Source organism: Hermetia illucens, chromosome 2 (genome assembly GCF_905115235.1).
Source record: "Hermetia illucens chromosome 2, iHerIll2.2.curated.20191125, whole genome shotgun sequence".
In the NCBI taxonomy this organism is placed as follows: domain Eukaryota; kingdom Metazoa; phylum Arthropoda; class Insecta; order Diptera; family Stratiomyidae; genus Hermetia; species Hermetia illucens.
The window spans coordinates 190,240,954-190,342,492 of NC_051850.1; the positions used below are offsets into that span (position 1 = coordinate 190,240,954).

The 101,539-nt window shown below is 41.8% G+C and overlaps 3 protein-coding genes across 8 annotated transcripts; 2 read left to right on the forward strand and 1 right to left on the reverse strand.

Annotated features, from left to right (window-relative positions):
* Window positions 1-323: 323 nt before the first annotated feature.
* Window positions 324-44,815, reverse strand: LOC119650146. 4 transcript variants are annotated; one of them, XM_038052682.1, is made up of 3 exons: window positions 44,388-44,815; window positions 21,504-21,696; window positions 324-900 (listed from the first exon to the last, which is right to left on the reverse strand). In XM_038052682.1, the coding sequence occupies exons 1-3, from the start codon at window positions 44,397-44,399 to the stop codon at window positions 629-631; spliced, it is 477 nt and encodes a 158-aa protein (XP_037908610.1). In that variant the 5' UTR covers window positions 44,400-44,815; the 3' UTR covers window positions 324-628. The 4 variants fall into 4 exon arrangements, with proteins under 4 accessions (XP_037908610.1, XP_037908609.1, XP_037908612.1 ...); XM_038052681.1 differs by having other exon boundaries at window positions 331-900; window positions 21,501-21,696; window positions 44,388-44,804; XM_038052684.1 differs by lacking the exon at window positions 44,388-44,815 and adding an exon at window positions 37,992-38,125 and having other exon boundaries at window positions 331-900; window positions 21,501-21,696.
* A 15,142-nt stretch (window positions 44,816-59,957) lies between these two features.
* Window positions 59,958-60,554, forward strand: LOC119649087 (dolichol-phosphate mannose synthase subunit 2). 3 transcript variants are annotated; one of them, XM_038051090.1, is made up of 3 exons: window positions 59,958-60,076; window positions 60,187-60,340; window positions 60,401-60,554. In XM_038051090.1, exons 2-3 carry the CDS (start codon window positions 60,232-60,234, stop codon window positions 60,523-60,525), a joined length of 234 nt encoding a protein of 77 aa, XP_037907018.1. In that variant the 5' UTR covers window positions 59,958-60,076; window positions 60,187-60,231; the 3' UTR covers window positions 60,526-60,554. The 3 variants fall into 3 exon arrangements, with proteins under 3 accessions (XP_037907018.1, XP_037907019.1, XP_037907017.1); XM_038051091.1 differs by having other exon boundaries at window positions 59,978-60,089; XM_038051089.1 differs by having other exon boundaries at window positions 60,003-60,340.
* Window positions 60,555-60,770: 216 nt separating this feature from the next.
* Window positions 60,771-62,000, forward strand: LOC119649086 (nicotinamide riboside kinase 1). The gene has a single exon (XM_038051088.1). The coding sequence runs from the start codon at window positions 60,807-60,809 to the stop codon at window positions 61,530-61,532; it is 726 nt and encodes a 241-aa protein (XP_037907016.1). The 5' UTR covers window positions 60,771-60,806; the 3' UTR covers window positions 61,533-62,000.
* The last annotated feature ends 39,539 nt before the right edge of the window (window positions 62,001-101,539 follow it).

Sequence of the window (101,539 nt, forward strand, 5' to 3'; positions counted from 1 at the left end):
TAGTCACGTCCGAAATGGGGACATACTCTATATATGGGGTTGCACCCATCATGGATCAAAGGCGAAGCACCTTCGATTTTATGGCCATATGATTCGCGATGTCGAGAACTCACTTGCTATGATTGGTCTGAGCATCGAAGTCGATGGGATACGACCAAAAGGCGATGCCTTGATACGCTAGATGTAGCAGCCTCTAGATTCCCCCCAAATCTCTATTATAACCGAGGAAACAGAACAGTACAGAAAGGACCAAAGGCTAAGGACCATTATACAAGCTGCCAAACCAAATAGACCATATACAACAAACATTTTTTTCAAATGCATTTAATGCTCAATTTAAAATTACATTCACAAATATTCCTCCTAAAACTAATTCAATAAAATTAAGTATATCAAATCACAAATTTGATTTCCTTACACTTTACACCATACGTAAATGCATGGCATGCATAGTAAAGTGCAGTAATGCACAAATTAGCTGTAAAACTAAGAAACTGCAGCGCACCATAATACTGACGAACCTAATTTAAATATTTGAATAAATATTGTCTTATTTCCCTTTCAACTACTTTGTAGTTTTTTTTAACGATCACATAAATATTATAAAACTTAATTTAAGATAATAATATTACTTTCTGCTAGCTAAACATATGTCTAGAGGCGAGCACTTATGCGTGCAGCAATAAGTGATTCCAATTGTTGCACTATTCGCGCGTTTGCTTCGGTAGTTCATGCCCACGAATTTTTTGGAATGCCAGTCTATCACGTGATATTTTGGTTTTTCGATTCGTTGACTTAAGATTTTGGCATATTTGTGGTCGATAATGAGGTACCCTCCTTCGGGAAAGTCTCGGCGTCTTACTTTCACTCCCTTGCTTGGATGTCGCAAGTTATTCACAACTGTACAAAAAATACGGAAAACTTGGGTTATTTTTTAAAATCAATATTTCAAAATATAAATATAATATTAATTTGACTAAAAATATTCATCTTGTCCACAATGAATACTGTGCTCTGGTAACCCTATAGCTTTAGCAATGAGACAGGCAAGAAATGACAGACAGCATGGCCGAAGTAGGATTTGAATCCACAGCACGTGATCAAATGACTGACATTCAACCAAATCAATCATTGCAACATTAATGAGGATAAAATTTATATCTTATAATCACTTACAGCTACTTTACAAAAGTAAACATTGTCGAATCAAGAATATTACTATACAAGTCGGGAAACCGAAAGCTTGACGCTTCAGGTATAAAAGGTTTTGTGTTTCCCTATGTGAGGAGCATAACGTAGAGATATTGAAATCGCTCAGTTCTGGGCAGGTTACTGCTATTGCCAGAACTGAGCAATTTAAATATCTCGAGTCAATGCTCTCAGCCAATGGAGAATTGCGTAATGAAATTACTTCACGCAGTAACGCAACCTGGCATTCCACAACTGGTATTCCCTGTGATCGACGTATCAGCGCACGACCCAAACCTAAAATTTACTGCAATGTCGTCCGTCTGCCGCTCTCTATTTCTGAGTGTTGGCCGACTATAAAAGATAATGAACGGCGTGTTGCGGTAATGGGGATGAGCGGCGAGTGCACGACAGCTCCGTGTCACATGACTAAAATATTCAATGCCCCCTATTTTTTAGAAATCGATTTAAATAAATCATTTGATGGAAACCCCTGTATTGATAATAGTCAACCTCATACGCTTCACACTTTGAGTTTATTATTTACAAATGCCAAGAATGTAAACTACATCAAATACGTTAATGGCCTGATTTCCATGAAAGTTAGCACATATATAGGAAATATCATCCTCTATGCTGGTGCAAAATTCGGAAGTCCTAGGATGAATTTAAGGGGGGTTTTTCAGTAAATTTCTAAAAATAAGTAATATACTATTAGTAAGTTTATTTGAGCAGATATCGGAATGGGACATATTTTGAGGCCTAGATTTCATCTAAGCGCACCACTCTGATTTTTTTTCGGATTTTTAGGTTGAGTGGTTTCCGAAAATGAGTCCTGTCTCACTTTAAGTGCGTACATTTTGATTCCTTACTCACGGACTTTGCAATTAACTCCAAAACTAATATCAGTTTCGAAAAGTACAAATCGAAACCTTTCATTTGATATCCTACAAGAACTATATCTGGTGAAAAAAAATTTTGAATCCCCCCTTTGCATGTATGGGGAGCCCCCCTTTAAACTCCACCGAAATTTATGCCACTCGCTGTATGCGTGGGATTTCATAGTTCCCATCTGTCCACCAAATTTCGTTAGGATCTGTTTAGCCGTTTTGGAGAAAAGTGCGTGTGACAGACAAACGGACAGACAGACAGACATTGAATCCTGTAAGGAGTGGCCAGATCTCCCATTAGGCACGACCCCAGCTGGCAGATTGGGGCAGACCTATTGATGTGTAAATATGTGTTCATGCACTTTTCTTTTCTGACTGTTCATGGGCTAGTGTTTGCTCATCTTTGGTGCGTGATCAGATCGTTGGATGACAAAAACCGTAATAACACCCACCGCATATGTTCAAGATGCGCAACAGCAGGAGGTGTTCCTGGAACAGGGAAGAGATCCATTCAGAAGAAGCTCGTCAACTTTAAGATTTCCACCAATGCCAAAGACGATGAAGGATAAAGTACAGGCAAGACCAATAAACGCCAAAAGTGAAAGAGCGTATAAAGGAGTAACCCTGCCGGGGCTTATAGGGAGCAGTGTCCCGATTCCGAGAAATTACCCTTCACCCAGCTTGGGGCAAAAATAGTTGAGCTGTCCGAGTTTATCAAGGACAAGCACAACGTGCACCAAGCCATAAAGAATATGGTTAGGGCTATTAGAGTCTTCTATAATAGATCGCAGATGGAGGAAAACAATAATAAGGATACGTCGAACCCCGCTGTGCCAACAGTATTACAAGCGACCCAAGTGACGCCTAATCGTACTATTATCGAATCACAGCGAAATAAAAGAGTACGTGAAAGAGAGAGGGATCCTATAAATATTCAGCAGGCGCCTAAAAAAAAAAAGCTCAGAAGCAGGAAAGAGTACAGTGAATGTAGGAAACTCGACAAGCGTAGCGAAGCCCAAGACGAACGAAAACGATGGATGGACTAAAGTTACCAACAAAAAATTGAAATGAAAAGCAAAAGTGTGAACTCGTCCAGATGCAATTGTTATCTCCAGTAAGGGCAATCTGTACTACGCGTAGATACTCAAAAAGGTCAAATCAGATCCCGACCTAAAAGATCTGAGCGGAAATGGGAACAGAATCCGAACAACCCAGAAAGGAGATCTCATGTTCGAGCTGAAAAGATCCAGCGTGGGCAAAGCTGATGACTTTCGCACTCAAGTGAAAAACTCACTTGGGGAGAATGCCGCAGTGCGTGCCCAAAAGTATGAGATCTATATACAATATAAGGATCTCAATGAAGTCACATCGGAAGGCGAAATTTGTACTGCTCTGAAGGAGCAATTCAAGTTGAAAGAACTTACAGAGGAGTCTGTTGTGGGCCTACGAAAAGCCTATGGTGACACTCAAAGAGGTTCTTTAAATGCCTCATGTTTGGGCACTTCGCGAATGCATGCACCAGCAGCATTGATCGATCCGATCGATGCAGGAGGTGTGGGGAGAAAGGCCAAGGAGAGTGCAATAGGGACCCCAAATGCCTATTGTGTGAAGCAAAAGAGGGACAGGATAACCGGCATATTGCCGGAAGTAGTAAATGTCCCGAATTTAGGAAGGCGCTCACTGCAATAAGAAAATGAGGTTTATTCAAATAAACTTCAATCATTGCAGGGTCGCTCAAGATTTACTTGAGCAGACCACGTACGAATCTGAGATGGAAATCGCCATCATAAGTGAGCCGTACAGAAACCGTCACGGTGGCGTATGGGTCACAGATTCGACTGGTGGAGCGGCGATATGGGCTTGTCGTCGACAGGCCATACAATGTACTGCAAGTCAGGCAGCCAGTGGCTTTGTGTGGCGAAAATGCTGTGCCCCACCAAGTTTGACACTGTCTGAATTCGAGCAAATGCTTGATAATCTTGTTCTCGACGCAAGGGGACGAAGTCCAAAGGTGATTGCTGGTGATTTCAATGCTTGGGCCCTAGAGTGGGGTAGCAGAGAATCAAATGCTAGGGGGCGCAGTTTATTAGAAGCTTTTGCGCGGATGGACATAGTTTTGGCCAACGAAGGTTCTGTAGACACCTTTCAGAAAGGGGGGTCAGGCTCGGACCTGACCTTTGTCAGCCCTGCGCTGGCACGTGGTATGTCCTGGAGCATCAGCGAACGCTACACCCACAGCGATCACCAGGCAATCTTCTTTGAGACATGTGTCGAGCCTCGGGCCAAAGAGCTATCATGCCCGAAACCAAAAAAGATTTCAGGCTGGTCTGCAAAATCTTTGGATGAGCAGACCTTCATAGAGGTGTGGTTGGATCAACCTGATAAATCAGACGCCTCTACGGAAAGAGCCGTCCATGTGGCTCAATGCATCGCCAAAGCATGTGACCTAGGAAGTGCTCATTCCCCCGTAGAAGACCAAACTACTGGTGGAATGATGAACTGACCGGTTTTCGATCAGCCTGCCACCGAGCCAGAAGAGCGACTCAGAGGGCGGTAGGTAGAGTTGATCAAGAGCAGAAAGAGTGCGCCTACAAGGAAGCCCACAAAATCCACAAGCTCGCTATCCAGCGAAGCAAGATGAAATGCTTTAAGGAGCTCTGCTTAGAAGCGGACGTAAACCCGTGGGGGAGAGCTTATGGAATCGCGATGGGACGATTTAGAGGCCGTTCATCTCCGCAGATCACGTGTCCCACCCTCTTGTTGAAAATCATCCAGGGGTTATTCCCCCAGCAAGAGGAGAGCACCGACACATTCCACCAGTCACCAGAGACGAGCTGCTGGAGATCTGCGGTAGAATAAGAGACAATAAAGCGTCGGGGCTGGACGGAGTACCGAATAAGGCCCTTAAGCTTGCCGTGAAATCCAGGCCGGACAAGTTCGCTGAGTTGTTCGAAGCGTGCATGTCCGAGGGAATATTTCCAGCGGCATGGAAATGACAGAAGTTGGTACTTCTGCCTAAGCCTGGTAAACTTCCGGGTGAACCATCGTCATACTTGCCCATATGTCTTTTGGACACGGTGGAGAAAATGTTAGAGCGGGTAATCCATAATAGATTACTCCCGGTTGTTAAGAGCCAAGGCGGCCTTTCAAATCGGCAGTATAGGTTCCGAAAAGCCAGATCAACCATTGATCCCATCAAATTGGTTACTGGCTTTGCCGAAGATGCAATCCAAGGAAAGGGTAATACCAGCAAATATTGCGTGGTAGTAACCCTGGATGTGAAAAATGCATTCAATTCGGCCAATTGGAATCTAATACGCAAATCCCTAGCGAAGGTTGGTATTCTCGCCTATCTCGCTGCTATCGTCGATAGTTACTTAACTGAAAGGAGGCTCTGGTATGACACTGATGACGGACCGCAGGAGTACGTTGTTTCCGCGGGTGCCCCACAGGGCTCCGTATTGAGCCCACTACTGTGGAACATCATGTACATCGATGTACTTAATATTCCCCTTCCCCTCCCCGGAGGAAGCCACAGTGGTGGGTTACGCTGACGACATAGCGCTGGTTGTTGTCGCAAAGCATCTCGAAGATGCTGAGTTATACTCAAGCGAGGCAATCAGTGCTGTCAAATGCTGGTTAGAGAGCTCTGGTCTGACGCTTGCGGAGGAAAAAGCAGAAGCGGTCCTCATCACGAAGCGCCGGAATTACGCCTGTGTTAGAATCGGGAATCATATCATCACTTCCAAGCCCACCATCAAATACTTGGGGGTGGTGATAGACAGGAAGCTCAGCTATAAGCAACACGCACAGTATGTTTGTGATAAATCATCCACTGCTAGTATGGCCCTGGCGAGGATGATGCCGAACGTGGGAGGGCCACGGCATACTTCTAGGTTGCTTATAGCCAGGGTGGTGACCTCAATCATGCTCTATGCGACCCCAGTTTGGAGCGAGGCGTTGCGGATGTCAGTTAACACTAGCAAACTGAATGCAGTCTACAGGAGGACAGCTCTGAGGGTATGCTCTGCCTTCAGGACTGTCTCAGATGACGCAGCATTCGTCATCTCTGGAATGATACCGATTGACATCTTGGCAGATGAGATGGCGAATATATACCATGCGAAGACAATCTCTCCCTTATTACAGACGAAGAACGCTGAGAGGGAGAGATCCATAAATAGATGGCAAGAGCGGTGGGAACGCTCGGGAAAGGGTCGGTGGACTCACAGGCTCATTCCTGTCATCAAGGAGTGGTTGGATAGACGACACGGTGAGATTAATTATAATCTCACCCAGTTTCTCACGGGACATGGATGATATCTCCAATACCTTTACAGGTTTAAACTGGAGACCTCATCCGACTGTCCAAATTGTGATGGAGCCCCAGAGGACCCAGAGCATGTAGTCTTCCACTGTCCGAGATTTGTGAAAGAAAGGAGCAATCTAGAGGAGACTCTAGGGGAGGTGCTGATACCAGAAAATCTGGTGCCGAAAATGCTAGCACATCAAGAGAATTGGGATGCGGTCAACTCCATGATCGCATCTATTCAAGATAAATTGCGAAAGGCAGAGGAAAGGAGCAAAGCGCGGTCACGTGCGCCGCGTATAGAACAAATGGGATTAAGCTAGAGTGAGTTGACTCCGCCCCGTGATGTAATACCTTATGGTGGTTCCGCGGGGCAGGGAGGGAGTCGGGGGTGGTTTAGTGGGTAAAAGTCCTACACGCTGCTGTGTCCAGACCAGTGTCTTTTGAAGATTTCCACCCCCTCAAAAAAAAGACAGACAGACAGATAGACCGACATTGAATCAATTTTAATAAGGTGTTGTTTTACACAAAACCTTAATAAGAGGCCTATAAAGTGCCATTAACGTAAATAATTAATCATGATTTGCTCACATGAAGAACTGAGCGAGACCTTGGCCATGGTCACAGATTGAATTTTTCACTGAACTCACGGATTGTACTAACGTATGGGGTGGTATGGGAAAGGAGAAATTAATTCGCACAACTTCCGATTTATTTTCAACATTACACATTATAGATTGCGAGTACCCACGGAACCACCTAAACGAATTTCGCATACATAATGCATGGCAGTCAATAAGACAACGCAACACAATAAAGCAATAAATTTACACGGGCGTTCGTGTGTTAGGTTCAAGGGAATCAGAGGCAAAACAATATGCAAATATGGTGATGTTCAGTCTAGCAAGATTCCTTGCATAATCCGACAAAGTGAACTTTGCGGAATTTCGACGGAATAGGATGTTTACGCTCTTCTTTTTGGGAGATTGAATCGAATTCAGTGACCAGGTTCTCCTCAAAGTCGCGTGCACTTTGAAATCCTTGGGATAGATTTGTTGATTAAATTTGGATAAGTGTCACTAACATACGAGTATATTGCACAAATAGAGAATCAATCGTCTTTTGCGCAATTAATAATGCAAATTATAGACAATATTGTGTTAAGTTTCTCGCACAATCGACCTCCATTCGACAGGTATTGGCACAGAAAGAATCAACCAGTTAACAACCTTAGAATGCACAAATTGATTGTTAATAAACAAATTTGAACAATCAATCGATCAATACGGAAATGAAATCTCGAAGTTCAATACTTTCGTCGAGGTCTACCGGCATCACACACTGGAGTATCTTCTAGGAATTGTTTTTTTAATAGAACACTTTATTATTACGTCTACGTTTTGATTTCTTTATAAATATGTATTTATTGGAGATTTGATGGCAGTTTTATTATGATTTAGTAACAATTTGCATAATCGGATCGTCATGGCACATTCCTTTTACTGGTGTTGAATTAATTTGTGCTGGGAAACGAACGTGGATGACTTTCGATTTCCATTGATATCCCCGACCTTAGCCAATATTGTTTGCGGTTTTTGAATAAAAGATGAATACATTCGTCTGGGAAATCTTAAGATTGGAGATAACGTTCTTAGTGGAGTTACAAGTTCCATTGATAAGAGCTGGCTTTTATTAAGTGTAATGTTTGGGATTCTTTGTATTTCTTTATGAGTTTTAGGTGAATAGTACATGACGTGGTCATGTCCACGACTGCAGCCAGTTTTACTAACCCCATAACGAAACTGCCAAAACACACGAGCCATAACTGGCATTTATTAGGGCAAGAATAATTATGGTAGAAGATACTAACGTTAGTATTAATGTTACGTTCATTCAACGGATAGGCGTCTAGTTTGAATAATTTGTCCACAATTGAGAAAGATAAAACTACCCCACGCGTTTTTTGCTCCGAAAGATATATATTGTGCACTTTGCCCCAGAGATAAAAAGGTGTGGAGACTGCAATCTGGGAGCCGAAGACAGAAATTGGGATTGAGAATTAATCGAGAAGATTGGTGTCTGTAGATCTCGCATAATATGACCGAGGCAAATTTTTTGGATGTCTCTCATCTCAATGCAAGCGGCCTAATTGGGCAGATAATACAAACAATTTGGGCGGCAGATGATAATTAAATCCGGTGTACCATATTGAAAGTCACATTTATAACTATACTGGGCACCAGTCCAAGCTGCTCATGGGAGAATACGAAACCTAGCACTCGCCAGATTATCTACACCTCACCAAGGAGTATTCACTGGTCATTTCAGGGTAAATTATCACCTGGGAAGATAGAGATATCTGTGGACACTGTCTGCAGATTACATCAAGGGGATAACGAAATTTCCACACATGTTATGGGACTGTGCCAAGGGCTTGTGCAAAAGTTGGTTAAGATTCCTGGTAGAATACTTAATACCGGATGAACGGCTAAGACTAGAAGGCAGCAACCTCATCACACTATATATCCAACTATCTACAATCAGCCTAGAGAAGAAACCGAGCGTCAACTGTTCAATACTGGCGCATCAGTTGCAACGAATATTTAAGATTGGGCGTAGGGATGGCCAGGTGAAGTAAAAACGTTTTAGGCCTAACTGTAACTTTCCTATGAAAAGGACCAGAAGACTATAACTGGTGACGGCATTTCGGACTACATGAAAAAGCATATTGGACCAACGAAAAGGCTTGTAATCATAAGATTTAGGGAGCACATAAAGGAGAAGTAATTCCCCCTTAATAAAATTCTTTCAAAATCCAATTTTTCTATCGAATTATACTATATTATAAGATATGTTAGATATCATTATAGAGTATTTCTGTAATTAGTATTAACTAGAATAGAAGAGTATATTTTTTTTTTCTGTGCGTACACGGAAGTGAAAAATCTTAGAAAGACACGTCCGCCGCAGCTCCGCCGCCCGAACGGCGGAACTACAGCGGGCGCGTGTGGGATTCACACCCACTAAAAACCACCCATGGTCTCTCCAGCCCCAGCCCCGCGGGACCACCATTGAGGTATTACTTCGCGGGGTAGGTTTGCTCTTAGGCACTCATCCTTCTCCTATTTGCAGCTTTCCTCCTTCTTTGTTCTTTCAGCAACTCTTCTTGCATTTGGATGATTGCGGAGCTAACCGCAAGCCACTTCTCCTCGGACTCCAGCATCTCAGTAACCAAGCTCTCCGGGGTCCCGCTCTTGCCCAGCATCTGGTTTAAGCTCCTTCTCTCCATCGCAAATCGTGGGCAGTGAAACATCACATGCTCTGGATCCTCCGGTATGCCATCGCATCTGGGACAGTTCGGAAAATCATCCAACCCAAAGCGGTGCAGATACTGCCTGTAGCAACCACCGTGTCCCGTGAGGAACTGGGTAATGTGGTAGTTGGTATCCCCATGTTTTCGCTCAAGCCACACCCTAATGTTGGGAATGAGCCTGTGCGTCCTCCGACCTTTCGCAGACTCGTCCCATCTGCGTTGCCAGAGATCAAGCGACTCTGACCTTGCCGCATTTCGACGCTGTGCATGCCCCTTCATATGTCTTGCATTGTACAGAACACTCATTTCTTTGGCCAGAATGTCAACCGGGATCATGCCTGCCACCACCAATACTGCCTCATCTGATGTGGTTCTAAAAGCACTGCAAACCCTCAAAGCCATCCGCCGGTAAACCGAGTTCACCTGCTTCCGTCTCTGAGAGTTTGCAAGCGCCTCTGCCCACACAGGCGACGAGTAGAGCAGGATGGAGCGCACCACTCCGGCTAGCACCAACCTCTGGCAATGTTTCGGCCCACCAATATTTGGCAACATTTTTGCAAGTGCCGTAGTGGCACTGGCTACCTTTTGGCATGCATACTCTAGGTGCTCCCTAAAACTCAATTTGGTGTCAATTATTACCCCCAGGTATTTGATAGCCGGCTTTGATACGACCGTATGTCCACCGACCTCCACTTTTACAGTATTATTTTCCCTGCATTTCGTTATCAAGACCGCTTCCGTTTTCGCGTCCGCCAAGGTCAGCCCGGCCTTTTCTAGCCAGAACTTTACCGCTCGCACTGTTTCCGTTGCGTAAACCTCCACATCTTCTGGGTGTTTTGCTGCAACAACCACGGCTAGGTCATCAGCAAAGCCGACAATCGTAGTCCCCTCTGGGACGGGAAGAGCAAGCACCCCATTATACATGATATTCCACAACAGGGGACCAAGTACCGATCCCTGTGGTACCCCGGCTGTGACAATGTGCTCTTTGGGGCCCTCATCCGTCCCGTACCAGAGAGTCCTCTCTGAGAGGCAGTTTTCCACCAAATTCGCTAAGTATCCGGGGACACCTATGTCAGCCAACGCCCGTTTAATTCTATTCCAGTTGGCCGAGTTGCATGCGTTTTTGACATCCAACGCCACCACGGCACAGCAGCCGCCAGAAATCAGTGCACCTTTTGCCAGGTTTACCACCATGCCAATTGCGTCCACCGTAGAGTGGGCGCGTCGGAAACCAAACTGGCGTTCCGACAAACCATTGCTGGCTGCGACGGTGGGCAGGAGTCTGTTGTAGATGACTCTCTCCATCATCTTCCCCATTGTATCCAACAGGCAGATAGGACGATACGACGCTGGGTTTCCAGGTGGCTTGCCAGGCTTCGGAAGCAACACCAACTTTTGCTTTTTCCACTGGGCAGGAAATATTCCTTCTTTTAGGCACGCCTCGAAGGTGTTGGCGAAAAGTTCGGGCCTAGTCTTCACTGCCAGTTTCAAAGCTCGGTTGGGGATGCCATCCAAACCTGGGGCCTTGTTGTCACCGAACCTACCACATATTTCCCGCAGCTCCTCCACAGTTACAGGCGGTATTATGCCGTCATTTGGCTGGACAAAAACTCGCCTTCCCCTATTTTCGTGGTGAGGGAACAGAGTGGTAACAATGTGTTTCAGGAAGCGCGCACAGGTCACCTGGGGTGATTTCCGCAACTTTTCATCACCACTCTGTAAGCCTCGCCCCAAGGGTTTATGTCGGCATGGTCGCACAGCTGTTTGAAGCAGTTCTTTTTGCTCCTCCGAGTGACTTCCTTTAGGCGGCCATGCAATTGCTTGTGTGCCTCCTCTCGACCGTCGGCACCGGGTTTTCCCCTGAGCCTCTGGCAAAGCCTCCTTGCCCGAAAACATGCGGCTCGCAAACTTGCGATTTCGTTGTTCCACCAGTAGTTGGGTTGCCTACTGGGGAGCAATCGCCTGCTGGGCATAGTAGCATCGCATGCTTCCGTCACCCATCGAGTGATCTGGGTGGCTTTCTCTCCAGCCGTACCATTCAGGGATATGTCGGATTTGAGCACCGCGGAAAACGTGTCCCCCTCGAACGTTTTCACTGTCCAGCCATGCATACTACCCGGCATTTTGCGAAAACTCTTTTTCGAGCTCGATCCGCCCTTAATCTCTATGCAGATTGCCTGGTGGTCGCTGTGAGTATAGTCCCCACTGACATGCCAAGCGATTCTACTGGCTAAAGTGGCACTCACGTATGTCAGGTCCACTATAGACCCCGGAAAGTGTACGAAGATCCAACATTCGCCAGTACCATGTCCAGCTCCGCGAATGCTTCGAGGAGAACACGTCCCCTCACATTAGTTATCCGGCTGCCCCATTCAAGAGCCCACGCATTGAAATCGCCTCCTATCATGGCCAACGTCCTCTTGCATCCAAAACAAAAGCAACAAGCATCCGCTCATACTCGACGAGTGTAGCGCTGGGTGGAGCATAGCAGCTGTAGATGTGGATGCCCTTCACCTTCGCTCTGATGAAGCCCTCCTCCGGGTGCTCCATTATTTCCTGGAAGGCTTGTTCTCCACAAGTCCACAGCGCTGCTTGGCCCGTTTGGTCCCTGACCCAAACGCTACCACCGCGGTTTCGGTATGGTTCACTTAGTATGGTCACATCGATGTTTTTCTCGCGGATGGTTTGCGCGAGTAGATCCTGCGCCGCCTCGCAGTGGTTGAGGTTGATTTGTATCAACCTCATCTGCGATTTGTGCTAAGGGCTCTCCTGTATTCCGGGCACCTGCTGCTGCCCGCAATGTGCCGATGGTCCACACCCTCCTTTCCTTTGCACAGTAGACAATTTGGGTCAGCTCCGCAGTCCTTGCTGATGTGACCTTCCACTCCCCATCTCCTGCGTTGCTTTGACCTGTCATTTGGGTTAGTGCATGACTTCGCAATGTGGCCAAAGCCAAGGCATCTAAAGCACCGTTTTAACGCCACCTGTTCCCTAAGGCGACACATAACCCAGCCTATTCTCACTCTCCCTGCTGCTAACAGTTTGAGTGCGTTCTCCACTGGTAGGCTGATGATGGCGGCTTGTGTTCCCTCATAGGCTTTCCTTAGCGTTTTCACCGCTGACTCTTGTAGTCCGGCAAGATCGAACTGTTTCTCCAACGCTTCGCGAACCTCCTCCTTCGTCGTGATTTCATCTATATCTTTGCAGATTATAGTGATCTCCGGCCTGCTAGCTCTTATGTCGGCTTCCTGCCCTAAAGTCTTCTCGATTTGGCTTAAGAATTTGTCCGCGGTTACATCCTTGGATTTCTTAAGTTCCAACATAAGATCTCCCTTCTGCGACCGTCTAATACGGCTGACGTTGTCTCCCAAATTGGTGAGTTCGGGGTCTGCCTTCACTTTCCTGAGAATGTCGGCGTATGACCCTTCGCCTCGTTTGGAAATGAAAATCACCTCCGGTCTAATCTTCCTCCGATAATTTCTTTTCCGCGGTTCTACCTTCCTCCAAGCTTCCGCATCCGCCTTTGAAGGTTCGATCCCTTTTCTCGAGGCAGCCACTGCAGTATTTTCCCTGGTAGCTTCAGACGTACTTTTCATGAACTCCGCTTTTTTGGGAGTTGAGTCCTTTTTTATTTTCGGGGTTTGCTGGCCTATTGAGTCATTCAGCTTCTCGCGCAGCCTCTTCCCCGGTTTCTCCCCTTTTGTGTTTTCAACCGACGTTACTTGAGTTGCCTGGTTCACTTTTCCAATCGGCGACTTCCCCACTCGTTCATCCTGGGCCTTGCCGTACGTCAAACGGATGCCTCTTATCATGACCCTTATATTTTGGTGAATGTTCCTGCGCTCCTTTATAAACTCACACAGCTCCATGATTTTTTACCGAGAGCAGTAAAAGCAGCTCCAGACTGATCATTGCCCAAAACATCGCTCGGGTGAATCGGCGTCATTGATTCTTCCTCATCGAAGACTCCCGCTATACGCTTCCCACTGGGGGTAGCGATCGTGGGGGCTTGTGCCCGTGTGGGAGGGGATCTGCGAAAAATCGAGCTCCTTCTGAACGCATCCATCACTGGAGTCAGTTCAAGTTCCTCCCGTACGCTTGTAACATTAGATGCCACAGTAGCCAAGATTCCCACTACTGAGGCACTGCGGTCGTTGGATATCGACGGCCGGGAGTCCGCTTGCCCACTCCCAGAAACCGCCGGCACTGGGTTTCCGAAGCCCTGCACCGTAACTTCATTCTTCTTCTGCTCCTCCATGTTTGGTTTTATTTCTGGGTATACTTCCCATAGCCAATTTTTATCCACGGGTGGGCGTTTACTTCCCACCTACCCGGCCTGCGCATAAACATGCCCATACACGCACATCTCCGGATGCGTGCATGTGCATGGCCATGACACATTCGCCGAGCATTCCCTTATCCGCACGAAGGGACGCGCCTGATGGGAGATTTGGCAACTCCACACAGAGAGTATATACATAAGTTGTTGGGAATGTAACTGTTAGCGACAACACAATAGTCCTCAAAATATCGGTACGAGTATCTGCAAATCTATTAATAAACCCATTGGTCAAAGTTAAAATACATCGTTTGTATCATTTATTTGTTTAATCCCTAGAAGTACCCGCAATATATACTTAATAATAATAATATTGTCAGTGCGACAGCGCTGCATCTTAAAAGAGCTATTGTATTCCTTTACTGGCCTTAAAAGGACTATTGTGTTCCTTTACTGGTTATAGTATACCTATAAACAATAGTATGTCGTTTAAGCCTATTTTCGACAAGAATTTTATTATGTTGCCTATTTCTAAGTGTTTCAACCTGGCATCCGGCATCCCAACCTGCTTTCCACAGGTGCCGCACACTCACCCAAAACATTTGTGGAGGTTTCTTCACTCTCCTCACCGAATTTACAGACAGTGCCCGTAAATATCTCTAGTTTCTCAGGTGATAGTTTAATTTTCTGTGAGTATTCCCGCTAGGATCCGGAGGCCCTTCTAGGTGAGGTTTAAACAATCTTTCGAACGCTTGGGTTCGTATCCTCCCATAAACACCATGGAGTGTTCCACGACTGATAAGTTCGCCCAGTAAAGTTCCCTCAGTTGTTTTTTTTTTTTCGTTTTTAAGTGTAATTTCCATCAAACCGACTTCACCGTATGACTCTCCCCACCGTCAAACTTGATCAACACAGAACAGGCTGGTTTCCATTCTGTGTTTTCCTATATTGACTAAATTAATACCATTCCAACCATTGTGGAGTACTGTGCGAAGTTTGTTCATGACAGTATCGTATCATCGTGGTATTTTGTTTTGAGGCAATACGATAACTAACGTCGACATATGAGTCAGATGGCTGTGGGCGTGTTGATGTTCTCATCAACCGACATGGTAGCGAATAGGTAGAGGTTATGGCATACCCATGAAGCCCACTACCTCAGAATAAGAGGCAAGCGCGTCCTCCTATAACTACGTGTTGTATGATAAGTTGAAGCACATTGTCAGGTACCGACAGTGATGGCGCGTGGGAATATTTGACGAACTATGCCCCACATAGGAGTTTTTGGCAACCACTGTTGATTCTTCTCAGCGTGTAAAACTGTGATCATTCTGCTGCTGTCTTTATTCTTCTCCTCCATATTTTGAATTAACATCATTTGTATCACCTGATTCTAGGTGATGTGATAAGAAACACAAATATTAAAACCCTGGCAAAAACATGACAAATCAGATTTGATGCGATACTCCCCCTATAACAAAATAGAACAAAGAAAAAAGTTGCTTAAACTATAAAGATGTATGTACGTCCAGACAGAATTCACGTTCTGTAAAGAAGGCAAGAGAGCTCGTAGCATTTCATCGTTCTAAGTGTTCGAAGAAGTCAGTATATTTTCCGAGTAAAAGTTGAGTAACTTTTGTAGCCTGTAGTTCTCCCAGGAGCACATTTGGGAAATATAGACGAGTGTCATGTTGCTACACTTATATTCTGCTTATATTCAACAGATATTGGTATGGAGAGCATCCAACATCCAGCGTCCCATACACTACCTTATGCATCCTAGTGTCTGATAGCAAAACTGGTCTTGAGCAACTTGTGCAAAATGGAATGATCGCCTCATGTAACACGTCTCAGATTAAATCTAAATAAAACTGAATTTTTGGCGACCGATCCCATTGACACAGGTACAATCACTTTCAGCGGCAGTGACCTGCCTAGAACTGAACGGTTTAAATATCTCGGGTCAATGCTGGCAGCCAATGGAGAATTGTGTTATGAAATTGCTTCACGCATTAATGCAACTTGATGTGTGGCGTTCTACAATTGGTGTTCTTTGTGATCGACATATCAACGAACTCTGTCGCTCTCCATGGTTCTAAGTGTTGGCCAACTCTAGGAGACAATGAACGGCGTCTTGTGGTAATGGAGACGAAGTTGTTGCGTTGGACTAGTGGCGTGACACGTTTTAATCACATCCGAAATAAGGATATCAGCGATCGATATAGAGTTGCACCGATCGTGAAAAAACTGCGCGAGAGGTATCTTCAATGGTATGATCACGTAATTCGCGCTAACTAGAATTCACTCGCCAAAATTAGTCTGATCATCGAAATCGACCAAAAAGCTGGCCGAAAAACTGGTGGCTTGATACGCTAGATGGGGATTTAAAAGCCTCACGATTGCATCCAGATCAGGCATTTGATAGAAGCAAATCGCGGAACTGATTACGACCAGCCGGCTCCGCTTGTGAACGGGACAAAGGTTGGTATGGTGGGTAATTCGAAGTGTTTTACCCAAAACCTTAAAACGCTATCACAAGTTTAAATATAAAGGGACTCTTATGCTTGAGAGGAACTTGCATGAAATCTAACAAAAGCTGAAATGGTTTAGAAAAATCCATGTATTACGTATCTTCTTCACAATTTCGTAGAAATTGAAAACGTTTTCTAGAAAATACAAAATTATGTTTCTATCAAAATCAAACAAAACAAAGGCATCAGATTCTCCGAATGTCCCACACAAAAATTTCCGATTAAAATTTCACCTTTTGATCAAATATGGAAACGAATGAAATGGACCATGAAAATGTTTCTCTTTGTTCGCTTTCTTTTTCATTTAGTCAAAATAAATGAGTGAAAATTATTTGGTTGGAGTTATTGGATAGTATAGCACATCGAAAAGCCTCATTACTCAAGTTTTCCGAATGCTGAGCTAGCCAATTTTTAAAATATTGGCCTGCATAGGGGAGGGCAAGTCGGGGTATCGAACATTTAAAGGGCCTGCTATCTCATTGCTCTGTAATCCAATGTAGCCTGCAACCCACAGTATCCAAATCTTATTGAACGAGCCAAGCGTGTTCAGTTGGCGTTCCAATATCAATTTGCAATTCACCTGGTAGTACTTAAGTGCCTTAAAAGCCGCTTGATTGTCGATTAAAATAGTAATGTTCGCTCCCCAGTTTCTTTTGAAGTTGGAGGGAGGAGACGCATCTATCTATGGCAAATATTTCCGCCTGGAATATACATACCCGCATTGCCATTGGTTTAAATTACACCTTTCTTTTTTCATCCACCGTGAGGGATCCATCCGAGTACGATAATTAGTTGTTGGTTTGAACCGCATGTCAATGCCACGCTCTCCCAATTCTTCTTGTTGCTCCTACATGTTTCAAACTTCTTATCTAAGGAAAACCTCGCTGTTATGTTATCCCTTAGTATCAGTAATTCCGGATGGCGACTACAAAAAATATCAATCTTCCTTCGATTTAGGCAGCTCCCGACGCGCTGGATATCCGGGACATTCTGAAGATCACTCTCTTTGCCGGCATCTATATGTGCATATGGAGGGGAGCCAATCCCAGAAGGACCTCAAGGGATGTTGTTGGCATGTTACTTTTTCGTCGTATCAATTGGACACCTCCCACTGTACCAATTAACTTTACTGACCTTTTTGACTAAGTATCTCTCCCAAAAGAATCTTTCGTTCCGGGCCGATGTTATGAAAAAAAATCAGTAATGGAAGATGAAAATCATCTTTCATAAATGGTCGTTCGATTGCAGGATACGGCTTAAAGATTAATTTCGCCAAATATATGTACTATCGGGCATGCGGAACAGAAAATTTGATACCTTTCAATGAATACTTAGAAAGGACAGGTGTATCGCAACAAATTACTGACATTGTCAGCTTTGCTAACGTATCTATCAGTGAACATCCGTTAGCTATTTTTATCGAATCGCCAGGCTTTGTTCTGGGCGCTGTCTTTGAACAACTGCAAGACAATCAAGAGAAACCACTGCTATTCTTTTCGAAAAAACTAGGGCAAACTTCTAAATTTATTTTAATTTATTATTGTGTTGTTGGTTTGTTACATTGATTCTTGGGAAATAAATTCATATAATAGAGTAGAAACTTTCTGAATGACTTCCATATTGAAATCAATACTAAATTACTGGAAGGTAGCAAAATCTGCATAAAGCGATGTCCCACAAATGGTGTTATTTTGCGATCGACACATTACCGAACGTTTTAAATCCAAAATTTATCGCAGTATCATTTGCTCTGTCGCTCTCCATGGTTCCTAGTGCTGACCGGCCACCAAAGACAGTAATTGCCGTCTCGCCGTATTGGAGGTCCGGATGTTGCGTTGCATCAGTAGCAACACACTAAGAGCACATCCGAAATGAGGACATCCGCCATAAATAGAAACGTCTTTGATGGTATGGATAAAAACTCACTAGCTACGATTAGCCTGAACATAAAAATCGTCGAGAAACAACCCAACAGGTAATCGAAACAACGATGGATTGATACAATAGATGGTGATTCGAGAGCTTCTCTACTCCTCGAGGCCGAGCTTACGACCGAGAAAAGTGGTGAATCCGGGCTGACCCCGCTATTGAACGGAACAAAGGCTATAGAAACGCTAGTTGCAAGTTGATCAACCTTACCATTTACAAAATTTGCACATGGGCAACTCTTTTGATTTAGGTTAATTTCCTTTCAATATTTAACTAATCGTCTAATTGTCTTAGGCTCCCCCTCGGACACCACCTTGTCGTGGTGGGGGAGCCTGTAGTAGTTTACTACTACACTAAGGGTGTCCAAAAATATGAATATGGAAACGATGGATTTAAACTCTCCAAGTGGTAAGAAGTCACAGACTTCGAATCCACCCGCGACCGTGAGCAATCATGTCGCGGCCGAGGCGCGGATTTTGGAGGCCTCACCACATTCATACTCGCCTACAGATCAATCTGTAGAAGGCATGCTTTCCGACTCAGTGGAAACTTTGCACTTGGTGCCTACGGCGAAGTTAGCCAGAAAGGAAAGTACGGAAACTTTCAAATTGGGAGAAACTGGAAATCCGACTACGGCTGAATTCTGCCTGTCAGAACCTTCTCCTTCATCCTTACCAGGAAGAGCGGAAGAACGGGAAGCTGGTGACGTGGACGCTACTGGTTTAACGCCGGTGTGTGGAAATGGATCCAAGTGGTCCGGACACCGTCAACCTGGAAAGGCCCGAAGCCGACGGCAGAAGAGAGCACTGCGAAGGAAGATGAAGCACCTTGGGAATGAGGACATGGACGTGGCTGTACCACTAGGCGCGGTAACGCCCAGAGAAATCAGCCACAAGGAAGCGGAATCTCTGGCGGAAGGTGCGGATAAACTGGAAACCCCGCTAAGATCCACACTGGACGCACCAAACTCTTCTGTCAGCGACAATAGATTAAGGTTATGTCGAAAAACATGAAGGTTGGTCAAATCAACCTGCAGCATGCCAAAGCTCCCTCCTACCTGTTGGCAGCGAGAATGACAAAGCTGCAGGATTTCCCCTATATCTTTCTGGTGCAAGAACCGTGGGTTCGATTTAACAGAATCTGTGGCATTGGATCAGTAAAGGGGGCTAGGATCTTCTACGAGGAAAGATTCATAAGACCGAGAGCTTGCGTCCTGATGTCAAGACGGTTAGAGGCAACTATGTTGAGACAATATTGTTCCCAGGACTTAGCTACGGTCATTATACAATACCAAATAAATGGCGAGAGGAAAAACATCATAGTTGCCTCCGCTTATTTACCCTATGATTCTTTGTATCCTCCACCGACGCAAGAACTTAGGGATCTGGTGGCGTATGCAGAATCAAGTGGTCTCGAACTCTTAATAGGTTGCGATGCGAATGCTCAACATATTTGTTGAGGAGAGAAGCTATTTGATTTCATCACTTCAGCTGGTCTTATAACTGCAAACGTAGGGTGCGCCCCTACGTTCGTGGGACCGAGATGAAGCGAAGTAATTGACCTAACAATCTGTACCCCAAAATTGTTAGAGTTGATTACACACTGGCGAGTGTTAGACGAGGTCTCACTGTCAGATCACCGATCTCTAGAATTCAATCTGACTATTGCGGGCGAACAGTCTGCAGTACAAAGACGGAACCCTAGGAAAACGGATTGGGCAAAGTTCAATGAACTTCTTGGCAATAAAGTACAGTTCCCTAGGCGACTAAGGACTCCTTTGGTGCTGGAAGATGAATTGAAAACTCTAAAACAGCACACTTTTAGAGTGCTATGAAGAGGCTTGTCCTATTTCCCGAGGCCAAAGCGGTAAAACGGTTCCTTGGTGGTACCGAGAACTGCAAAAGCTCAGGAAATCAACCAGGCGACTTCTAAATCGTACTTGCAAAAGTAACAAGGACGAAGACTGGTTAAATTTCAGGAACTCACAACGTGAATATAAGAGGCTCGTGAGGTGCTCGAAACGAGACTCCTTTAGAGCGTACTGTGAGGAACTGGAAGGCGAAAGGGAGACTTCAAGGCTGTGCAGAGTCCTCAAAAGGGATGAGTCGGCCAAGTTGGATTCTCTTAGAAAACCCGACGGTACTTTCACGAGCTCCAGACTGGACTCAGTACAGACCCTCCTGGAAGTACACCATCCGGGAGAACAGGTGAGAGAAGTGGTAGGGGGAGAGTTGATGGTTCTTGCAACCCCTTCAACACGCAAGCGTTGCAAGGGGAACTGGAACACTGTGAAAGTGGGTGTTACCCATGAAAAGGTGAGAGCTGCCATACTGTCCTTTGAACATTTCAAAGCACCTGGCATGGATGGCATCTATTCGGCAATGCTAAAGGAGGGTATGGAGCATTTAGAGCGACCTCTAAGAAATATTTTTCGAGGATGTCTTGCTCTGGGCTACGTGTCTTCTTCTTGGCAACAGGTTAAGGTAGTTTTCATACCGAAACCTGGGAAAAATGACTATTCTAATCCAAAGACCTTCAGACAGATCAGCTTGACTTCATTCTTGCTGAAAGGTTTGGAGAGACTGGTGGAGCGTCACATTCGTGAAAACGCACTTAGTGAAAACCAACATGCTTACCAACGTGGAAAGTCCTGTGAGTCTGCTCTTCATTCTTTGGTCACAAAGATAGAGGATGCAACTTTGAATGGTGAGTACGCGATGGGGGTGTTCGTGGACATTGAAGGGGCTTTTGACTGTGCGCCTTTTCAAAAACTTTTGAGAGTTTTTCATTTTTTTGACTTTTCTCGAAGCATATGTATATGCAGGAGAGCAACTCTTACAATTAAAGGTGTTTCCTAAATACAAATGAAGAGATATTTTCAAAAATGATATTTGGAGGCGAAGGAAGATATTCCCACAACGAAAGTCGACTGGATACCTTATTCTGCATTTCAGGACCAAAAAATACGTTTACACCTAACATTAGACACACAACATATACTATATGATAATTTTATCACAGGCTCTTTTTAGGTTATTGAGTACTAAAGTGATCTTACCACCTTTTGGAGTATCCCATGAATTTAGAAGACTATTAGATACTTGGCGTTTTTCTCGCATAAACATATGATCACAGGCATTGGCTGCCAATTCCCGCATTTCCTCTAATGTGCAGATTTTCCTCGAACTTGCGCCTTCTGCTTTCCGCAGACTTAACGTGATTACGCTCACTGCAACTATAACTCTCATTTGAATCTGAAATGATTGAAAAATGTTTCCTTTAGAAAGTGGTGAAGTGCAACTAACAAAAACTAACTTTTTCTTGACTGTGATATATTCGCATGGCATAAATTACTATTAAAGTATTTTGGAGAAAATCCGAGCCAGGGGTGACAATTATATAAGCTTGAAGTGTGAATGGGATTGGACCTAACCTAGCATTTCTCTCGGGAATTCGAAAATGAATATCATATGAAACATGTTTATCATGATTCAGTTGTTTTTAAGATTTTGTGTAAAACAAAACCTTATTAAAATCGATTCAATGTCTGTCTGCCTATCTGTCTGTCTGTCTGTCACACGCATTTTGCTCCAAAACGGCTAAACCGATCCGAAAGAAATTTGGTGGACAGATGGAAACTATGAAATCCCACGCATATGGTGAGTGGCATAAATTTAGGTGGAGTTTAAAGAGGGGGGGGGGGCATGCAAAGGGGGGATTCAAAAATTTTTTTCACTGGATATAGTCGTGTAGGATATCAAATGAAAGGTCTCCATTTGTACTTTTCGAAACTGGCAGTTTTGGCATAAATTGCAAAGTGCGTGAGTAAGGAGTCAAAATGTACGCACTTAAAGTGACACAGGACTCATTTTCGGAAACTACCCAACCTAAAAATCCGAAAAAAATTAGGGTGGTGCGCTTAGATAAAATCTAGGCCTCAAAATATGTCCCATTCCGATATCTGCTTAAATAAACTTACTAATAGTATATTACTACTTTTTAGAAATTTAATGAAAAGCCCCCTTAAATTCATTTTAGGACTTCCGAATTTTGTACCAGCAATATTTCGTATATACGTGCTAAATTTCGTGGAAATCTGTCCATTAATGCCAAAGTTATAGCAGTTCAAACTTAACAATTTCGCGCGGATTTACTGCATGCAATTAAGATGCTGACGTCATAATTAAGCGGAATAATTGACATTCGCGTGAAATATTAAAGTGGCATTTATGAAGAATCTATTTATCTGCAGCCCTTTTTAAGGTTTTGTGTAAAACACTTAGGTGAAATCTAATCTTCGAGAGATGTGCCATTCCGGTATCTGCTCAAATAAATTTACTAATAGTATATTATCAACTTTTAGAAATTGACTAAAAAACTCCCCTTAAGCTCATCCTAGGTGTACTAAATTTTGCACCGACATAGAGGACAGTCGAGATAGTCGTGCATACACATGCCAAGTTCCATGAAAATCTAACTATTAGTGTCAAAGTTATAGAAGTTCAAACTTATCAATTTCGTGCTAATTAACAGCATCCTGAGCCATACAAATAAGATGCTGACGTCATAATTAACGAGAATAATTGAAATTCGAGTGAAATATTAAAATTCCACTCAACAAGAATCTAATTCTCCCTAGCCCTTTTTAAGGTTTTGTTTGCAAAACAAATCCGTTTCCTCTAGGTTCTTTCTTTCTTCCACGAACCTAGGAGATTGGAAGAATACGTGCGCTGGGTCCTCTGGGACCCCGTCGCAGTTTAGACAATTAGGTCCGCTGTCCAATTTAAACCTGTACAGGTATTGACGGTATCTGCCATGGCCGGTGATAAGCTAGATGAGATTATAATTGATCTCCCCATGCTTTCTCTCCAGCCACTCCCTGATGGAAGGAATCAACCTGTAAGTCCAACGACCCTTTTCTGACTGGTCCCATCGCTGTTGCCATCTGCTTATGGATCTTTCTCTTTCGGCTTTTTTTACCTGCGATAAGGGAGAGATGGACCTGGTGTTATAAATGTTCATCATTTCGGTTGCCAGGATGTCAATTGGCATCATTCCCGAGATGGCGAACGCTGCATCGTCTGAGACGACAGAGCACACCCTTAAGGCTGTTATTCTGTAAACCGTACTCAGTTTATATGCATTGCCTAAAACCTGCAGCGCGTTTCCCCAAACTGGGACCGCATACAGCATGATAGAAATCACCACCCTGGCTATGAGCAGCCTGCAAGTATGCCGCAGTCCTCCTACGTTCGGCATCATCCTTGCGAGAGCCATACTCGTGGTGGATGCTTTTTTACAAGTATGCTCTATGTGCTGCTTAAAATTGAATTTTCCGTGTATCATCACCCCCAAGTATTTGATGGTCGGCTTGGAAGTGATGATACGATTCCCTATTCAAATGCAGGCGTAATTTCTTTTCCGATGTTTAGTGATGAGGACCGCTTCCGTCTTTTCCTCAGCGAGTGCCAGTCAAGCACTCTCCAGCCAAGCCTTTACAACACTGATTGCTATTTCATCGGCGTAACCCACGACTGCTGTCTCCTCCGGAATCAGAAGCTTAAGCACATCATAATACATGATGTTCCACAGTAGTAGACCCAATACAGAGCCCTGTGGGACACCCGCGGAGACAACGTACTCCTTGAATCCATCATCGGTATTATTAGTGTTCGCTCATGCTCAGCTATTTATAATAGCGGCGAGGTAGGTGGGAACACCATTCGTCGCCAGAGACTTTCGTATAAGGTTCCCATTGGCCGAGTTGAATGCATTCCTCACATCCAGGGTGACCACTGCACAATATTTGCTGGTACAACCCCTTCCGTGAATTGCATTTTCGGCCAAGCCAGTAACCATTTTGATGGCATCAATGGTTGATCTGGCTTTACGGAAACCATACTGCTCATCTGAAAGGCCCCCTTGGCTCTCGACGACTGGGAATAGTCTATTATAAATAACCCGCTCCAACATTTTCCCCATAGGGTCTAGAAGACAAATGGGTCTATAGGACGGTTACCCTGGCGGTTTGCCAGCTTTAGGCAGCAGCACCAATTTCTACCGCTTCCACGGTGCTGGAAAGATACCCTCGGACATGCACATTTCGAACAGTTCCGCGAACATATCCGGTCTACATTTGACGGTAAGTTTGAGAGCCTTATTGAGTATGCCGTCAAGACTCGGGGCTTTGCTGTCGCCTATTCGACTGCAGATCTCCAGCAGCTCGTCCCTGGTGACTGGTGGAATCGGCGTCACATTCAGGGGACGCTGAAAAGTGTTAGTACCTCGCTCTTGCTGGGGAAATAACCTCTGGATTATTTTCAACAAGAGTATAGGACACGTGTTCTGCGGACATGATCGGCCTCTGAATCGCCCTGTCACGATTTTATAGGCGCTACCCCACGGATTTATGTCCGCTTCCAGACAGAGCTCCTTGAAACATTCCCTCTACTCCTCTGAATGGCGAGCTTGAGGTTCTTGCGAGCTTCCCTATAGGCATGCTCCTTTTGCCCTTGATTGATTCTTCCTATTGCTCTCTGAGCCGATCGTCTAGATCTGTGGCAAATCGATCGAAGACTGGCAAGTTCACTATTCCACCAATAATTGGGTCTTCTAGTGGAGAATGAGCATCTCCTAGGCATCTGTCTGTCCGTCTGTCTGTCTGTCTGTCTGTCTGTCACAAGCACTTTTCTCAGAAGCGGCTGTACCGATTGGCATGAAATTTGGTGATAAGGTGGGAACTGTGGATCCCCAGACATACAATGAGTGATATCTTTCTAGGTTGAACTTAGTGGGGGGTCCCCATACATGTAAAAGGGGTGGTGTAAAAATTTTTCTCACCGAATGTAGTCATGTGGGGTATCAAATGAAAGGTCTCGATTATTACTTTTTGAAGCGGGTCTTAGTTTTGAGATTTGTTAAAAAGGCGGGGAGTGGGGGGAGCGAAAAGTGATGATTTCTTTAAGACATGCTTTATGCAAATACATAACGGGCTACGTACAAATGGAATAGTTCTACACTTAAATATACTCACAGAAGAAGCAAACAAAACCTTTCATACCTGAAGCGCCCAGCTTCCGGTTTCCCCGATTTGTTTTTTTTTCTGTCTATGACTATTCGAATATATCTAGATCATAAAGACGAGTACCATATATGATGTGTTAATTTTGGAAAACGTTTCGCGCCGAAACACAATGAAAAAACCTGGAAAAGTTCCTAATATGAAAAGTGCTGGGAATGTTCCTTTGGTTCGAGTACTATCACTATCTGACGCAGATTCTTCATGAATCCCCATCATCGAGATATCATTATCATTTCCTTGACATTCGTTTTTCCTTCAATCAGCATTCAACCTTCCGGTGCTGGACAGAGTGAAATCCAACAACCACCAACCGCGATGATGATCGCGCAGCGGACAAGGCAAAAAGTATGCCTGCAAAGTGTAAGGTACATCTACCTCAGATACATCGTTTTCAATCTTTTTATATAACCAATTGTTTAAAACATGATATTCCCGTAAGATCGGACATCGACTGGACCAGTACGTCTACAGTGTACATGCGATAGGGTGAAGGAATCTGCAAACCAGTTGACCAGCAGAACGGTGTCGGCTAATGAACTTTTGCGGTTTTTTGAAAAGATCAGGTTCAATGGTTCACTGATACGGCATCGTCCTTCTTGCAAGGTCTGAAATTATGCCCAAAAAAAAAAATTTCAATGATCTGATCCCGTCTGGGATTATGTCTGCTGATGGAAGGCTGGAATGAGAGGAGATTTGTATCAGGTTCGCCGTCCCCTGTGGATAATGTATGGATATGGAATTTGATCGAATTATACAGTTTGCACAGACAATAGAAGTCAAAGTGAAATAGATGTGCATATGTATGGGTGAATTAATTGTTTATACTTTTATATAGATGCATATGTAACGATATGAATTATACATTAGGCTAATGTGATTTAAAGCCAGATTGTTCAGGTTGGTCTTCAGAGATGTTGGATAGTAGTTAGTTAGTTAGCTGGGGGGGAGCCGCAGCTCCGAGCACTCAGGCCAGTATTAGGCTCATTGTACTATCCCCGTACATCGCCTATTCAATGGCTTCCCACCTACGGCGTTCGCAGGCTTAAGTGAATCTGGGAACATTATCCAAAGCAAGAGGATGTGCAGATTCTTCATTGATGAAAACCTTGCCAAAGTGTCTTCGTCTGAGATCTGAGGATGCTGGGCAGCTGCATAAAAAGTGCAGGGCCGTCTCTTCCTCCTCCTTACATTGGCGGCACATAGTCGAAACCACTACCCCAATCTTTTCCATATGGTAGTTTAAGGAGCAGTGTCCCGTCAAAAGTCAAACTAGGGTTTTCATGTCCCACTTCTTAAGGGACAACAAAAATGCCGCTCTAGTGATCCTAGGCTCTTTCACAAGGATTTTCGCTTGCCGGCAAGAGTCCAAATTTCTCCATTCAGTTGCGTGAATCCTTGCAATTTCATCCTTCAGAATAGACTTGACAGTAGATGGTCGGATTCCAAGAGCTGGTTCTGGCCCCACCATTGTGGATCCAGACTCTCGGCGAGCCAGTCTGTCAGCCTCCTCATTACCGGCGATGTTGGAGTGCCCAGGCACCCACATCAGGAATGTTTCGTTCAGTTGGCCAGGCTTCAGCAGTACATGATGACAACTCCACACCAACTGGCATTCTTCTCTTTCGGTGATTACGACAGTGTATGTCTTTTCAAAGACAAATCTGGAAACCATATGATCGGTCGGCATCAGGGCTACCGGATGTTTTTCAAGGAATTTCCAGATAGACGCATGACCGTTGGATTGGCCGCCTTTTCACGTCCCAATGGTATCGAGCCTATATGCGTCGTTGGCTGCTTTCCGTTTCATCTCCAAGTGAATTGGGGGCAAATTTAGGATAGCTTCAAGTGCCGCAATCGGCGTAGTACTCATTGCTCCACTAATACTTAGGCAACCAAGTCTCTGAATCTGCGTTAGCAGCTTCCTGCTGTTAGCAAAGTTCAGTCTTGGCCATCAGACGATGCATGCATACATCAAAATGAGTTTTATTATGGATGTATACATCCAATATATCCGTTTGGGTGAAAGTCCCCAGGTCTTACCTATCACATTCCTACAGCACCAGAGCAATCTGCAGGATTTCTGATATTGTTCCTGGATATGATGCTTCTACGTTAACTTGGAGTCGAAATGTACTCCTAAGTACTTGACTGTCTGTGCCAACTGGATTTCCACCCCTGCTAAGGTGGGTTGTTGGATAGTAACAGTTTAAAAATTCTATTAAGTGATAGTAGTGTTGCCTTAGAAAGATATTCCACCTTTTATTAAGTTCTATGAGATACTTGAAAAAAAGGAAAAAAAATAGTCATTGAAACAAGGGGCATGCCGAATGGAAAAACTCGTCGGACGACCATGTGCATAGTGATTTACTACTTACTAGCTATAGTTAAGGGAAGAATACCTCCCGCTGGGATTATAAGCAACGCAAAAAGTTGGGTATGCTTCTACTTATGAGGAGTCTAGTTCCTAAGGTCACATGTTTCAAAAATTGTCGAAGATGAGTTAAGCATGGTATTGAATAGTCTATTTCAAGTCGCATCGAATGGTACAAAAAAATTTTCCATGCGGCTTTCCTTCAAGGTGAAATTGGCCTTTACAGTCGGCTTTAGAATCGGCAGTAATCCCGTGGAACATGTGACGTTGAGATTTAGGCGTCGTAGTATCGCACTTTACGCAGCGTTGCTCGATGAAACTATAGCTGCTTTGTAAAGACTACCGAAGAAAGATGTAAGAATGCTGCTAATCAAACATTTCGGCCGCTCGTAGTACAAAAATGCAAGTTTATCGTTTTTCCGTGAAGTAATACCAGATTTTTCTGCGACTAATTTGGGCAATACTGGCGATCCAGAAAGCAGCACTAACTCGGTGGTTCAAGAGCAAGAGTTTTGTATATAAGGTCAAATTTATACACCAGAAGAACTAGTTGTGTAACTTAAGATATTTAGTTACATTATACGCTGGATGGGGATTTTAAAGCCTCGAAATTGCACCCAGATCAGGCATTCGATAGAGCCAAATGGCGAAACCGATCACGACGTGCCGACACCGCTTATGAACGGGAAAAGGCTGAAGAAAAAAAAAGAAGATTTGAATTTTTGTTTCAAAATTGAGATTTTTTTTTTGCGAAAAATACAATTTTTTGCGCTATTTTTTTTTTCAATATATTATCCTATAACCTTAGAGAAAATCGAAAATGTATTGATGTGTAATTCCAAACACGATTATAATATGAACGATTTTTGGAAAAAAAAAGCAACCTTGGTCTCAAAGCTTTCATTCTTCAGCACGCTTCGAAACTCCACCTCGAAACCAACCACCAATTCACCAACAACATTTTCGGAATATCCAAACTGGATTTTTTGTTGAGGATGCCGGCAGTCCTGAGTCCGCATCCACTTGATGACGGACCGGACCACTTGGGAAGCAATTTACTTCTTCTCTTGTGGTCCACGGACCCTTCTTTTTTGGGGTAAACGCCCAAGTTTTTTCAAAAAGTTGACTGACGGTTTCGTCCAGGGCAGAGATGAGGCAGCGTCTAATGATAATCAGCGACAGGTGGTAATTACTCCATTTATACATAATCGCAAACACGAAATGAGTGCAAATTATATTCAAGTGAAATTCGTCGTGTTTTCAGACCTGAACTAGCCGTTGGGGAGTTCCGTCCCCACGTACTCGAGGAGGGCGATCAAACCCGAGTATGCAAGAGAATTCCTGGAGGATGTGTTCTCGGTCCGGTTATTTGCGGTTGGCCCCCTAGTGGGAGTTTCGTGGTGGTTGTGGTTATGCCTACATCGCGAGCAGAGCACCTCGGAGCTCAAGCGTGGAGTTGCGCTGTACAACTCGGGTGCCGTACCTCTTAGTTGCGGCAGAGGTGTTAGATAGGCCTCGCATCCACTGGTATGAATGCTGAGCCTGCACTCAGTATAAACCAGGACCGCTGTGCTTGCATGGCGGCGCTCTGATTGTGGTCCCAAAATCAATCCGTGTCCGAAGAGGACCGTGGGATTATGCGTGCACGGCAGGTATTCACGTTAAACCCCCCCTCGAATACCAAAACTCCAAAGAGGTGTCGTCCGTCCGGATTGGCTAGGATAAAGACTAATTCCATGCATGTCTTCCCAGTTTGTAGTTCCATTGAACTGCATCCACGTTTCATATTGAGGTTTTACAGTCTCTGTTCATTGAATTAAAAACAGACAAACTTTTCTACAATTCTCTAGAAATTTTATGTTTGGCATTATAAAAATGCAAGTGCTCATAATTGAAGTAATTTTGTGTTATATCTACAAAAATAATAAAAGCAATAAACCTATCAGGAAAATCTCAAACCCCTTAACCCCAGGAGGTAGTTTGATTACCTCACCTGCTTTTTACTTAATCTTTGAGATTTTCATAAAGCTATTTGAACTAATTAAAAGGACCACTTTTCATCCTTCTTTTGCAAATGTTTAGAGAGTAATTATTTGTAATTTACTGAAGAGTTTTGTGAAGTCGTTTGCCAGAATAGAAAGGTTATGGTTTTAAAGTAAACAGTGTGCAATTCGCAAAAATGAAATTTTGTCGTAAATTCGTAAAATTTTTAAAATGGGATAGGATATTAGTCCTGGAAAAAAGAGTGAGGTTCTGGCTTTATTGAGGACGAACTTGTTTTTCTTTCGAGATATCATAACGAGGGAAAATGCTTCCTATCAAACACTGAGCGAATCCGCAGAATGGACATTAACAAACAACAAATCCTCAACGGAGAGCGTTTTTCTACTTTAAGGACTGAACGAAATTTAAGATCGAGAAGATTGACAAAAAAGCTAAAACAGACCGCTAAAATGATGAAAGCCAGGTTGGAGTTTGTGAGGCGCATACCGTTGAAGAATGGAAAACATATTTGTCTGGTGTGATGAACATTTATGTTTATTTTTCTCTCAAAAGCTTAATTTAAGAAGAAGAAAGTGTTTTTTGGTTTCATTTAGGTAGCATTGAGCAACGCATGTAGGCTGGAGCCGGTTACAGTGAGCCGCCAATATGTTCAAAGGAGATCATTAGAACGTTGCAATGTAGGATGCGACGCGGCGACGATAAAAACCGACCAGCAACAATGTTGTGGTCACTTACATATCTCCGCCGATTTACTTGGACGCGATATATTTTGTGGAAGGAACAGTAGACGCCTGCCAGTACCAGACGGTCATTGCCAATATCTTGACTCCTTATTTTATTTACTTGAGGCATTGCGGATTTTTTACTCTATATGTGCAGGAGGGTGCACCCTGCAATATCCCGATTTTTCCTTGGCCTGGTTATTCCTTCTATTTTAACCCCGTAGAAAAAGTTTGAAATCTATTGAAATCGACAATTTACTCCTCTCATAATCCCACAGTAAACGTGTTCAAAACAAAAATTGTCGATATCTGCGAAAATAACGACGATATCAAGGATATGATTAATCGCTACTATGAAAGCATGCCAAACAGGATAAGGGCTGTTATTAGTGCGGAGAGAGGTTCCACTAAATATGTATGTAAGAAATTATTTGCTTTCATTGTTAATAAAATAAAAGAGAACGGAAAGACAACATTTTTTATTTTTCATTTTACTTCAAAAAAAAAAAAAAATAAGAAAGGAAGGAAACTAAATTTTAGGAAAAACGTTAGTGGTCCTAATTTAATAAATATGGGCTGTATTCTGATTTTAAAAAACTTTGACAGGCTCAGAAGATCTGCAGCTTTCATGATTCTTTTCTTTGATTTCAGGTTCACTGTGCTTTTCCTTTTTTTCCCTCGAAGTTTGCAAACACCCCTTCAAGCACGCTTCCATGTTCGCGGTTGTCTCCATAAGTCCGTGGAGACAAGCTGTTGTGATGTCCAGTTGATGGATGGTAATGAACTCAGTCTATCCCCAGTCACTGGACGTATCCTTTTCCCACTAGTTGAACTTTTTGGTTTTGAATTGTATTTATTTTTTTATTTATTCCTAAGCTGATTTTGACCTCTATGTCAGTATATTGTATGAGTATTGTAGGCAAGAGGAGAAACTCCTGTGTTTTGAGAGCTCGTTATCCCGGAAGATGCCTTCGTTAGCGTAGAAATTTTCCAAAAATTTTACACTCTTAGGGGTGAATTCTCACACTTTTCGGTGTTGAATGCAGATCACGAGCATTAAGGTGTTCCAATAACCTTGCCAAATTTAGTCTTCGATTTTGTCACTGGTAGGGACAACGTATGCTGGGCAATATGACTGCCGAAGGTAAAATCAATTTCCGTACCTATATACGATTATTCTGGGATGGCCCTATCCATGACCAAGGTCTGTTAGTAGAGAAAACCACATGGTGATCTTTCTCGACGATGTTGGCGGTTGACATTAGCTATCCAATATTTTGACCTGATATTTAAGCTCGCCAAATTTCAGAAATTCTCGGATTACGGGGAAAAGTGTACAGAAGATAATATTTGTTAATAGTGTATATTGGCGTCCATTAACTCAAGTTTATCCGCGGAGTAAAAAAAAAAAAAAAATTGGGAAACATTTTTTGGAGGGCCATCGTCATCGCTCTACCTGTATTATATTGAATTTTGAAAATATCATTACCACATGAAGTGCACAACGCAACGATTTTTCTTAGTAGGTTATCAGTCCCGTTTAGACATATATAGATAAACGTCAACCTTTTTTTTTTTTGTTTGTGGGGTAGGGTAGGGGAATTCATTTACGCACACAGTGTTGGACTCCCGATTCGGTACGTCGTCAACGTCACCCTTTTACCACACCGCCTTCACTAATCATTTTATATAATTCCCGATAAACTCTACTATATATAGTACTACCTATGTTCATGACAGTGACTCCATGGTCCAGAATATTGCTCATTTGACAATAGGCATGATTACAAATCCCTCAGCTATTTCTCTTGTACACTTTGTCAACACATTTCCTCAACATGCATTTACACACCAAAAAACTATGTCTGCAATTTGCAAATATACAAAACACCATGCGAATTATCCGCGTCAAAACAGCACCAATTTGGAGCTTCCCCTCGTTATCGTAAAGAATTCATTCTTTAAAATTTTGATACGCATTGACGGATGAAGATAACGCACAAAAATCGTTTCACTTCCGAGAAACATTTATTCATTTTATTTTTCAATCTAATTTTACAATTTCGTTAAACTTGACATTGCCTTCAATCAAAAAGCTATTTATCTTGATATTTGTGGCGTCTAGATTTCAAGGAATTGTTTCAATGAATAAGATTTTATTATTGTGACGTCACAGAAAACGTAAAAGATATATAGATTCGTATGCGTGTTCATACTCATGTTCAACAGTTCAAAAGAAAAAAGTTTGAATTGGAAGTGAGATAACAAATCTGGAGATTTTGCCGAATGCTACTGGATTTTCCCTGTATGCGTCATGATTGCTGAGTGATTCTGTGGGAGGAGACGTTTCAGGAAGCACCTGTCCTATGCAGATAAGCCCTTGTCGAGTGAATCGACTAATCATTTTTTATTTAGTTTAAGCAGGGTTTAGGCAGAATGGAATAAATTTAGGCTTATCATATATCATATTATAGCTTATCAACAAATCGAGATTTTTGGGTGGTGTTCAGTATGGCTTAGTTCACAGTACGCAAAGTGCATTCATTAAAGTAGGTATTGGATATATCATACAAAGAATATGACAGGTCAGTAGGCGAATTATAAACATCTAAAGCCGAGTAACTACTTAAGACACTCAGTGAAATTGTAGATAGCTAATCTTTACTTACTTTATGCGTTCTAAGATTCTTGTAGTTTCACCCATCCACAAGTTGATTGGAATCGTTGAACTTTATGGCAGTTCCTTTGAATGGGTCTATTACACTCAACATTTTTGTTGTTTGTGTTGTTATCAACGCTGGCCGGTTTTTCGCAAGTACTGTTCAAAATTCAGCATTTTGAATATCATCAACCCGAGCCGGTGCGACTCGTTCCTCCCAGCCACGGTCATAGATCTTTGTGATTGGCTAAAGAAAATAGATGATACTAAAATGAGCCTATTTAAATAGCACTCGACAAAAAGGATTATAGCAGGAATCTAATCAAGACTAACTCCATGTAAAGGCGTAGCAGAGGAAATGATAGGAGACGTGAAGCAGATAAAAAACCGAGGGACAACATTACAATCCAAGCATTTCGAAGTAGAACGTAGGTGCTGCTGGTTCACCATCGAATACCCTGAGAAGCTTCGAAATAGTAAAGCACCGGGTGTGAATAGATACTATAATAGTACTAAAAGGAGAAAGTACAGCTATAACATCGAAGCTCCATTAGTTTTTGAACAGAATTCATGTGAGGCGAGTTGCAAAATTCCTGCAAATGTCCTATTTGTTTAAAGGACAGTAGATTGTGCTGTGAAGACTGTAGACGGATATCGTGTGTGCGGGTTACAATGTGCTGACCAAAATTATCGGGAGGATGCGGGAACATTTCACAAACCTGCTTAAAGTATAATGTTATGGTAGGACAAATATTTGTGGACTTAAAGCAGGCGTATGGCAGTATTGATGGATATATACCCTATAAAATACTATTTGAATTTCAAATCCGGACCAAACTAATTATGCTCATCAGAACCAATCAGCCAATCAACCCTTCAAGTAAAGCAACCAAGATCGTGAAGAAGAACAGACAACCAATGTCTTCGAGTCCACTCGGACGGAGGATGTCTTATTGGTGAACCAAATACAATAAGGATATATTACATACTGGAAGCGACTGATCGGGGCAAAATTCAAAAGTTTCAGGAGAATATCTGGACGTCTAGTCAAAGGATAGGATCAAACCGGTTGAAAAACCTACACATATTCTGGGTTCGGGACGGCACCCTCCTGGGGGTTCTTGCCCAAGGCCGAGGGGACGGCTTTGTCTGGATTCTGTGTTCAGGGATAATGTCCGAATGAGACGATGCCGGACTTTCGTCGGAAGTTTGATGCTTTGGATGGGCGGATCCTGGTCGGGGGTGACTTCAATACTAGGGCACTTGAATGGGGCATGCCTCACACAGATTCCAGAGGAACGAATTCTGGAAATGGCGGAGAGAACAGGACTGGTAGTTCTAAACACCGGATCCACCCCAACGTTTCGGCGCCCGGGCTGCGAAGGAAGCATTCCAGACGTCTGGTCGACGAGGTTAATGGGGATCCGTGGGGACTCGGTTACAAACTGGTAACCCGAAAAATCGGGGCCCTGCGGAAACCCTGTTCACTTTAGGCCGAGCAGATGGACCGCATTGTGAGGGCACTCTTCCCTGCGCACCCCGTATGGGATGGTGACGTCGGCGTGGAGAGCGCAGAGGACTGTCCACTTTTCTCTATAAAAGAGTTGGAACAGGTAGTCCTCTCTATGAAAAACAAGAAGGCGCCAGGACCCGGTGGTATTCCAGCAGAGGTATACAAGCTGGTATTCCAACACCGGTCAGACCTACTGCTCGGCGCATTCAACGCTTGCCTGAAAGAGGGCATTTTGCGAGGCTTGCGCTGATCCCCAAAGGGAAAGGCGATCCCGAATTGCCGTCTTCATACCGCCCACTATATATGCTTGACACTGCTGGGAAAGTGCTCGAAAAGTTCATCAGAAGTAGACTCGCTGAAGCGATACGTGCTGCCGGAGATTTATCTCCCCGGCAGTTTGGTTTAAACCGAAAAAACCGAAGTAGTCAGCCTGACTAAAAAGAGAATTCCGACCCTGCGTTCCATATCGTTCGGCGAGTCGATAATCGAGTCAAAATCAGCGGTAAGGTACCTCGGGTTGACTCTTAACTCAAAGATGAGCTTTTCTGAGCAAATCAAAGCAGCAGCGAACAAGGCTGCGGCTGGAGTTTCGGCGTTAAGTAGGCTAATGGTAAACATTGGGGGTCCTACGTCTAGTAGGCGACGTCTCCTGATGAGCTCAACGCAGTCTGTCCTGCTCTACGGCGCAGAGGTATGGGCTGGCGCTCTTAAAAAGCAGGTATATCGTAAACGCCTCGCGCAAGTACAGAGACGGGGAGCTTTACGAGTGGCGTCTACGTACCGCACTGTCTCTGAACCGGCCGTGATGGTGATCGCGGGAGTTATCCCCGTTGTCCTTCTTGCTAGGGAGCGTCAGACCACAAGCGCAAGGGAGATGAGCCAAGGGAGGTGGTTGCTCGCGAAGAACGGCAACACACACTAGACAAGTGGAAGCTCTCTTGGCAAAATGAAACTAGAGGCAGATGGACTGCGCGGCTCATCGGCAACTTAGGTGCGTGGCTGAATCGGAAGCATGGTGAGACTGACTATTTCCTTACCCAATTTTTAAGTGGGCATGGAAGTTTTCAGTCTTACCTGCATAAGATTGGAAAGGCGCGTTCTCCGGATTGTGTGTTTTGCAATGGAGTTGTGGACGACGCCCAACACACTTTTTTTTCTTGTGGAAGGTGGGATGGGGTTCGTCAGCAGCTCTATTTAAACACAGGGGATCTCTCTCCAGACAACATTGTGGAAGAGATGCTGAGGACTGCTGACAGGTGGAACCATGTTGGCCATTACGTTCGGGCCCTTCTCGTTGCTAAGACGATAGAACTCGACCGGTGGAGGAACCGGATGGCAGGGGGTTCCTTGAACTGACAGTTCCCTTCCTCCTCTCCCCTCCCGTTGGTGAAAGGAATTCCCTGATTTGAAGGCTCCGCAGGGCGGGAGAGTTCGGGGACTAGTCCGAAGTAATGTGACAAACGGTTCCAGGCTAGTTCTCTGACGATGGGGAGGTATTTAGTTGGTAGTCCGACGACGTACCGAATCGGGAGTTCAACACTGTGTGCGTAAATGCATTCACCTACCCTACCCCCCAAAAAAAAAAAAACTAAAGTTATCAGCAATCTATTTTGAGTTTCGCAAACTCAGCACTACCATATATTTTAAGCTATCTGTATGGACTAAATCTAAAAATGCGTAAAATTCTATATAATTCTCTTCACTTTCAATGCAGCCACGTATTCTTCTGATCCATCCCATTTTTCTCCGCGCTTAAGGCAAATTTTATATTTTCTACCAATCAAACGGCAATATAATAACTGGACTCAGTTCTCTCAATATCCCTTTCAATGCTTCTTGCCTCTCATTGCTGTTTCTCCGTAGACCCGAACGAGCTAAACAAAAGAAGTGGATTAAGGAGAGTTCTCCTTAAGAGGGTAAAATAATTTGTTACAAATCAAAAATTCTGTATTTCGGCAACCAATGGACCCCTTGATCAGCGTGCTCTCTACACAGAGCATATTGATGAAAGCGAGCGGAGACCACACTATTAAAGGGGACAGTTGTTTTTTGAAATACAATATTTGTAATCTCTAACAAACAATTTAAGCCTCACTAGAGCGCACACTGATAAAAGGGGCATTTGAGGGTCTGGCATCAAGTGGATAGTAGATTCAGGGCTCCCTCAATTTTAAAACAAAATTTAGGTCTCCGCCGCCCTGCTTAGGTCAAAACTGCTAGGCGGTTTGTCTTTTCAGTATAATATGCACCTACGTTGTGTTTGCGAATCTTTATAATGGATCTGTTTCCAGGGATGAAAAAGAGACAGCGTTTGATGAGTAGCCTTTGCCCTGCATGGAAGAGTGAGCTGTCTGTATTCTAAACTTATTAGTTTTTCCCAGTCATTTACATTAATATCATATTTGTAAATATATATAAGGGAGCAATCAACACTCGGCAACCTTGAACGAAACTATCGGTCGCTTTTATGAGAGCAAACTGGAAATCCTTCAAAAAATTCTTTAACATTTACAATAGGAAATAATGCTGAATCATTCTGCTCTGTTCACTTTTGGAAAAGATAGCAATTGAATTTTAAAGTTATATTTTTAGATTTCAATAAAAAATATTAAAATGTTTTATATTGAAAATTTGAATGATAAAATACAGTAAAAACGAATGATAAAATACAGTAAAAAAGACATGATCGTCATTCAAACATGCTCAATAGGAGATTTCTTTGGACGTAAGCAATGACCTTAAATTCTAAGTTTCCTGTTAAGCAGAACCTAGTTCTATTTCATTTTTAAATATTCATTTAGAAACGAATAATTCGAAAACCACACTCAAAAAATTCATTTGACACATATGTACTATCTGAACCATATTAAATACTCATAGTTTCCATATGTATAATACAATATTAAAAATATCACCCACCTTCATTTTGATATATTAATTTCCAAATCAATAACTGATGGCCGGAGAAGGCCAATTTAAAAAAAAAAATCACTCAAATTATTAAAAATAACTTTTACCAATTTGAGGGAGCTATTCTTATTAATTCACGCGAAATCTTCACTGAGCACTTTGCACACAAGATAATAAAACTAATTGTAAAATTCAATGCAAATATTTTAATGAACGGAACAGTGGATACTGTTCGGTTTCAGTAGGGTCTCACACCACCATTTCATAATAGCTAAAAATTTTGAATGACCTAAAAACATCGATGGCATCCTCTTTTATATACTATCTGTGTCACTTATGAATTGGGACTACGTTTGTGAATTTATTGAAATTTCTTATAAAACAGACTTTTTATTCCTCAAAAGATACAACCATCTACTACACCGATATATACTTCGGATCACACACTATATAAATGGCTGGAGAGATATCGATTGCTTGAAAATAGTGAGAGTGGTGGTGGGGGGAACTCGGGGTTTCGGTAACGCACCCAGACCCCATTGTTTCTGTAGAATTATTCAACATAAGCGTTTTCAAAATTTAAGATAGTGCAGAGAGCGCCCAGAAAGTGAATTAAGATGAAGATGCAAGATCTGCATTGCATGAAATCCTCACTTCTGGGGCAAACAGCCTCTATTTATTTAGTGTGATTTTGTCTGTTTAGTTTTTTGGTTGGTGGTATGGCGACAGCTCGTGATTCAGTTACGTGGCTACTTTTAGCGTTTAGAGCATGAATTCTTGAACTATTCGTGATATTTGGCCAGTGTTTTGATATAAAATGCACTTCATAAATCAAAAAAAAAAGTTGAAAATATTAACAGTAATCATAAATTAATATTGAGTCGAAGGTGCAGTGGATTTTATGTAATCTGTCGACGACGCGAATGTCATTCACTGGCATATTGAACAAGGTCAAGTGAGGGCACGAACCTCTAAACGCAAAATCTTTAATGCAATCTAAAACTCTTTTTGTTGAATTATCATTCATGAAGTGCATTCTTAACGCCGAAGAGTTTGAATTGAAATTAAGAGTATCTTGTTTAGTATTATGATAACGTATATTTTTTTCATTGTATGCAGATAAATAAAGCAGAATTAAATCCAGATGCTGCAGAAATATATATATACACACATACGCTGGTTTATGAATAAACTAATATGAATAAATAAAACAGAATACCTAGGATTGTGTAATTTCTATCTTATAAAATCTGAAATCAATTAGATCATTATTTAGCTTGTTGTATGCTTTATATAATAAGTACGCGCATATTGTCTTTATAATAAATTTATAATTCTTAGGGAGAAAAAAGGTTGCTGGCTTAAATCATTCGTTTTGCCATGGTCCTTTGACTTTTGCTTTGAATGCATGAGAGCGTTAAACAATCTATATACTGCCGCATCTTTTCAGCCAAATTGGAAATTTGGCACCCGCATCTAAGTTTAGCTAAGTTCAACTCATCCTAATGACGAGAAATAATGCAATTTCTAAGGAATATAACTTGGTACAGGTAATCAATAACCTGACCGCTGTGTATAAAATACATCAACCAACAGATGAGGACAAAAATAAATCTAAAATTCGTTGCGAAACTGGGAAAATGAGTACTATGGAGCAGGGTTACGTGAAAACAGAACATTTCACAGATGGTCTGATGAAATTATACTTCTCGAAGAAATACCTTGAACTTATTATTCGTCGAAGCAAACATTTTCTTATATATCGAAAGTACGAACACATTATAGAGCAAATCAACTATATTAAAGATCTGTGGATCTATAGAAGTAAAACTAAAAGTTACAGGTCCGATCGAAACTCAACAAGTGTATAGGCACCTGATATTATGAAACTGCAAAAAACGACAGATTTGATTCTATTTTGCAGAAGTTATTTGATGATGCCATATCAGGAGACACAAAGCAAAACCCTTGGTGGAAACGCAAGAATTAAAGAAAAAAAAAAATAAATCAGTTAAGGATACGTAAACACATTATCGCTCACAAACAAAAAAAACTTCCCATAAATTATTCCTTTTTACCACAATAATACCATGAGACACATTAAAAACATCTACTAGGAAATATATAATATATATAGTGCACAAAGGTATGAATGGTTTTCCATATGAGAACGTAGATCTAGGGCTGCTTCGTTTTCACAAACGTATATACGGGGCGTCCAAAAAGTCAACGATAATACTTAAAGCGCAGATAGAGCAACTCACAGGCATCAAGAAAAACATTAAATGATCTTAATAAAAAGTTCATGGTTTCCCAGATAGTGGCAATTCAATGAAATTCGTTAAAATCGATCCCTTGGATCAGATTTTCGAGGGTCACTCTTAAAAAAATTCATATTCTTAGATTCAGATTAATCAAACAGCAACATTTGATTGACAATTCGAAACTTTTAATAAAACATCTGTCTTAAACTGAAGTATTAAATTTTTTTATTTTTCATCCCCATTGTCATACTGTAAAAAACCACTGAGCTCACTTGGCTAGCGACTTGAAAAGTTCGCTCATTTAATATAGTTTTCAAAACTATGCAAAACATCCCAGATATTCTTTAAGGAAGTGACGGTACAATCTTTTCACTCATCAAAAAACCCATTTTTAAAGTAATAAATCAAATTATTCTGACCCAAACATGAGCTTTTTATAATAAACAACTGTCGAATAAACGACTATTCTTTTCTGCTTTTTTTAAGACTATTTACATGATAGATATACTAGCATTAGTTAGATTGAGCAAAAATAGGGAGGACCCGACCTTTTTGACCAAAGTACTATCGTCGGATGAAAGTACATTTAAAAAGTATGGCTTTATGAATATGTACAATTTGCATAGTTATGCATTAAGAAATCCTCACTTCATCCGAGAAGAAAGGATCCAATACCAGTTCAAAGTTAACACGTGGACCAGTATCCTGAACGGACATGTGATTGGTCCATTGGATATGCCAAAAAATCTAAACTGGTAGGCTTACTTACATTTTGGACAAAATTATCTACCAGATCTTTTAGAAGATGTTTCTTTGGCCACACTTCGACCCATATGCTTTCAAAACGATGGCTGCCTGGCTCATTATGCTCGTGAAGTCCCCCAAAATTTAAGGCCAAAGGTGGATGGGCCGACTTGGTCAAATTTTGCGGCGTCCCAGGTCTCTAGATTTGAATTCCCTAAATTTCTATACAGGGGTAAAAAGGAATAAAGTAAAGAAACGATTTTTGGAAAACCAATAGATAATATCCATGAATTACTTCATCGAATAACTAACGTGGCCCAAGAGCTGAACATTGCAAGAAATGCAAAATAGACAAAGAGGTCATTTTTAAGAAGATGCCGCGTCTGTATTTGCATTGGTGATTGGCAATTCGAACAAATTGTTTAATTTTTGTTAGGTTAAATAAAAACTGTCATTTCTACATAATTCAATTTGTTTTATTTTTTAAAATGATTCCATAAAGTAGATTAAAATTATCCTTTACTATAAGCCATTACTACAAAATTGTTTATTAGAATAATTGCTTCTTTGTTCACTCAAATGATGGTGGCGTCTTTTCGTTAATGAATATCTGGTACTAGATATAGTTTTTTTTTCAGTATGAGAGTTCAAACTTTGAGGATGAAAAATAAATAAATTTTTTTTCAGTATGAGAGTTCAAACTTTGAGGATGGAAAATAAATAAAATTTTATACTTCGGTTTAAAACAGATTTGATATGATTCAAACCTTTTAGAATTATTAATCAAATGTTGCTATTTGTTTAATAAAAGTGTTAATTAGTATATAAAGTTTGAGATCTGAATCGAAGAATTATATTCGCTCAAAAATCTGATCCAAGAGAACGGTTTTATCGATTTCCGTTGAATTGTTATGATATTATCTCGGAAACCATCAACTTTTCAGTAATATCATTTAATGTTTTTCTGGATACCCGTGAGACGCTCTATTGGTCCTTTAAGTATTATCGTTGACTTTTCGGACATCCTGTATATGACGTCTAAGGATAGAACAATTTTGCATGAAAGATACAAAGTTAACATACTGTAACTTGGATAGTAATAGTATATTACGTTAAGTGAATATTTTTTCACCGGATATATCCATGTGAAGTATCAAATGAAAGATGCCGATTAGTACTTTTCGAAAGAGATTTAGTTTTGAGATGAGTTAAAATAGGGAGGAATGGGGCGGTGCGGGGTTGAAATCTCCCAAATCATGGACCAATTCTACGAAATTAATAAAAAATAAATCCATAAATGTTGTACGTAATTTACTTTCCTTGGACAGATAAAATAGTAATTCTAAATTTATTTGCTACTATTTAACATTTTTCAGAGACAGTTTTTCATTTTTTGAATGGAGACTCAAAGAGCGGTTCCACGGTGTGGCATAGTTTCGAAAACTACATTAAATGAGCAAACTTTTTAAATCACTGGCCAAGTTGGCTCAGTAGTTTCTTTTACTGTACAATAAACCTATACTGTGAACGGATCGAAATTTCCTAGCCAATTTTCTCCAGTTTTTAACGAGTCACCATAGGTATGTGTAGCTTTATGTTGTCCTCCTAGCACATAATACATTTCCTCAATTTCCAGCAATTGAGCATTCTCGATTGCTTCGTTTAATTTCCCAAATGTTGGCAATAGAAATTATAATTACTCATTGTGAAATTGTGGAACAACTCATAGTGAACGATTTGAGAAGCATGCTTTTTGTATGGTACACAATTTTGAATTTACAAGTGAATGGGGGTGTAATTTTTTCCCGGATATAGCCATGTGCCTTTGGTTGCAAAATAGGGTAGTGCAGGTTTCAAAGTATAAACTTGAAATGGGACAGAACTCGTTCCCTGAAACTACCCAAAATTCTCCTTATTCAAATCAAATCAAAAATAAAGTTAATAGTATTATGTTAAATTCACTGGAAATTTCTCCTTAAATTTATCCTAGGAATGTGAAATTTAGGGACATAATAAACCACAATATAAGGCATAATTTTGGAAAGTTTGAAACAAATTCTCTTATTATTAATAGTGTTGTAATACTCGTAGCTCCTTTTCGCGTAAACTTACACTCTATGCCACATGTATATAGTATCACATTAAAGCGAATAGTTCGACTGTTTCTACTTGATCATAGACAGATGGAGAAAGTATAATGCTTTTCTGTAAAATGAGAGTCTAAGCGAGTGAATGTGCAAGGCTTTTCCCGGCTTTACATTTTTTTTATATTTGGAGACTAGTGCATTCAGTTTTAGCGTTCAAGAGTTCTCTCGAGCTGCTAAAAAAGTATGGAATCTCAGTAAGATAAAGTCTGGCTGTAAAGATTATAGAATATCCTAGTGAATGCATCAATAGTTCTGCAGTTCTTGACAAATACGGCTTAATTCATAGATATTTTAACTATTTCGCGAATACGGTTGTCAATCTTCGGTAATTTGAACATTTTGCTCGACTACCTTTCTTTTTCTATATTGGAACTGGGGTACTTTCTTGCCAGTCAGATGGTATTCTACCTTCCTCAATAACCCGATTGAAGAGTTCACTGAGCCACAATGTTGGGTCCCAGCTCTTCGGTTCAAAGAGCTTAGATGCAATGTCTTCATGTCCTGTTGTTTTCCCTAATTTCATACGTATTATTGCTTCCTGAACTTCAGTGACGCTGACAGGTGGAATGGCTCCAGCAATGCTTGTGGGAATAGAGGATGAACAAATTCTTCCGTTCGCGTTCTATGTCGCAGCTTTTGGCACCACCTTCGTGTAGAGCATAGATATCAATGCGCCTTTTCTGAAGCGCTCTGAGTTCCTTGGGCTATCTTGTGAGGGTGCCAATATTTAGCTTACAGACACGTCCATGCGTCAAGTACACTTAGCAATCTCAACAGGGCCCGTCTTGCGGCGTCGAACGCCCTAGAATTTTTCTGAAGCTTGTGACTCAACGCGATCACTGTTTCTATTTGTACCGCAAAATTGCGTATATGAACTTTTTCACGACGATCTAATAATTCAGTTCATTTCACTATATACATAAATCCCCATAATCAGTTGCCGAAAATAGTGTGACCCGAAAATTGGTTTTCTTCGTTCTTATATCTAATATCTAATATTAGACATAGACAGGTATATTCTAAGGTATCTGGGTCCCTAGGGCAGTTGCAGATGTCATTATTCTCTTCTAAAATATCCACTTTCGATGTTAAATAACTCGCCTGAAATACATCTTTAAGGCAGAAAAGGCCTAGAAAATTACCAAGATTGATAAATCTACAACTGTGTAATATGTACATTACGTGGCCATTCCAACGGTTTTCATGTTTGTTCTGAGCGAGAATACTTGTCTTTATTCATGTTTCTTTTGAATTTGGGGGACTTATCACTTGCAGCAAAGAAAATTAGATTCATTGGATAACCTGTATACATTCTACTGATCAGTAAACAGTGATTCGGAAATTGAGCAATTTGAAACCACTTATTCCTCAAGCTTCGTTACAAAGTATACCGACAAAATCAAACAGAACCTTAAAGAAAAATTCCTTCTACAATTGCTAATGTTTGTAAAAATTTTAAAATGAACGGATCTACTGTTCTTTTAGTTTTAGATTAGTGCCCTAATGTCTATTTCAAGATTTGCTACTTACCAACTGAACCATTTTCAATCATTTTAATGAAACGATAAGATACTACGCATTCATCCAAATTGTATATCGCAGACGTTGCAGTTGCATAGTCACAATCATTTCCTCTTGGTAGCAAACACTACGAAAAACTATAAAAGTTCCACGTTTTCAAACATCACAACACAACTTTTCATATTTTTCTTATCACAAATGATAATATATTTTAGATTTCAGATATTTTCGCGTAGTAGAAATTCTGGTATGTGATTGCTTTGGAATTTATTGCGCCGTTACTGATTTACATATATCCGTTTACGCTGCATCGAAACGTGCTATTGCCAGGAAGACCCAACAGGCGGTTCCAAGAGAAACTAAAATAAGAACTTGATATTTTTATTCACCACCAACACAACAACCGTTTAATAATAACTAAAGATGTAATCACTCAAATCTTTTCATTTGTATTAATCGCTTAGTATACTCAAAAAGAAAACAATGGAGAAAAGTCCAAGTTCGTGACTTTATCATTGGCTTAATTATATCAAACAGAATGTGTATCACATTTATATCAACGATGTTTATATGCACATGGTTGCTTGTATACATACATATGTACATATGTATAATAAGTACATTAGATAGATACTCGAATGATTTGACTTAATTAAGAAAGTAGGTAACGTATGCGCAGTAAAAGCCTTACATTTAATTGGTGCGATAAGTCTTGTAATGTATCTTATTTTATTTATTCACTTACAATTTTTTGGCGAATTAGCGGCTGCTTAATAGTTTACTTTACATTTTCGTTACTTTATGAGGAAGAAAAAAAGATCCTGAAAAATCTAAATATGTACACTTATGTATGGACATTTGCATTCATACTTAAATAGTAATAATATAATTAATATTTTTTCATGCAAACTTGGGAATAAACGAAAAGTTGGCATACAAAGTTCAAGTGTGTTTATTAACATTGAAGAAGATCAGCCATAAATTGGGTAACTTGATTTGCGGCAATCACGAGTTTTGTATTTCTCATATTCTTGAGGAATGGGAAGAGTTTTATAAGTGATGATGGATATTAAATTATAATTTTTAGACGTTCTTTTCTTGGCTGTTTGCATTGGACTGGCAATGATAGGCAGATCCAACAGAAAAGGAGTATTAAGATGTAAGCGCTTTCCGGGCATACAATATAAGGTTTATACAATTGCATTACAAGAATACACTGAACAGGGACAGGTTTCCTGGAGTAACTAAACTGTATGTTATGCTTGCCATCAGCAAACAATGTGTCCGGATTGCTGTTATCAGGTTGAAAATACTCTATGTTTACGATGTGAATTCTGAAACATTGTTACTCTCATAAACGTCCATATCCCTAGACAGTAGGGATAGCACAGATGACACTGCAGAATCAGAGAAGGACACTCTCTCCGAGACAGTGGAAAAATACTGGGAGAGGAGCTCCAAAATGGGGAGGCGGCCCATATTCAGACGATATGTCGGCATTCATAGTTCTCATAAAAATATATTTCTAACAACGGATTGCCAATTATTCCAATAGCAATGTCTAAAGGAATAATCATTGAAATCACCTCGTTTGCGCTTTGAAATCCACAAACAAAGGTGTATCTTTCTAGAAAAACAACTTTTAACCAACTTGACCATGTATTAATTTTGATGAATTGCTCAACAGTGTCAACACTGGCGAGTTAGAGGTCCATCCAATGTAATACGACAAAACAATACTATCGCCAGAATTATAGCAGTATATTTTCCACTATAGCCCGTAGGCCGTAGAGTCCCATATGCCTATCGGCTAATACGAAGGTGGTTTCACTCCAGGTAAAAGACCAACGGATCAAATTTTCACTCTGCTTCTAAGTAATTTTATGACTGTCAATGGTCCAGTAAAAGAGGTTAACGATAGACCTTTCGTCCATGTTTATAGATAGATAGAAGATGGAGGAAGTACTTCGCCACGATCCCTAATCATTTTATATCATTTTGTGAACCAACTGGATAATTCCGCATCCACCTATTCCGAACTGCACTTTAAAACCTAAACGAAATGATTTCGATTATCAACGGTCCCCACTCTTAACAGTTTGCAGCGCATCTCGGGGAAACCAAGAACTATATTACCAAAGCAAAATATAACGAGGAAAGATTCCATGCGCTGCATCATGGTAGAATAACTGAGAAAGTTCTCTTGCGAAGAGAAAATAAAACAGATATCATAAAATTATAATAATTCTTATGAGATCAATTTCAAATTAACGCATAGTTGCTGCCAAATTGCCATAGTTCACTTTTGTGTAAAGTGAAGAGTAATTTTTTTCTTTTCTGCCAGGGAGCCCTCTTGAGGTTTTCATGATTCGAAATTTTATACTTAATTATGTTAAACTCCGCCGAAGCCGGTCCCAAGCCCGGTTGTGAAAGGAGGAGGGATGGATAGCTTCAGTCTGAATGGCTGTACGCCACTGCAGCATCTCAGGGGATACGCGAGGAAAGTGCAGGAACTTTGCAGTCTTGCAGATTACTCACTAAGGAAGCTATCTACACACCTGGCAGCTAAGGATAAAATGCACCACCAAAAAATGAGAAGAAGGAGAAATTTAAGGTCCGGTACGGATAACCAGCGGGAGTCGTCTGACTTGGTGACTGGGTCGGGCTCTCGTCATGGACAGCACGGCGTCGAAACCGCTAGTCGTGGGGCGGTTCGACGTCTAGGCGCCACGACGACCAGGAGCACAGCTCCGCCTGCTGCTACAGATTGTGGCGACCACTTCAGCAGGTTCGCGTAGGAAACGGATGAAATGGACTGAAGAAATGAACCTCTTCATCATCCGCTCCTACTACGAAATAACGGCGGGGGCGGGTACAACATCTTACCGCCCCTTGTTGCACCAGAGATTCGTCGAGCGTTTCCCGCAATTCGCGCACGTGACTGTGCAGCGAGTCGCAGACCAGTACCGCTTTATTACTCGCAGCGACACAATCCCGGCCACCATCGGGGAAACTGGTGACCGAGAGTCGATGGAGGCAGAGGCGGCGGCATCAACAACACCACGCCGCACTGCAGGCAACAGGTTCAGTACTCGCCGAAGCACTCTTCTCCACCGTCCAGCTGAGGTTTCCGCTGAGGTTCGGGACGAATTCCAAAGAGCGTGTATGGAATTATCGGATATGGATCCTTTGCATAGACCAGGTATTCCCAGGCTCTATGCATCTCCAGCAACTCCGGGAATTCTATCTCAAATCAATGATGAGATTGCATCTCGACTGTGTGCTGATATGTCGCTGCTGCAACTACAATCACTTGTGTATTGTGGTGCAGTTGCGGCTATTAGATTGCACGATCAGAAGATTCGCTTTCGCGTTATTGGTTTGAGTGACAAAAGAGATCCACCATGGAAAATTCGTCTGGAACGTCGGCGGGACTCACTAAGGCAGGACATTGCTAGACTGATTCAGATCAGCACTGGCAGTGCCAGCCGACGGGTGAGAAATAAAGTGCAGAGGGTTTACCGGAACTATGCCATCCCCTGTGAGACACCCGTTGTTGAAATTATGAACACACTAAAACAGAAACTTTCTGTCATATGCAGTCGGTTACGACAATATGGCGAAAGTTATTCCAGACGTGTCCAGAATTCAACATACGCGAGGAGCCAGCAAAGCTTTTTCAGATCTCTCAACGAATCCCAACAGAGCGTCCAGACAATACAGTTCTCAGTGACGGAAGCGAAAGAGTATTGGGGTGGACTTTGGAGGTTACCTGCCCAGCATGCTGAGCATGCTGAGCATGCTGAGTGGATCATCGCCGAAGGCATCCGCCATGCCAATACACCTGGCATGAATTTCGCGGATGTTACCGAAGAGGAAGTTCGACAAGCCATAAACAGCTCGAAGAACTGGAGGGGCCCAGGTCTGGATCGGGTGCAGAATTTCTGGTACGCTGGTAAATTTCTTACCAGCGTACACAGTCGGTTGGCACGCAGTATAAATGAGGTCATGAGTCGACCGGACGAATTTCCACCTTTCCTCACTGCGGGGATTACCTACCTTATCCCTAAGAAGGACACGGTGCAGGACCCCGCAGACACAAGACCGATCACTTGCTTACCAACCCTCTACAAATTCATCACGTCCATTATTAGTGGAAGGATCAATGCGCACCCCGACACCAACAACATTCTGTCCGAGGAGCAGAAGGGCTGCCGAGTTGGATCAAGGGGTTGCAAAGAGTAACTCATTATCGACTCGGTAGTTGTAGGACAAGCAACTAGAGGCCAGAGAAACCTCTTCAGTTGCTATATCGATTATGCCAAGGCTTTTGATAGCGTTCCGCACACCTGCCTAATCGACATCCTACATCTGTATCGCATTGATCCGAAACTAATAAAGTTTTTGGCGACAGTCATGGAAGGGTGGCATACCACCTTATCAGTCCGTACATCTGAGGGTGCTAATACCTCAGAGCCCATCCGTATACGGAGGGGCATCTTCCAGGGGGATTCATTGAGTCCTCTTTGGTTTTATATGGCACTGAACCCCCTTTCATGGCTACTGAATGATGCTAGAGGGAATGGTTTTGCAATAAAATATGGCCTACGTGCTAAGTGCGAACTGACACACTTGATGTACTTAGATGACATCAAGCTATATGCTGGTACTGACAACCATCTCAGAAGTCTGTTGCGAATAATCGACATGTTCAGCCGTGATATTCAGATGGAGTTTGGATTAGACAAATGTCGAATCCAAGCCATCCGCAAAAGTCATCACGAGCCGCATGCCGGACATAGCATTGGTGACCTCCACATCGAAGCTATGACCGAGACAGACTTCTACAAGTACCTAGGAATTTTGCAAGGAACCCAGGTTCGAGTTGGTGATCTGAAGGAAGCTCTGCTGGCCGAATTCCTGCGACGTGTAAAGCTGGTGCTGAAATCGCATCTCTCGGGGAAGAATAAAATAAGCGCGTTGAATGTATTCGCCATCGCTTCACTGGCATATGCATTCGGAATATTGCCATGGACGAAGACCGATCTGGAAAACGTCCAGCGGCGGATACGGACAACTATGTCCAAATTCCGAATGCATCACCCAAAGTCTGCCGTGGAGCGGATGAACCTGCCTCGTGACATCGGAGGTAGGGGCATGGTTGACGTGGCGGCAGAACATCATCGCAAAGTCGACTCACTGCGCGCTTATTTTTACAGCAAAGAGCAGGCGAGTCCCTTGCATGCGGCTGTCTGTAAGGCAGACTGTGGACTGACTCCACTTAACTTAAAGGATCGATCTTTCAATCCTCTGCTGTATGTAAGGTTATCCATCAAAACCTTGCATATAAGCATGGGCTGATCACGGGAACATGTCCGGATTACCGATATGAGCCGCAAGCAGTACTTGATAGTTCTGCTTGCGGCATGTATTGGGACCGGCAAGTTCTGACTGATCGCCATACTGCACACAACAAGCCTGACGTACTGTTAGTTGACAAAACGGGTCGCTCCGCGTATATTATTGATGTTGCTATCCCCCATAATAGCAACATTGAACGGAAATACGTGGAGAAGAAGGTGAACTATGAGCCATTGGCTCGGGAAATCAAAGAAATTTGGCGTCTCGAGCGGGTGGTTGTAGTTCCCATAATATTATCAGCTACAGGTATTGTACCTAAATCCCTGATGGCTTCCCTTGATGTCCTGGGACTTTCGCACAGTCTGGTTCAAACCATGCAGAAGTACACCATTCTGCATACGTGCTCGATGTTGCGGGGAGTACTGGACGGATTCTCCCACTGACCTACTACCGGCCACCACCACCAGTGCCCCTTTAGTTTTAAAGTAGGTAGGATCGTCCGAGCCTAAATGCTTGGCACTTAGTGCTAGTATTAGGCGAAATCCATCTGGCATCTGCCGAGATTGTGATAACTCGGAAAATAATAATCGTTGGCGCAACAATTCACATTAGATCAGGGCCTTGAAATGTGTTAGAGCACTTCATTCACGGATGTGGTCAGCATTGCGCTTGACCGAGATTATTACCTTCATTTGACTCAGATACTCATTCACGGTTGGGTCGACTGGTATCCGACATCCAGTCACGATAATAAATCCCTCTACGACAACTGAGCGTTCTAACCACTTGAGCCATCCGGACAAATGTTGTTGTCCACAATTGACCATAAATTCTTGATGACGCCACGCCAATAATTCACTGTCGTTTTGAGATTCTCTTTGGTCAGTTCAGCATCTGCTTTGCGCCAGATATAAGACTTTCGATCTTAGTCGGAAATGTTAAACTTTGACTCGCCCGCAAAAATTACAGTATTCCAAAATGTAGAATCCTTATTTATGTGCTACCTGCCAAGCCAAATTCTCTCTGCGTTTGTTGTTGAAATAAAAGATTTCTTTCGAACTAGCGGCCATTTAAATCATGGTTGGGTTGCACACGTTGAACTGTTTCAAAACTTTGAAATAATAAAAACTTGTTGTTTCTTTTTCGTTGGTGTGAATGTTTATTCTTGCAAATACCGATGTTTCGGAAACCACTTGTTCCCTTCATCAGTGCTAACAAGCTTGTTAGAAACAACAAGTTTTTATTATTTCAAATAATTAATCGTTGGAAACACCGCATAATTTCACTCAGATGTCTCAAGACTGCATGACTTTCATTTTTTGGAAAATGCATCGCTCATCTGACACGCTAAAAATTTTATTAGGCGTTTTTCTGCCCTAATTTACCGATCGGATTTCGTGTACCAAGCGATCAATTATGGACCATAGAGGCACTTAAATTGACAATTTCAGTAGCTTTTCGAACACTCTGTCCTTTTTAAAAGTACTGAATTCATGCTGCTTTACTGTTATACGACGTCCCATTGTAGAAAAATTTAACAATAGTTCAAAAATCAGGCAAAAACCACTACAAAAACCTCGGAAAATAAAAAATCGCTCTTAAGTGTGCAACAATCGAAGACCCACCATAATAGGTCAATCCGAGAGCCGGCTTTATGCAAACCTTCAATTTTTTTTATAAAATTCAATCTCCAAATCGAATTCCTCTGTCGAAGTGTTAAAAAGTTAACGATAGGGAGATACGACACATTTGATGGTTCAGTTTAAGAGACAGCAACCACCCCGAAATTCAACATTTTCTCAAAATAACATTTATCACATTTGCGGGAATTCTAACTCAAAAAGTAATAAACCAATTGATTGGTTGCAACTTGGAGGTATGATTCTTTATAAAGTTACCAAGAATATGAATGAACGTTTGGAACAATATTATATTTTCATGGATGTTGCGGTGCGAAAATATTATTTGTAAAAAAAAGTGGTGAAAATTGATATTCTTTTTTCAACAACTACAAATTTTTTAATTTTGAATATTTTCAGCCTCAGCCTCAGAAAATAAGTAGTAATGTAAAATTGAAAACTTTATGGCTTGAGATAAAAATTGGAGTCGCTACACGTCCCCTACTTGGAGAACTATAGTGACAACCTTCAGCGGAATAATATCGTGTAACTTTTTATTTTTAGCTTAAATTTTTCAAAAACAAATTCTCAAAAGGTGCTCGTACTATAACTAATATAATGTCAAAATTTGATTGAATTCAAATTAATTTTTCATCATCATCATCAACGGCGCAACAACCGGTATCCGGTCTAGGCCTGCCTTAATAAGGAACTCCAGACATCCCGGTTTTGCGCCGAGGTCCACCAATTCGATATCCCTAAAAGCTGTCTGGCGTCCTGACGTACGCCATCGCTCCATCTTAGGCAGGGTCTGCCTCGTCTTCTTTTTCTACCATAGATATTGCCCTTATAGACTTTCCGGGTGGGATCCACCGTAACCTATTGAGCCGGATTTTATCCACAACCGGACGGTCATGGTATCGCTCATAGATTTCGTCGTTAAGTAGGCTACAAAATCGTCCATCCTCATGTAGGGGGCCAAAAAATCTTCGGAGGATTCTTCTCTCGAACGCGGCCAAAAGTTCGTAATTTTTCTCGCGCCAATCGCCGCCTGCTCGATCTGGATAAAGGCAGTTTGTACGCGTGGGGTCGTTCTTCCCATGATGTCGATATCGTCAGCATAGGACAGTAGTTGACTAGACTTAAAAGGGATCGTACATCTTGCATTTACCTCAGCATCACGGATAACTTTCTCGAGGACCAGGTTAAAGAGGACGCATGATAGAGCATCCCCTTGTCGTAGACCTTTGTTGATGTCGATTGGTCTTGAGAGTGATCCTGCTGCTTTTATCTGACCTCGCACATTGGTCAGGGTCAGCCTAGTCAGTCTTCCCAATTTCGTGGGAATACCGAATTCTCTCATGGCCGTGTACAGTTTCACCCTGGCTATGCTATCATAGGCGACTTTAAAGTCAGTAAATATATGGTGCAACTGTTGTCCATATTCCATCAGTTTTTGCATCGTTTGATTATATACATATTTTGCCGCATATATCGGTTTGTTGGCTATTTCGGTTATACAATATTTTCGTTTTAATCAGAGCCAAGCCTGAAATTTCGTGAATTAAGTATTAAACCATTCAACATACATATGAAGATTTATCGCTGAACAAAGCGACGTGCTTTATTAAATTTTTCGTCCCAAAGGTTTCCTTGTTATCACTTAGCTTTGAGGCAATGAATGTACATACATACATATGTTTGCACTAAAAATACCTGAATTATATGCACATACTGATGCCATAAGTCTGATGGCAGACGTCGGAACGACCTTGTTCGCTGCTGGTAAGTTTTTTTTTGATATGATAATTGGTCCTGCCGTGTCCGCTTCACACGATAACACTTAGAGTCATGTGATCACGTGGCAAAGAAAAATCAAAAGATAAGACTCTAATTCTATTAATTGATAAAGTATTGGGAAACGTGATCGACAGCGGACGATCTGTGCTGCATGCATCAACCGAATTTATTGAATATAGAATCAGTACACGCTAGATACAGTGAAAGTGTCCTTGATCATACAAATACCACACAACTCAATCCACATTGATTTTTAAAATTATTTTATGGTTGGATGTAGTTTCACGTTTTTATATTGTTTGGAAATAAATTTTTAAATAAAAAGTGTATGTAAAGAGGTACATATGTCACCACCCCAACTTCTCCAAATTTATCTATAAATATAACGAAAATGAATAAATTAATATACATTCATTTGACATGATTATTTTCCAACGTGGTAATATACGTATATCACATACAATATATATACTTAAACATATATTCATACATACATATCTTAGAAAGACACGTCCGCCGCAGCTCCGCCGCCCGAACGGCGGAACTACAGTGGGCGCGTGTGGGATTCACACCCACTAAAAACCACCCCCGGTCTCTCCAGCCCCAGCCCCGCGGGACCACCATTGAGGTATTACTTCGCGGGGTAGGTTTGCTCTTAGGCACTCATCCTTCTCCTATTTGCAGCTTTCCTCCTTCTTTGTTCCTTTAGCAACTCCTCCTGCATTTGGATGATTGCGGAGCCAACCGCACGCCACTTCTCCTCGGACTCCAGCATCTCAGTAACCAAGCTCTCCGGGGTCCCGCTCTTGCCCAGCACCTGGTTTAAGCTCCTTCTCTCCATCGCAAATCGTGGGCAGTGAAACATCACATGCTCTGGATCCTCCGGTATGCCATCGCATCTGGGACAGTTCGGAGAATCATCCAACCCAAAGCGGTGCAGATACTGCCTGTAGCAACCACCGTGTCCCGTGAGGAACTGGGTAATGTGGTAGTTGGTCTCCCCATGTTTTCGCTCAAGCCACACCCCAATATTGGGAATCAGCCTGTGCGTCCACTGACTTTTCGCAGACTCGTCCCATCTGCGTTGCCAGAGATCAAGCGACTCTGACCTTGCCGCATTTCTACGCTGTGCATGCCCCTCCATATGTCTTACATTGTACAGGACACTCATTTCTTTGGCCAGGATGTCAACCGGGATCTTGCCTGCCACCACCAATACTGCCTCATCTGGTGTGGTTCTAAAAGCACTGCAAACCCTCAAAGCCATCCGCCGGTAAACCAAGTTCACCTGCTTCCGTCTCTGAGAGTTTGTAAGCGCCTCTGCCCACACAGGCGACGAGTAGAGCAGGATGGAGCGCACCACTCCGGCTAGCACCAACCTCCGACAATGTTTCGGCCCACCAATATTTGGCAACATTTTTGCAAGTGCCGTGGTGGCACTGGCTGCCTTTTGGCATGCATACTCTAGGTATTCCCTAAAACTCAATTTGGTGTCAATTATTACCCCCAGGTATTTGATAGCCGGCTTTGATACGACCGTATGTCCACCGACCTCCACTTTTACAGTGTTATTTTTCCTGCGTTTCGTTATTAAGACCGCTTCCGTTTTCGCGTCCGCCAAGGTCAGTCCGGCCTTTTCTAGCCAGGACTTTACCGCTCTCACTGTTTCTGTTGCGTAAGCCTCGACATCTTCTGGGTGTTTTGCTACAACAACCACAGCTAGGTCATCAGCAAAGCCGACAATCGTAGTCCCCTCTGGGACGGGAAGAGCAAGCACCCCATTATACATGATATTCCACAACAGGGGACCAAGTACCGATCCCTGTGGTACCCCGGCTGTGACAATGTACTCTTTGGGGCCCTCATCCGTTCCGTACCAGAGAGTCCTCTCTGAGAGGTAGTTTTCCACCAAATTCGCTAAGTATCCAGGGACACCTATCTCAGCCAACGCCTGTTTAATTCTATTCCAGTTGGCCGAGTTGAATGCGTTTTTGACATCCAACGCCACCACGGCACAGCAGCCACCAGAAATCAGTGCACCTTTTGCCAAGTTTACCACCATGCCAATTGCGTCCACCGTAGAATGGGCGCGTCGGAAACTAAACTGGCGTTCCGACAAACCATTGCTGACTTCGACGATGGGCAGGAGTCTGTTGTAGATGACTCTCTCCATCATCTTCCCCATTGTATCCAACAGGCAGATAGGACGATACGACGCTGGGTTTCCAGGTGGCTTGCCAGGCTTCGGAAGCAACACCAACTTTTGCTTTTTCCACTGGGCAGGGAATATTCCTTCTTTTAGGCACGCCTCGAAGGTGTAGGCGAAAAGGTCGGGCCTAATCTTCACTGCCAGTTTCAAAGCTCGGTTGGGGATGCCATCCAAACCTGGGACCTTGTTGTCACCGAACCTACCACATATTTCCTGCAGCTCCTCCACAGTTACGGGCGGTATTATGCCGTCATTTAGCTGAACAAAAATTTGCCTTCCCCTATTTTCGTGGTGAGGGAACAGAGTGGTAACAATGTGTTTCAGGAGGCGCGGACAGGTCACCTGGGGTGATTTCCGCAGCCTTTTCATCACCACTCTGTAAGCCTCGCCCCAAGGGTTTATGTCGGCATGGTCGCACAGCTGTTTGAAGCAGTTCTTTTTGCTCCTCCGAATGGCTTCCTTTAGGCGGCCACGCAATTGCTTGTGTGCCTCCTCTCGACCGTCGCCACCAGGTTTTTCCCTGAGCCTCTGGCAAAGCCTCCTTGCCCGAAAACATGCGGCTCGCAAACTTGCGATTTCGTTGTTCCACCAGTAGTTGGGTTGCCTACTGGGGAGCAATCGCCTTCTGGGCATAGTAGCATCGCATGCTTCCGTCACCCATCGAGTGATCTGGGTGGCTTTCTCTCCAGCCGTACCACTCAGGGATATGTTGGATTTGAGCACCGCGGAAAACGTGTCCCCCTCGAAAGCTTCCACTGTCCAGCCAAGCATACCACCCGGCATTCTGCGAAAACTCTTTTTCGAGCTCGATCCGCCCTTGATCTCTATGCAGATTGCTTGGTGGTCGCTGTGAGTATAGTCCTCACTGACATGCCAAGCGATTCTACTGGCTAAAGTGGCACTCACGTATGTCAGGTCCACTATAGTGGATCGCTAAAAGTCTACTGGCTGATCTAAATCTTATACAATAATATCTTACCTACTAGAATTTATTAGATCATGAGATCGTATCTGTGGAGAAAAATCAGAGGTGAAAGCCCCATAATATGAACCTCTGGCACAAGGAGGGGGGGAGCGAAGGGCTGGTTGATGGCCTAGGTGTCATATAATTCGAGCGAATCAACACAGTGCATTTATCGTTCACACATCTTAAGTCCAACAAATTACCGGGAGAGAGTCGACGGACGAATTATATGAATTGCCAAATTAAGTTCTTAGCGCTCGCTCGCTGAAATACTCCCATTCAAATTGTTTGGGTTTGTTTTTGAGGCTGATATAGGCTTCATAGTCATTATTTTTGAAAGAAAAAAGCACCGTTGAAATGAATAACGTAAAGTGTTAGCACAATAAACTGCACCAGCGTCATATTTTAATTCTACATTGTTGTCGAGCGATGGTGAGCCAATCGTCGACTTGTACGCACCAATTGTACCTTTCGCTTTAAGGTGGCAAAGTCGACTATCAAAACATAAGGTACTACATTATTACTAATCCAATAATAAATTCTGGATAGAACCAGCACAATGCGGCATTAAATGTAAGAATATTTTCCAAAAATTAGTCCATTTCATATCGACTGCAGCCATCCTTCCCGACTTTCAATCCAAAAATTGCAACAGTAGCCTTGTCTTAGTGGAGTGGGAAGGGGTGGATGGATGCCAAACATCGAAATTATAAGTTCGAGGGATATTAGTCCGCAAAATATTGCTGCATTTAATATGAGTAGCAGCTTATAATTACCACTCACGGTAGGAAAGTGGGTGTCTCTAATTGCGATAGTGAAGCAACAAACGAAAAAGGTTTGGCTGCATTTGAATCCTCACTACTAAATTCTACCCCTTTCTCCACATTTTCCAAATAAGCTAAGACCATTTCTCTAAACAAATAATAATAAATTCAAAAATAAGTTCGTGCGGCGACATTTTGTGGATGCTTGCGAAAAAAATGAGCAACAGTAAAATCAAAAAGTTTCGCAAAGCATCAACGGAAATGTTGGGAGAGCCTTACAAAACTCTTATTTATTAGATATGTGTTTATATACAGAGGCCAGCATCCGTATTCGTACACCGTGAGTATTGAGGGAAAAAATTAAATAATCATGAAAAAATAAAGAATTTTAAACATTATTTTTACATTGCGTAAATTTTATTTAAATACAATATCTAAATCCAATTAAATTTACAAAATAATATTCAAATTCAATTACTCAACAATAAAATAAAATCCAAAAATTAAGTATTCAGTTAAACTGTCGTATAACTAAACGACGCATTCGTATTCGTACGTTATGAATTTCGAGAAAAAACAACGAGAAAGTTAAGCATTTAGTATTTAGTCGGGTAGCCTTTGTTTTTAATAACATGTTTTAATCGATTTGGCATCGACCTCACCAATTTTTCTGTAAATAGAGGGGATATTGCACTCCATTCTTTTCCGATTGCATCTTTCAAGTCTGCCGCGTTTTTTATATTATATTTTTTTAACCCTCTTTTAATTTCCGACCACAAATGTTCTATCGGATTAATGTCCGGTGATTGGGGGGGTGTCTGTAATACTTTAGGGCAATTATAAAATAACCATAAACGCGAATTGAGAGCCGTGTGTTTCGGATCGTTATCTTGATAAAAAATAAAGTTATCTTGTATTCGTAATTTTTCCGCGCTTGGGTTTAAATTACATTTTAAGATATTCACATATTTGGCAGCATCCATTATTCCATCAATGAAATGCAAATTGCCCGTTCCTGCTGCAGAAAAACACCCCCACACCATAACAGATCCTCCGCCATGCTTTACGGTGGGTATTAGGTTCTTCGGATGCAAGCTTGAATTCTTCTCTCGCCAAATTTTTCCAATTCCGTTCGAGGTGATGATATTAAATTTACTTTCGTCTGTAAATATTACCTGTTTCCAGAAGTCGTAATCCTTGTGAATATATCTTTTCGCGAAATCTAACCGTTTAATTCTATTTACTTTATTGATATACGGTTTCTTTCTTGGTACAGAGTTAAAGAGACCATACCTTTTAAGTGTCCTTCGGACGGTATCAACAGAAACTATTTTATTAAAATGTTGGTGGAGTCTTGCGGTTATCGTTGTAGCACATTCCTTAGGATTTTTTTTTATTTGCCTTAAAATAAAACGTTCGTCTCGCGGTGTCAACTTTTTTCGTCCTAAATTTCTCGGCTTATTTCCCAGCATATTCTCCGACTTGTACTTTTGAATTATATACTGAATCGTTGATTTAGCTCGACCAACGATATTACTTATCTCGCTTAACGATTTTCCCTGATTATGTAGGGATACAACGATTTCACGGGTCTCTATTGAAGTTTCCTTGCCTTTTCTGCCCATCCTGCACTTTTTATCACTTCGAACACTTGTTTCGAACTACAATGACGTTTTTGAGTGCTAGAAAAATTCTAGAACAGAAATCATTTCTAAGAATATACCCAAAAATTCAACAGCTGAAATATAACGGGACATTTTTTGCTCGTACGAATACGAATGCGTCGTCGAGTATCGATCATGATTTTTGTTAATTGCTGTTCTTTCGTCAAGTACAGTTTGTAGTGAATTTAGGAAACAAAAAATTCACAGCATAAGTGATCTTCTGTATATAACTAAGACATAAATGAATTTAGGTGTGCATTTTCAGTTATAACTGTCGCGAAGAACAATTTTTATTTTATAGTGTCTCAAAAGAAATATTTCATACGAATACGATTGCTGCCGACTGTATATAAATCACAAATGGCCACGGAAATGACCAAATATCGGATCTAGGTTGATTTTCACAGGAATTTTAATCCCATGCTTATCCAACCTACATATTAAGAAAAATTAATTTTAAGAAAAAGTGCAGTACTGAAGAAGGGAACAAGCGGTTGCCGTAATATATGTATGTATCTTAATAAAAATAAATAAACCAGCGAAAACGGAAGAAGCCGTCTAAATATTCCAACTAAACCTACACCCGTTCTTCTTTCTTTGACAATTTTCCTTAATGCTGTCTAAGATTTATTTCAGTCCAGCTCTGTGAATGATATCTTACAGAATGCAAAGTTCTGGCTGAGCCCTAGTAACAAATTGCGCAATTCTAAAAAATAAGAACATTTTTTAAGATAAATGCATTGCAAAATTGAGTGTTTGAATGGGCGAGTGCTTTCTGATGGGAATGTTTATGTATAGTTTAATACAATGTTGAAATATTGAATATAGGAATTATTATATATTTAAAAAAAGGTTTGATACTTAATATAAACGTATTAAAGGATATTATATTGATCGCGGACGATATAGTTAGAAGACAGTTTGTATAACAACTTGTTTCAATTGGAGAGTTTCGGGGGATTTCCCGCTGTAATTCCACTTAAAGGTTCTCCAATTGCGGCACTTAAGGTTTAATATTAAAAGACTCTTTCCATTTCATAAAATCATAGACTTCGAAATAATAATTTGTTGAAATCTATTTGTCCTTCATTGTGGGTCGTTAGATGCAAATTTAAAGCCAATTATCAATATTAACTTAAGTGAACTGCATAATCCGCTAACCATTTCACTCACTCAATCATTCGCAATTGTGAACTACGGCGGTTACTAACCGACTAGAAACAGCTGACAGCGGCTGCCAGCATATGTCAAAACAACCACTGACGTTCGGTACGAGATGAGATCCGCTAGTGATGCCGTAATAGATTAGATTCTGAGGTAATTGTGCATTGTGAGTTCTTATTGACATTTTCATGAATGAGTGCCCAAGACACGACTTCGGATATTATGCAAACAATCGTATTACGTTGAGATTCAACAACTTGCAGGGGAGCTGCGCATTTCATTGTCGCGTGTTTGGACTTTTCTTGTGAATGGCGTCAAATTCCTCGGTCGGCAAGTTCATTTGTGGCGCAGCATTGGCAGTGTTCCTTTATTATTTCTTCTGGGTGTCAGTTCTGCCGTTTATGCTGATTGAGGAAGGTTGGTAAATTGGCCAACAATGGAATTCTTTAATTCAATTTGCCTCGTTTTTTGTTGCAGACAATTGGATCCACGGATTGTTCCCGCCCCTACAATATGCGTTCGCGATCCCAGCGATCTTTGGGGTTTTTTTCATTGGCGGCTTGTCGGTCTTCACTCTGGTGAAAATACGGCACTTCATTTAATTGCTAGAAGTCTTAATGAGGGTTGATAGTCGGTCGCGCTCGACTGGAAGACATATTTCTCCGTAGAAATCAAAAGAAAAGCGCCACGAATGCCGTGAGGAGCTCGCGCCGGCAGTAAAGTGCGCGTTTTATTTTTGCTGTGGTTGCTCCAAGATCGTTATCTCTGAGTTTACATTAAAAACAACTGAAGCAGCGTCAGTACGTCCCTATCTGCTATCAGTTTTCCATACAGTGGCAAGGTCACGATCGCCGAATCGGTTGAGGTCAGAACTAATCTGGTTATGCAACGCGTTCGATGTGATACTTATTTGCAGTCGAGAAATATTCTTCACCGCCCCACATCGTGCGTGTCTGTTGACAAAATGGTGCAGTGGCTCGTTATTGGCATTTCCGGCGTTACCTGCGGAGGGAAGACAAGCTTAGCGACGGGGTTGCACAGCTTCTTCACCACCAACCAAAACAAACACATCCTCAATACGAACCTGGTCGTCGGTGATACGTTTGTGCTGAATCAGGACAACTATTTCCTACCGGAGGATGATATGCGTCACAAATTGATACCAAAGCTCAATCACATCAACTGGGAGGTGATGACGGCGTTGGACATGGAGAAGATGCTATCCGATATCCGTGACATCTTGAAGCCTGGCTTCATCCTCTATGATAAGAACCGAATTCTACCGACCACATTCCAAGAGCAGCATCAACAGCAGATCAACATTCTCATCCTGGAGGGGTTCCTAATTTTCAATCATCCGCAGTTGTTGCAGCTGTGTCAGGTGAAATTCCATTTACACCTTCCTTACGAGAAGTGCTTCCAACGTCGTCAGAACCGAGAATATAACCCGCCTGACGTCACCGGCTACTTCGAAATGTGCGTGTGGCCAATGTATGAGAGACACTTTCGCGAAATTCGCGACTGTGAAGAAATTATTATGCTTAATGGAGAACTTTCGCGCGAGAGGCTACTCAATTTCGCCCTGCGGTGCATTGGGCGATTCCTGTAGTAATTACACATGGATTTGACCTACTACAAACATTTAGATCTGTAAGATTAGCTGTAAGGCATACTCCGGTGTTTATATCCTACTCAATGGTTATTAACGCTAATTCCGGGTGAGGGGTCTGCAGAAAGTGCCGTACATCGATCGGTAGAAGACATGACATTGCCGGGAACATACAAAAGACACGGGAATCACTGCCCTTAACGGGTTCATCGACTGTAATTTATGTATAAGTAGACTAAGTCCTCGTGCACAACTGCGGGTGGAAGGGGGATCACGGTGCAGGTGGGGCTAATGTGACACAAAGTATCACCTATTCTTTTTACCATTTAAATACGCTTATAATTATTATTATAATTTTCTTTGTGTATTTATGTGCCTCTGGCTTAAATGCCAGCCATTCTAAAAAAAATTTTTCTAACCAATGAAAAAAGCTATTTTTCCTTTAATAAATTTTTAAAAAGGATTAAATGTGACTTTTTATTTTCACTGCATTGACTTTTACGAAATAACGTTGTTAAGCGGCAGAAAGTTGCCCCAGTGAGTTAAAAAGAAAATATAGCGAAGTATTGCGTGGAAAAAAATCCATGACTTTGGCCTTTTAAGCTTCATACGCGCATTGGAAAAGTTTTCTTGCAAATCCCAGCAATAAGGCCCGATATTTCTTTAACTAAACTGGAACAAGTCGGGAAACCGGAAGCTGGACGCTTCAGGTACGAAAGGTTTTGTGTTTTTCTTAGTACGTAGCACGTAATATATGCATATGTCCACTTTCGAGTGATATTGACATTGATAGTTTTCAATTTTCAAAGAAGCAACAACTTCGACGTATTATAAGTTTGTTAGTAATAGTGCGATTTCCATCAAACTTGGTATGATCATGCTCTACATTATAGCCTACATCACTGCAGAATTTCGGGGGGTTTCTAGCCAATTACAAAAAATTATAGAAATGTACTATTATTAACTTTCTTTGAACAGATATCGGTATGAAAGGTATTTCGGAGCCAAGGCACCATATAGTGGCAGCCTCCTGATTTTTTTCAGATTTTTCGGTTTGGTAGTTTCTGAGAATGGCCCCCTTAAAGAAATTATCACTTTCAACCCCCCGCACTCCCCACGTTTCCAAGAAATGTCAAAACTAAGACCGGCATCGAAAAGTACTAATCGAGACCTTTAATTTGATACCCCACATGACTATATTCGATGAAAAAAAATGTTACACCCCCCTTTTGCATGTATGGGGACCCCCCCCTTAAATTCAACGTAAAAGGATGTAACTCACTGTATGTGTGAGCGTTCATAGTTCCCACCTTTCTACCAAATTTGGTGTCAATCGCTATAACCGTCTCCGAGAAAAATGCGTGTGACGGAGAGACAGACAGACGGACAGATAGATAGACGGTAAACCGATTTTAATAAGGTTTTGTGTTTACACAAAACCTTAAAAAAGACGTTGACATTACATGTACCAAGCCTTATCCACAGGCAAGATAGATAAGATTCAGTAGTCAACTTACATGCTCCTCTAGCCTTTGTCCTGTTTGGTTGCGCCTCGTCTGTATCGGGTTAGCCTCCTGTTTCGACTGTAAAAGATTCTGAAATCACCATCAATTGCATCAAGTTGTTGTTTCGCTCGGCTTTTGAGTCGTTTACCACCAACTTGGATGATGAAAGCATTCTTAGCTAGTAAGTTATCGTCAACGTTGATCGCATGACTATCGAACACGTCGAAGGCCGTTATTTCCGACAGGATCATAGAAAATTATTCCATTGACCTAGACCTTCATCTTCACCACCTTTCGTAGCTTGTCAACATTCCAAATCATAGATTAAAACAGGGCAAACAACGTAATCTATTCTATCCCTATTGCGGCTGTCAAGAACTTTATCGAAATTATCAAAGAGCCGGTGAGGCACTGATTTAAACTCCGTATATTTCTCTCACATTGGCCGCGTTCGAGAGAAGAATTCTGCGAAGAATTTTTGGCCCCCTACATGATGGACGTAGCCTACACAATGACGAAATCTATGAGCGATGCCATGACCGTCCGGTTGTGGATAAAATCCGCCTCAATTAGTTACGGTGGGCGGGTCACTTAATCCGTATGGATGAGGATGATCCAGCCGGGAAAGTCTATAAGGGCAATATCTATGGTAGAAAAAGAAGACGAGGAAGACCCTGCCTGAGATGGAGCGATGGCGTAGGTCAGGACGCCAGACAGCTTTTTGGGATATCGAATTGGTGGACCTCGGCGCAAAACCGGGATGTCTGGCGTTCCTTATTAAAGCAAGCCTAGACCGGATACCGTTTGTTGCACCGTTGATGATGATGATATTTCTCTAAAATAATTAGCAATGTGGTAATATGATCGGTATTGGATTCGAAGATTTCGTAGTCTTCCTTAATGCGTTTCAAGATGATTTTATACAATATCCGAATCCAGGAAGCACGCAAATGCCCTCTAGTTGTCGCATCCAAGATGGGTGTCCTTCCACTCACAAAGATCATGTGCGTATATTGCGGTGTGCTGGTGGCTGTTACGGTGCGAATAGCATGGGAAATGTGGCATTCGTGGGGGAGCATAAGAATGGGAATATCCGTATGGATAATTAAAAGAAATCAACATGCCAGTGCAAAGAAATTGGGTGTTTGTCAGACCCTCTAAATATGCCAAAACAGTGACCGGAAACAGAAAATTTTAAAAACACGCGCGTGGTATATCATTAAATTGTCCGAAGCTACTGAAAACCTTTCCACAATCCAATGCAATATTAATGAGAATCTGCAGAATTATGTAGGCTTCCTGAGGGTCCCATTTCGAACGAAAAATACCGGGTTAAACGTCTCCTCTAATAATCGAGAAAAATTCAAGCCGAATATATCCAACGTTTGATCGATTCCATGCCACTCTGAAGCTGAATGCCCAGTGAAGGGTGTATAGGATGCTAAACGTCTCCGTACGGAGTATGAATTAGTTATTTTTGAGTTTTTATTGCCATTATTACGATTTATTTGCACTGTGAATTTCAATTTTACAAACGAAAAAAAAGTTTCTTTTGTTTTTCGCCCTCAGCAAGGGTTAAAACCAAGGGTAAAAAAAGAAACTCTGTTTTTTTGTCCTTTTTCGATGATTCTTTTTGCATTGTACCCAACACACTTTATGTAATGTTCCTGTAAAAAAAAAACACATACAACTCCTTTTTAACACTTGGTGAACACTTATGTATGTATTTGCTACGACGCAATGGAATCAGGACTTCAATTTTCCGCACTGTATATATATTATATATGAAAATTGAATACCGCTGATACCTACGTAGATACGTGTACATCTATCTGGATGGGACACTACCCACTAACTTTCCAAATATTGTTACGTTCTTGCTTTACGTAGACTCATCACTTGTTACGTTACTTGGTTTACGTTGACTCGTATTACAGGATTGCGTAACACTAGACAAAAATCCGTTCCATAACTTAAATATAAGAGCTTATTTGACCTTAACTTATGCAACCGTACTGCACAATTAATTATAGAACAATTTCTTCAACTGGTACAATTCGAGGCGTATTCATAAACGGCGCGGAAATTCCAGAAAGGCTTGCGAACATTTTGCTAGAAACTACTTTGCGCCTCTGACAAGATCTCCTTACTAGCATTAAAGTCATCTGTTAACAATTATCCTAACTAAATATTCGCGCTTCTGTTATATAATTTTGATCTTCTGGCTAATTGTCATTACTAAGATTTAAATTGACGTTACATTTATTTTTCCGAGTCTCGTGAAGGGAACAATAGGTTCCCGAAATATCGGTATTTGCAAAAATAAAACATCAACACCAGCGAATAAGAAAAAACAAGTTTTTTTAATATTTCAAATAAAATTCTGTTCGAATGCATTTCTAATCTCACATATTATTTCCAAAATGTTGAACACATATCTATCCATTTGGAAAAGATCCTGTCGCCGTGCCGCATAAATCTTTGCTATGCAGCTTTTGACCGTTAAATCACCCCAGCCTCCTTTTTGGTTCCACTCCTCTAAATTAATTGTTTCCTTTACTTTTACCACTTTTCCAGAGCCTTGCTCGAAAGTCAGCTCTTTCTCTGCAGTAGCCCTCAAACAATTAAAACTACTGAATCGCTCTGCGATACTCATCATCATCATCATCATCAACGGCGCAACAACCGGTATCCGGTCTAGGCCTGCCTTAATAAGGAACTCCAGACATCCCGGTTTCGCGCCGAGGTCCACCAATTCGATATCCCTAAAAGCTGTCTGGCGTCCTGACCCACGCCATCGCTCCATCTTAGGCCTTCTTAGGTCTTCTTTTTCTACCATAGATATTGCCCTTATAGACTTTCCGAGTGGGATCATCCTCATCCATACGGATTAAGTGACCCGCCCACCGTAACCTATTGAGCCGGATTTTACCCACAACCGGACGGTCATGGTATCGCTCATAGATTTCGTCATTGTGTAGGCTACGGAATCGTCCTGCGATACTCACTAGTGTAAACTCCTTACTTCGAAATTTTCATCTATTTATCACTTTGCTTTCTTCGCAGTAATTATACCTAAACTCTTGCCTTTTCCATGACCATTTATCCATCCCTTCTGATCCCTTCCACTTCCTGCAACGCTCCTTATAATTCCGTGTTACGTACCTTCCTTTACTCCAATCATGGTAATTGCTTCTAAAAATGCGTATAAGTGTTACGGTCATCAATTTGTTAAATTCCTTCCCGTCCAGCATATGCCTGTTGCCACCTCTATCCTTAAAGGTCTCAAGTTTTTGTCACTCGTTTCTCGCCACTTCACACATTCCGTCTGCAACTTATCACATCTTGGATAGTCACTTCCTCCGACTTCGCACTGTCCTGCCAGCGGTGCTCATCCTGCTTACAAATTTCTTCCTGCTGTTTCGTAACTTCTCGCATGAAAGGACCATTTTACGCCTTCACCTATGACCTCCTCTTCATGGTCTGCTGCTTTTCGGTAGTTTCGCTCCTGCTCTTTAGTCACCTTCTGACTGATCACTTCTTGTGATTTTCGAATATCCTGACTGGTACTCTCATGTAACTTGTCAAGTTCCTCCTGCTGTTTTTCAACTACTTGTACTATCTCTTCCATTGGCTTTGGAATTCCACTTGCGTTCTCACGCTATATCACTTCCTTTTGTATATTCACTTCCTGATATATCGAATTTTCATCCTGACACCCTGCAGTTCCTTCTTTTCTTTCCTGATGTTCTTCAGAGGTATCTCTCGCTTTGTAGTTTCTGCTATCTGTTCTGCTACTTTTGGAATTTCTTCATACTGCGATTTTTCGGCATGCTACTTCCTGAGTGCTTTTCTTTTGTTCTTCGTTCACCTCATTTTCATTAAATATTTCTTCAAACCGTTGCTTGAATTCTCCCATAAATTGTGCCTGCATTTCGTCTTATCGTGCTTCCGTAAATTTTGCCTGTTTTCGTCATATAGCGTGCATTAGAGCTGCTACGTTGTTGTCGTTTACCGTGGACGTTCCAGCTGCTAAGGAAGAACGTAACAATTGGTGACAGCTGTGGGATTGCGTAAGCCAGAGTGGTGAAAGTCGAGGGCTTGAAAGTAGAGCAACTGAAAAGGGAGCTGTCAGCGCTAGAGCTCTCTACGATGGGAACTAAAGCAGAATTACAGCAGAGACTTCGCGAGGTATTAATGTCGAGGAACATGAATTCCAGTGTGAGCCTACATTGTCTATCGAAGGTCGCGAGGAAGCAGCTGGAAGGTCCATGTGTATGTCTGTTTCGAGTAATTGAGTCCTCTTGTGAATGATTCTATACAGAAACTCTCCATTTAAATTTTTCGAAATTGAAAAATTTTGGCTCTTCCTACAAAAGTACGCCAAATTGAGAAGTATGCTGAAAAAAAACCTAATGTTAAATTGCAAATTCCCCTTAGTAAATTATTTCCCATTTGGGTAAATAAGGGCAAAAGGTTTGGAAATGCTAGGTCTAGTAGAAGTGTGAAAAAAGCATACAAATACCAAGGGTTCCGTTTAATGGGAGATAGTGATCACCCCGCGCCTAAAAACGGGACAAATTGTACCAACTGGTGCTCCAGGTTGGGGGTTGGGTAGGGCTGACAACCCTACACGGAAAACAACTTGTTACGAAGCCACAACAGGAGCCTCGGACAGGACGGATTTTAAAACGACGGACCCGGCAAAGAACACGGAATAACGATTTGCGCATTTTCTCATGGAACGTGCGCTCCCTGTACAGAGATGAAGCTGACGAGCAGCTAGCCGATACCCTGTCCCAATATAGGGCTGATATAACAGCGTTGCAAGAGATGCGATGGACAGGGACCGGTTTCCTGGAGAAGAGCCACTACACCATATATTATAGCGGTCATCCAGTAAACCATGTGCTCGGAGTAGGTTTCTTAGTCAGCCAAAAAATGAAACCTGCTGTTATCGGCTTTGAAAACATAAGCGAACGACTATGCACTCTGCGCTTGCGAGGCAAGTTTAGAAATATAAGCCTCATAAACGTTCACACCCCCACAGAGGAGACTGCAGAGTCGGAGAAGGATACCTTCTACGAGGCAGTAGAACGAATCCTCGAAGCCTGTCCCAGATATGATATCAAAATCATACTTGGGGATTTTAACAGCCAAGTAGGGAAGGAGCCCGTATTCAGGCGATACGTTGGCTCCCATAGCTTACACGAAAAAACAAATGATAACGGACTGCGGACTATTCAATTAGCAGGGTCACACGAAATGGTTGTTGGAAGTACCTGGTTTGCGCGGAAAGCGGTCCACAAACATAAGTGGGCCTCTCCAGACGGGACCACTTTCAACCAAATTGACCACGTGTTGATCGAACGCCGCCACCTCTCAGCCTTGATGAATGTCAGAACATATAGGGGGGCCAATATAGACTCGGATCACTATCTCGTTGGCATGGTGCTCCGAGCTCGAATAACAATACCACCTAGAATCCCCTCTGACAATCAAGTGAGAGTGAACACTGAAGCCATCCACAACACAGCCCTCCGCGACACCTATAAGAGGGAATAACCGTAGTCAACAGAGGACCTGGAGATGAAGCATCAACAACTGATCTTCACAACCACCTGAAGAACGTTATCATGGATACGGCCACAAACATACTTGGCCCCAGCCGCAAAAGGAGTCGGAACGGCTGGTTTGACGATGAATGTAAGCTAGCAACGGAACGGAAGAATGCCGCATACCGAGTAATATTGCATTCTCAAAGAACGCGGGCACGCGCAGAGACTTATCACGAACTTCGTCGAGCGGAGAAGCGACTTCACAGACGGAAAAAGGAAGTCTGGGGGAACCAACAAGTCTGTGAACTAGAAAAGTACAGGGAGCAACCGCACCAGGCGCGCAAGTTTTACCAACGAGTCAGCAGGATCAAACCTTATACACCTCGATGCTCATCCTGTCGAGACAAAGAGGGAAACCTGATTTCCGACAGAATGGGCATATTAGAGCGATGGGTTGAGTACTTTGATGAGCTACTGAACAACCAGAACATCGGCGAGTTGGAGGTAACGCCAACTGAAGACGATGGACAAATACTGCCACCACCAAGTTTAGGAGGAACAGTCCGTGCAATTCATCGGCTAAAAAATCATAAGTCGCCAGGAGCCGATGGAATTATAGCCGAATTGGTTAAATATGGAGGCGACCAGTTACACCAAGTGGTTCATCAACTTGTGCTCAAGGTATGGGACAGCGAATCAATGCCTGACGATTGGCAACGAGGCATTATCTGTCTCATACATAAAAAGGGAGATATCACACAGTGCAGCAATTATAGAGGTATCACGTTGCTGAGTACCATCTCCTCTATCTTGCTAGGCCGGATAGCCCCATACGTCCAGAACATCATTGGCCCATACCAAAGAGGCTTCACTCCAGGCAAATCAGCAACAGATCAGATTTTCTCTCTGCGGCAAGCGATGGAAAAACTGTTGGAATATGGACAACAGTTACACCATCTATTCATCGACTTTAAAGCCGCCTATGATAGCATAGCCAGGGTAAAACTGTACACGGCCATGGGAGAATTCGGTATCCCGACGGAATTAATAAGACTGACTAGGTTGACCCTGACCAATGTGCGAGGCCAGATAAAAGCAGCAGGATCACTCTCAAGACCATTCGACATCAACAACGGTCTACGATAAGGGGATGCGCTATCATGCGTCCTCTTTAACCTGGCCCTCGAGAAAGTGATCCGTGATGCCGAGGTAAATGCAAGAGGTACGATCCTCTTCAAGTCCACCCAACTACTGGCCTATGCTGACGATATCGACATCATGGGAAGAACCACCCGAGATGTACAAACTGCCTTCATCCAGATCGAGCAGGTGGTAATCGGCGCGAGATCTTGGGCTGCACATCAATGAAGGCAAGATAAAATATAAACATCGAAAACCAACAAACCAACAACATCAAACTGCACTGATTAAACACGCAGAAGAATAAGGATAGGAGAATACAACTTTGAGACCGTTGACAATTTCTCCTATCTAGGGTCGAAAATCACACTCTGTTGTCAGCCAACAGAGCCTATTTCAGCTTACAAAGACTGTTCCGCTCGAAACGTCTCACCATAGGGTCAAAGCTCTTACTGTACAAGACTATGATCTTGCCAGTCCTCATGTATTCCTCGGAAACTTGGGTTCTTAGCAAGAAAAATTGCGAACTCTTGGCCGCGTTCGAGAGAAGAATCCTCCGAAGAATTTTTGGCCCCCTACATGAGGATGGACGATTCCGTAGCCTACACAATGACGAAATCTATGACGAAATCTATGAACGGTTGTGGATAAAATCCGGCTCAATAGGTTACGGTGGGCGGGTCACTTAATCCGTATGGATGAGGATGATCCCACCCGGAAAGTCTATAAGGGCAATATCTATGGTAGAAAAAGAAGACGAGGCAGACCCTGCCTAAGATGGAGCGATGGCGTGGGTCAGGACGCCAGACAGCTTTTAAGGATATCGAATTGGTGGACCTCGGCGCAAAACCGGGATGTCTGGAGTTTTTTATTAAGGCCTAGACCGGATACCGGTTGTTGCGCCGTTGATGGTGATGAGTAATCACCCCAGAAGCAAACCAAAATTGAAAGAAAAGGCCCTAGGATAAACAAGAAGTTTGAATTGTCTTGCGATTAAAGTAGGCATAGGATCAATGAAAGTATTATATGTGGAGAAAGTGCAGCAATCAAGAAGTCGTAGATGACGTTGACCTGCAGAAGATGTAAACGAAAACAATTTTTTTTTATGGTGACGACAGAAAATATAGCAAAGAAAGCTGATTAGAGCTAACGTGACTGGGTCAAGCAAGTCGAATTCTTAATAGCAGGAAGAAGTAACAAATTTCATCGCTTTCAGTGAAGAAATTGCCTACCTGTCGATTATAAGGGAAACAAGCGGTCATAGATGACAGGGGATAGTTTTATAAGTTGGTTGACCGGTGAGGATACGAATATGATGGGTAAAATTCAATCAAAGACTAATGAGAATCTAGTGCTGACTGCAATGTGGCCCATATAATTAGATGTTTGTAGCCGGTCTTTCGAAACCCAATTAACATTCAGATCACCCATCATCATCATTACAATGTCATCTTTAAGAAGCCCTTCCCGAACTTAGTGAAGTTACTCATAGAATTATAATGCTTTTTAACCTACACCGGAAAGTTGAAATTAAGATCCTATGAGAATCAGGCTCCCAGATCAAGAGAGCGGTATTCAACTTTGCCATAAGTGTGGCAAGCGAGAGCGGAGTATTTTTCGGAATCCTACAATCGCACTTCCCTTAGCGCCAGTATATCCAACTTATAATGGAATACTCGCTCAAGATGGGGAAAGCAAGCATCCTAGGGACTTTCTGTACCGTGTTCAAGGAGTGTCCTTACATTTCAGAAACCAGTGATAAGCTATTTTCAACAGCCAAAAGTCGTCAACCAGGCGTTGTTGATATTTCGGTAGCAAGAAAGATATGAAATTTATAGGCTGCTAGTCGACAAATTTCTATCATTTTTAGTCGCCTTTTATGACATGAAGGGCATAATTTTAATGGATATTCTTAAACACTCATCGACATGAGGGAGAAAGGAAACACAGAATTCGGGGCACACGGATCTCGAGTTTTTCAGCATAAGACCCTTAAGAACCTTGTCGTGGTTAAATCTATCCCTTTCTGGTTCCCTTAGGATCGCCAAGCTCTCTTGTGCGTCCAACTTCCTCCTGATCCCGAATTCCTTGATGACTTCTACGTTGTCACATGGGATGCTATGTCTTTCTTCAATCATGAGACGTGCTGCCATTGATTTCAGCGATGTGCTCTTCTTATTCTTTCTCCTGATCTTTTCCGCTTCTCTCTCGTGCTCTTCCCAGCGCACGGAAACCAGTCTTTCGGTTTGTCCTATGTAGCATTTCTCACAATCTGGACATTTCACTTTATATACCCCACTGGATTCATGTTTTAATTTGCGATCCTTGGGGGATCCCAGCCTACTTTTGAGCTGGTGAATCCTACTCGATGGCACCATGCCAATGTTTAGCCCTTTGATCGTTTTTATCAGTTTCGACGAAGCCGCAAAGTTTGTGACCCCTATTCTTCTTTCTCCTTCCAAGTTATTAAGGAGGGATCTCATTGTCCTTCTTTCTTGCCGTTTCGCCTTTTCTACATGAGTTTTTTAATAATCGACCATTGGAAGCCGTTCTTCACTCCGGTGTCGATTATATACTCTTTTTCTTTCGTAAATCTTTCAGCGTTGAGGGACACGATGAACAATCGGCGGATGATGGCATGGAAAGGAGCCACTTTATGTGAATGGAAGTGATTCGAATTATCTAGTATCGTTCGCTGTGTATGTGTAGGCTTCCTGTAGATGTCAGAAGAGATCTCCTTCTCCTCTCTAATGATCCTTAGATCATAAAACGGGACTTCTTCATTAACCTCTACCTCCATGTAAATCTAAGGTTCCAATGTACCTTGTTCAGGCTCTGCAGCATCTCCTCCACTTTGTCTTCATGGGCAATGGTGAAAATGTTATCTGCATACCTTGAATAGATCTTTGGAGGCATGTCTTTGGAATGTAGATCATTCTCAATCATTCAAAAAGGGTGAAAGGGGGTCCCCCATTGCCACCCCTCTTGTTCGGTTCGGTTCGGCTTTATTCATGATCTTAACCTTCTATACAATAGCAGAACTTATGGCTGTAGATACCAGACTCATCTTTACTCTACAAAATTAAAATTTGCATCGCAAATAAATAAATTCGTTCTATGGTATGAATTACCCAAGGAAAAGTGCCAAAAAAACTTTTTCAAAATTACTAAATCTACTTAACCTACTTAACTTAACTTGAACTACCTTAACCTAGAATTTATGACGAGCATAGGATATTTATTAGAGGGTTGCCAACAGTTCTGCAGTTGTTCATAAATCTGACGGAGTTCGATAAGCATAAATCTTCAACATATTTGACTTTTGCCTCATTGTGCAGTTTTTCAGTTGAAAAGTCAAATGATTTGTTTAAAATTACTTTGAGGATTTTATTTTGCTCACGCTGAACTTTAAGTTTATGTGTTCTTGCACATTGAGACCAAACCGGAGCACAGTATGAAATAATTGGTTGGATAACCATTCTAAACATAATCAATTTATTGTCTACCGATAATTTAGAATTTCTGTGTAGCAGCCAGTAAAGCGAGCAAAATGATTTAGATATCTTGGAACAAATTGAATCAGTATGATCTTTAAATGTAAGTTTTTTATCCAAAACGACTCCTAAATATGTTAAGCTATTACACCACTTAATACTCTCCCCAAGAAAATTTATGTCTCTGCTTGGCAGCTTAGCTTTGCATCTCTTTTTCGTAAAGAACACAGCTTGTGTTTTAGAATGGTTCACTTTAATCTTCCACCTCAAATAAAACTGATACAGAGAATCCAGCTGGTTCTCAAGAGATGACATAATTGTTGAAGGATCGTTAGAGGAAGAAATAATGCCAACATCATCGGCAAATGCAGCTAGTTTACACCCTGGGGCAGTTGGAATGTCCGAGGTGTAGATATTAAACAGTGTAGGGCTTAGTGGAGAACCTTGAGGAACCCCCGCTGGAATCGATCGATCTGAGGATTGTTTGCTACCTACTTTTACTGTAAACCTTCTTCCAGTTAAAAATGATAGTAAAAGCTTGACGAGATATATTGGAAACCTGAACAGTAATATGATAGCTTGTATACCAACCCATAGTGCCAAACAGAGTCGAACGCTTTGTGAATATCTAAAGTAAGAAATCCTAAGGACTCTTTATCTTTGAAAATTTTTTGGATTTCGCTGGTCACCCGAAACACTTGATGTGAAGTTGAATGTTTAGGTCTGAAGCCAAACTGAAAATCAGGTAATAAATTCGTTTGATTTAGAATCTTATTAACACGAGCTAGAATAACTCTCTCAAAAATTTTGCTGAGACTGGAAATTAAACTAACAGGCCTGTAACTGTCAGCCAGTTTTGGGTCTTTACCTGGTTTAACGATGGGTACTACCGTAGCCTCCTTCCAAACTTTTGGAAAATAAGAGAGCTTTAAGCAGCTGTTCACGATGAAATTATAGTATACAATCGCCTTTCTAGGAAAGTTCTTAACCATTGAGTTCGTTACCCGATCTGGACCTGGAGCCTTTTTTACCTTTAAGTGCTTTATGATTGCCTTGATTTCTCTAGGGGAACAAAGTTCACGAGCATCGAAATCACAGAGAGAAGTACGCAGTTTTTCCACCCTCTCCTGAACGGTTTTGTTGAACAAAACCGATCCTAAGTGGTCTGACGCAAAATGGGCTTTTTGGAACTGATTTGCTAGAAGTTCCGCTTTAGACTCATCATCGTAAATAATATCACCGGCGTTCCGCATGGGCGGAATAATTTTCTTCTTCTTTAATAATTTATTTAATTTCCATAATTTATCACCGTTTTTAGGAATTTCTTGAAGCATTCTACCCCATCGCTTGTTTTTAGCACCGAAGATTCGACTTTGAATGGCTTTAGTAAGCTTATTAACCACGGTTTTTGTGCTTCTGCTTCGAGTTTTCTGCCATTGACGCCGTAGGTAGTTTCTTGAAGAAATTAGGAATTTGGTTCCCTCATCAATGACTTGGTTTGGAAATAAATCGGCTTGCTCAGGATAGGATGCGAATTTTATGGCACTATTAATATGGCAATAAAAGGTACTAATTAGGGAGTCAATTTGGTCGGTAGAGCTGATCTTTGCTAAATTTAAATTTTTAAGCTGTATAATATCATTCAAGTATTTCTTAAATTTCAACCAGTTTATTCTAATTCTATCCACTGATTCGTCTGAATTTGATAGTGAAGTCTCAGAAGTTAGTTGAAAGGCTACTGGTAAATGAGGCGAAGATAGTTTGTCCCCTGTTACAGGTTGGTCGATGCTGATTCGGCCGTTTGAAATTACAAGATCTAATGTAGAGTCGTATCCCCTAGGGTTCAAAAAGGTGGGTCTTGTGGGAGTGTGAATAAAAAGGTTTCTTTCACAAACAAGATCAAAAAGTATTTTGCCAGCCTTATTCGCTTTTACACAGTTCCAATGACGGTGTCGTGCATTTAAATCACCACAAAGGAGTAATTTTTCATTTTTACTAATCAGTAATTTAAGGTCGTTTTCAAACGCTTTTAGTTTCTGCACATTAAGCTTCGTGCCTGGAAAGTAAGCAACGACAATATTCAAGTCCAACTCCTCTAGTCTTAAAGCAATAGTCTCAAGAATTTCAGTTTTGAACGCGGGTAGTATTTTATGCTTGATGTTATTTCTTAAACTTATGGCAACCCCCCCGCCTAATACATCTTGCCTATCATTCCTATAAGTCTTAAAACTAGGATGAAAGAACTTATCTTTACTCTTAAGCCAAGTTTCTGTTAATAACAAAATATCAATATGATCACTTATTGCAAAGTCAAAAAGCTCATCGGACTTATTTTTAACGCTTTGTGCGTTCCATAGAACTACTTTAAGTTTATGGACCGTAAAGGAACTTAACAGCTAAGTTTACAATGACATTAAATTGGTCTGTTCTAGACTTGCAGTCTGAAAGATTTGTGATAAGCTCGGCTGACAGTTCTATCATTTGCTCTGGAGAAAACAGGTTACTCGCATTATTAATTGTATTTCTACTATTGGTCGTAGGCAGTCCGTTCCTGACTGCATGACTAAACGATATTCGTGAGGGTTCAAAGTTCGGCTTCGAAGCACTCTGCTGCAAATTCGAATTACCATGTAACTTTAAAGGAGGAAAGCTTTCATTGTTAAAATGATTGACTGCTGCGGTTTTGGTCGGCTGACGGTAACTTGAATGATTTCGTCTTGATGCGGCTCCCCTGACAGCATTTAAATACTCTTGACGCTTTGGGCAAGTAGGATCACTCGCTAAATGCTGAAGATTACAGTTAGCACACTTTAGAAATGATCTAATTAGATCAGGTTGGAATTTTGCATACTGGCAATCAGTTGTTTTGTGCGAAATGCTGCAAATTTGGCATTTAGTAGGCAGATTACAGTTAGAGCTACCGTGGCCGTACAGCTGGCAGTTGTGACATTGAGTGGGGCCTCTTCGTGCATTACTATAATAACTCCAAGTGATAATTGTACGCTGAATTGATTTTATTCGACGGAGATCTGCTAGCTTGATCGTACCTTTTTCAATATATAAAATGTAAAACGTTTGCTCGGTGTAGCGGGATTTCGATGGTTCGAACTTTTTTACATCTAGACAGGTAATGCCATGTTCGGTTTTAAGCAGCTCAGCCAGTTTGTTATTATCCATGCTGTGCAGGCCCGATAATAAAATTTTGATCGGCCTTTTATCTGGTCGACAATAAGTAAAGAATTCAGTCTTATTTACTTTGAAGTGGTTAATAACTCGGTCAAAGTCTTCGATAGTGTCAGTGAAAAGTTTCCGTCCGATGCCTGAATACTTGACATAGTATACAGTAACATCGAGTTTTTCCATCGCCTCGTCAATTTCAGCTTTCTGTAGTTTCGGAAAGACAATAGGTGGAATTTTTACCTTCTTTTGAGTGGCGGTGACCACATTAACTGTATCGCTATCCACTGCCATTTCGTTTTCATCTACTTGTAAAATGCTAAACCGGTTGGATGCGCCCGCCATTTCAGATGGTAATGGTGGTGGTCTTCGCAGAACTCTCAGTTTACTTCGAAGATTATCATCCGGGGATTCATTCCCCCTTGTTCGCTTTCTGCCACTTTCAGACAACTTTACTATTTGAGCACAAAACTAATTAGGTATATTAGCAAAACCAATACTAGTTATAAAATTTATAAAGTTAAAAAAAAATTCGTCTAAAACCTTGAAAACTTTAAACACTTCAGAGTACGTCTGTGCTGCTTGCACAGTCACCCGAAACTTCACCCCTCTTGTTCATTTATACAACTTCCCTCTGAATGTCAGGTAGCTCTCCGACATGCATAGTCCCGCAAGTTTCATGAGCATCACTATTTCTCTTTTTCACGCCAAGGATGTGGGATTTTTACTCAGTAGCCACTCCTCCAGATACAAAAGCGCCTCCTTTACTGGGATGCTTGAAAACAAGGCCTCCACTTCAAATGACACTAGTCGTTCATCCGGGGTCGTAAATTGCACACCTTTTAGGTTCCTCATGAGGTCCTCTTTATCCCTGATGGCTTTTCCAGCGGGTACTCCCTCTTGGCGATATGTTGTGTGGGCGAGTTTGTGGATGTTATAATTTCCCGGAATTCGTTGCTAGGTTTGTGGGTCGTTAGTAGACCCTTTATTCTTGGCAGTATGGGGTTGAGCATCTGAAGTTTGGCTGGATTCCCAATAATGTGGCGACATTCATTTAATATTTTTTCATCATCATCATCATCAACGGCGCAACAACCGGTATCCGGTCTAGACCTGCCTTAATAAGGAACTCCAGACATCCCGGTTTTGCGCCGAGGTCCACCAATTCGATATCCCTAAAAGCTGTCTGGCATCCTGGCCCACGCCATCGCTCCATCTTAGGCAGGGTCTGCCTCGTCTTCTTTTCCTACCATAGATATTGCCCTTATAGACTTTCCGGGTGGGATCATCTTCATCCATACGGATTAAGTGACCCGCCCACCGTAACCTATTGAGCTGGATTTTATCCACAACCGGACGGTCATGGTATCGCTCATAGATTTCGTCATTGTGTGGGCTACGGAATCGTCCATCCTCATGTAGGGGGCCAAAAATTCTTCGGAGGATTCTTCTTTCAAACGCGGCCAAGAGTTCGCAATTTTTCTTGCTAAGAACCCAAGTTTCCGAGGAATACATGAGGACTGGCAAGATCTTGTCTTGTACAGTAAGAGCTTTGACCCTATGGTGAGACGTTTCGAGCGGAACAGTCTTTGTAAGCTGAAATAGGCTCTGTTGGCTGACAACAACCGTGCGCGGATTTCATCATCGTAGTTGTTATCGGTTGTGATTTTCGACCCTAGATAGGAGAAATTGTCAACGGTCTCAAAGTTGTATTCCCCTATTCTTATTCTTGTTCGTGTTTGTGTTTGACCAGTGCGGTTTGATGTTGTTGGTTGATTCGTCTTCGGTGCTGACGTTGCCACCATATATTTTGTCTTGCCTTCATTGATGTGCAGCCCAAGATCTCGCGCCAATCACCGCCTGCTCGATCTGGATTTAGGCAGTTTGTACGTCTCGGGTGGTTCTTCCCAAGATGTCGATATCGCCAGCATAGGCCAGTAGTTGGGTGGACTTGAAGAGGATCGTACCTCTTGCATTCACCCCAGCATCACGGATCACTTTCTCGAGGGCCAGGTTAAAGAGGACGCATGATAGCGCATCCCCTTGTTGATGTCGAATGGTCTTGAGAGTGATCCTGCTGCTTTTATCTGGCCTCGCACATTGGTCAGGGTCAGCCTAGTCAGTTTTATTAATTTCGTCGGGATACCGAATTCTCTCATGGCCGTGTACAGTTTTACCCTGGCTATGCTATCATAGGCGGCTTTAAAGTCGATGAACAGATGGTGCAACTGTTGTCCATATTCCAACAGTTTTTCCATCGCTTGCCGCAGAGAGAAAATCTGATCTGTTGCTGATTTGCCTGGAGTGAAGCCTCTTTGGTATGGGCCAATGATGTTCTGGGCGTATGGGGCTATCCGGCCTAGCAAGATAGTGGTGAATATCTTATAGATGGTACTCTGCAACGTGATACCTCTATAATTGCTGCACTGTGTGATATCTCCCTTTTTATGTATGAGACAGATAATGCCTCGTTGCCAATCGTCAGGCATTGATTCGCTGTCCCATACCTTGAGCACAAGTTGATGAACCACTTGGTGTAACTGGTCGCCTCCATATTTAATATTTTTTTTACGAATTTAATGGAATCCGGCAAAAGGTGTTTCCTCAGTTCAAAGGATCCTCCCGTCCGAAGTTTTTCGAACATAGCCGCGTCGTAGTCCGTCTTCTCCACTATTATGACAGCAGTTCCTTTGTCCTTTTAGTCATTTTAGATAAAATACTGGTTTTTCTCTTAGTTCCTTCATGACTTTTCTTTGTCTTTGCACTATCCGTGGTTCCTTGTGGGCAGGTTTATGAAGGGAGAAAAGGATACTAGCTTCATTATTACGGGTTGCTTCTTTTAATTCTTTGCTTTCAAATTGAATGCCTGCCTCATCGACGACGATTGTTCCTTCGGCAGACTTGGTTGCTGGATAGCAAAGTTTAATCCCAAACTCGAAAAAGCAAGAATCTTTGATAATCGGGTTTTTAATTAAAATTTCAATCAAACATCTCCATGGGCAATTAGCTAAGGTGACTTTGATGGCATACTGTTCCCAATTAAAACTCGCGGGAGAGATCGAGGGAAGAAAAGGGATATCACCGACATTGTGAACAAGATACGGAGGGCCTTCCAATGCGAAAAGGCAAGGAAGGGGGTAATCTTAGGAAAAACGCTGAGCCATTTGATACAGACGCCGGGCGAAAAGGTTAATCTGAATAGAACACCGATACTTCCGGACATCTATTAGATTACTATAGAGAAATGATACCCATAATTAATGAAAACATGGCGGGGAGTCTATGGTGCCATGTTGGGAGGGTTGTATGATTTTGTTGGGATGTTCCTGTTATGACCCTGGATGTAAGATGCGTGAAGTTTTGCACATGATGTGAGTAGCACTGAGGTGTCTAGTTTGGCTAACATAAAAGCATATTTAATTTGGATGTTCGTGGATCCAATAGCCAACGTTCGACATCATTTTACTTCTGGTATAGCTGCGCCTTGTTGTAATTCATATTTGGCAATGAATCATCAACTAACTACAACGAAGACTGCACCCAATCCATGGACAATTAAACTTGGCAACTGTGAAGATACAAGATACAATACAAACATCTAAAATTAACGATCCCGCCCCAAAAATGATGATAATTTTATTTCCAAGCTGATAAAAGCTACTTAACACCTTTCCTCACACACGAGCACCTAAGTATGTACCTCGTAAATGACTTTCTCCGCTTAAAAACAAAAGTTAAGCAACAAGTAAGAGTCATACTCTATGTACGTGACGACCCTTGGATCACTTTTCTGTTTACAATTTCAGACGCTTGCTCTGAGCAATTAGGCCCATTAACTTGAAACATGGCAGTGCTGATACTAAGTCATGTACTCAGAATGTTGCGATTCCAGATACAGATAGGTTGCAACCGCTCGCCAAAATCTTGAACTTGAATTTGTTCGTTGTAGGTGTTGGCGGACCCTAGAAAGTGTTCACCTGGTGACACGATGTACTGGAAACAAGTCCCCACCTTCAAAACATTGCGATTACAGCATCGAAAACATTCTGGGAGCTGTAATTTCCGAAACGGAAGAAAGTTGAGGAAAAAACGGGCGTATTTTGGGATTTTTGTGATTTTGGTGACTTTTCAGTTTATACGAAATCTTATCGCATTTCCAAGAAATCCGTTCTGCGCGGAATATCAATTGGGTTGCTTACATGCAATTTAAAAATTAAGTACTTACCTGATTGCAGCCGTTAGACGATACGCTAGTGTTTTAGCATTTGAGCCAAGTGCATAACTATTTTCTCTATTTGCAACGTGCTGGGAATCGGAATGTTGGAGATAGAGTGAGCTATGGACTCACATCCATACATATATGCAAGATAGCGAAAAGGCGGAGATAATAACTTAATTTATTGTCTGTGGAGTATTGTGCGGGCAATGAATTCAACGGCGATGTCTACGCAGATAATCACGTGCAATAAGTGATGCATTTAAAGTACTGCCAAGGAACTGACTTGTGCTTTTCTGGCGGATTTACCAACATGACGTCAGGATAAGGATAAGGATAAGGATACGGATGGGAGAGGAATTAGGAAGGGAAGGTGGGTTATGAACGGTGTAAGCCGTTTTGTTTGGGTGGAGGAACATATTGGGCGCGCGAGTGGCGACCTGCGGAGAGGACCTTCTTTCCTACTTTCACTGTAGAAAGCATGGTTATCACTTGCGTAGGAAAAGAGAATTTGTGGGAATTTTCTCGAGTGGGAGAGGTTTTCCTCGCTGATTTCAATCCTCAGACAATTAGCAACTAAGGTTCGGGTTAGATATGCACTTCGTACCATCGTCGTTTTTAAATATGCTGGTACAATGGCGGAGGATTTGCCTCTCCATGAGACACAGCCCCTCCCTCTCTAAAAAGAAGTGTCGGTCCAGGAGATAACCTTGACTTTGGGTGGGGGGGGGGGAGGGGGAGGGGGAGTGGGTTTCTTCAAGTAGAGTATGGGGTATAATGATCTATAGGCGTCGTTTGCACGGTTTAAAATTTTCTTGATATAAGGAATAGGATAGGATTAAGTTTATAGTGACGCCGAGGAAGATAACTTGGTTCACTATGGGGATGGGTGATGTATATCTTTAAAGACAGGTTTTTGATATTGCAAACCATCTTGGGCTGCACATCAATGAAGGCAAGACAAAATATATGGTAGCAACGTCAGCACCGAAGACGAATCAACCAACAACATCAAACCGCACTGGTCAAACAGGAAGAATAAGGATAGGAGAATACAACTTTGAGACCGTTGACAATTTCTCCTATCTAGGGTCGAAAATCACAACCGATAACAGCTACGATGATGAAATCCGCGCACGGTTGTTGTCAGCCAACAGAGCCTATTTCAGCTTACAAAAACTGTTCTGCTCGAAACATCTCACCATACGGTCAAAGCTCTTACTGTACAAGACTATGATCTTACCAGTCCTCATGTATTCCTCGGAAACTTGGGTTCTTAGCAAGAAAAATTGCGAACTCTTGGCCGCGTTTGAGGGAAGAATCCTCCGAAGAATTTTCGGCCCCCTACATGAGGATGGATGATTCCGTAGCCTACACAATGACGAAATCTATGAGCGATACCATGACCGTCCGGTTGTGGATAAAATCCGGCTCAATAGGTTACGGTGGGCGGGTCACTTAATCCGTATGGATGAGGATCATCCCACCCGGAAAGTCTATAAAGGCAATATCTATGGTGGAAAAAGAAGACGAGGCAGACCCTGCCTAAGATGGAGCGATGGCGTAGGTCAGGACGCCAGACAGCTTTTAGGGATATCGAATTGGTGGACCTCGGCGCAAAACCGGGATGTCTGGAGTTCCTTATTAAGGCAGGCCTAGACCGGATACCGGTTGTGGCGCCGTTGATGATGATGATGAAACCATTTTGGGCGTCTTCTTAGTTTTCCCCTTCCAGACCATTTTTGCGGGTTGAGGACTAGTTTCCACTTAATGAAGTACCGCCCCAAAGAGTGACAAAAGGATTGCGGAGAGGACTGAGCCTTATGAGGTCCCAGCTGGATTGGTAAAAGGGGATGATAGTTGGTGCTGGAAGTCCGGGATAGAGTTGTTTCTATTACAGCGCTCATCTATCATTAACTTGCTGGTCCGCACGAAGATTTTGGCAGAGGTTGTAAGGATAGAGATAGGCCTGTCACCATTCGGGATAAAAGGATTTTCGTTTTTCTTTGGGATGGGTGTGATCTGAGCTCGAGGGGAAATGAGCGTTCAGCAAGCAACGGTTAAATAATGTTGAATTTTACCAAGCCCGGTCGACTTTATGTTCTTGCTCTGTTTTATGAACATTGCGACCATCTTAGGCTTGATGTAGTTAATAGGTGGGATTGAATCAGTAATTCTGTTTGGGAGGAGTAGGTATTGATCTAGTCCAGCCTGGCTGACTGTTTGGATGTAGGACTGTGAGCTTCAGCGTCAAATCTTTGGACAAGAGTGTGGAGATTAAAGTGGTGAGCTTTCGCGGAGGTGATATGTTTTGTGGAAGGATGGTTAATATAGAGGATAAAGTTCCTTTCACGGGTTGAGGCGTCGAGATAATGGACGAATTTTTAAGGACGGAATACTGAGGAGAATATTCATTTATGAATAATCTCCGCCGTAGGGCTTGTAATGGATGTCCTGAAGGATATTTTCCGGGAGGGAGGTAAGGTTGCGGAAGTTGAGGGAACGTGTTGCTTCAGTATACTGGCGAACAATTAGATCGTTTGAAACTCTCTGATTCAGAAGGAGTTAGAGCTATGACAGGGGAAGTTGGATGTCACTGATCACTGATGACAGGAACTGTTTCATAGAAAGGGGCGATGATTGGATTGGGATTTACGCTGATATCGCCGCTTATCAGGAAGTGGTCGAGGTATGTGTGGCTGCTACTTACATTGTATGCAGGAAGCCCTGGGCTAAAATGGGAGATATTACGAGCAGCGGGGTATGGGGTCAATGCGCGATACAGTTTGCGGCCATTATTATAGATGGAGGAATCTAACGAGAAGATGTGGCTGGCATTTAACTCACCTCGTAGACTCAGGGACTACGATTTGCCCGTTGGGCGGAGTTGGAAGGAAAAAGGATTTGATAGTGGATAGGTCGTTCGGATTAAACAGTTGATTGAGATAGTAGGGGGAAACGACGTATATGAAGCCGGATGCAGTTTCGATTGAGGTGATGGTAACTTCTAGGGAGTTAAGGGCATTGGCGGAAATAAAGAACTGTGGTGCCTCCGGGAAGGTATGCGGTGCAGTGTGTAAATGAAAGCAATAGCATTGTTAGTTTTTCAGACTGTTCTATTGCCCCCCCCCCCTCCCGTTCTACTGTGTTTCTAGGAGTTTTCTTGAGTGGCACAGAATAGAGACTTCAACAAAACTAACTTTGATAAATTTGATTGTATAATTCGGATTGAGACGTGCATAATTTTGACCCAATGACCCTGCCTTCTAGAGGTAAAAAAATAGCCGAAGATGATAAAAACGGTCGACAATATGATAACCAGCCGAGTCGGGCTGATAATTAACACCGTTCAAAACAAGATTCTCAGTCTGGCTAGCCTGAACTCTTCCTATCTACATTTAAGGACAGAACATCGAAGACATCGATCAATTTGTCTATCCTGGTAGCGTTGTTTCTGGCGACAATGGCACTGCGTTATCAGCAACGACGGCGCGTAGGAGTTTTGGTCGCTATATTTACCCTTCTTGCAAAGTTCAGGTAGAAGCTTTGTGTAGTAAATTCATACAAAAATAATATTATTGTCCTATTAGAACTTTTTTAATAATAATATAAATCCCTTTCAGCTTTCTTATGCTGTGTTGTATGTTACACTGCTAAGATGATCTAGAGTGCGGTTTTCAGTGAATTGATAAAATATAATAGTACACTCCGGTCCGGTCCGTCATCAAGTGGATGCGGACTGAAGACTCCCAGCATCGTCAGCAAAAAAAAGTGACTATTATTTATTTTGAGCAAGTATCGGGATGGGAGCTATTTTTAGGCCTAGATATGATATGGGAGTATCATGATGAGTTTTTTTTTCACCCTCCCCTTTTCTTATTCGGAACTCATGGCAAAATGTACACAGTGATTTTTCATTTGATATTTAGGATACCTATATTCGACAAAAATGAATTTCATGATGACATCTAACTTAGAAAGACTGCGATGTACCTATAGGCTGCCTATAGCCAGGGTGGTAAACACAATCCTGCTTTATGCAGCTTCAGTTTATGCACAAACACTGAGTGTGGTCCACAGTAGAGCCCCACCTACAGAACCGTTTCAGATGATGCAGTATTCTTCATCTCGACAACTATACCGATTGACATCTAGCTAAATGAGACGATGTAAACGAAGAATGCTGAAAAGGAGTTGTTTTTAAACATATGGCAACAATGACGGGTCCACATACGGTGCACTGGTCATTTTCCAATCTTGCTATCAGAGTGGCGACTACGCCGTCCTGCATAACACAAATAAATCCCTCCGCCTCAGCAAAAAGCTCTCAAGCAATCAGTCATCTGTTCGACAAATGACAATTCGAGTGGTGCGGTTGGGAAATTGGACATAGTATTCCGTATCCGTCGCTGGACATTTCCTAGATTGGTCTTCGTCTACGGAAATATTTCGAATGCATATGCCAGTGGAGGAATAGCGAAGACATTCAGTGAGTTTGTTTTATTTTTTTGTAAGAGATGCAACTTCAGCACGAACTTCACAAATTGCAGGTACCCGGGCAGCAGAGCATACTTCATTGCTGAATTCCTAGGTATTAGTAGACGTTTGTTTCGACCAAACCTTCGATGTGAAAATCACCAATGCTATTTCCGGCATGCGACTTGTGTTTATTTTTGCGGATGGCTCGCATTCAACACCTGCCTACACCAAATTCTATCTGAATATAATAGCTAAACATGTTTACTATTTTCTACAAACTTCTAAATTGGTCATCGGAATGAGCACTCAACTGGAAGTCGTCTTACTATATCAAGTGTCTCAACTCGTACTTACTACGTAGGCCATATTTAATTGCAAAACCATGCCCTCTAGCATCATTCAGTGGCCATAAAAGGGGCTTCGGCGCCATATAAAACCAAAGAGGACTTATTGGATCCCCTTGAAAAATGTCTTTCCGTATGCGGATGGGTTTGAGGTGTAGGTACCCTCAGATGAGCGCACTGACAAAGTAATATGCCACCTTTTCATGACTGTTGCCAGCCTTGGGATTCTAATATAGGGGCTCCACTTGAAATATTTTTGCGGTACTAGCTTGTGAAAGGCTTGCGAGTGAGAATATAACGTTTCACATTTGTTCCAATCTTATATATAAAAATCAATTGCTGTTCGTTTGTCTCGCTAAAACTCGAAAACGGCTGAACGGATTTATCTTATCTTGGTTTTGAAATGTCCGTGGAGGTCTAGGGAAGGTTTGAAAGGTGAGAAAAATTCGAATAATTGCCGGTGAAACCCTAAAAACAGCACTTTTCTTCTTCCCATATAAACGTTTTTTTCTAAATAAAATTTAGAGTCAATTTGAACTTTATTGATATTCAATAAAGTTCAATCACTCACTGTGTTCATCGGACCTCATATTACAGCTATGAAACGGACAAATTTTTTAACGCAACTAGAAATATTTGACAACCAAGTGACAATCTTTTATTTCTAAAAAGACAAAAGACATCAAATGTTTCACAGCTCAGAATATGTTGTATTGGAAAATAGAATTTCTGTTTTTAGTATTTTTGTTTCTCACCGTTTAAACCTTTTCTGAATTTCCATAAATATTTGAAGACCAAACTAGACTACCTAGACCTGGACTTGATATTAAGTTTTGTTACAAATTAAATTTCTGAACGCAACGATAATATTTGACATTAGATTTGACAACCAACTAATATGTCAATCCATCCTGTTGCACTTTAGAACACGGAAAGAAGTATTACGATATTGTGTTACGATATCTATGAGTGCGCGAGAACTTTCTTTACTTTGGCGATCCTTTGTGATAGTGACATTCCAGTAAACGTGCTCTTTTTTTTGATATTTTGTGATTGTGACACTTTACTGCTAAGTGAGCGAAAAATTTTCTCACTTTCATTATTTACAATTTACAATACCGAGGAGAAGATGACCTGACTTAGGTCGTCGCAGTCAATCAAATGTGCGAAGAGCTAGCTCACGTGCTAATCGCACTGATAACCAGAGAGAGAGACAAATCAAGAAAATAGTCGTATTGCTATGTCAGAATTGTGTTATTTAGTGAGTGATAATGAAGTAGATAGGCTTAGAATGCAACAAGTTCGTGCACATCAAACACAACAACAGCAATCACGACATAATGAAATTGATCGAATCCGCAGACGGAATGCTTCACAATATGCTTTTTTATTAAATACGGATTCGGTTTGTTTGTTTTAAAATTATTTTATACAAAAGTTTAGGTCTTTTATTTATCGATTGAGGCAGTACGAAGTCTGTCAGGTCAGCTAGTCAGTAATAAAGAATTTAGTGGACACTATACAAAGACCGTCGTAGTATGGAGTATATAATAGGACATAAGAGTAAACCGAGTATAATGAGGCATAGAGATGGCTGGCACTTATCTAAATTTAGGGGTATAATTTTCTCTCCGCCAGTGTTAAATATAATCTGGTACGAAGCAGTTTTTATATATACTATGCAGTGTTGCTGCACTACCTGTCCCTAAGCCATTATATAGTTGGTATTGGATGTCAAGATGCTATGCGAATCCGTTTAAGTTACAATTGATGGCCCATTTATAGAATGAAATCGATCTTGTTTATTTGATTTCCGTCCTTACAGTCAGGCATTCATTAGAATCTACTTTCCAGGAAATAATAAAAACTGCACAACTCATCTTAAAAAAGACATGATTCAACGTAGCAACCATAAATTAAATGCGTCCCGCATAAATTGGCACAAGTGCATTTAACCATGCAGCATGTTGCAATAGTGACATCCAACCGGTAGTTACTGGCTGATCTCCCACACAAATGCACTAATGTAAATATGCATATAAGTGAAAAACGATAATATATATATAAAAACAAATGTATCCAAACTGCAGGCCTCATTATCATTTTCCTTGCATCTGTTTTGGTTCTTAGGTGACTTTCTTTTAGGTCGAAGAACGGTTTCGTAGCTAATATATGCATGAGAATCTCGGAAGCTGCATCTGTTGCATTATGTCTTCGTATAAACTGGATGGTGTTTCAGAAAGTGCATTTTGAATGGTGTTAAGGGGTATCAATATCAGTAGCGCTGATCAATCGGTTATGATTTGATCTTGAGGTAAACGCGCTTGTTTCGGGGACTTTAGAAGATTTGTTCTTTACATTATCTTTCGTATAAGTACATAAATGTATGAAGGCGCTTGAATATACTTTTTTTATCAGTTACAGAAATTAGTCTTTGGGTTAAATTGTAAATACAAACAATTAGGCTGTGTGAACTTTCTTTTAATTGGATCACTTATACATTCATACGTAGACCCTTAAATTCTTGGAAAAATGTGTTGGTCCACAATTTTGTAAAATGAAGCTTTACTGGGAAACAAAGTTACTATCGTGGCTCTGCTTTCTACAAAATGCAATTAATATTGAAAATACCAAATATTGAACTGGTTTTCTCATCCATTGCTTTAGAGTCGAGTCGATTCTTCCATCAAATGCGTGAATTGGAGAAGTTAGCATACTTTGGGCATAAACGACCACAGCAATGTGCGGTTTTTCATTTAAATGGCAAATTTTAGGTTTGGTCCGGAAGGTTTGCATGCGATTCATATGTACAATTTATGCAGAAATCAGACTATGGGGTCGAGCTCTCTTGTTGATAATAATCACTTTCTTCTTCAAACGAACAATTACCACATTATAAAGTGACAGTGGCAATTTGCTTAGAAATGGCAAATTGATAACAACTTTGGTCATCATTACAATTGTACATAGGTAAATATATAGATTGTCATAAATACCTGGACACACCTTTCTTGTTTTTATGTTATTTGCTGAAAAAAGGTGAAATGAATGATAGTGAAACTAAACTGCTTTTTGTGTATATCTGCATCAGACTGTATTGTTTGGTCATCTAATCGGGAAAGGAAATCGTGGTATTGACAAATGAAAAAATTACGAAACTTTTAGTGAGTTCATATATTGGTTCATACAAAGTGATAAGAAAACTCGCTTTACTCGACCTATCTGGGCCGCAATGGTCGCGATATTGCAGTCCGATTAATACGTGTTCAATGTTTTCTGTTGACGATTTTCCTTGATGGCATTTGTGTATTTTAGCATGTCAGATTTAATTCTATTATTAAGGCCCTTTTTTTGTGAGATTTAAAAAAGTCTGGGAGCGCTTTCGTTCATATTTCCTCATGAGCAACTTGGACTGTTCCATTCTTGGAAAGTTCGCCCAGTATGTTTCCATTAATCGTTCATCGCCTTTTGCGAGTCTCATGGCCATGAACTACTCTCCGATTCTATAGATTGAGTTTTGGTCGATTCAGCGTCATTTCTGCTCGGTTCCTGGTCTGCTCATTCGCTACATGATAGCCATCTAACTCAATATGACCCAGAACCCTGAGAATACAGACTCAGCACAAGTGACCTATGATAAATCTTGTAGATAGTAAGTCCACCTAGCAGCTCCAACAGATAGATACAGTTTTTTGATGTGCCAGCACGTGACGTTAACTTGAACTAGGGGATACACATACCTCATGTATGTGTACCCCCAACTATACATTACTATAGGTACTATAGATACACCGATACATCATACATGTAAAGTATGCGCAGAACGTACATATTTGCGCAGGTCGGTTTCCACAGTGCACCTGCTCTTGACCCGGTTAGATGTTTTTTTCGCCTGCCTTGAGTCTCTGGTCAATCTACTCGTTTCCAGCCTATTCCTTGAAGAAGAAATGAAGAAATGTTCAAGGAGGTACTTCTAGATGACACATTAATATAGGGAAGCGCACAAGAAAAAGCTTTACAGGTCGCGGAAAAATTGCAGGGGGCATGCGATGCCTCTATGCCACGGCGTAGCGCTTTCCGAAAACGAAATCCCAATTTCTGGTGGAATTCAGAAATTGAGGAATGTCGGAAAAACTCCCTCAGAGGTAGGAGATGCTCCCAGCGCAGGAGAAATCAACCTGAATTCGTTGAGCTACACATGCAATACAAGAACGCGAGGAAAAAATTGCAAGTAGCTATCACGAAGAGCAAATCCAAACATTTCAAGCGGATGTGTACCGAAGCTGATTCTGATCCATGGGGTGGCGCCTACAGGTCTGTAATGTCATCACTGAAAGGCAAGTGCTCCCCACTGATTACCTGTCCAAAATTACTACAAAACATAGTGGACACTCTCTTCCCAGAGGATGTGAGCTACACAAATCTGCCTAAAGTTCATGTAAACCCCGACGAAATTCCTGAAGTGGTAGAAGAGGAAATTTTTGATGCAGCAAGAAAGTTCGCTGAAAATAAGACCCCAGGGCCAGATGGAATCCCGAATATCGCCCTGAAAGTGGCAGCCAGGTCAGCACCAGGTATGTTTGCCAAAGTTTTTACGGCATGCCTTAGAGAAGGAGAATTCCCCGAGAACTGGAAGCTGCAAAAGTTGATACTTATTCCGAAGCCAGGTAAACCATTGGAAGACCCCTCCTCATATCGACCGATATGTTTGGTCAATACCATTGGTAAACTATTTGAACGAGTATTATACAACAGGCTCCTCGCTGTTGCGGAAAAGGAAGGAGGACAAACAATTCGGGTTTCGTAAGGGGAGATCGACCATCGATGCAATCAACATGGTGACTGGCCTGGCTCGAGCTGCAATACAAGATGACAAATGCTGTCCAGTGGTGACACTCGATGTAAAAAATGCATTCAACACTGCAAAGTGGACGAAAATCGTACAGGCTCTAACCAAACTACAGGCTCCAAAGTACATTGTACGCATCGTTGTTGCATTTCTTCTTGGAAGAAGATTATATTGCGACTCAGACAATGGAGAGAAATTATTCGCAATGACGTGCGGCGTACCACAGGGGTCTGTCTTAGGTCCCTTACTGTGGTTAATTATGTACAATGGAGTGCTGACGCTACGCCTTCCTAACGGCGTGACAACTATTGGCTTTGCGGACGATATCGGGGTAACAATAGTAGCAAAACGCTTAGACGAGATCGAAATCTATGCAAATGAAGCGATATGGGAGATCAATTCCTGGTTAAAAAAGTCCGGTCTATCACTTGCTGAAGATAAAACGGAACTAGTGCTAATCAGCAAAAGAAGGAAAGACACGACCGTGAAAATTAAAGCTGGTGAAAAAACAATTTACTCCCAAGAGTCGCTTAAATATTTGGGAGCAATGATTGACAAAAGACTCAATTTTAAAAAACACATTGAGTGCTCTGCAACTAAAGCATCTTCCATCGCTGTAACGATCTCGAGGATACTACCGAACATTGGTGGACCAAGACAAAGTCGACGTCGTCTTATTTCAAGGGTAGTTAGTTCTGTGCTACTCTACGCAGCTCCAGTTTGGGCAACCGTTCTGGAAAACAAATCAAACTGCGGAAAACTAGCAATGGCGTATCGACTAAGTGCACTCCGGGTATGCAGTGCTTATCGAACGACATCAGGAGAAGCATATGTACTGGCAGGGACAATCCCCATAGACATCTTGGCGGATGAAGGTCGGCGTCTCTACGACAAAATGTACGCAATCGGGGAGTCTATTGTACTTCGACGGCAACTAGCATGGCGGGAATCCATCGCAAAATGGCAAAAGAGATGGAACGAGGCACAAACTGGCCGTTGGACCTACCGTATCATTCCACACATTCGAAGATGGATGGAAAGGAATCACGGGGAACTAAGCTACGAGCTAACACAGTTTTTAAGTGGACATGGAAGTTATCGGGCTTATCTTTATCGATTTGGACACGACGAGTCACCATGGTGCCCAAGATGTGGTAACGTGAGCATGTTGTGTTTGAGTACCCAATGTTTACAGCACACCGAACTAGGCTGGAGGCGATCGCAGACAGGCGCTTAACACCTGGAAATATAGTGGAGTTTATGTTGGAATCAACGGAGGCTTGGAATCAAGTGGTAATTGAGCTGAAAATGATTCATCAACAGCTAAGGCATGAAGAACTGCGAAGAAAGCAGGAAAGGGAGCGAACAATAATGCGCCGCAGTTAAGAACTGATCTAGCCCCACGATGCAATGCTTATAGCAGTCCCGTGGGGAGAGTGGAAGAAGAAGGAAGTGGTTTTAGTGAGTAGAAGTCTCACATAACTGTATGGCAGGAGCCAGCAGTAGGTTTTGAACCTTTCCACCTTCCAACGATAAAAAAAAGCATATTCCTTGAACGCCTCCAGCCTCCACATTCAAATGCCGGCTATCTTTGAATGTTTCCAAGGATTATTCTTACCGTTACTAGAGTTTTTAGTCGTCGCACAGCGGATGTTACCCAACCTTCATGCGTTATTTTCTTTTTCCTAAATCAAAAATGATAATAAATGACCGGTAGCTCCCGCTTCTGCCTCAGATTTCTAATTTTTGTCTTCCAAATTCAATTTTGAATTCTCGTCTCGTCTCTTTCATCCCAATTACTTTGTCTTCAGTGAGTACTATATCCTGATGTTTCCGTGAAATGGTGACTTCACTTCCACCAAACACAGGGAACGTCCATGTCAGCACTAATTTCTGTGAAAATCCTACCTTTGTTTTTCATTCTTTCCCCTCGTTTTCTCTTGAATATTTCAGTCGCGTTTCTAACTTAAAACTAACAACATGTCGAAAATTGCGTCATCTCAAGAGAGCCTCGTGCTCAAATAGCTCAGGGAGTTTCTGAATTAAATTTTTAAAAGTGACTCAAATATTTCATACTGTTTTTTGTTGCAATAAGGCAGTATCTATGGCTCAACCCTCTCAAATCATCCAGCATATCTCTACTGGAAAACACGGAGAAAATAAGAAGAGCAAATGAACCCACAATCAAGCGTTCATCACAGCGTCTTCCTTTACTGCAACATCGACTAGTCGCCATTTTATTAGGTTGTTGTAAATGAAATGACCGTTTTGGTACTAAAATTTCAAACAACTGTAAAGTTTACAAAAATTTATTTATTTAATCAAAATAGGTGCCAGTCGATTCAAAATACTTCTCCCTGCGAGATTCAAGAGCATGTATGTCAGTTTCGTAGAAGTCCAACTGTCGGGTGTTAATAAATTCGTCGAAGGCAATTTTGACAGCCTCTTCGTTCCTAAATTGTTTTTCCGCCAAAAAATGATCCAAATGCTTAAAAAAGTGGTAGTCGGTTGACGAAAGGTCCGGTGAATATGATGGATGAGGCAGAGTCTCATACTGCAATTCGTTCAACTTTTGAACCGTTGTTCTGGATTCATGAGGCCGTGCATTGCCGTGAAGGAGTATCACACCATCTCTGTTGACCAATCTCGGCCGTTGAATACTCAATTTTTGGTGCATTTCCTTGAGTTGGGCACAGTATTTCTGTGCATTTATCGTTTCTCCAGGTGCCAAAAAAGAATAGTGGATAACTCTAGCTGTAGATCACCAAACAGTCACCATTACCTTCTTCGGATGGAGGCTCGGTTTCGGCATATGCTTCGGTGGCTCATCAGCATCTAGCCATTGCACTGATCGGCGACGATTGTCGTATAATATCCACTTTTCATCACATGTCACTATTCTGTGCAAAAAAGGGTTGATTCTGTTGCGGGAGAGTAAAGAACTGCAAATGTCGAAGCGCCATGTTTTGCTCCATAAGGGCTTGCGGTACCCATTTGTCGAGCTTTTTCACCTTTCCAAGGTATTGCAAGTGCCGGGAAATTGTTGAATAGTGTACGCCCAGTTTCTTTGCAATGTCTCTCACAGACTGACGTGTGTCGGATTCACCCAGCACACGCAGTTCGTCGTTATCAATCGATGGTCCTGGATGTCCATGTGGCTCACTTTGAAGGTTTACGTCGCCTGACTGGAATTTTTCGAACCACCGCCGTATGGTTCGTTCGCTTACCGTATCAGTTCCAAATGCGTTGTTAATGTTCCTAGTCGCCTCCGCTGCTTTATTACCGAGTTTAAACTCATACAGAAAAAGTATACGTTTTTGGCTCTTTTCCGTCTTTTTTTTCCTTTTCATTCATTGTTATCACAACAATGGTCAATGTTATTTATACTTCATTATCCGACACCAACAGCGCCAACTGGTGGTGGTTTGATACAGCAAAATTGCAACTAACTTCACTTGATTGCCAAATCGGCCATTTCATATGCAACAACCTAATAGTTAGATTTGTGCCGAGCATTGCTCAAGACTGATATTCCGATGAAAGTAACCTAAGAAAAGTCTAATTACAAGGAAGCGCTTAACCAATATTCGACATGCCATTCAAGCTGACACCATTTGAGTTTCAGTAGACGAGATTACTAACATGGAAGCAAGATACATCGCTAGTATGATAATTGGTAGGCTTAGCATGGAAAATCGCTCTACATCATATCTCCTGAATTTTGACCTACCCGGAAAATGCAATCAAAAGACGAATTCAAAGTTTTTCAATGACTCTATGAATTTCCTATGGCCGAATGGTGTCCAGTATCGTAAGGTATTACTATTTTTGACCGATGTAGCCCTATATATGGTAAAAACTGTAAAACGCTAAGAATATTTTAACCAAAAATGATACACTTAACTTGTTTAGCCCACCCGATGCATCGCATTGTCGAAACTGTTAAAATGCATTATTCTAATGTTGATTTACTTATACTTATATATAAAAAAAACCCTAGCCGGATGAGAATTTTAAAAGAGATCAATCCCTCCCTAACCAATTATTAGTTGATGGGGCACTTGGTTGGAAACAGCGCAATATTATTTTGAATATTTAAAATGAAATAAAAAACGTCATCTCAAAGCTTGATCCAGAGTCTGCCATAGCTGTCAATAAAGCTAAACTTTTAATGAAAAAAAAATCTTTGAAACACAAAATTGCCTACATCTCGACCAATGCGAACTTTCTAACAAATGCAATTACAAAATTGGAGGCTAAAAACATGCAGTTGGTTGACAGCATCGCTGTTGTCAGAAGTGTCATCATCATCATCATCATCAACGACGCAACAACCGGTGTCCGGTCTAGGCCTGCCTTAATAAGGAACTCCAGATATCCCGGTTTTGCGTCGAGGTCCACCAATTCGATATCCCCAAAAGCTGTCTGGCGTCCTGACCTACGCCAACGCTCCATCTTAGGCAGGGTCTGCCTCGTCTTCTTTTTCTACCATAGATATTGCCCTTATAGACTTTCCGGGTGGGATCATCTTCATCCATACGGATTAAGTGACCCGCCCACTGTAACCTGTTGAACCGGATTTTATCCACAACCGGACGGTCATGGTATCGCTCATAGATGTCGTCATTGTGTAGGCTATGGAAATGTCCATCCTCATGTAGGGGGCCAAAAATTCTTCGAAGGATTCTTCTCTCGAACGCGGCCAAGAGTTCGCAATTTTTCTTGCTAAGAACCCAAGTTTCCGAGGAATACATGAGGACTGGCAAGATCATAGTCTTGTACAGTAAGAGCTTTGACCCTATGGTGAGACGTTTCGAGCGGAACAGTCTTTGTAAGCTGAAATAGGCTCTGTTGGCTGACAACAACCGTGCGCGGCGCGGATTTCATCATCGTAACTGTTATCGGCTGTGATTTTCGACCCTAGATAGGAGAAATTGTCAATGGTCTCAAAGTTGTATTCTCCTATCCTTATTCTTCTTCGTGTTCGTGTTTGACCAGTGCAGTTTGATGTTGTTGGCTGATTCGTCTTCGGTGCTGACGTTGCCACCATATATTTTGTCTTGCCTTCATTGATGTGCAGCCCAAGATCTCGCGCCGATTACCGCCTGCTCGATCTGGATGAAGGCAGTTTGTACGACTCGGGTGGTTCTTCCCATGATGTAGATATCGTCAGCATAGGCTAGTAGTTGGGTGGACTTGAAGAGGATCGTACCTCTTGCATTTACCTCAGCATCACGGATCACTTTCTCGAGGGCCAGGTTAAAGAGGACGCATCCCTTTGTCGTAGACCGTTGTTGATGTCGAATGGTCTTGAGAGTGATCCTGCTGCTTTTATCTGGCCTCGCACATTGGTCAAGGTCAGCCTAGTTAGTCTTATTAATTTCGTCAGGATACCGAATTCTCTCATGGCCGTGTACAGTTTTACCCTGGCTATGCTATCATAGGCGGCTTTAAAGTCGATGAACAGATGGTGCAACTGTTGTCCATATTCCAACAGTTTTTCCATCGCTTGCCGCAGAGAGAAAATCTGATCTGTTGCTGATTTGCCTGACAGAAGTGTCGCAGAAAAAATCGAGATGATGCGAGATACTCGCGATGAAGAAAAAATTAATGACCTGCTTGGATAAAAATCTAGGATCGAGAGATGCCTTGACAATTTCGTATATCCATAATGGGAACAAGAGTGGATGTTTGTCAGCTAGAGCTAAATCCCTTGGATATAGCATGATTCAAATATACACCCATTACATAGGTTTCAAATATTTTGCTCAACAAGAGGGGAATCGGACGGGGGACAAGCTGGGAACTCGAGAAGCTAAGTAGATCCCCGCTGCAATCAGTAAGGAGCTTCAAAAAGGAAATTGCAATGCAAACGGATTTCAAGCCAGTGGGTACCATTAAATTCAATATAAACCACATATTTAAGCATATGCAAATCTCGGATTTTAGCAGACCAGATTTATTCTGCCAACTATTTGTATCTGGATAGTCGTATTAGCCTTGAAGAACGTGAGCTGGGTTTTCCTAACTGGTAATCGTCCAAACATCAGTTGCTGAGTCTTTAAGCGATCCTTTCATATTTGCAACGTCTTTATCTCCATGCAATTTGCATTTTTATCTCATTCGCAAAGCAATTCAATTTATGGACATCGAATGATCTCAGGGTGGAATATTTTTCTATCGCAGTAGCTGAAGTACAACATTCCGAAATTAACCAGACACTTGACAGTGACCACAAAACCATATCGAAAGGCCATTAGTGAGCATCTACAAGTTGATAGCACTAAGTACTCGGCTGCTCACCTGCAGCATTATCTTGTTCCTCGTTTATCCAACATGTTTTGCTCAGTTCTGCTTCAGGTATCTAGGATCAACTATCCAATGTAACTATTCCATTATCTGTTCATACTCACATTGCTTGATACTTGCCCGGGGTAAGTAGCTTATGGGAGTCGTAACTATTTGGTCGCGAGCCAAATACGAATAATATAGAATTAATTCCAACTCAACCAGATAAAAACCCGATTCCGAGTAAATGGAGAAAGATTATTATTTATTAAGGTGTCGTCAGTATTTACGACAGGTAAACCATTCTAACAAGTAATGCAGGATAAATGGTGACCACGGGAATATATTGATACGCGATTGTTGGGTTGACTACAGTCGATCGGACTATGGATTGCCCACCTGGTAACTAGAAGAGGATGTTGTAAGCTTAACTAAATTTCAGAGCAATGTCTTATCACCAATAATTTACAGGAAATATCTATTTAAGGGGTTCCCATAGTTGCAATAAAGCAACGCCAACAATTAATCACTAATCTTCATTTAAAGTAAGCCGGGTGATTGCATTTCTTCTTGTATTTCTGGGTGTATTCAAAAGATATCGTGTTCAGTGTGAATAAAACCAGAAACCAAAAGGTAATCACTAGAGGCTGGCGTGGACTGAAGAAGAGTGATCTTTGTTGGTCTGAAAGAGGTGAGGAGTTGTAGGCATACATTTTTCTTGTCACACTATAAATGCAGAGAGCAGTCTAACGGGTCGTTGGCATAGCATTTACACCTATCTTTCCACCATTACAATTCACTTGCTCATATATAAATTCGCTCCATTGAACAAATTTCCAACAGTCTTACCTTGGACTCTACACTGTGCCTATATATTTTCGGAATATCATTTTGGGGTGTTTTAAGTGCAAGTTTTTTTCCTATTACCACGAATATTTTGCTTTAATTGCGAAAAATGCGTGATTTCCTTTTAATTTGCCTCTTCGTCTTGAGCGCCGTGTCTACTAATGTGCAGGCGAAAGCAATACATCGTGACATCCGAGAGCTGCAATTGCAGGAAGTAGCTCCCGAATTGCAACAGGAGATCGTTGATCCTGTTCATTTAGATTTGGTACAACCTGTGCTTGTTATTAAGGAGGAAGTTCTCGTTCCAATTGAAACCCTTGAAAGCATTGCACCTATTGCTGAAGTGGACGGTCCAGGAGCGATTGTCATTGAGGATCAGGTGAACAAGGACGAAAATGAAATTATAGGAGCAGGAGAAGAACATCAAATACCGAGTGAAGAACATTTCCCTGTCGGCGCTGATGATGGATTACGAGGGGATCAAGAGAATGTTGCACTTCCAGAGCAAGAACAACAAGCTATTCTTGAAGCGACAAGTAACGATGAACTACCGCCGGTGCACGGTGTACTGAAGCAAGAAGCATCGACTACAGCTCGTCCCTCGTTGCTCCAACAAGCCCAACAAATTATTAGCAACAATCCTTTTGGACAATTTATCGATTCTATCCGTCGACCCTCAACGGTAGCACCCGAAACGCAGCAAGCTGGAGTAGAAGCGACTACCAATGCTAATATTTTCCAACAGTTTCAAGCTGGAGTTCAAAATCTTGGGAGCCAAATAACAAGTGCCTTCACTCCTCCTCAGAGTAATTTACAAGCATCTGAGTCGAATCCATCCCAGACTGCGGTTCGTCCTCCGAATTTCTTCGAACAACTACAGTCAAACTTACAAAACACAGTTCAAGGAATATTTCGACCAAACCCCGAACAAAGTACAACAGCCGGAACTCAACCTCAAGGTCCTTTCCAAAGTGTGTTGACTAATGTACAGAATTTCCTGACTGGTAACCGCGGAGAAGCCAGTGCTGCACAAACAAGTACACCTGGTGAACCTCAAAAGGTAGGATTACCAGTTGACGATAAAGTAGATTTTAATAAAAACAGTGGGGAAGTTCTAGTGGATAACGAGGCTGAAAGTTCAGATCCTGTAGTGGCCGTTCAGCAACCCGAAACATCCCCGGTGGCTGAGTTGGATGTGAAAAAGGATGAACAAGACGAATCAGTAGTTTTGGTTGCCCAAGAGTCTTCGCTGGAAAATGAATCCGAATAGAAATGATCACATGGAATTTATAATGTTAAGAAAGTGTAATTTATTATTTATTTTTACTCCATAATTTATTTCGGAACTTTATTCTCTTAAGTTTTGTATGAGTGTGATTTACAGAATGAATAAAACATTAAAACAAACATAAATTCATTGTACTTTTATATTTTTGTTGACCAGCTCCACACCATTGTTTCAAGATGGCGAAATAAAAGTGTGATTAACTACGATTGAGGGGGTCTTTATTTGATTCTTAGTCGATTGAAGGAGTCCATTTATTTTCCGTCCCCAATCTCTGGATTCATGAATTAATCTGCTTCCATCGACAATTCGTTGCAAATGTCTGGTCGATTGTAGGCGGAGAGTACAGCAGATTTCATATACTTCCTTGGTGTACCTAGCTGGGCATTTATCACTATATATATCTATATCGGAAGTGCTCTTAAAGTTTTCCGTAGAACCTTGCTTTCACTTTATAGCATTTTATGATGTTTTACTGATGTGGAGTTTCCTCTTCCTGTGTCAATATTCCTTTATGGAGACGCATTATATGGTTCGATTTTTACTGGTTACTAGGAAGATTGAAGTTACTGAATTGCTCCAGTTAACTGCGAAATGTGTCGACTTTCCCTAGAATTTCCTTCCATATTTCTATACAGAGTTTGAAGCACAATTGAAGCTCCGACAATGATAGAAAGAGAATTAGATACTCCTGTTTGGTAGTAGTGAAGAGTTTTTGCAGATACAGCTATGGCAAGGGGGTCCTTGTACCTGTTCAATGTAGCTTATTTGCAAGGCTGCTAGATCAGGGATCACTAGTCCAGGAAAGAAGAATCAAAAATGATTCGTGAATACCTCTGAAAAGTGATAATTCACGAAAATTTTTTAAGAATCAACGAAAGGTAAGTCATTCAAAAGTTACTTCCCATATATCGTCTCGTTTTGATAATGAAACAAGTCGGAAGCCGGAAGCTCAGCGCTTTAGGTATAAAAAGTTTTGTTTGTTTCTTATGCTAGGATATTTGAGTACAGATCCATCCCATTTGTACACTAATGATAAAAAAAAAGTGGCCACCCAAACTTTTTCCGAAAATCCAAACTTGAACCCTAGTTTCTCCCCAATTGATAACAATTTCAAATATCTGTTTTACAAATACTATGGTAGGAAGTGTAAAGGCTATTTATAAATAAAAAACAAATTTTTTATTATTAATAAGATGTATGTCCTCCTTTATTTTTAATAACATTATCAATTCTGTTTGGAATAGAATTAATTAGTGCTTCTAAATACTCCTCGGAGATTCTATTCCAGGCACCCAAAACAGTTTCCCATAGCTCGTTTAAGTTGTTAATTGTCTTGTCGTGAATCTCACGATCAATATGGTCCCATATATTTTCGATGGGATTTAAATCAGGGCTTTGAGCAGGCCAATCAAGAGTCCTTATATGTTTTTGGGCCAACCAATCGGATATGAGCCTTGTCTTATGGCATGGTGCATTATCTTGTTGGAAAGTTAATAGGCGAGGTGTTCTGAACCTCGCTAGACTTGGTACCAGTGATGTTTCTAAAATATTTTTATATTCAGCTGAGTTGATTTTTGTATTCACTGGTACCCGGTGCAGTACAGCCCCATACCATTATTCCAGGGTTGCCTTTCTGCGTTTCCTGGATGCAATCCTCACTGTATTCCTCGCCTGACCTACGAAGACAGCGTTGCGGCCTGTCCGATCGAAGGCAAAATCTTGATTCGTCCGACCAAATGATTTTAGTCCAGTCGGTGTTTCGATGGTCTTTGGCCCAAACCAATCTTGCAGCTTTGTGCCTCGGTTTAAGAGCCGGAACTTTTCGACAGCGCCGACTGCGAATACCAACATCTTTCAAACGGCGTGAAATCGTGTGGCGACTTACTAAGTTTCCGCTGGCTGGCACAAAATCTTTAGATATTTGTGCGATCGACGATTTCCGATTCCTCAGCGCGTGTTGTTCCAACGCTCTCGTGTCTCTGCTATTCATTTTTTGTGGTCTTCCGGAGCCTTTCTTACGTGCTACACTGCCGCTTGCTTGTTTACGTCGCAAAACTTGCTGCACGCCGCTTCTCGAAACTTCGACATGCGATTTTTTAAAAATTCTCACGATTTCGCGTTGTGATTTGCCAGATTCGCTTAGTCCTACGATGCGTCCTTTTTCTTCCTCCGTTAATTGCCTGTAGAAAAAATGTATACACTTTTCTTGAGTTTCTTTTCAAACAAAATGATTTTTTGAAAATAATTCAAATATATGAATTTTTAATCTTCAAACTGATTTCTCCGCTTGCTTCCAGGACTCTACCAGGATTATCCTTGTGAAAAGTCCTTGAGGCAAGCCTAATTTTTGATGAGTTTTTTCTTACTATCCTTTTCTACTAAGTTAATGATAATAATTACTTACCGCTGTTTTGGAGACATTTTAATTCGACAAATTATTAAAAATGTATTTCAAGCACTATTTCCACCTTTGAATGATTTTTCACTATTTCTAAATTTTGTATCCTTGCACTTCGTCTGTTTGTTAGGAACTGATGTCCTTTGATGTTCTGATGTCCCTTTTTATACCTGCTTCATTGCAAAATTACGAAAAACCCCGAAATATTACATGCGGCGGCAATATTTGACACTCTTTCGACACCAGGTAGGTGGCCACTTTTTTTTGATCATTAGTGTATGTAGCCAGTAACGTATGTGTATATTTAGCATGTCAAACTGCTCACTTTAGTGCGATATAGAAGCTCGCTCATGATTCTTTTCAGATTTGTCGGTTGGGTAATTTCTGAGAAAAAAATCCATTAAAAAAATCGTCACTTTCGACCA

Bases quoted from the DNA above. Each gene is read 5' to 3' on its own strand.
- LOC119649086 (XM_038051088.1), top strand. From the start codon at position 60,807: ATGCAACGCGTTCGATGTGATACTTATTTGCAGTCGAGAAATATTCTT.
- LOC119650146 (XM_038052681.1), bottom strand. The intron at 901-21,500 runs GTAAGATCACTT...TTTTTTGTACAG, and splicing joins ATGGGATACTCCAAAAGGTG to TTGTGAATAACTTGCGACAT.
- LOC119649087 (XM_038051090.1), top strand. From the start codon at position 60,232: ATGGCGTCAAATTCCTCGGTCGGCAAGTTCATTTGTGGCGCAGCATTG. The intron at 60,341-60,400 runs GTTGGTAAATTG...TTTTTGTTGCAG, and splicing joins GTTTATGCTGATTGAGGAAG to ACAATTGGATCCACGGATTG.